Genomic DNA, 144,179 nt, shown 5'->3' with positions numbered 1-144,179 from the left:
GTATGTATCTGTGCTTATACAGACACAGCAGAATGTGAACAGGACACATTTTTAAAAACAAAAAATTACATTTTTGGCCTGTGAGATAACTGAGCTCTCAAATAACAACTACCAGTTGGGATATTTAACATCCTTCCTCCCTCATTTAAAATAAATAAATAAAGCAGATAAGCAAGCCTGCCATCCTGTCAAAACCTCCAGGAAGCAGGGACAGGCAAGAGGAATGGTGGAAATCAATCTGCATTACATTATCTCACCAGGAAGACTTGAAGGGACTACAGAACATTTCCATTAATCTTGTATGGCACTGCTCCGAGTCATCCCAAGCCGCATCCAGACAGGATGAATCCAGCGGCACACGGATCAGAGGGGACAGGGGAGATGGGCCAGAGCCCGCACCACAACCAGGTGGGGCCAACGGGAAGGAGACAATTCCCACCCCAGGTTCTTCCAAGCATTTTGCTGTGAGCGATGAAGAGGGACTGATGAGAAAAGTACCTTTGGTTCCCCACCTTCCTGGAGGGCCAAGAGCAAGCGCTGGGTTGGGCTGGTATTGCCTGTGCAAGCACAACATCTCCACCTTGCTGATTTATCTGAGGACCATTGTAAAGATGACCATAAACATGGGAATATTCCCATGTCCACATTAGGCTTTGTTTTACACCCACACTGAAGTCTAGATGCTGTCAGCCTCACACAACACACTCCTTACTGGGCATGAACCTGTGAATGCATTAACCCTCGACAGCACAAGCTGTCCCAATTAAAAAAAAAAATTCAATCTGTACACACAGCCCCCTAAAATGAACTAGCTTTGCCCCCGGGTTGCATCCTGACTAAAAGTGACACGCTTTCAAGTGTCCAGCTTTCAACACACAGCCTGCCTCTTTGTTTGCAGCTGCCACAGTGTGAACTGCTTCAGGTTTATGCCTCAAGTCTTGCTTCTATTCATGCGCCCTTGGCATTAGCACAGAGACATAGGAAAGGTAACTGTATTTGAGCTTTTTCAACCAGAAAATTTCTAGCTGTCCTGATTTGGGGCTGTGGGTAGTCAGCAGGAGGGGGTAAGAACAAAAAAAAAAAAAAAAAAGAAGAAAAAGCCCAAACAACCCAGTGCCAGAGTATTACCCCATAAAACAATTCCTGTGTGATGCTTTCAGTTCAAATCCAGTCTGACATTAATACTTGTCTTTACCTCCCTAGAGAAAAAAACATGCTGAGACTCATTGTATAATACAAATTTGGAGGTTTGTTCATCAAGCTGGGTTAGACTTATAATGGGCCAAAAAACTGGCACAAGTACTGAGCTCTAAATCTTTAACTCCAATAACTGTCAGGCCAAAGTGGCAAATGCACCAAGAAGTCACCTGGCACAGAGACACCCACGCTGCCTGTACAGACACTCTTTGAAGAAAATAAGAGGAGTCAGAAACAAGCACAGAAGAAAAGTAGGTTCCAATACCTGGCATCATTTCGCATCCCTTGCACAAGCAGCCTCAGAGCACTGCAGGCTGGGGCTCTCTCCAGAATTACTGTCATGTCCTAGCTGCTGGAAAACTGAGCAATATTTCATAAGCCACTTATTCAGTTAATGTTGTCCTCTTTTGTTCATGGAAAAGTTCTAGAAGGGGAGTCTCAGCATCCTCCTGCACACACGTACAAACCCTGGCATTCACTCTCCCCATCTGTCCCTCCAGCCTATGCACAGGCAATTTTTGTCCCATCTTGACTATGAAGAACATGATGGACACACCCTAAAATCAGCCAGGCCCCAGCCGATCAGAGCCGGGTCATGTAGGATCTCAGCACATTCCTTTCCATGTGAATACACCGAAGGCATAAATTCACAGTTGTTTGTTACAACTTCGATTTTTCCTTTCTGGGGATTTTTTATCAGTAAAATCACAATTTTTAACATAGACATGAAATCCAGACACAAACCACAGTGAAGGCAAAAAGTCACAAGAATATGGCTTTCCTCATTCACTTGAAAGTAATAGAAAAGCACCAGTGGTAAAGTTTTCCACATCATTCCACTGACACTATTAGCCAAAGTTTTAATGCTTCTCATTAACAGAAAACAACAAACAGCTCATATGGAAATTGTACTCTAAGAGCTACAAAATTAAGTTAAATCCAAATAACACTCTAACAAACAACTTCAAAAATCATGTTCAACCTTGTCACTGAAATAATTACTGCACCCACCAATGGGAAACTCCTTCCCCTCAGTAACCATGGAAATATTTAAAGGTTGCCAAAGCCCTGCAATTATGGATTTCCCAATAGTTCCCACTGTGATGTGGGAACTCAGTGTATCACACACAGAAAATCAGGGCTTCCTGCCACAGAGTGCGAAAATGCACTTTAATTATCACAACAGAAAGTGATAGTTGGTCAAAAGACAGAAACCAGAATTACTCAAAATCAATATAAGACTGCCACCAGCTTGTAGGATGTGTGTTATCTCCCTTGTTAGAATCACACAGAGGCACATACTGTATCTATTAAAGGTTGTGAAGCCAATCCAATTTTTTGTGAGTGCAAAGCTATCATCATTATGAATATGGATGAGGCTGTTGGCAGCGGGGCCTCTGTGCAGCCCATCAAACCTCGCTGGAGCAAGTTCAGTGGAAGAGACTCCATCAGAATTGCTTTGGCCCCTGCCCAGCTACTGGAGCTGCTCACCTGAGCAAGCAGAGCACAGCGAGAAGGGCCCTTCCCAGGGCGCTGGGAATGGGATGAGGCTGAAGCTGTGGAAAGCAGGTCCAGGTGACAAGAGGAGACACCTACGACCAGGACAGAACCACCCTGCTCCTGGGTGCACTGGGCTCCACAGTCCCACACAGGGGAGCACGTCTTATCCTGGGCCCACTCTTCCTCCTCATTTTTCCCACTCTCTGGTGCTCCACTTCCTCCTTTTGGTTGCAGATTGCCTCCAGGGATCTTCTATCACATTAACCTTTCTTCCCTCCTTCTTTCCTTCATGATCCCTGGTGCCAGCACATCTCCACACTGTCTGGGCCCTACAAGTGCCACAACACTGTCTCCTTTAGATTCAGTCATTCACCCCCACATCAGTTTCTGTCACCAACAAGCCTGGAAAAAGTCACACAGGATCACATGATTCCATCTAGCGAGAACCTTTAGAGGAAAGCCCTGCCCTCCCTTTCAAGCTGCTTCCCTTCCGAAGCACAGAGAGCTCAGCCTAACAAAGGGAACCGTCCCCTCCCCTCCCCTCCGGTTTGCTGCAGGAGCAGATTCCATTAATTCTTGCAAGGAGATGATTAAAACAGGACTAACACAGCAACCCGACAAAAGAGGGTGTTGAAGGAATCTGCTGTCATCAGAGGAGCAGCCCAGCCTCCTCCAGTGCTGTACAGAGGAGAGGAACTCCCCATCACCTCAGCTCTCCCTGGAACAACTGACCTGACTCCAAATCCTCCATGGGGCACACGTGGTTTCTCAGCATTAAAATCTCCATCAGGCTCAGCAGTCGGCTTTGGAAAGCAATGCCAATCTATGTATTATTTATCTTTGACACTTCAGATCACTGAAGTTAAAAGCGCTTCCCTCGATTTCCTTTTTTTTGCTTGTGCTCATATCATTATCCTTGGATCACTTTGAGTCTAATGGACTCTGCATGTGCCAAGTGAAAAAAAAAATCTCAAGCATGCTTGATATAAAAGTTGCCTCTCTGTCTTTATAGGAAACCATTGTTCCACAAATCCTTTAAGTGCTGGACTTTCCAGCTCTAGGAGTATTACTGGAGGTGATATTGCTGCATGTTAGCAAGTACACACAAGCATCATCGATCCTTTAGCTGTCAGTCCAATCTCTTTCTTAGCTTCCCTCCCCCCAAAAAGCTCCTCAAACATAACAGTGTTGAGCTACACAACAAAGGGAGAGAACACACCTCCCACAGAGGTATTTCTTCCCCTTTCCTGCACAGCTTCAAGAGCCTGAACCTTGCCTCTGATAGGTGTGAATCAGACTTAAGGGACCATTGCCCCTGCAGAGCCAGAGCACTTTGGTCACTGTTTTGGCCTTTTTTTCCCCACATCAGAACTACTGTTAGTGTACTTCAGACTTACACAGAAAAGCACACACCAAATCCTTTCTCTCCAAGAAGATAATTCACTGTCTGATGTTTTTCTGAAACTACAGAGGTGTATGATAAAATCACTCTTGAGGGAATCTGCTTGTGAAATGACCTTGCTGGTCTTTCTACTTTTTGTTGAGTCATTCAGGAGACCACCTTGGCCAACATCTGGATTCTGCCTATGCAGAACAGCAGCACAAAGCTCAGCAGTTCCCATTTGTTTCCCTGAGTCAGTGGCTGTAGAGACAAGAGACAAAAAAGGGTGAGCTGGTCAACAGCTCTTCTTGCCTCACGATGTCCCTGACTTCACAGTGAGGCTTCTCTTGGGGACAAATGACAAGGGAGCCATATGATTTGATATAGTAGCATATCCCCCAGAGCTTCCTAAGGACTAGAATTATTCCAGAAACTAAGTTCCTTTCAAATACACCTGGGCACCATCAAATACAGACCACCAGAGTTTAGAAACTTGGTGGATGCTGACTTACTTCACCTACTGTCTGGTCAAATCTCTCTGGACATCAGCAGACTGATAAGATGCTTGCTAGCAGTGTTATTCCATGAAATGTCTTGGAAACATGAAAATCCCAGGTGTCCTAATGAAATGAGGTGGTCTCTGAATATGCAGTGCCCTACCACAGAGCAACTCAGCCCTGGCGCCTGCCTGCAGCTCCTCACACAGTTGTTTGTATTCATACTCCAGGAAATGAAAAGACTTTTGTGGTTGACAGGAAACAGTGATTAGAGAGATGAAAGCATCAGGGCTTGTAAATGTGGAATTAAACCTTTATTGAATTTGAGATTATTTTTCAGTAGCAAATCGGGTAGGTCTTTCATTTAATGTGCTGATTACAGGTGACTCACCTTTCCAGACAAATCAGGGTTTAATCAAATTATGACAGCCTAAAGCAACAGCATTGCTGAGCTGAAAATGTGGAAGAGGCTGCAAGGGACAGACCTAATGCAGCATCTCCCATAACACACAGTGACTTAACAGTGACCTGCCCCATCCACCCTCACAGGGTTATGGTCCAAAATCCAGATTAATTTAGAAATAACATAAATATGGCAAGTATTCCAACAGAATAAATAAATATATAAACTGAAGATCATGTTAATACCACATCTACTGTCTGTCTCAAAGCTTCCTTTACACAAACAGAGGAAAAGGGACCTTGATGGTTTAAGCACGGGCACCTACTGCATTAACATCATGATGCACGCTGACTTAGGTGGGTAAAGATACCCTGAGCATGGATAATTACATAAACTAACACACCACAATGTGAATATAAATTAATTCTCAAACTGGATTGATATTGAAGCCTTCAAGACTACAGATATTTTTGTATAAGTACGCCAATACTTCCATTTGTTTCAGCGGGACAACTCGCAGGCTTTATATTAAGCCTGTTCTGAAGTGTTTGCTTGCTTTAGTCACACCAAGTATCATTTTACTGCTCAGATACCCTCAAGCAGCTCACGAATTCAGCAGCCCCTAGATTCCAGTGCTGCCGTATCTATCACTAGCCCAGCATGACATTCAGTAGTTATAGGCTGCTGTCAGACTGGTAACATCCTCACAAGTGGTGCTGAGTTCTTGAACATCAGTGTGCCAACCAGACAAATGTAGAGCTCCTCTAAACAGAGAGGCTGACTGAAAGAAAGCAGGCCCAATCCTGCTCTCATTTACCCCTCTTGGACAGGCTGCGTGGATCTGGCTACCAAGGTAATTTGGCAAGTTGCACCCCTCCAGCAGCAGAGTCCTGCACAGCTCGTGTGAGCAGAATGCAAAGGCAGGAGCTGAGCTGGAGGGGCTGTGCCTGCTGGCTGCTGCTCCACTTGTGCAGCTCTGGTTTACTCAGGATCCCGATTTACACACATTTCTAAGTCAGATTTCCAGTTCTGATTGGCTAAAAATACTACTCTCCCACCAAAGTCACACAGTACAACTCAAGATGGTAGTTTTTTTTCTTAGTAAAAGAGTGAAATAGTTTTTCATCTTATATAAAAGAGAAAGAAAAGGAATTTTCCTCAAAAGCATTGAAGAGACTAAGCCTGATAAAATTGAATCTGTAAGTAAGCAAGTAAATCAAGTCTTAGAAACCAGTTCCCTGAAGACAAGGTAATGGGACTGTGTAAATCTCATTCAAAGTGAATAAAAAATTGAGATAACATACTTTATTTAGTCTTGTACGGGAACACAGCCAAATTTCACCAGTTGCTGTGCCAATAAGTTCTTTGAGAGGGTACACTGGTTACAGTCTACTTATTTTTCCCCTTTTCTTTTAATCGACAGGGATTCCAAGATTTAGGGGACAACTCCCCAGCTGCAGAAGAGTAGATTTGAAGATAATGGCTCCAGTTTTGCTCTGACATCCAAGGCAGCTCTAGGCATTGAAGGGTGGTTGGGTCTTGTATGATCCTACTTTTGCAACCATACACTGGGACAGAGGAGCTCAGCTTTGGAAGTTCAAATGAAAGGAAGGAAACACCAGTGGAAACAACTTCAAGGGATTTTACTGCTCCACAAACAAGTTAGGAAAACACACAACTGGCTCTCTACATGAGCCTGGGTCCAGTAAGATCAGGCAGATTTCTCCACGGGATTGACCCCATTCAACCCACCAGAGCTAGAGCAGGAGTAGCCATGAGCCAGCAAAGGGATGACGAGGAAACATCTCCCTTGCAAAGAGAAACAAGGAGGAGAACAGAAGACCACTTTTTGCCTGATAAGAGCAGCCTGAAGGTGCATGCATAGCTCAGCTAGCTGTACTCAATACTTTGAGCAGCAACCCACCTCTCTTCTAAGTGAGGCTACTTCTACTCAGGCTGGATGCCAGCACAGGCAGGATTCCCAGGCCTGTCCCACCAGCAAGTCCCCAAGGGACCTGGTCCAGGTCTCCAGCCAGCTGCTGATGCTGGGAAAGGAGAGGTGTCCCTGCAGCAACTGCCCTGGTTGTTTATGAAAAATCAAAATTGTCATCAAAGCAACACAAAAAACACCAGGGAAATTTTGAGACACTTAAAACAACAAAGTAGCTGCAGACAAGAGAAAAAAAAGGGTTTGTCTTTTCAGTTACTCTCAGCACTAGAACACTGAGGAATCACTAAAAGAGGTTGAAAACATACATTTGGGGTCTACCAGCTCTATGGAATTAGCAGGAAGAAGAGCTAGCACGGGCCAGCACAAGAGACTTACTCATGTCCAGGGTGCTGCCAGGGCTCCTCTCCACCAGCACTGCTCAGTCCTGAACACCAAATGGAGAGACACGAGACCATTGCAGACCTTCTCCTTATCTTCTCCCACCAGGTGACTCACACAGGGGTAAGTTCTGTCACATGACCTGCAAGCCCCAATTAGGAAAAACCTGTTATTATCCTGGTTCACATCAGGAGTGATGCTCCAGCTGGCCAGAGGGTAGGACAGTGTCAGGGGTAGAAGAGCTTGTCCTGGTGCCTGCACTGTAGAGACTTTGGGGAATGCACATCTCACTCCAAGCTAATTTAGCTACCTGCCACTTGGCATTTAGCCTATTTCTTGAGAAAATTTTACCTCTTGAAGTATTTGCTACCCTTGCTAGTGTGAGAGTTGGTTCGGAGTCCACACAAGCTGCAGTGAGAGCACCCCACACCTACAGCCTCTGGGAGAGTATTCATCCCATCCCCCAAAAGGCCAGTTCCTTTGGTATCCCACAGCTGCTCGGGCCCACAGCCACAGTTTGAAACACTACTGACTTCTGTGCTTGATTTGGGTGAGGCAGACTTTTTTGTAGAGCCATACACCACAGAGTAGCTCTGCTTCTATTTATACAATTGTTTTATAGTGACAAGGGTAATAACAAAAAGATGAAGTGATAAAAATAAGTCTAGTCAGGACATACATAACAAGGATTGGAGCTTGTATGGGAGACAAGACAGAAGCTCTGTTGTTCTTAATTTTACACAAAGTTTTACTTCATGTGAATCAGGCACCAGACAACTCAAAGTAGAGCCTGAGAATTTATGAACTTAATCTTTTTCTATTAAGTACTTATAAGTCAGATTTTTAAATTGGTGGTGATATTTATACACTTATGTTTTATGTAAATCTGTTTCTTGACTTAAAATAACTTTTGAATCTTTTTGTGTTTTATAATGATTGCTGAAGTTGTGGGGTTTGGGTTTACTGGCAGTTTTATATGCCTGTAGCAATATACAGTTTAAAGACCAAGCTGTAAAAAAATTTATAAAAAAGCCCTCCTAGCATGTAAGGTAATTGGAAAGCAACGTTCTCCTTACCAGGAAATAATTTTACAAATGGAACCCATATTTCTGTAAATAAACATCTGCCTTCTCATTAGCTTCACATCAGCCTATACTGAAATATACATCAGAGAAGTCTGTCAAAGCAGTCACAAAGGAAAAGCAAGAGCAGAGTTTAAAAACAAAGCCTTCAAAAATCGTTATGCTTTTCAAGTCCAAGCAGTAAATAGGACAGGAGAATGACAGGAGAACTGGCAACAGAATCTCATCACTTAAAAAATGATTTTTTTTTTTTTTAGACATAAAACTTCTGTTTGGCCAACTGTCCACAAGTGGTTTGCAGGGAAAAGAGATAGACATGAGATTCTGACATACTGTAAAATCACATCCCTAAAAAATGCAGTCAAGAGTCCCAAACCAACTGTCAGCCAGCAAACGAGCCCAGCAGACATGGTTGGGGGACCACAGAGCAGCTCAGGCTCCAAATGTTTTCTTTTCTGCTTCTTAAGAAGCAAAGGATGAATCTGGCTTTTAAAAGAGCACAGGATCAATATCAAAGAGAACATAATTAGAAGATATTAAAAAAAAAAAAAAAAAAAAAAGTAGTGTACTTAGAGAACAATCTGTCCTTCCTGAGCAGCCTCTCGTGTTGCATTGCTGAGTCACTGCCGGGCTTGCACGGCAGCAGGTGACATTTCCGAGATCTGTGCCTTGCTTGATGAGGCTCTGGAAAACTAACAAGGCAGGGAAAGGGGCTCGTCTCTTTATCCAGGCTGGAACTGAAGGAACACTCTTTTCTTACAGAGCTGATGTCCATGCTCTGTAATATCCACATCTCTCCCAGGCAGCTCCCTGTCTCTGCTGGAGTTACCTCCTACCCAATATCCTATTTTCCCTCTCCCCCAGGAGCTGGATGTGGCTTGGGATTTCTGAAGCGGGATTGGATACACACTGGAATTTGCACTAGGGGGAACTACTCCCCCTTAAGAATCAAATGGGATCATATGGGGGATGCTCTGCTCTACTTTCCAGGAAAAAAAAGACATTTGGTGATCTGCCCCCACAGTGCCCCAAGCATTTCTCTCTGGGTGGAAAAGGAGCTTGCCAGAATAAACACAGAGTGCTCCAGCCTGATCCTAAAAAGTGACTGAGCACAAAATCTGTAGGACTGCTCTGATGCTCTGTGACATTCTTTGTGGCTTTGTTGGGAGAGACCAGAGAGCTCAGCACTGTGCAGAACTGAAAGGTCTGCCCTGGCTTAAAAACAAAACAAATTTTTAAAAGCACTGAAACCTTCCCTCTTTAGACACAGATATTCAGAAACTGTATTACTTTGAAAACACTTCCTATTACTTTTATAAAAACATGTTATCAGTTTGTTTAAAAGTTTGATTTACAGTCCACAAAGAAAACAGTCTGTATTCTATTTTGAAGAACTGATATTTTGTATAACCTCTTTCCATGGCTTCCAGTCTCAGAAGAAACTATTAGCAAAACGCTTAAAATACTTTGAAGTGCCTTTCACAGAATTCTTGGTCTCTCACAGAAAGACTGATCGGGGTGTCCCCGGCCTAGACAGCTGCTGCACTGCGGGTGCTCAAGCCCAAGGGCATCTCATAGCCCAGGGAGCGACTCCAGGTTGTTTATTACTGAGAACAGCATTTTCAAAAGCCCTTTGTAAAGGTTGAAACCTGCCGCTGTGGCAGACAATGGCAGCCCCTCCTGCAGGCAGGGAGAAGGAGCATCAGACGGTGCTGACCTGGGTGGTGCAGCACATTTCATCTCCATCGGGCTGAAGAGAGAAGCAGGTGAGGGATCCACCCCCACAGTGACTGAGTGCTGGACTTGGGCTATTTAAAATTACTCGCTTTCTTCTTCTGAAACCTGCCAAATGCCTGACCTAATGCCTCAACAAGTTTTGAAATAATGAGGCAAAGCAGAAGTTTGGAAGCTCCAGACTTTGCACCTCCTGAGCCAACCATCAGTTCAGGTATAGCTTTTCCCTATTATTTCAGGCATGCTATGCTTCTTAAAGTTTGATACTTGTTTGGCTGTGATATTTTTTTCATTCTTATCGAATTTCCCTCCTGTATTTTCCTGTTCATATTCCTATTGCTGTTAAAATGCATCATTTTCCAGCATGTTATTGCATTCTCCATTAAAAAATGTAACCAGAACAAACTGATCAGGTAGATCACTTTAAAATAATATGAATGATGTTTTTCAGGCCAGTCTAAATCCCTGCTTTGGGTGTCTCCCAGTAATTCCTAAGCAGTTTTCCTCATACAGTTCCACCCATGGTGCAAGGCGTTTGGGAAGGAGACCCCAGGGCAGGAGGAGCTGCTCCAAACTGAGGTGGAAGCCAAGAGATGAGAGCTCGGTCCAGCCCCGTGCATCCTCCCTCGGGGCTGGAGAACAGCTCAGTCCACACCCACAGTGTAGCAGCTCACAGGCTTCTGGTTGTCCCCATAGTGTCACCTCTGCAGGATCAGACCTGGAGCACTCAGCACTTTGCAGGGCTGATTTTCTTCCCAGCACTGGAGGAGCTGGACATGCACCAAGGCCAGCTGGCTGCGAGCTTCCCAAAGGTATAAAACATTAATGTCTTACGGTGGTTCATGAGATATTAGTCCAAGGACTGCACTGGAATTGGCAGTATCCCAATGCTTGGTAGAAACTTGTTCTGGAATCACATTTGCTTTGGAAGACTGGTAACTCCAGCACCTCACACTCTTTTGACAAATCAGTCTCCATTTAATAAAAAATTAAGATTGAATTTCATCCGAATTTCTGAACTTCATAAAAAAGTAAGAGTTAATCAGGGAATAAACCCAGTGAATTAGTCTGGAGAGGCAGTTGTCCTTGGCCCATATGTTGAGGCAGTGGCCGAGGCCAGGAGTTTGTTTCTTAGGAAAGGAGCAGCAATCTTGGAGACCATGTTCCCACTTCATTTATGAAGTGAACTTCATTTATGTCTGAAAGCAACCTGCATGCACTCCTCAGAAGAGAAGTTGGGTTTTTTCCTTGCAGCTTGCTGAGTTTGGGGCTTTCACCTTGCTTTGGCAGTAGTACTGGGTTCCACGAGCAAAGCACACACTGTGTGAAGAAGCATCTTCTGGAAATCTAAATTTCAGTTTCACCAAAGTCCTCTCAAACCCTTTGTCCAGGAATCCCTGAATTCAGCCTTTGTGAACCAGCAAGCATTTTGACTACCTGAAACTGGTACCTGTCAGGGAGCAAACCTGGCGAAGTTTCATTCAAAGCAAAGTTAATTCCTGCTCAGGCACTGCTGCTCAATTTCCCAAGCAGCCTGGAAGAGAAAAACATAGGGCAAAGTTTCAGTGCAAACATGACAAGACTTTATTGGGTGCTGGAAGTTATTTAGGAACTTATGGTTGGCCCTTTGCCCACCATTAGCTATTATTGTGCTGTATTTTTGCGTATAATTGAGCTAAACTCTTCAAAAAACATACCCAAGAGGTACAGTTAGCTGGTATTTTGCTCATTGATGCTGTTAATAAGCAATATGTTAAAATTATTCCCAAAGACAAGTGTTTGAGCAAGCAGGCTCTGTCACTAATCTGGGGCAGGATGGCTGCACAGCACATTCCCTCCCACGCTGCTCGTGAGAAAGCAGGGCAGTGACTTCACAAAGTTTAATACATCCCCACACTGATGGAAAGCTGTTCTAGGTAGTGGTCTGAAGAAACTCTGAGAACACATTAATCATTATATGTTGACTAAAGAATGCATTCTAATACTGCCTTAATAAAACCAAAAGCTGCCAGGTTATGAAGGATCGAAAATAATTGTAGAAATGGGAAACCGTGAAGAACATCCCCAGTAAATCCAGGGGAGAGACACTTCATGGTTTTGCAACTCACTTCTGCTGTTTCCTGTCTATAGCTTGTAAAACCAGCTTTTGTTTCAAAACAAATGTGCAATAAACACCATTTTTCCCCCTGTATTTTTCCCCCTATTTGGAAGAAGCAGAAAGGCTTTTGCAACAGAAAGAATTCCTTCCTATTTTAGCAGCCAAAATTTTTTTGAGAATGTTTCATGCCTTTTTACCATTTGGGTAATCCTCTAGCAACTACTCTGTGTGTCCCATGCTGTACACACAGATCCCCTTTCATGAGTCCTACTACTTAATTTTTAGCTAGTGAGCTGAAATAATTTTCCAATACCATACATTTTTGCCTTATTTTAATACCGTATTCACTTTCTTTGATTGCCACTACTCACATTCTTTAAATTATCATTTTTTCATGAGCTCTATGCTGGCTCACAAAGGCTGAAACTCTACTTGGGGATGCGCCATTTGAGAGGAAGAGCAAACTTCAGCCCCACAGAATGTCAGGAGGGGATAAATCATTGCACATACCAAAAATCAAAAACACAGCACACATAAGACTCACAAGTTATGCATAAAAGATAGAGTTCAAACCCCAAAGTGACTGAGTAATTTGTATTGATGCAGTGTAGTGAGAGCAATCTGTTGCAGAGAAATAAAGAAGCAAAGCTCACAGAGTACTGGGGTGGTCTGACCCAGGAGGGAAATGAGCTGGCCACCCAAAGATCATCATTAATGCCCATCTCCTAGACCACCACCAAGGGCTAAATTTCTTCCTGTCAGCAGAAGATAGCTTAGGAAATAACCAGCTGTTGGGAGACACTCGATGTGCAGCATGACCAATTACCTTGGGACTTCAGCACGACACAGGATCAAGGCCAGCTGTGCTGCTTAATCCTCTCTGCTGAATATTTTAAAAATTTAAGCTGACTGGAGAGTAAAAGCAGAAAGCAGCAAACCACTGAGCTTTCCTTCCTTAGGCCTAAACAAGGAATAAACAATATTTTTACCTCACCCAGAAGATTAAGAACAGGATGCGTGAGAGTCCTGGTGGCAACTGGAACCCATGAGGTTGTCTCAGGAAGACACTGGCCCCGGGGTCTGTGCTTTAGCCTTCAGAGGATGGCACAGATCCTCCAGATGAAGCTGATGTTTCCCCACCAGATGGTTTTATCAGTCCAGGCAGACTTAGGCACGGTTTCACAGAGCTACAACAACAGGGGAACTTGCAACTTTTCCAGGATAAAATGTCACAGCAATCACTGTAGATGCACATTATATTGAAAGCTGTTCCTGGCAACAAGGTGATGGAAAAAGTAAAAAGTGAAACCTCTGGTGCTGCTCATGGTCACCAACACATTTCTGTTGAGACAGTAAGCGTTTGCTCCACATTTGCTAATTGTTTTATAGATTACACATCAAAGCAGCTGAACTGGAGGGATATTGCAGCAGGTAACTGCAGCAAGATCTGGGTCAGAAAGAAGAATGCTTCTATGTAAAAAGTTTCAAATATTAGACTGGACTTGTGGAGGTCTAAAATCTCAACCACTTCCCTGGAGAAAGACCAGACCTTCCTGCAAAATAACTCTGATAACACAGAGCTAAATTAGAAGAAATGCCGCAGTTGGAAGAGCAATATAAAAGTGCAGGAAATATTAGCAGCCAGCTGCCTTGTAACTGGCATCACACACCCTCCCAGAGGGAAGGGAAGGAACTGATGTCCCAGGGAGGAGGGAGGCAGAAAGGCAGAGAGCTGCACTGTCAGGTGATCCACCCCCTTGTGAGCATGTCCGTAGCATGTCTGTATAAATTCCATATTATGCACTGATTAGATACAAGAGGATTTGGTTTGGAAATGAAAGGCATGGAAGGATTTTGATACATGGACATTGTAAAATATTAGTGATATTAGTGCTATTTGTTGTCAGTATAAAGTATACAGCTTCTTTACATAGCTACATAAATTACTCCATTACTCATATTTTTAAAGCTAGATAAATATTTTAATCCCTGTTTACTGCCAGCAGCTTTAACTAACTGCTTTCTGTAATCCTGTTATAAATCTCACTCATAATACATTATATCTGATGTAAATTCTGAGCTTTTCACTAGTACTTTCAGTAATTTAGATTCCAGCTGCCTGCCATGTTCTGCAGGCCAGATCAGTCCTGTTGCTGGTCTTCTGAAGCCCCACTTGAAGTGACGTTGTAGCCTGGGACTACACAAGGATTTCAGGCAGAAATATTGCCAAGAACAGGTAACAAGCAGCCTGCAGAGCTGACTGTGCATCAACAAAACACACACAGCTTTTTGAAAGGTGTTTTTGTCAACCAAAAGTGCATAAATGAGTCTAAGAGTTGGCAGTTACCTAAAGAACTTTCTGCAGAATTTTTCAGTGGAATTTGAATGACTTCAAAAGACACTAATATACAAATATGGTATATTTACATTCTTTGAGCAAACAAATTCATTTCTTCAAGCAGCTGTGGCTCCAGCACCAGCTCAGGATAACAGCAATAGGTGGCACCTGGGGTTATTATCACAGAGTTTCACGCTCCAGGACTGTCAGGACAAGCCTGTACATCCCTCCCATTACAGCACAGGAAATGAAGAGCTTCAGTGCTTTTCACAGTGTGCTCAAATCATACTGAATAATAAGGATCTGCAAGGAGATAAATGTTCCAGAATTGGTTTACTCACCCTGAATGGGAGCAACTGCTCTGCAACATGCAGGATAAGACTTACACAGCTGGGAAAACCAACAGGCTCTTCCACAGGCACAGACCAGTTGAAAGGAGCAAACTTCAGAGCTCCAAACAACATCACGTCCTCAGGTCCAAAGGCCTTTTTTCCTGGGAGCAGCAATTTTCCTTAAAAGCCTCCAGCAGATACCCAGAGGGGCTGCTGTGTTTGTAGGGGGCCATTTGTGCCCTTCCCACATGGAAGTTGAGCTGGTCCCCTCTCACTTCTGACACCTTTTCCGCTACCAAGCCCATGTTTCTGTAGGCATCTGAGACCATAAGGACCTTGGGAAAGAATGGAATTCCTTGGGCTCTTCACAGGTTGCCCAGAATGTCCCACACTGCTCACGCAACGTAGTCAGCAGCTGCCTTGGCATTTCCTTCAACACACCCCTCTGTGGCAAACTCCTGACAACAGATCTTGGTTGTGAAGCCACTCTATACTCAGGACAGCATTTGTCTCAGGATCAAACTTCAGTTTGTCTCATCTGGAAGGGACAGGACTGGCAAGTCACTGACGTGGGAAATCTGCTGCAGGCTCAGGTCATGAATTGGTGGTACCTCAGCTCTCCCGTGGAATGGCAAAGGACGGCACAAGCATCTGCTGCTTTGACTTACATAACAAGGAAAAAAGTGCATGAGCTTTCTTTGCAGGTTTTATTTGGGACTGGCTGCTGCTGTCAGTGAACAGAGAACTATTAAAGCCCTTGAAAAGTGGCTGAGCATATGTAATACATTCGTTATCTAATTTGTTACCCTGAGTATATTTAGACCTTCATCTTTTCGTTTGTCAAAATAAGATGGACCCAACTCTAGAACCGGTTCTTTTGAGCCAACAGGAGTTTTCCCTGTGATGCCAGTAAGGACATTTGCACCCTAATGCTCCAGTCAGGTGTCTCAAAGGCCACAGGTGCTGCTGGAAGGGTCCCCATGGCACAGATACCCCATGGATCAGAGACTGTGAAAATGTCAAAAACCTGTAAAACTAGCACTGAACCAACAAACCATTTGCAATACCTGTCAAGAGCAGAATATCAATCTATAACATAACTGCCTCTAAAGATGAAATATTTCAGTTACATATGAAACAGGAAATTATGAGAATTTTCTGTCACACTTTGATGCTTCACTTACCACAGTGATGAATCAAAATAATTGCCTGGTCCAGCACTTAGTATGACACTAAATGCAGTGCTGGTTCTATTGATCCTTTACATGAACAGCTCTTTGAACCTCAAGTGAGTGCCTTCTTGCATCCCCTCACTTCTTGCATTTTAAATCGAAGGAGGGAAACACATTAAAATGTCATGTTCTGCCAGGGGGGCTGCTTCTTCGTGCAATTTTTGTATTCATCTTTGCCATAGCATAGTGTAAACTCAGGCTGGGTTTCTCTCATCATTTCAGCTACTGGTGGTGGTCTGGAGAATTTTTTAGTACATGAGAAAATTTTCCATGAGTCTGGATGGAAAGACTACTGAATTATTTAATGCCTCCAGCTACAGGAAGCCTTTAGAGGGTTGATAACCTCTGGCTGCTGGCAACCCAGCTCTGAATCCTCTCAACTTAGGGTTTTTCCTGTGGAAAATGTGCTCCTATAGGACCTTTTCTGTCCAGTTTCAATCAAGCCCTGGCATGCTTCTGCTCTGCTCAGTCCCAGCAGTGGTGCCCACAGACAGGCAGTGCTCCAGCCAAGCATCCTGAGTTTTGACATGATTTGGGTCCTCATCCCAAGCTCCAGTGAGTGCTGGGGTGTGATGATTCTGGTTGCACTCTTTCTGTACCATGAGGGCCTCCTGGAATTTTAAATGTTTGAGCAGAGACGGATGTCTCTGAGTGTGGATTTTTGATGTGCTGGGACCTCATCAAAAACAACAGATGAAATTAAAATGACCTCTGAAAGCTTTGATTTTCCAAGTGCAATTTTCATAGCAATCACAGAGGGGAAAAACTGCTGTATTTGAAAATCTGATTTTGAGATAACTAAAATACTTGTCAAATAAACACAGTGAGAAATAGGCAAACTTTTGCAAACAATATTTCAGAATTCACTGGCCAGAACCAGAGAAATGTGCCTGTAACAACAAGAGGAGGGTATTGATTGCATTAACAGGGAATGATGTTGTGCAGCTGTACTGATTTCACTCTGAATATCTTATAAATGACTTACAATCCAATCAGATAATGTTCATGCTTTAATTTTTATCCAGCTATGACTTTAAAATAGCTTTCCCTCAGAAAGAAAAGATTTCAGAAACACGGTTTGATTCACAGAAATAATAAGACAAAACTCCTGCTGGAGTTAAAAAACCCCAATGTACTAAAACCACGGGGAAATTTCCTTTGAAGGATTTGATATCAAATCAAGTGTTGACCCTCCTGTGAACCTCCCAGATTGGAGACATCTCAGTCAGAGGTGTTGGCTTGCTCTGAACACTTGGGTGCAGCTGGGTCAGGAGGGAAGATCTGCAGATTACAGCAAAGGGAAGAGCCATCATCCAGGCTAAGTGAGAGCACATTTCTTGCAAATTGCTTCAGGAGTCAAAGGGACATCTTGCTGCTGTGTTTCCTGTTGGTCCTGACACTAAATCCTCCCAAAAATGCTATTTTTCTCTTCCTGTACATCCTCTGCCACCTCTGGTGCTGCTCTTCCTCCTCATTTCCTACCTTCAAATACACCTTCACTCACCTGGAATCAGCCACCTGAGCAGCACCACAAGAGGTGGGTGGGTCACCTGGAGCTCCCAGGAACTTCTGTGGGTGGTGGAACATCTCCCAGTGGCATCTGTGCGCTCCTGAGCCGTCGGTTCCAGACGGGAGGAGTCACCCGGCCCCTGCCAACACTGCTGCTTCAGAAAAACAGGGACAGCATTTAATGCCACAGAGCGTAAGAGAAAGAAACAAACCCAAACCTTTAGATATTTGAAGGCCAGGCACAAGGGAGAGGGTGAAAGATGATGCAGCTGGAAAGAAAATCATTAAGCATGAGGGATTCTCAGCAATATCCATTCTGCCCCTTGCAACACCCTGCTCCTTTCCCATTACAACAGCATAACATCAATTTCTGGGCATTACTCCATGGGATGAGAAAGCTGTGAAAGACTGTGCATCATGCAGGAAAAATATGGGGTTTTAAACACACTGTACTAATCACATCCATCCATCGTACTTCCATCTCCTCAGTGAGGTGGCAGGAGGATGTTTAGCTCTGGGCTCCTTGCTAGAACTTTCCAGCACAGACTCATCCTCAGCCCTTCAGGTGGTCGGTAGGAACCCACCCAGAATCCCCCCTGGCAGCAGATCTCAATCACCTTAACAAGCAAGTGACCCCAGCAGCCTTCCCTAACAGCACCTGGGAAGCTGTGACCAACCCTCCCATAACTTTGGTGTGTGGCTTGGGACCTCCCAGTGCTGCCATGGGCAAGGGGAAGGATCCTGGCAGTGATAAAATATTCTTACCGTAACAGCAACCAGGCTAACCAGTTTCCACAACACTCCAGTGCTCCAGAGGCAGCAGATTCAATAAATAACCCCTGCAAAAAATAATAATGAAAGTTCTTTCTTTTCAATGACACAACGGAAAGTGAGGAGACTTTTCAATAAAGTAACAGAGCCCTTAGGTTAACAGAGATTAACAGCAAAGAGGTTTATTAAGCGTGAATCATTTCCTCCTTATTGTCCCCAAACGCATTAGAGTGTGCTTTTCTTTTTTGTAAGCCAAATGTGTAACTGGCATTATTAGTTTCCTCCTCCTCTTTCCCTCTCATCTGGTTTTTAATTAGAGCATAGAGGGGGGAAATGCATATTTGATAGGAAGAAGAACTGGGGAGGGAGAATAATAATTCTGACTGTTTCAATTATTTCTATCCAAGATGAGCCAGATTTCTGTGAGAGCTCAGCCTCCACAGTGGGCACCAGTTCTGAGGCACAGCCAGGACTTGCCCGGCGGAGATCCGGCCACCCCCAGGCTCGGGGCTCTGCCTTGACTTTATTCTGGCCATGAAGCCTCTTCCAAACCAGCGGCCTCACCTGGGCACCGTGGCTCTTGGAAACTTGTCATCAGCAAAGTGCTGCTTCAGGGTGAACATCCCCTTCAAGGCACCTCCTTATTGTCAGGGAACCTTCATGTGCTGAGGGGAACCATCCTCCAGCCTCACACATCTGTGACTTGATGTGGATGGATCTGTTTGCTCATCTTTGTTGCTCTCTCCTGAACTTTTGTTTTCCTCCTTCCCAGTACCCTTTCAAGGCTGTATCTTCCCAGCCACTCTGTCATTCCCTTACTCAGCTTGGGTACAACCAGCCCTGCTGCTGGCAGGCCATGCACACACCCCAGCCTCTTGCCCCAGGCTAAGCTGCACTCACTGGACCATATCACAAAACTACAGGAACAGGCCCTGGGCCAGGGGCTTTCTCTGCCTCCTTTCCACCTTTACTTTGGGAAAAATTTAAGATTAGAACTGATAAAGCTGCAATGACCTTTGAAAACCTGTTTAGTTTCCACCACTCAACAAATACTTCAGGAGGGGTTTTGTGCAGAACACGCTTAAATGCAATTATTATTCCTGAATAATATATTTCAGGTGGTGTATAGTGTTTGCAAAATGCTGTCACATGTATCTGTGGAAACCACGAGATATAAATGCCATATCACCAGGGCTCCATCAGTTAATTCCATATTGTTTTGCCAATATATTTACTCCAGTAATTCAAATATTTAATTCCAGCTTGGTTTCATTCATAAACATGACTTTATTACAAAAGCATTTTTACAAAGTGGGTGTTACACCGACAATCACTTCCAACACAATCTCTTAACCAGCATGTTTTTCAGGAACTGCATCTGCAAAGGCAGTGAGGAGCAAGCAGGGGTTTGGAGTGCTCTGATCCTCACTGTAACGCAGGAGGTGAGGGGGCTGATGCTCCCAGAACTGCACAAGGAAGTTGTGGGTGCAAAGCACTAATCCAGCTCCATCCCTGGCACAGCAGGGCCAGCCCTGCTGCCACCCCAGAGAGCAGCCAGCAGAGCCTGCAGAGACAGCACAGAGCTCCCACTGCTCCCAGCCTGCTGCATTCCAGAGTGAGGGGGTCAGAATTACATGTGACAAATGAATTTGTCTCAGCTGTGGATTCAGCATGCACACAGCCCACTAAGTCATTCCAGGGCCTGTCTCTAATTAAATGTAAGCAAATACAGACATGGATTAGAGAAATCCAGACTGCCACAAAACATGAGAGCTTGTAGTTCCTTCCCATGTTTAAATCTCTCCCTATTTTGTAGAAGCCTGAACACTTTGTCAATCCTCTTAAATACAAGCTATACAAGTTCTGAGGCAACACACTTGCAGGAGGTAATTTATCTCAAGCACACAATTCATTTTAAATGGTATTAATATTTTTCCCCACAGAGTATGGTGCAGCTGTTCCCACGTAGCAATGCCTGTGTGCTCCACACCTCACCAGGGAAGAGAGGGATGTTACCTGGAGATGTGCTGCCAGCTGTGTCCCAGACCCCAGGGCTGCACTCCTTCCCTACCATTCCACATGGACAGCTAAAGCTTTGCTGGCAAAGCCCCAGGGCAACGGGCTTACACCAGGGTGATTTTAAACTGGGAGAACTTGCAAAATATCTCATTGAATTTCAGGAAAAAGGTAGCAAAGGGCTCAGGATTACAAAGAACAGGTTTGGTTACGTCAACCAGAAAACTGGAAAACTTTTCCCTTGGTTAGTCCTCTGTTACCTGCAACAGTGCCACCTCCAGCTGGGGAGCAGCAGGGACAGCTTTTCCCTCTTTAGGGAGAGTCAAGCACACAGAAACAGAGGAGGAACTTTGTTGGTATCCCTATTCCCTGTTTGCAGGTAGGGAGGGAAAATGTGGCAAAGACTATGCAAACTTGCTCACTTTCCTTTCTGTCAGAGTAATGGAGACTTCTGACTTAAAAAATAATAATAAAAAGGAAAAAAACAAAGAGTACAATATTGCCTGGAAACAGTAACTTGCATCCTCTATTATATGCAAGCCCCACATGACAGACAAGCTTAATGTCAGGGCTTTAGAAAAGACCTTTTCCCCAACGCAGATGCAAGAAGCAGAGAGGCAGGATTTCTGCTAACTCCAACCAGACTTGAAAGAGTCCCCAAGTTCCTGATGGCTCTCAGGAAGTCGGAAGGAAGAGCTGGGTTTAAGATTTTAGGAGCAGGACTGTGAAACCTGACTTGTGCTTTCATCACTCTCAAACACAGCTGGATCGTGTATAAGCAAAGGTGTCCTTGATGTTTTGGGAGGTGACACCAGCACAGATCTGTCAGGTACTTCAAACACAGCCAAAACATTTTGTGTGCAGAGGAGGAGCATGAAAAGAGAAAAAGCACAGACCTGATAACATCTCCTTACTCTGCTTGGTGCTGCAGGGAAGCAGGGAAAAGGGATTGGATTGTCCTGCCCTTCATCTCCATCTCCTCCATTCTCACCTTACATCCAAGATTTACTTTGGAAGAGTTTCCAGTTTTAAAAAATAAATAGCTGCCCAAATCAGAAATCTGTTACCTCCCCTAACACCAGCTAAGGACTGAACCTGGTGGGCCTGTGGGTTGCTCACATGCTTCACTGCAACAGCATTCAGGGATGTGGCACAGCAAACACTGGGAGCACTTTGGCAAACAGAGCTGATTTGTTGCATTGCATGGGTGCAGCTAAGCCAGATGAAGGCTACACTTCAAAAGATGGTATTTTCCACCATCCCGTGTATGTTTATTGTCCCAATCCAATTTAATTGATCCTTTTGATTTGTAAATAAACAAAGCCTGCAGAATCTGTAAATTAGAGTTTGCCCAGCAATAGTCCTAGTTTTCTATAATAAAAGGCTTACAAGCATGCAAACAAAATGTAATGCATTGGGGAGGACTAGAAAACCCAGATATTACTGATGTGCAAGTGCAAAGGGAGAAGTTTCTGCAGCATTTGATAGACAGAAAGTCACTCATATTATTAAAGTCTAATGAATATGAAGACAACTTCAGAAATTCCAGAGCATGTATGTGGTCTCGATGCATTGCTCTTTGAAGGTAGACTTGATGCTTTTCTAAACAGAATATTTTTTCCACATATTATTTGATAACCATTTGAGAACTATGACACTAAGAGCTGAGTCCCAGCATTGAGAATTCCTCCTACCTGTGACCTTCTGATACTCTGTAGGTGATGGAAGAATACCAAAAAAATCAGAAAACTCTCACCACCCCATCCTTTAGCCACAGACCCTCTCCCAAAAGTCAATCCCTAATCCCATATATTCAACTTCTAGTCCACCCCAGTGGAGCATACATTTAAATATTGATTACTTCACTGCTCTTGTTCTGAAGGCTCCACTCATTATAGCACCACTATAAAATGGAGAGACATGCATTCAAGGCCCTACCCTGCAGATCTCCTGTGAGTCTGAGTTTTCCTCTCAGACACATCCCCGAGCCTCAGTTATACAGGAAGAGCAGAGACTGGCCCGAGCTTCATAGAATGGTTGTTATTTGGTTTATAAGCATTTTTTTTTACCCAATGTGAGCTGGAGGGGGAAGGGGAGAAGGGGCTGCCAATGCATCTGCTGGCTGCATCCCATTGGGAAAAGCTGCATATGGCACATTCTGATTGGAATAACTTAATCACAAAACAGATTTCTTTTCTAGTTGCAGGATGGGCTGTTCAAGACAACTGGTTTTCTCTTAAGGCTCCCAAGTCTCCTTTGGAGAAACAGGGAATCACAGCCAGAAGCCTCAATTCCCAAAGCATGTAATTAGGCGCTGGGAAGGGGCTGCTCCAAGGCAGAATTGCATGTGGGCTCACAGTCGTTCTCCTGAGCATCCCAGCACAGTTTGGTTTGCAGACTGGTGCCAGCCCACTCATCCCATCTTTGAGTGCCTCCAGACCACCTGGATGGGAAAACACACTGCTCTGGGCTCATCTCATACACAGCTGCCTCTGCACTGACAGCCTCTTTCTCCTTCATTAGCTCCTTCTTGATCAGAGCTTTCTCTTTCATGCTTTTGATTGTGACTGTGCCACACCACTGTCCCCTCTGCAGCGCTTGCCTGCCCTCTCCCAGCCCACAGGACGGGCTCAGGCTGCACATCTGCAGCCCAGGTCTGAGCCCCAGGGCTCGGAGCGCAGCCTCCTCCCGCGGGACCGGGCCAGCATTCCCTGCCGAGCATCGCCACCTGCAGCCCAGGAAAGGGCCGGAAAGGCTCAGGAGCCGGGGCGTTTGATGGATGGCCCTGCTCGCTGCTTTGGCCCCTGCAGCCTCAGCCTGGAGACAGAGCGGCGATGTCCCAGCACAGACACGGTGACTCAACTGCTGCTGCTAAGCCGGCCCCGCGGTGCCAGCGCCGCAGTTAAACATCTGCGCTGTAATTCAGGGTGGAGATGCTGCATCTGTGTCCTGCAGCACCACAGGGGTAATGTGAGGCTCCAGCTCTGAGAAACTGCATTTGAGTAGTGCTTGCACAGCGGAGTTTAAAGCTAAGTCCTGACTGTCTGTGTTCGGGTGATATTTTTACAGACTTCTGCGAAACAAAACCAGAGCGCTATTCCAAGGAAACAGGAAAGTTACCTGGCATCACATGCTGACTACATCTTTTACTAAGGGATGGTAAGGAATAAAGCTCCTGTGGGCTGCTAAACCTAGTTTAGAGCTCCAGTTTTTATTTAATCACCCTGTCAAAAGGCAGAAGAACTAAGGACTGACCTCTTCTAGTGACTCTTTCCTCTGACCACCATCTCCTCCAGTCGTCCAGTGAGGTCAGCCCTCTCCTGGAGTGGGTGACAGAGGCAAACTCTGTGGCTTATTGGAGCAAAGCCTCCTTCATGCACAGTTTGAGCTGATCTGGTGCACTACAAACACAGCCACGTGGCTCCCCAGCTTCTGTGTCTGTGGGAGAGGTGGCTGTGGGAGTTAACACTGCAACTATCATAACAGAAATGTTCAAAACTAGCAGATAATTTTAGCACCAGCATTAAAAAAAGCCAACAGCCTATCTTTCCTCTCCAGAGGTCACATGATGAGAAAATATCATGGTGCATGTATTATTACTCAAGTCCAAATGCAATCTGGTCTAAACTTCTATTTGAATTACTTTTGCTCACCTTGAGCTGGTTCAAAAATGAATTGGTTTGGGGATTCTTAATTGGGAGGAAAGGATAAACTGATTTCATTAAAAGCTACAGATCTGCATTCTATTTAAACTTTCCATGCCTTCATTTTTAAAATAACATTCCCAAAAATTACTTTTCCCTAAATAAAGTGTTGGGGGTTTTGCTTGATATCAATCACTGTCTTGTTGTATCACTAGGACCAAAATCTAGTGTTTCATTTTTGGTTTGAGACAGTGGTCTGATATCTGGAGAAACGTTCTCTTTATGGAAAGAGCCCTCTGATAACAGGCCAGCAAAAGGCAGTTGGTACCCACCTGGCTGCACATGGAATAACACCACCACATCCCCAAGAGCACAGCAGATGACTTTCCTGGCCATCAGCAGCTCCTGGGAATTTTTCCTAAACCACAGTATTCTGGCAGAGAAAAATTTAGAGAGGAAAAGTTTAAGCACTACAATATGTGAATAAACACACTGTTGACAGAGGTACACAACACCTTGTTCTAAACCAGTGATCCCGTGGTGACAGTGCTCCACCTTGACTGCCAAACCCCTCTGCAGAGTGAGCAGCTTGTCTCAGTCACTTACACACATCATATTGACATCTCTATCATCTATGGACATCTAGCCCCTAGCAAAGACTATTTAAGATGCTAAAATTTGATCGGGGTGGGGGAGAAGACGCAGAGCACGCAGACATCAAGGAGCAGAATTCTAAACTAAGAATTTTTCCCAGAGAGAGGAGCCTCAAGGATCCCTGAAAGAAATCCCTGCTGTTGTATTTCCTGAGGGGTTGGAAGAAGGGAGCAAGGAGCTGCAAGGCAGCCACACTCACAGGGGACACCGGTGTTCAGATGAATCCAGATCCCTGCTTTGCTTGAGGCAGTTTGGTCTGCCAGACTAAAACTGGTTATCCAAAACTACAGCCACTTTCCTGCCACTGCCTGTGAAGCCCATTTCTGTGAGCCTCACACCATTCCTCGCAGGGGACAGGGAAAGCACAGCAGGGCTGAGGGTGTGGAGCATAAAACCAGGGACCAAAACTTCAACCCCACGGATTTTAGTACTCAATACTTACAAAATGGTAAGCTCTTTTCTTTAAGAAAAAGAACTCCTAGGAGAAGGATTCCTCTACCTCTCCCATATGTTATCTTATGAAACATTACAGACATTCACACAAATTTATTTCTCTACATTAAGCTCCTCAAGACATTGCTTAAGACGAAAAAATCCACACAAGTGAAATAGTTACATTCATACATTAAACATAATGAAACAAAATGCACGTATGAGATGCCTGTGAAATATTTATGCACATTTATTTTCTTGTAAATACCTTCTCCATTAAGATTCTGGCTTGATCCTTTGTATAAGATGCCATTTTCCTGTGAAGTGCAGCCACTGGAGAATGGCAAATGTAATTTTTCTCTCAGTTAAGAGGATGACGATGATGCCCAATACATCAATGAAATTCCAGTCTGTGTTAGCATCACTGATGGAAAAGGAAATTGGATTCTACTGGCTAATCCATTGTTAATGATTTCACTTCATAAATACACTTAGGCTTCATTATAACTTCTTGCTATTGGAAATGGTTTAAGCTTTGGGAAAAATATTCTTGGAAGAATCAATTATCAGCATGGCACCTTCTAATATTTTGACTTATTTATTTTTCACAGGTAAGAGACCTCAAACCCAGGCTTGGCTGGAGGAGATCAAACAAGTGCCATTGCCTCACCCTCCCTGCAGCAAACAGGGCAAATTTTCATAGGCTTAAATCCCATCTATGGGAAGGGCTCAGTGCACTGTAATTTCACAGAATGGAAACCCTTGGTTATCTTCATTAGTCCTAAACAGTGTGAGCTTGGGCTGCACTGCAGGCCCCTCATAACAACGCATTTTGAAGCACAACCCTCATGCCAGGGACCTGTGCCCACAGGACATAGGTGGCAATGTGATACCAAAGTAGAGATGTTTCTGGACATGGGTTACTAATCTTCTCTGGTATTCTTCCCTGGCTCTGACTTGAAAGCTTCCATTGCTGTTCTTCCTCTCAAACATTGTCCAGGCTGATTTGTTGCAGCAGCAAGTTCTGCACATGTGCTTAGAGCCACATTTTAGACATATGTTAAATAGGAGGAGATAAATACGAGGGTGGCTGAGCAGTGAGTCAGGACCTCACCACACCTCCCACCAAACATCACACCATGATAAAGGTCCTACTCCTCCCTACTGTACTTCTCTGCTCAACAGTCTGTCAGATGTGCACAGCAGTAAAGCATCAGCTCCTCTAAGTCATAGGGGGAAGGTCCTTAGAGGGCTGATATCTCCCTGGAAGAGTTATCCACTCAGAACACAAGCCTGGGAGGAGTGTAAGCTCCTGCAGTCAACTGGAAAATATTAAATAACCAGACGAGACATTAAGGTAAACTCAGTACTAGGTGGAAAATGGAATTGCCCAGGAATATGGTTTATAAACAAATATTGACCCCTAAGGCTTTGCTCTGGTCAGTGCCTCTTGAGATTCCTTGGGGTTTGCACCAGAGCCTGGCAAGGGTAAGGCTCCATGCTAGAACTGTTTGCAGGGAAAAGTAGGTAATATGTAGTGCAGAATTTCCCAGCACAAAATAAAGTTTCATGCTTTCTACCCAGCTCCACAGGAGATTTTTCAGTATTATGCATTAGTTGAATTTTAGAATGGTTCAAGTAAATAGCAAAGGAAATGTGTTTCAATAACACAGGTGTCTCCATGAATATATGCAGGAATCCTGGCACATATTTTTATTTTGCTAAGAATTGAAAAGTTGCCCTCTGGCATCTCTCATTGTTGTTTGCTGTAAATCTCAGATGAAAACGCAAACAGGAAAGGACACAAAACTCATTGGTAATCCTGAGAAAACACTGCCTCAGCCCAAAAGGCTGAGATTACCCAAGTCCACCTGAAGTATCCTTATGCCAATAATTATGCAGCAGCTGGACAGCTCAAAATTATGGAGAGACATCCCAGATAGAGACAACTCACAGAGTCCAAGTAAATGTACTTTACTTTTTGAGTTGAATCACATGTGCTCCCCCATCACCACCTGACTTAGCCTCTCTCTTCTTTCCTCATCACCTTGCTCATCTCCTGCCTTCTCAGCCTCTCAACCTAACAGAGAGAGCTGCAAGGTTTATAGGCCATGTCCATATGATATGTTCATTTTTGTCATGTTTTGCTCTAGATAATCTCCAACCTGCTTCTTTTGACATTCCCTGCATTGTGTCTGCATTTACTAAATAGAATCTGGCACCAGAGAAAGGGAAAATATGCTGTTTTAAAAAATAACTTAATGACTAAACTATTTCTTTGACAATTCAGAAAAAAACAGAGTTCTAAGTTTTCCCAAAGAATATAAAATGCTTTGATTATAAAACAACATTTGTATTCCCCATGAAAACATTGATCTGATGGGAATGTCAGATGCAAAGAGAGAGCCAAATACACACAACTCTACGGTCAGTCCAATTCAGCCCCTTGGAGATGGGGAATCCTGGATGCTAAATCACTCTGCCAGAACACTGATCCATCAGACAAATGGCTTTACTTGGTCACAATTTAGTCTTGTTTCGAAATTCACTGCTCAGCATAACTTGCAAAGCTGCCAGTGGCACAAGAAATCCTGTATTGGTTTTAGCAATGGTCAAGAATCTTACCTTCACTGGAACAGAATTCTGGGATACAGTCAGGGAATTGGCTTTAGCTCACAGGCATTTCCAGACACACTGATGTTTGTTCTACCTACACTCCATGCCTGCAGTGTGCACCTCAGGGGGAGCTTCCACTGATGCCACCAGAGGTCATGTGGTAGAAAAAGAGGGTAACTTACTCAGCATCACATTCTACACCCTTCCTGACCTGCAATGGAGATGCAGTGCAAGTAGTATGGATGATGAGACAAAAAGAAATTCGAAATGCTTTAAACACAATTTTAACTATGAACCACTTATTTTGGCCATAAACAGCACTGAAATACCTCGTTCCTTGAGGTATCAGACCACAGCTAAAATTCTCTGATGATGTATGTGCAAAATAGCCTCACTACCTGCATTTTGCTTTCTTGTCTGTTTTCCAACTATTAATTCCTCTGACAGTGATACTTGCTGAGATTAATTTTCAAGCAACAAAGAGCTAATGTGCTCTCTCCTCTCCTCAGCTGGGCAACCACAGCTCCCAGGTCACAATGCCTCTTTCCTCTTTTCAGGGAACTGTGCTATAATGAAGAAAAGTCCTTCTCTGCAAAACTACAGCAAAGGAAGCCCTCAGGGAGCTTTACCAAATCAAACCAACTTCAACTTCTGCTCTTAAAAAGCTTGTCTCCTACAAGGCTGCTGTTTATTAAATAACTTGCTCTGCTTGTTCCACAAGGTAGATGCACCTTTTTAAACACTGCATTTCTTGAAGATGGAAACACCCACACCTCTTATCCACCTTAACTTCCAGTAACTTCCAGAGTTACTCAGGAAGCAGAATTATCCCAGACAGGCTTCCCATAATTGTCAAGGTCCTGATACCTCTCCAAGCTGATTGCAAACTGGATTGAGCCACTGAGCTCCTACAGCTGATTATACAGGCAGACTGACCCCGCTCACTACAGCTCTGCTGAGGGTAATGCTCCTACTTCTGCCTACCTATATCCCTTATCCCATTTTAGCCTAAATGAGCTCATCAGCTTTATCAAATGCCTCTGCTAATCCAGCCCATTTTAACTGAAAAAGGACTGAAAGTTGATAACAAGTGCAGAGTGTGACAGCTGCTGTGGGGAGAACGCTGTGAGAGGCTGGAACAGGAGGAGTTAAGTAGATCTAAGTGAAAAGCTTGTGGACATGGGCAAAGTGGAGAGAACTACCCAGGACATGAACACCATGGGGCAGCACTGCTGCTGTGCAGTGCCCTTCGACCAACACCAACAAAACATCCTGCCAGATTACAATGGCAAGAACTCTTTGTTTTTCTTTTTCTTTTGGTAAGTGAACTTTCTCCCCTGCAGAGGAGTGGCTCTCTATGAAAATTCCGTGTGGCCACCTCTCCCAGCACACACAGCACCAGCAATCCAGTAATGACCAGCCCTTTAATCCCAGCATGGGCAAGGGGCGTGAGGGCGGCTGCAGAGGGTGTCTGTGGGAAGGAAGCCCAGAGACAATGTCAAACAGCTAAGATCTGCACAAGTAATTTAGCAGTAGTTCAAACATCTCATTAATTTAATTTATAGGGAAAAGCTGTCAGCCTTAATTTTAGTTAAACACTGAACCACAGGTGAACCTTGTGCCTGTGGAAACTCTGAAGAGAAAAGCTATGCGTTTTCTCATCCAGCACCCTGTGGCCTTATTAACCCACGCCAGGAAGGTGGGAAAAAGCCAGCACAATAACTTTCTGGGAAGCCCAGGGCTTTTCTAGGCGGTAGCACATCTGCAAGCTCTGTGTTTGCAGCAGAAACATAACAGCAGCTCTGTTTCCACAATGTCATTGCTGAAAAAGCAAAGCGGTCGTACCGAGGGGTGGAAGCTGCTCTCCCTGTGCTGTCTGGAGCAGCTCCTGCTGCAGATGGCACTTGCACTTTGCAGGTTTTCCAGTTCCTCCTTCATGCCTGAGATTTGTCAGTTTGTACCTGCAGCACAGGTGGGATTACAGGATTCCTGACCCTCCTGTACTGCCTTCTTGAACCCCTCTCATCTGTATGTAGTTTTGATGGGCTTGGAGTGAGGGCTGAACTTTTATTTCTCCCCTTGCTAAATGAGAGACAAGGCATTGCACAAGAAGGCTCCCAGGCTGTGTTTGGCTAGGACAAGGCTAACAAGCACATCCCAGAGACAGACACAGGTTCTCACTGGAGAGATACCTGCGGCCTTGACTGGGAGAAATGGGGACTCGAGTACTTCTCTCTCCAACCAGCTCTTGCTCAAACTCCCAGCAGTCTGGGTACATCCTCTGAAGGCAAATTTAGTTTCTTCAAGTCTCCCACTGAAAAAGAAAGTGAACCTGACCAGGAGGGATGAACAATAAATAGTAAAAAAACCACTTCTCCAGTGCCAAGCTCCTTTCCCAAGGCTGGGTCAGCAAGCAAACACCCTCCTAGGATAAAACCAGGAAGGATGACCCTGCCTGTGTGGGCTGTTAGCATTAAGGTGCTGCCAGTGCAGTGATTTCTGTGGCTGCCTGCACTCCCCAATCCTTTTTGGGCAAACCAGCTGGAACACAACACCATCTGCAGACAGCCATACAGGAGCCAGGTAGGTGTTTGTGCCCCTGCAATGTGACACAGATGTATTCCTCCAAGATTTTGAGAAGGCATGACCTTTTGTCTTGGTGTTTGTAAGCCTCTGCTTTGGAAGCAAGGAAAAATCAAATACGTTTCTCAAAAGCTCCTGTTATTCCCTGCCAGGTCAGGTCCAGCCAGCTGCTTCCATTACATGACCAGCCTCGTGCAGGGAAGAAATGAGCCCCCAGCACTGGCGGTGGGGCAAGCCCCCAGCATCCCCTCCCTGCCTATTCGTGCTTCTCCCCTGCCAGGGTCCTGCCAGCTTACACACCAAGCATTCAATGCAATATTCCCCCCACACTGGTACATGAAATCTCTTTCTGCATTTCAGCTATACCTGTTTTTCCCATCCTCCTTACTCGGTGCTTTGTTTTAAGAGCTCATCCTCCACAGTAATTTCATAGGTTTCTATTTCTAGCATCAGGAGAGGGAAAGGAGAATCTAATAATATTGATGAATAACCAAGCTCTGCTAAGAAGTCTGCCTTTTCTTTAATTTAAAAATACCTGCTAGAAAAAGTAAAGAGGGTGTGTCAGTGCAGACTGCAACAAACGCGGGAAGTGACAGATATGGGACCATGTTCCCAGGCACATTGTCGACATCAGGGGAAAAAACACAGTATTGTAGCTTCAAAGAGCAGGGGCAGTCTACAGAACAGATCACAGAAACTGACACTCTGAAAGGTGAACCCTGCTGAAAAGCACATTTGGCCTTTACTTTCCTTTGAACAAACACCCACCCATTTCCTGGGCTTGTCTTACGTGTTGAGATCCACTCACCAAAGCGTATGGGAATAAACAGCACTGGCAGGATGAGGCTTGCAATGACTTTTGGGCTGGTTGTCACATGCCTTTTCCATGTGATTCATGCTGGTAACTGAGTCTTCCCATTGGAAAACAGTTCAATCCCTGCCCAAACAGCACAGCAGTAAGCACAGGCAGACCCAGGGTAATCAGCACAATGGGTTTGCAAACAATTGCTCTGAAGCAAGAGGGGACCTGATAAAAGGGTGATGGAAGGAAACAGATGCTCAAAGGGATTTCGTCAGAGTTCATGTGGAAAGGGAAGAAAAAAAGCAATAAGGGAAAAAAAATATTAAACTGCAACTGATACCTTTTGGGGTGAATGTAGAGCTGGTTCTTTATTATTTCCAGGAGCAACATTCAATGCTTAGACTACAGCGGGGAGATAAAGGCAACAAAACAGGTCACTGCAGTTTTGACAAAATACACTGACCACTCTGTAAGTGCAGGGAACAGAGCAATTTGAAGAAGGGGTCCCTGGTGCTCCACTTGCTCAGCTGAGCCTCACAGCACTGCTGGGACTCCCCAGCACAAAGCAGTAGTGCTGTGGCTCTTCTGCACCAGCTCTTGCCCTAAAGAGCTCATCTTGTGTTTGGGATGAGCAGCACTAATAACTTCCATGAATTTAATCAGGCACAAGGCAGCTGATGCAGGAGCTGACAGACTGGTTTCTCCTACAACTGCATGCCAGGACACATAATTAACAAGGAGAATGAAGAACTAAGAGACAGATTTTTTTTTTTTTAATTATTTCTATATTTCTATTAAATATTCCTCCTCCATCCTAAGTGAAGGGAAATTGTTCGCCCACAAACCCCCCACAAACCCCCTCCTCAATATCTGGGACTGTTGCAGCATCATCACCAGGAGTTTGCTGCACATGTGTGTAGCAGATGGGTGTTTATTGCCCTGGGCTAATGGGAGCTCCTTTGGCCCTCACAGCTGATGCTGCTGGGCCAGAAGTGCTGGTTTCATGCTCTGTTGTCTAACCAGGGAAGAAGCCTGCTGCTGCCTTTCCCTGCTTCCACACTGACTTTGAGTCCTCCTCAGAAACGATGAGAAATTTTCTGGGTGAGGAGGAGGGCAACTTTCCTAAGGTGGAGGAAATGCTAAAGGGAAAAAAGAAGTTAACACAAGGTGAACATTATCAATAAAGCTTGAAAAATGACTGGGAAAAATCCAGGTGCTGTAATAAAGGCATGGCTTCCGAAGGAAGAGCTGACAGAGCCACCTACAGCTGACGGGGCAGGGCGGCACAGCAGCCACGGACCAGCCTGGCACAGCCCCCTTGGACCCGACTGCCTGCACAGCCCAGCCTGCAAACACCCTCCTCATGCAAATTACAGTAGGCCTATTATTTGCTAACATCAAGGGGAGAGATTGAAAAAAAAATAAATCTGTGGCGTAAAGGAAAGAATAAGAGACTGATAAATAATACATAAAACAAGAAGCAGATAGTTCTTGTAGCCTTTTAAAATAACTCTTACGTGGGTATAATGTACCATAAATATCAAAGCTGCAGTGCAGCCCTTATATGATAAGTCACAGACTAGTCAGAAAACACTTTCTGAAACCTGAATCATGGCCACTTATATATTCACTTTTATTAGGAAAAAAAAAGAGAGAAAAATTAATAGCATCTCTCAGCAGAAAGTTATTTCTAGTCTTCTACTTTGCAAAGGGAACTGTCATTTCATTATTTTGGTGGGTGTAATGGCACATGCTGTACCGACCATATGTAATCAGAGAATAAAATGCTGGCTCAGATATGAAGACATAATGAGATACACACATTTTTTTAATGAGAAAAATGATTGAAAATAAAACCCAGTACAGTGAAAAACACAGATGTCCCTGGCACGATAAAACTTTCTGGAAATGTAGATCCTAAGTTGCCATTGTTGCAATTACTTAAGACTCTTTTAACTCCAGGTTGCTACTTTTTTTCCCAAAGAAAGGTCTGTACGAGGCACACAGCACACGGTCAGCCAGCCAAGCCACGGCCAGCAGTGAACTGGTGAGGCTGGCCCGGGACAACCCACCTGTGACACTGGGGACTTGTGCACAGGTTGGTTCGGGGCACACCCCCCGGCAGAGGGGGATCTGAGACCCTGAAGAGATTAGAGCTCTTTCTTATCAAGGAAGGTCTTACTGATGCAGAGTGCTCCTGACTGGTTACATCAATCCAAATTCAATCACGGAGCCACATTAGACACAGCCCCAACTTCCCTGCAGGAAACCTCCTGGGATTGCTGGAGCTGTACCCTTGGATTTCACAGTGCCACCACCCTTCTCTGCCTCACCACCCCCACGCAAAAAACGGGCACAGCTCCAGCAATCCCACACTGCGGGTGCAAAGCTCTGCCAGAGTGGTGCGTGCTGGAAACAATCTCTGCAGCTGATTCAGTTCAGTGGACAGGCCACTCAGACCCTCTTCTGCGGTATTTAACTTCTTCTTCCTCTCCTCTGTCCCTTCAGTGCCCTCTGTCCGGTTCGGTCTTCCAGCTGCCTCTCATTATTCTCTGGGAAATTCCACGGGTCACCTCCGTGGCTCCCACCCTACACAGCCATCGGATCACCCCTGGAGCTCCGAATGCCGAGATGGGACGAGGTAAGTGAAGAGTTAGGGAGGAAGAGCAATGCCGAGCAGGCGCTGCTCCCCAGCCCTGGCAGCAGCACAGCTCATAAAGCCCGAGGAGAGAGCGCGCTGCGCTCTGCAGCACTCGCGGCAGTGATCCTGCGGAACCCGCACCCAGCAGCGGCTGCTCCAGCCCGGGCGTCACCGCCAGGAGCTGCTGCAAGGAGCTTCCTCCAGACCCACTGCTCCAAGATCAGCTCCCAAGGCTTCCTTTCTTCATGAACACTTCCCTTGCCATTTTTCTCCCCAAACCACGTTATCTTACCTTCATTTTGGAGAAGAGGGGTCCTAAAAATACATATTATGTCGATTTCAATAGGGCAGAGAGGAAATGCAACAGCACTTATTTTTGGCTGCAGAATTTTGATTTTTTAGATAATCATAAAATTTTACCACTTCAAAGTGATCCCTGGAGGGGTGTTTATTAGAGGAGCCTGAACTCACGGCTGAAGCTGCCTCTGTCTAGCTATCACAAACCACATGTGGCTGCAAAGTGCCTCTGATAGCAGTCTCCAGAACAATGTAATCCATAAGTTTACATTAAATATTTATATGACACTACTTTGTGCTCTTTTTGGTTTAATTTGTCTTTAAAACTTATCCCAATGTATTAGCAAAGTTCATTACTTAACAGTGCTGTACCATTTAGTATGAGCCCTGACTAAACAAACAAACCTGTCTGCACAGGCCACTTTATGGGAGCAAAATGGCAAAATCCTGCCTTGACCCTTGCCAGGAGTACTGGGAGCATAAGTGCACTTTGGAGCTGTGATCAGCTCAGTACACTGATTCCAGGCAGGGGTAGAGTTTTTCAGAAATTTGATATTGAGAAGGGCAAATGCAGTTTCCAAAAAGGAGAGAGTCTGTTTTTACAGACTGAAGTGTAATGTTGGGGTTTTTTTACCAGAACACTTATGATGTTTCAAATTGAATAACAGCTTCTTAAAGCTATAGCATTAAATTTCCCAATTAAAATGGGAGGAAATTGTTAGAAATTAAAACATCACCATCCAGTAAGGTCTGGCATTTGGGTTTGTTGGTCTGAGCTGAAATGAAAAGCAGCACAAGACATTTTGGCAATTGCAAACCATTTTGCAGATTTATAGTTTCAATAAAAACACAGTTGTATAAGGCAGAAACTTCTATTTCAGTTTAGAGTAATCTCATTGTCTCTCCCAGGCACAAGCACCACAGGGAACAGGAGGTGGACACCATCTCCCACACCCAACAGCGTCATTTATGACTGGGAAATTCATCAGGTGGGGAAAGACACAAGCAGACTCCAATGTTCCTGCTGGAGTGGGAAAAAGCCCTGCACCAGTACAGATAGAGCCATTTGGAAAAGTGAAGCCATCTACCAAGTTTAAGCACCATTTTTTTCCAAATAAGGTTCTCTTTTCCTGTAGCATCAGACTGAAAATTCCTGAAAATGAACTCTGAAGTGACAGAGGACTGCATAAAAAGCCAAACTAAATCCAGGAAAAAGAGATCTTTGTGCAAAAAAACAGTACAAATTTACCAATGAATGAACTCAGTGTGTAAATCTGGAACACTCAGTGCAAGGCAAGGACTGACTCAGCTACAGCTGCCTTTCAGGAAGCAGCAGCAGATGCCAAACAGTTGGACCAAACAGCACGGAAATGATGCTGGGACATTGCATGAAGGGCCAGGAGCCAGAGGTAGGGCTGTAACCTGCCTTGGAAGAGGCTAGGACTGCCAAGAAGAGAAACTGCTTGTCCCTGTGTAACTCCCTGTGAGTGTGAAGAAAACAAATTTTGAAGTTTCAGCTGCAAATGCCCACCTTCAGCCTCTGATCCCCCAAAAGGGAAAAACAAGTCATTTGGAAAAAAAATTCTGTGGATGAAAATCTGAAATTTAGAGGTAGTTTTATGTAGACTAGCCAGTTAAGATAAGTTCAATAGAGTCCCTTGTCTCTTCTACACCTTGTGTCATTTGCTCTAGCATAGATATTTTATCATCTGTATCTGAAGATGAACCTATGTTGTTGAATTAATTACTCCAACTTAGTTTATCATTTCTAGGGTTCCCAAAGAACAGTCCCCATCACCCCAGGCTGTTCTCTGTTCTGTCACAGAGTCAGCAGCAACTCTCTGCTGAGGTTTTCCTGATGGAGGTTGAGTTGGAATAATTCCCCATCACTCTGGATTTATATATGTGTCTGTAATCACACACATTTAATGATGTTGAATATTAAAACAGGAAGTTAACATGCTTGGAAGTTTTTTAAAATCCATTTAGATGTCATTAAAATATTTATACATTGCGTGCAAGTTTTCTTTCCCAAAGGGGTCTCTTTGACAAATAACACTAGGTGTGGGTCAGAGCAGAGTCTATTGCATTAATTGCTTTCAAGGCTTTTTAGCATTACCAATTTTCCAAATTAACAGCAAATTAAAATAGAAAATTATTAACTCAGAATGAAACAAGTAACACCCACGCATCCAGACTGTTACCGTTTACAGCAGCTAACCAGCTGGAGCAGGGGAAAAAGCAAATTCAGAGTAATACGAGCAGCAAGTGCCATCTCGTGGTTCCACAGGCACTGCACAGGCATGGCACTGCTATGACAGGATTTGGGAGTCTTCAGATCCATGGTGGATTTGTATGTTGTGGGCATCATGACTGGTATTTAAAGAAAGCACATCGCTGAAATCCCTCACATGCTCTCCCTTTGGAAGGCTACAGACACTGCCTCCAAGATTTATGGCTTCCCTGGAACTCTGGCTCCCACAAGAAGTCCATAAAATGTTTACCACCCAGTTCTTGCATCACAGCCATAAATTCTGACTGTTTTATCACAGACAGCACAATCTGGGCACTGACTGCTAAGCCAGGCAGAAGCTACTGGTGTGAGCAGGGCCCGTTCACACTGCCAGGGTTACTCAGAGCCAGTGCCACAGTCCAGGGCTGTCATCTCCACCAAGTCTCTCTGACAAGAAATCAGAGTTTCTCCCCCTGCACTGCTCCCCAAGCTAAGCTGTTATTGCACAGATGGCCCTTCTGCTCCATCTCACCATTTTAAAAACCTGGGGTGCAGTGCGAGCAGAGGGGTAACACCAGATCCCCACCCTGATTTTTTGTAGTAGTCAGAGGATGGCACAAAATTCCTCAGAGCTAGTTAAGAAAAAAATCACACAGCAGCTACTCCAGCTGAGGAGAGGAGAATTTAGGAGCAGGTAAAGTCCTATTCTCATGCTGCCCTAGGAGAAAAGGCCAGATCAGATATCCCTCATGGCTTGAAATCTTTATTACCAGCCTTGTGGCAATTGCCTGAGTGTAGAGAGACATGATTCAATCCATTTTTCTGATAGAGCTTCCAAGAAGAGGCTCTGTTAAGAGCAATGAAAACAAAGTCTGAGCTGCCTCCCCGGCTGCCTCCCCTCACACACCACAGGAGCCACACACTTAACAAAGCAGCCCTGTGGTTCCCCTCCCTGCAGGGCAGGACTGGCTCCTCTGCTGTGCCACACACTCACCACTCATGCATCCCTGCCCAAAACCTTGCCTTCGTGAAGTGGATTAAAGCTTAGTTCTTAAAGCCGTGGGTGTCTTAAAATTGAGACATCGCAAAGGAATAAATATTTTAAAACTTGGGGAAAGTGTCCATTTAGATTAATGGTGGCCTGAAAATAGCACTTCTCTGCAACTCACTAGATGGCTGTTACAACATTCAGTGCAGTGTAATGGAGTGATACTCCAGTTACACAAAGTTTCTCGGAAACATACTATCCATCACCTACTTCCTACTGTGTTTATCTGTAATGGAGGTGATTACTTTAAAAATATCTTTATTTGGTGGACTCACATGCAAGTCATCTCTCTTGGCTAAGACTTTTGAGAGATGTATTGGGATGATAAACATAAAGCCATCAGCTTTGAGAGCCAAGAAAGGTGATCTGTCTATTGATACAGACAAATCAGATTGGGAAAGAGTCCAAGAAGAAGCAGAAGGGCTTTTAACCCAGATCAGAAAGCTCTCCCATTTCTTCCTTCAGAGACGGAGGTCAGACCAGACAGTCCAGGCTTGAGAAGTGAGCCAGCAGAGGGAGGGATAAGCTCAAATGCCCCAAAGGTGTGAGGGCTCCTGCGGGGAGGCGTGGGCAGGGACAGGCACTGTTCCCCCCTCCCATGGGCAAGGGCAGCATCCCAGGGTTTATGTGGCATCCCTGCCAGACCACACATCTGCTCTTCCTGCCCACCCTTCTACTCAAAGCATTTCAGCACTGCCATTTAGGGAGCTCTGCTTCAGCCTGGTGCCCCAAGCGTACTTCTGTGTGTGTACACATCCTTGCCCCACAGACCCCCAGCACCACCAGCTCAGACACTTCAGAAGGTTTCACACCTCTCTGGATGGACATTTGAGACCCTGCTAAACAGCTCATCTTTCTTTCAGGACAGTAGCAGCAGAACTGTCTCCCTGGATGGCTGTTCTCCCTTCCCTACCACAAGACCTCTTTCAAGGGAAAGATGCTCTGGCACCACTGTGCTCAGTTTTCAGAGCAGCCCAAGGGCTAAGGCCACAGTTCCACTGTCACATAACCCAGAATCATCCTTCAAGGAAGGGAAATTATTTTATCCATTTTTTTTTACAGGCAAGAGGTGGACTCAGGGTCAGAACCAGTAAGGTGCTTATAGGAAGGGTTCAGATGGAGTAATTTCAGCTAAAAATCACCACTTACACCTTAACCCTGGTGATGTCATCTCTCTGTGTGACTTCCAATTTCACCAGGTCTCTCAAAAACCCATTAGGGATGCCCAGAGCTGTCCCGGTTTGAGCCACTCACCGCTCAGGAGTCTCAAAGCAGGGCAGTGTGTTCAGATATCCCCCTCCATGGAAGGAAGGAAGGAAAACTTCACTGTTTCAAAACTTGATCAAGACTGCCACCTACTAACATGCAGCTGAAATGACTAAAATTGTGTCATGTTTCCAGGCAGAAGCTAACAGAACAGAAGACAAAACCCCCCTAGAACTACACTTGTAAAGTTTTTTAACATGAAAAGCATCTTTCCTTGTCTCTCAGTTTTGGATATGATACCTTGCTGATACAGTACCCTGCTATATATATCCTAATAGTCCCCTTAAGGATGAAGAAATTCCTCTTTTTTCCCTCACAGCTAGGACCCAGCTATGCATTAACCACTTACATAGTCATTCTTTGAATCTAAAAACAAGCATTTTTGTAACTGGAAGATTTGGGATTACATGGAAAGAAGTTTTCCCACAGGATAAATCAGTGCAGACCTCTGGAGACAAAGTGGATGCCCTGAGCAGAAAACTGTCCTTATTTCATCTTGTGGCCAACTGGAAAGAATTAACTTCTTGTTAATACAAGATGCAGTGTTTGCATTTGGTGTTCAGCTGATGATCTTTTTTCTCAGACTGTTGGGCAGTTTCTCTGTAAATACAACACATTCATCCTATAGCAACACACACAGTTGTGCATTATATACACAGAGAGTTGGAGCCAGGTATCATTAGCCTTTGATATTTACATCTTCCTGACAGCTGCTAAGCTACTGGCAAACTGTCTTAAGTATTTTCCCCCTTTCTTTTGGCACCATGCCCCTGGCTTGGTTTCAGCTACACACTGCAGAGGCCATCCAGAATAACTCCAGGCTGGCTCATAAAGTGAACTGGGGAGAGAATTCCCCCCTCCAATCCCACCTGCAGCTCATTAACAATAATGTGCCTTGCCCACATTTACATGGATTGGGGAAATTAGCTCCTCTACGAATCAAGTGACTTTCCTGTCCTTGCTCAAGACTCTCCTCACACCAGCTGGACCAGTGAAAACTCAGATTTGCAGACTGGTATTTGGGTAATGTCTGGAATCACAAAGAGCTTACAGGAGAGAAAACTCAGGTCTTGTGTGCACTTCTGTACAGTCCAGATATGGAGCTGCTGGAGCGGGTCCAGAGAAGGCCACAGAGCTGCTCCCAGGGCTGGAGCCCCTCTGCTCTGGAGCCAGGCTGGGAGAGCTGGGGGTGTCCACCTGGAGAAGAGAAGGTTCCAGGGAGACCTCAGAGCCCTTTGCAGGGCCTAAAGGGGCTCCAGGAGAGCTGGAGAGGGACTGGGGACAAGGGTATAGAGTGACAGAACAAAAGGGAATGGCTTTAAGCTGAAGAAGGATAGATTTAGATTAGATATTAGGAAGAAATTCTTCCATGTGAGGGTGGGGAGGCCCTGGCACAGGGTGCCCAGAGCAGTTGTGGCTGCCCCTGGATCCCTGGAAGTGTCCAAAGCCAGGTTGGACAGGGCTTGGAGCACCCTGGGATAGTGGAAGGTGTCCCTGCCATGGCAGGGAGGTTGGGAGTGGACCTTCTTTAAGGTCCCTTCCAACCCAAACCAGTCAGTGATATTTCATTCTGCTAGTACTGTTTTACACTTGAACTGTGCCACTTTGATCTGTTTTGACAAAGTTTACACTGGGGTCACTGACAGCACAGGAGGACCAGCCCAAGCCAAACTCCATCAGCATTACTCACAAGCATGTCTCTGATATTTTTCCTCCTCCTCTGACATATGGCACTGCAAAAGAACACAGGGATTTTTAAAAGGGGCATGGGGGGCAGCAGAAACTGAATTTTGATCTGGTGATGTATAAAGAGCAATTCCCACTGCCCTGCACTGTATTCAGTCACTTAAGGAAAGGCAAAAGGGGTTGGATGCTGTGTCCCTTCACTTCAGCAGCTGACTGCACTGCCACAATGGACCCACCTTCACTGCAAGTGTTATCAGTACTGCAAACCAGGCAGCGGTCACACGGTGCCTGGCTTGGGCAGATAGAGCCCTTGCAACGTTTTGCACCTGTATCATCTGTCCATGAACACCACCAACAGGGACAGCATTTCCTCAGCCAGGAAACAATGATGTCTCATTATTGTGGCTGCACAAGTGAAGTCGTGGGGAGCCTGTGGGCACAAATGGTGTGCAGTGAGGTAACAGATTAACAAGCAGGTTGCTTACAGCCCATGAAAGAATTAACAAAAGGACTACATGAGAAACCTGTGGCATTGAACAGGAAAGATGTGCAGACCAGGAAATTCCTAAATGTAGTATCAAATTCAATATTTAAAAATGTATAGAGTGAACTGAACATGTGGTATTGCTAATAACTGGTGCTCCAGTGCATGCTTAGCATACAGAAAAAGCAATTAACCAATTAAAAAGTGCATGAAAGACAAGTGACAGAAGATGTTAGCCAACAGGAGAAACAATAACTGCAGTTCCAAGGAGTGATGCAGTGTACCTAAATGGGGGGTAAGACCTGGATTCTCCATGTCAGCCCTACAGCTGGAAGCCACTCTGCTGTTTGCTCCTGAAGACTTTGTGTTGTGCTTGAGACCTGCATGAATATAGAAGCTGAACCAATAACGAATGGAGCAGGGGAAAAACTGAGTGATTTGGAGAGAGAAGTAGACTTGGAGCAGTCTTTATTAGAACAGACCAGAGGGCAAGAGGCCAACTCAGGGACACCCGAGAGCACTCCTGGAAAAAGCTGTGAACAGAGTCTGTGCACCTTGCAAAAACCATTGGCATTCTTTTATGTCTCAGTGCACAAAATCCATCCAATAGCATCTGTTGCAATAATTTATGAACTGAATCCATGGCTTTTCCCTTACAGTTTTAGCAATTTCGGAAAAAATATTTGAGCCACTAGTGGTCGTTGTTGTCCTGTGCAGCTCTAATTCCTGGAGTTTGTGCCAAACCCTGCGAGCTGACTTTCACCAGGTACAAACCATAGCCAAGATTTTAAAGTCAAGCACAAAACGATGGCTCTGCTCATTCATCAGGAGATGAGCGGGTGTTAAATTTACCTCTTCCTGTAAAATATATTCAGTGTCAAGGAAAACACAACAGTTTGACAACAATTAGGGATCACAGTGCATAGGAAAGGCTCCAGAGAGCCAAACAGATGCTGCTTTGTTTATGGAGTTTGTGTAAACACGGATTTTGATGCAGCTCCTTTTATCCTGTGCACACGTGTGTCCCTCCACCTAATGAAAGGCAATTGCAAAATCACAGGCAAATATGACACCCTGTTTTGGGGGAGTTTGGTGTGTTTGCTGAGTGTTCAAACAAAGCAGATGCTGTTTCCCCAGCTTCTCCCAGACAGTCTCTGCAGTACATAGAGTTAAAAATTTCGGCCCAGACTGAGAAAGGAACAGAGGACAAAGCACTTAAAAGTGCTCAGCTTTGAGGTCTCCAGCTGGTGGAGCAGAATTCGCAGATCGGAGCAGGGCATTCACAGGGTGCCTGCAGCGCATATTTCCGTGATGCACAGAGTTACCCCGGCTACTCTGCATGAGCTCCTTCCAGCAGGGGAAGCAGTGCAGTCTCTACCGCTTCCACAAATGCCAAAGGTATACAAAAGGTGGCCACAGCCATAATTAAGAAGCTGAACTTTACATTTTTAACTGGATGCACCAGGGAAAACCTCAGTACCTATGGACTCTGAAGGGCTCTGGCCTGGCTAAAGGTAGAATATTCTCAGTGAGAGCTTCCTAGAGAAAGGGTTAGTGAGAAATGAAGATACAAATTCGGGGAAAGGATGAATACAGCAACTGCCTTCACTTGCTCCAGTTTCCTGCATTTGACATGATAAACTGAGTTACTGTAAAAACCTCAGTGTTTAGTAAAATCTCATGTTACTATTACCACCCAATTATAATCACTAATCAATGCTATAGTGATACCATACTCTGTGCCCTCTTTCTACTGGCCTCAAAATAACATTTCAGAAAGTAGAAAGCCAAAGCTTAGTTTTAAAGCTACTTAAAAAATATAAAGATTTTAATTGCACATTCATAACTATATGAGTGTATTAATAAATGCATGTTCACATATACACACAAATTCCTTTCACATGAGCCAGAGCTTTTCCACTGACTCCAGTGGGGACAGACAAACCACTAAAGGAAAAGCCATCCCTTCACTGGGGAAGGAAAGCAGGAACTTTCTCTGAGACAAGCATGAGACGTTACCGCCCATTTTAGACATTTAGCAGTGCTCCCATATTTTGCCCATCCCCCTGGGTAAAGAACACATGAAGCACATTACCCATGGATGCACACTGGGAGGGACTGACTGACCGAGACAATCTGAAAGAGGACTTAAAACAGACTAACATCACTTTGAACAATGTGGAAAAAGGTTGCTACACAGCTGACCTAAGATTCAATTCAAATTGCACTCTTGTCACTGGGAATTTCTCCAATGACTTTGCTGAGCTTTGGATTAAGTCTCAAGCCTATAAAACGAGAAACAGAAGAGAGAACTCTGGCTTTGCAGAAACCCTCATATCACCTCCACCAGAAGCCTCCCACAAGACTTTGCAAGCAGTTGTTGCTGCTACACAGACTACAAAAGAGGGACAGCATCCACACACCAAGTATCTTCCTCAGTCAGGCATGAGAAACAGTTCTGAAGCATCTTTCTGCTTCCTAAAAATTTCTTCTCTTATCTCTTTGAATTTTTCTGAAGAGTTGTGCTCAATACTCATCCATACTCCAGTAGTAGATATAGTCAAATATGTTCATATGACTTATGCAGTAAATGTTCTAGATGCTCTATTCACTCACTTGCAGACTGTCCCAAAGGCTATGTACTCATTAAAAAAAAATTAATTTATTCAAAATCCAGTTCTACATAATTCTATTTCAGTGCAATCTATATTCAAGTAAGCATTTAAATATTCTATTAAAATTGATCCATCATCAAATATCATGGAACCCAGCAAAATAATAGCTAACATCTTAGTGCTAAGCCTCCATCAGATACACGACGGTGCCTTGATACCCCCTTCATTTATTTCCAATTCTGGCACCTGTAACCATGGCAACATATACTGAAACATTTCAAGCAGAACAGAACTGACAATCACAATAACAGTGTGAAATACCTGAGGTGGAGAGAAAAGAGGAGAGGCACAAGCAGGTAGTTGTTGAAATTAAAAGCTAATGACAAGAAAACAGCTGGAAACAAATGCTGGCTCACATGGCCATATTCTCTAGGCAGATGTATTTCTGAAAACCTGGTCTGTTCCATCTTATTAGCTGTGCAGCTATGGAAGGGAGGTAAACATTTTTTTTTTCCGCAAAGAGTAGAAGTGTGAACTCTAAAAAGTAAGTTGCTGCAAATAGAAAACAAATGTTTATCTGTTGCAGCCACATCCAGGAGTACTCAGCATTAGCCCATGAAAAGCAAGTATTTTTTCCAAAGGCAAATACTCACAAATGTGCTTCAGAGAAACACTATCCATCAAGAAAGAGAAGTCACCTTTTAAAGAGATTCTAAAAGAATAATTCCATTAGCCTACATCAAAGAACAGGTTTGAAATGAACATGAGTTAATAAACCATATATGTGTAAACTGGGATAACTTCCTAGATGTTTAAGGGAACTAATTAGCATTTGAATGCTGTGAAGCAAGAAAGGGAAATTCTATCTTTAAACTGTAACAATCAAAACTAGAAATGAGATTGACCTGTGTGGGAGAGCCTAGCAGGATGCAGCTGCAAGGTTAGCTTCGAAGGTTTATGGGGCTGGAGCTGAAAAAACATAAAGATCAAGGCCATCATGAGACCTGCAGGGAAGGCTGGGGTTTTTTATCTGTTACCCCGTGAAGCTGAATTTAGAGAACAGAATTAAAAGAACAAGAGCTGGACTTACATCAGCCTCCCTGTTGCAGCACCTCACAAGCTAAAGGCTATGAATCAGGCATTAAAACCATCAGGAATTCAGTGAGCAAGGATCCCTGGAAAAAGGGAAGAAAAATAAGACAAGACAATAGTAAACATGATCTTAAACTGAAGAGTTGAGGGAAGGAGGCAGAGCAGCTGGGGATTTCTCTGCTAAGGAGCTGTAACCTCCAAGAAACCAACACGAGCTGTTTGACCGAGCCTCGCTCCGAGATCACGTAACTGCTGCCTAAGAGGCTTCACACACACTCAAAAATTGCATATTCCATTTAGCCTGCTACAATCCTTTTAGATCCCTTTTTCCTTCATCAGAAGGAAACATAAAAATTCTGCAGCAGGTATTAGGGAGGATTAATCCTATCCTTGCATGGGATGGAGTGACAGCAAGTGGAACAGGCAGCAGTGGTTGCAGACTGTAAAAAGGCCTGAACCCATAAAATACGTAAATGCACACCGAAGTCAGAATTTCCAGGATCAGACACTGCAGCCAGTTGTTCCCCCCTTTTCAGTTTCTTGTGCCTGACACAGGAGGATGGGGAGTCTGGCATTTCACTGCTTCATCTCTCTAGGTTATGATGCTGGAGTGTGTGTGTTGTTCTCCTGCTGAGAGCAGCTGCATCCACCTCACAGTGGGTGAAAGGACCAGGAGGAGACTCCTGGAGCAGGGTTACCACTGGAAAACCAGAGATAGTCACAGGGGCCTGAGTCATCACATTCCATGGGATGATTGGGACCTCACTCCTCACAAAGCACCTAAACTCTGCCTTAGGTTGTGTGTTCCCTTTTCCCTTGTCCAGGACCGCAGAGGCCCATAGTCCATAATCCCACAAAACAGCAAATGCACCAGACACCTCTTGGTTCCACCACAGCACGTGGTTGTGTTTCCATGCTGAATCTCCTGGTGTCACTGGGAATTGTGGTTCCCTCTGCTGATGATCCGTCACCCAGGTGCTGCAGCAGCAGCTGACACAGAGGGAGTTTTTTTTTAGGGCAGGAAGCAGAAAGATGGTCCATTCCCTTTTTCCATGGTCTTTTAGTCATTCAAATCTTGCTGTGCAACAAGGGCCAGTGCAGGATTCCGTGGAAGCAGGGGAAGATCTGGATTAGAAATGGAGAACATGGAAATGGATAAGAGCTGGGATGTGCATTAGCAACAATTCTGGGAAAAGAGTTAGCATCTCTTTTCTCACTTGCATCTCAGAAAATGTAACTGTCAAGCACAGTACACAAAAAAGCTGTCATTCTCTGTCATGTAGGAAGCACCTTACTCTCCTTCCTCAGGGGAATTTCCTCAGTCACTGGATTTTGTAAAAGAGAATATTTTTCCCCTACCTTTGTGTGTCTCATTGACTCCTATTTTCTTCTTTGTCATTTGTAAGACTCTTCTTCCTGACCCCCAAGAATGATTTGAGCTTTCCAACCAATTTCTCTAATGCCTTCAGGTTAATACGGGTTCAACAGCAGCAGCAGAGTTTAACAGCAGGTTTGGAGCAGCACTCGCTCACAGATGTGGGAGCAGCAGAAGGGATAAAGAAAACCAGACAAGTGCAAACCACTGGGCAAGGTCTGCCCCATCCTGTGCAAAGTCTGCCCCATCCTGCAACGTCTCTGGACATGTTTTACTCCAGAGGGAGCTCACGATGGACCCCTGTGCTTCACCTGCAGAAGGCAGCACACCTGCACCCCACTCATCAGCCAAACTCTCTCCTTCCCAGAGCAGACACCCCTCAGCCTGTGCACCTCACTCTGACCTGTGCCACGCAGGCTGAACCCACAGACACCAAGGCCAAAGGAGGACACCATGATCCCCTCCAATCTGAACAACCCAGCCTTCTCCCTGTGACCCCTAGACCCTTTTGAACAATTTGTACTGATACAGAATTTTCTTGAAAAAGATATCCCATCATGAGTTACAGACTTTAAGTGCTAGAAAAGGCACTGTGCCCCTTGGGATGCTCCTTCAATGGTTAATTAATCTCACTTTAAAACCAGCCTCCTTTCTTTCTAATTTTTGCTGACTTCTTCCATTTCTAGTTACACGATCTTGTTATACTTTTAACACAGATATAGCAGGTTTTCTATCTTTACTAGGGTGCTGACAGACCAAAATTTTCGGCTTTCCATTTTTTCAAAGAATCTAGTTAATGTTCCAATAAAGAAAACCTTTTCATTTCAAAATCCCATTAGATCACTTTTATAGAAAGATAACCATTTATTCTTAGACTCTAGGAACCACAGCAGTGAAACCATTTGCATCCAGTGTTCCTCTATTTTTATATTCACTTTCACCTAAAAGCAAAAGTGTGAAAGTCTTAACTCATTCTGGATTTTGATTTCACTTCACACCTTCAAAGCTAATTAATTATCATTTGGAGTAAAATGGCATGTTTAACAGCTATAATGAAAATGTTAATATACTGGATTTAAGGAGTTCTGACCAGAATGCAAGATGTCAATAACCTAATTATTTAATTTATTTATTTTTTAATTTTGCATTGTTTGCCATCCCAAACTGGGAGAAAATTTAATATAATGAGAATAATACTCACTAACCTCAAATGATGTGGAGCCATGAAAGCCATGAAAGAATTCTGTATCTCAAGTCTGACTTCTCAGAAAGTAAAAATGAGCTAATATTTCAAAACAAAAGGTCCTTCAGAGCTGAAAATTGAAACATGTTTATTGCCACTACTTCAGTTTTTATTTTTTTACTTTGTTTTCACATTGGTTGGGTCATTCGGAGTGTACTCACTTCAGTGTACACCCTTATCCCCAAATCAAGATATGGCAATGGAAGAGCACTGAATCACTGTCCCTTCTTTGTCACCCTGGAAATCTTCTGTATCAGGATAAAGCAGAACCAAGCAAGCACTGCTGTTCCTGGCCTGTTCCTGCTGTAGGACTGGTGTAAAGGGCAGGAGTATAGCCCAGGATTACGGCTTTACAGCTGTCCTACTGTTATCTTTCTACCTGTGGAAAATGTTTTATGGGTTTTTTTTATTTTAAACTCATGATTTATGACTTTGGAATTAGGGATGAATCCTATTAGGGAGACAAAAGGCTCCTTGTAGTTCATAGCCACCTAATAGTGTGAGAGATAGAGAGACTATTATATTTGGCACAATATTTATAGAAATTAATCCTCAAGCGCTAAAGATTTGAGGGATTAACAGTTTGAGTGACAGCTGAGCTCATCCAGCCTCTATCCCTGATTGTGCCATAAAACCATTTGCCTTCAAGTTGAACATGTTCCTCACTTCCACCCCAGTCAGCACAATTCCTGCTTTTATAGCACTCAGGTCCCCAGGGGAGATCAACAAACTCATAAATCCTTATTTCATGGCAGTTTGCAAAATTGTTGTGTTATTTTCGTTTCTAAGATTTGATATGTGCCTTCCTCCTTTTGTGAAGAAAAAGACATATTCCCTGTATAAAATGCACTACATTTTTAAACCTTCAAAATTTGATTAAAGAGCTTTGAAACTGTCCATTTTCAGTAAGAAATTCTATGTAGTGGCCATGCATGTAAACATGTCCACAAAGAATCATCCAGACTCTCCCAGGCATTGCTTGGAGAAGTCCTAACTAGTGGGAGACCTTAGCTACTGTGTCCTTCCTCCCTCATTTCCCACAGCAGGAATGTGACTATTCCCCCAGACTAACCTGGGTCGAAGAGGGCAGACGAGCTCCCATCTCCAGCTACTGGGAGGGGGATCCTGCAGTGAAGAGTTGGGAAATAGGAAGAAGTGGCCCCAGTACTGAAAAGAGGCACTGCCACGGCTGTGGCATCACTCACAGAGGCTCCCCAGCCGAGCAGACAAGATAGGGAAGGAGAGGAGATTTCGTGGTTGCCATGGCAGTGGCAGCATGGGGCCATGGCAGGAGAGCAAGAAATATTCATTGCATGCTTATTTGTGTAGCTTTGTAAAAAATCTGTGAAAACACCTGAAATAAATTTACAATTAATCTTCCCAATACCTCCATACTTTGAAGTCAAAGAAATACACAAGTACCAGCATGCTGGGCAAGGTGCAATTTGTTTGGAGCTGTGTAACTTTGTAGAGACCAATGAGGTTACAAGGTTTTGTCCAGAAGGATCTTAAATATCACAGTGTGAATGTGTTTGTTGCTTTTCAGGGCTTAAGAAACTACCAGAGGATGAGAGTTCCTCCAAGGAGCACTGATACCCAAGCAGCTGGCAGAAATCACCCAGTCTCATGCAAAATGGAGACATTTACTGCCCTCCACAGAAATTCTGGCAGGGAAAGAACTGTCTATGGCAGGATGTTTTTGCCATCTGTCTTCCCAGTTGTCAGGTTATTTTCACGGCCATTTTTGAAAGGTAACATCCACTTGCAGTTCCTGGGCTACAGGAAAGGGCTTGTGCAAAATACCCTACAGCACCATGTGCAGCTGGGGACTGGGGGATAAGGGCTGCAACAGCTGTGTGATGATGCTTTTTTAGGAATACACAATGAGGAGATGCTTTAAAAGCAATGGGAAGATGGTGAACTGCAAAGGGGGACTACTGCAGGTCACCATGAGATGCTACTGCAAAGGGATTCCTGTGCTTATGCAGAAGATCCAGTCTAAATAGAAAAGCCTCCAGAAGGATTGGGGGTTTTCTTGTGAGCAGAAAAAGTACCAGAGCCTGCAGATGACCCTCACTACTCATAAGCTACTTCCCTGTCCAGCATTTATAGGACGCATTGCTCTGAACTGTGGATCAGATTAGGATTTTTAAGAATAAACCATAAAATTCAATGTCTTCGGGGTAGGAATAGAGCCCAGAACTGTCCTCTCATGAGGCAACATGAGCAGCTACAGCACAGTGGTGAGATGGTGAGGAGAACAGCCAGCATTGGTGCCTTTTGCCCTGTGCTCTGCAAAGGGACATCTTTGGGGTGTCCCTGCATTACCTATCCCCTGCAGTGGGAAGTGTGGGATTAAAACGTGCCCTCAGTCCTTGGCAATAGATAAGGTTTTCTTTTCCTTCCTTAAAATTGTATTTCATCCTTAATTAGCTCACAAGCCTGTTGTTCAAAAGCTGAGATCTCTTCTCTGGGTTTTCCCCTGCTTCAGTTCAAATCACATCTAAAGACAGAGCCATCCTTTCATGAACAGAACCATTTCTTTTGCTTGCATTGCCAGCATGGTTAGGCCCTTATCAAATCTCTTCCCTACTGTAATATTTCTTTTCAAGGTAGCTCACTAACCCTTACCTGGTTTTCACTTTTACCTGCAAATAGCAAAATACCATCAACTGGAAAAGATAATTCCTCACTTGTGAAAGTGTTATTTTTTTATTCTATGATATGGGCAATACAAATGTCACTCCAAGTCAGGTTGTATTAAGTAGTTTCATGTCACATGACACAGTGTGAATTGACACATGCTGTGCTGTTGTATGAGATCTGGGGTTACTTGTTTGAAGAGACTTTTTCTTTTCTGTTTAGGAGAAGATATTACATACTATAGATATTACATGGTCCATCCATTAGCTAAAAAATAGAGACAGATAAAGGTATAATTCCTGATGTCCAGAGCAAAATAAAACCTGGAAATCATTGCTTACTTTTCATATAATACTGATAGTCAGCTTATTCCTTACAATTTATTAAAGACAGCAAAAATTATGTGACAAGACTACATCTGTTACTAAATACAATTGATATAGAAAGGTAAAACAAAAATCCCCATGCAGATTCCAAATGTCAAACCAAATCAGGGACCTGCTTTATGTTAGCAACTGGTAGTCACTTTGAAAAGCCTCTTATAAGTTTCAGCATTGATTTATTTTTCAAAAAGTTATGGAAAAGCCAAGGACTTACCAACAATAATTCTCACTCTGCCTATCCACACACAGACCAGTATCACCAGTTATCCAGTACTACCAACCCCTTCATCATTTAAGTTTTATTGGTAAAGGCTGGGATGGGACAAAAGAATGTATTCCTTATTTAAATCACACGCAAGAGCATTCAGTCAAGTCGCATCAACCAACAAAATTAAAATCCTAATCAAAGCTCATTAAACCCATGCATACAAACCATGACAGTATTTGCTTGTTTGTTTGCTGAAAATTTTCCAGAACTTGGTGCTTTGTTTTCCAGGAGCCTGGAAAGCCTCAGTATAATTTTCTGGCACAGCAACAGGAAAGCTGTGTATTCCCAACCAGAGGAACACAGGGATTCCCCTCAGTCTGATTATTTTGGTGTATAAGTTACCATCCTCTCCCTGTTTTCAGAACTGAATTACAAACTGGATTGTTCAACAAATATGAACAGGCTAGTTACCAGCAGCAGCATTTGCCTCAGTAAGCCTTGCAGGAGCCTCCTCGAGCCAGTCCTGTCCTTCACTTCATGCCAAAACCATATTTCAAACCAAAGCCATATTTCTCCGTGCTCAGCCACCTCCAGGCACACAGCCTCAGCTTTGCACTTATTCTCACCTTTAATTCCCAAGGTTCTTTCTTATGTTCCAACCCAGACCTTCCCTTTGCTCTCCCTAATATTTTGGGTATTTGGAGACACAGGGCAGAAACCACCATCTCTGAGACACAGAACAACCTCACTTCCTCTGGAATTAGAGCGACACATCCATGATTTCACTGGCACATCCCAGCCCAAGAGCTTTTACAGTACATCTTGATCTTACTGACTGCTAAAAAAGGTACACAAAAGTTTGGAGTATTACAAAGGCGGCTTGTAAACTAAAAATCATCACCACTGGAGCCTCTCCAGTGTGTCCCACCTGTTCGATTGTCACAAATTACAGAGCACGGAGTCACTAAGACGGGAAAAGTCCTCCAAGATCATCAAGTCCAACCTTTAAAAGAATCACGGGTCTCGGGTCAATGCTGCGTGACATGCTGCACCACTGACCTCATGCCAGCCCTGCGGCACCCACGGCACAGATCTGGAAAGTCTGCCCTCGCACACAACACTTTTGGAGCCACATTTTGCGTGGCTGATGGGCTGGAGCTGCACTGCAGAGCAATGCAACCCCCTGTGCTCCTCAGAGCACCGATCTGAAGCCTGACAATGACTGTGGTCGGGGCGTTGCATTTGCAAGCAAAACACACTCTTACTTTCTCAATATTGGCTCCTTTATTGCCAGCTCTTATGGCTGACAACACAGGAGAGAACTTCATAAAGAAAGTCTCATGATAGCTGTTATTTATTATGCAAATACTGCCTGCCATGGCAACATTGCATGCAGTAGTTCGCTTTATTTGCCCCGATACATGCATATTCAAATTGAGGCTGCATACATTGTGCCTACACATTACAAAGATTTTGTTTTCCTTGACACTTACAGGAGAACAAACTGCAATTAATACAGCCTGTTTAAGCAGACAGCATCCAATTAGTTATCATCCATTTTCAGATTGGGACTCTAGACTAAAAAACATGGAGCTGGCTTCTTATTCAAAAGGAAAATACATCCAAACTATGGGTTTTCAAAGACACATTTAACTCACAATGGCCAGGATACTCACTTGGCCTTTAATGTGAAATGGAGTGTTAATTTTTCTCTGTCACCTCTTAATTGCTTCCTTATTATACTGTTCAAGCAGTTAATTGCTAGGCTGAGTGAAAGAGTGTTTTCAAGGGAAAGGAAATGCCACAGCATGAAAGAAAAAAAAAAAAAATAGAAGCAGCACACTAGTGTAATTTGGCTGATATAATGTTAGTTGTGGTATTGCCTTTAATGGTAACTACAAAAATTAACAGGAAAAGCTAAACAGTTTTCTATTGCCAAACAAGGCAGTAGAGGTATCAGGAGGTTTGGCGATCAGCAGTTGGTGGGATCACACTCAGGGAATCAATCTATTCCACGGACATGACGTTTGTACACGGGAGATTTCCTTCTGCTCCACCCCTTGCGGTAAGGAACCTTTACTGATTTGTAGTGCAGGAGCTGCTTCTCAGGCTCACCTCTCTCGTTCCACTCACTGTTACCTGCGAGCTGACAAGAGCATCCCCGTGCCTCGGGGCTGGAAGCACCAGGACCGGACGCAGCCTCCGGCTCTCCAAGGCCGCTGTCAGTGGCTGCTCTGCTGAGTTCTCCAGAGCCTCCTGAGCAATCCTGTGCAGCAGACTTGAGGAAGCAACCATCAGACATTTTTTCTGCCAGTCCTGCAAATACAAGGAATTGAAATGACTCGCGTTTCCAAAGGCTGTAAGCACACCTGACAGCAGCTGGGTTCCCCTCCCCGCCTAACCCAGCATCACTGGCACTCCTCAGGCCCGTCCTTTTGCAAGAGACACCTGAGTCAGTCGGGAAAGACTTTACTGATGTCACACAGGGACAACAGATACTCCAGATGCAAAGGCAAGAATCAGAAGCCTTTATTTAAAGAATAAGTGATTGCAGGCTCTAGAAGCAATCTTTGCATGACAGTGCTAGAATTCATGATCAGTAGTATTTCCTCCCTCCTCTAATTTTTACTAGAGCATAGTAATTATTAATGGAGGAAGGAGACAGGAAAAATAAAAGCAGATACCAAAGGCACTGTTGCATGGTAGATTTAAATATGCACATTAATTCATAAGCAAAGTGAGTTAAATACGAATTTTGAATTAATTTCCTAAATGTAGCTTCCCAGTGGACAATAGAAAAGAGATGATCCAGTCATCAACTTGTGCTTATTAGCATTCAAACATGCTGATTAACTCATTAGTAAGACTACATTTAAAGTCGTCCCTTTTGTTTCCTTCTATAAACTGTTGGTCTTTCATTTATTGGAAGAAGAAAATACATTTATTTAGGATCGAGAAGAATGAGCCAACTTTGGCTGAAAAATAATAAATTTTATAGAACATTAAAAAAATCCTCTTTCATTTTACAGGAGTCTATGAAGTAGCACTGTTATCTGCTGAACTGGGTGGGTGAAAAGCAGATGCCTGACAGCGTTGCAATTTCACTGGGAGAAAGTCACGAGTAGGAGATATCAAAGCAAAATTTAGCTTTCAACCAGACAGATCTCAGAATTGCACAGAGAACTGCAGAATGACATCCCTAATGTCCAACTGAGAGACTGGCTTGTGAAGCTCTACCTGTGTCCTGCCAAGGAGCCACACTGCTTATGGCTCCTGTGGAACACTGCTGCTGTCTGTTTGCACACACTGCAGGCATTGGTCACCCGAATTCTCAGCACAAAAACACCCAACTGAATGTGTGGGATGTGTGATTTAGAGTCCCAGAGCTAAGACATAAGGTTTTGGCACAAAGTGAGTAGAAGGTGTGAGCTGCATACCTTCACCACCTGCGGCTACCACATCCAGTGAAGACAAACACGACGCCTGCACGGAGCTGCAGGACCGGCCCTTGATAACTCTGCTGTCATCTCACCAGGACGGCCGAGGTGCCACTTTCAGTCAACAGAAAAAATGAAACTAGGCACAGTCTTACTTTGCAGGACTTAATCACTCCTGATTAAGAGTGTGCCACCATGCTGGAAAAGGTGAGGAGACCCAGCAGAGCCCAGAGCAGAGGTCACTGACATGCAAGGGAACAGGTGCAGAGGGAGTTTGTCACTGCAGAAACTTCTGGGACATTTTATCACAGAGAGAAACCTCAGCAGAAACCTCAGTTCATCTTTCCCACATAACCAGCAGTGGAGAAGGGACCTCTCCTTGTGAGCCAGACATCCATCTGTGGTAGGATGTCCTGACCAGCTCTCACAAAGGTAAATTAGTCCATAACAATCACAGCACCAACTCCATTCACCATGCAGAGTCAAGATTTTCTCAACTCAGGCATCAGGAAAAAGTTTCAAAACTCTGGATATTCTTTTAATGATTATTTCAGTGCTTCTTTAGTATTTTATTTTACTATCCCCCTAAGAAATTGCACAATAATAGCTTTGCAGTGCCCTGAGATTTTCACCTCTTTTCAGATAAGTGCTGTGTCTTGGCCGCATCTCAGCATCTTCATTGTCTACCTGTTTATATGGCCTTTGCTTCCACCTGACCCATACACCTCACAAGCTTAAACTTATTTTAGTCTGTCCACTACTCTTGTGGAATATTTAATAATAAAATGCTGAGGCATAGAACAAATTAAATATTCTGCCACAGAAAGCACAGACCATCTTTCTCCTCTGGCCTTCTAATGTCTTCCTGTTTAAGCACAGGAAGAAATTGTTAAAAATCCCTTGAAACACATCAAGAAATATCTCTCTCCCACTGGTGTAATCAACAAGTCTAAAATTCAGTCTGAACACACCAAAACATCTCATTTTGCATAGCAGACTTCCTGAGACCTTTCTGTGAAGCCATTTGATGTCCATACAATATCTATGTACACATTACCCCTATGCAGTACCTTGCTGTCATTATGGGATAGTCTCCTTATATATTTCTGCCATTTTAGAGGGCATAAATAGGTTCTCTGAACAGGATATACTTAAATTGAACAACGTGATGTCTTATTTTCATACAAATCCATTTTATTAAACTGTCTGTTTCCATTCTTGTATATTAAGATTTTTACCTAAATCTCTCTCATTTTTCTCTTTAACTTCCAATTTGCCTTTGTCTAAGGATACTGACAATGTCCTATATAGCCTTGAAATCAATTTAGTGAGACAGTCTCTTTGTACAACAATTTTTCAATCTGCTACATTTGCATTTCTATACCTTTCTTTAATTCACAAAGAACAGCATGTCTTAGCCAAAGGAAATGGGAAAACTGAGCTCCAGGAATATTAAAATCTTCTACAAATTGGTCAAACGATTTAAAATGTTCATCCTTAAACAAATCTTTAATACAAATGGATCCTTTTTGTTGCTAGGTTCTAAAGGCTCCATTTTTAATACAAGTGGAAGGTCCTCATTATAACACAATAGAGTTAAGGGAGACAATTTCTCATACCAGCCCATGAATTTATGCACTTTCCCCACATTTTACAGACTGGGAAATAGTTGTTAACATAATCTTTTTCTGTCACACCATTTTTATGTATATTTTTATGTCTGTGTTATCTCTCAAGTGCAAGTTCTGTATATATAGATCCTTGTACAAAAGTGTGAAGGAAATTACCCTTGTCAGGTCCTTATCACTTAGAGTTGTGATGTGTTAATCCTACTCTCCTGCCACAATTCTCGCAGATCTGCTGCATTCCATTGGTGCAAGGTTTCCATTTAGCTTCCCTATACCTTCAACTGTACTACAGTCTTTATCAATAAAAGAAATAGTGTACATTTCTCTTTAAAAAGTTTACATTTCAACTAAATAAATGAAAGAGTAAAATAATAGTCATTCACATAAAAAGAAAACCAAATTAACTACCTACCAGTCAAAGAAAACAAAGATAAATGTAAAACAGTAAGATAATGACAAATATTAACCTAGTCACAGAATTTTAAAAAGCACAGAAAGGCTGAGGTTAGAGTAAAGTTTGTGGATTCTCCAACCCTCTCCTCAACACAAGGTCAGCTCGATGAGGCTGCCCAGGACCACGTCCAGTCAGGTTTTTAATAGATCCAAGGATAGAGTGTCCATTACTCTGGGCAACCTGTCCCAGTGTTTGATTACTTTTACACTAAGAAAGGTTTTTCTTACATTTGAAGACTCTGTTGAACAAAAATTCTGATACATAGTGGGAACACCAGTAGACCCTCCTCTCCATCTCTCCACCTCAGAAAAGCTTAATACCTTCTTTGAGTGCTGTTTGTCCTACCTATTCCCATAAATTTTTCCATCATAAAAACACCGCAACTTCCTGTCTCTATTTCTATTTGCTTTCCTTCCACTCATTCACCAGCCTTGCCTTCTGACTTCCATAAGTCAGTTTACTTCCCCACTCTAGCCCTGATGATTCTGTAATATGACCAAACTAAACAATTGAGACAAAATTCATTCCATTACTGTTCTGCTAAAGCCAGCGGATTTACTTCAGGATTGAATTTGCTCTTCTTATGTGAGAAATGGGGGATTCAGAAGGAGATAAAAGAAGAATGAAAAGAAAAACTGACCTTGATGGCCATATTTTCTTTAATCTATGAGGGCCACTAGATGAATGCACACAGCCAGCCTGACAATACTGCCTGCATTTAAACGCGGGTGGGTGTAAATATAGGTAAGGGCACTAATCAGCCAGGTGGCTACATGTTACCCTGAACACAAGCAATTAACTACAAGGGCAATTTTCTCCCAGAGGTTAGTTATTTCATAGCCAATTAACCAGGCAGCTTCACCCCACTTTGAACTGTGTGTAGAGTAAGAGCCATGTCTGCATCTGGACCTTCAATAGATTCCCTGTAGCTTTAGCCATCAGCCCTATTCATCTTTTTCTAAAGTAGTTACAGCATCCACCTGCCTTTCAGTATTTAACTCCTTCATTTGTAAAGAAGCAAGCAGAACATTTGAACAAAAAGATATTTTTATCTTTATAATAGGCAAGGCAATTTTAGCAGTATATGTCTATGAAACTCGGCATTCAGCCTTGTGTAGTGTCTTCACAAAATCAGTGAATGCACTTTATTTAACATACACACTGTCTGCAAAGCTGGCCTTTGGAGAGAGAAACGTGTTCTTTCGTGTTCAGAGTATGGCAGGTCCAAGGAAGATTGACTGAAAGCTCAGGAGGAGAATAAATCCAGTTAACACAAGCTAACGCTGCACTCTCTTTATGTAATGCGTTAATAATGTAATTACACCTTAAGTATTAATAGAATATGCTGAATAGCTCTGAACAGATGCATATCACAGGCTGTGTATGACAGTGTGCATGCAGGCAATAGCTGGACTGTATTCCCAGCAGACACACGACAGCGTTGCAGCCCGGGGTGGGCTCACCCGCAGCCCCGCACACGCGGTGCGGGCAGGGCAGGCTGGGGAGGGCTCCAGGGGCAGGAATCCCACTCCCTCAGAGCTGAGCTCTGATTGCATCCTCAGGTACTGCACTTCCTCCCTCGCAGCCCACAGGCCACAGCTCAGCACAGCACTAGAGCAGGGCTGTAACTTTGACTGGTTATTCCCATGAAAATGAGTGTCCAGCTGGATGAGGTCCTGCCTGTGGATCACCAACACCACAGCTCCTGTCACGGGAGCTCCCTCTGCCAGGGCCTGTGTCTTCCCCACCAGTGACACAGAGAGCCTGGAGAGCACAGCACAGCTCAGCTCCCACAGCCCACAGTGCCCCAGGAGCCCCCGAGGACCCCACACCCCTGGCGTAACTAACAAAAAAAGCATTTCCCAGCACTGTCCTGGTCCATCTAGAGGAGAGTCAGGGAACAGTTTCATGGCCCGGTGCTGTGATTTCAAAAGTACCCCTGAACCGCCGTATCTCACTCTGAAAATCTTCTAAATTACAAGGCGAACAGAGCCAAGAGTGCAGAGTTAGAATAACCAGAAAGTCCATAACTCTTATGAAATTCCCTGAGCTTTCCTTTGCATTCCTTCTGAGAGATTTTAGTGTAAGAGATATCTCAGGTATTTTAAGAAGAAAAAAATCTACTCTGTGAAACAACACATTAGACAAGACACACATTCTCCTTCCATAAAGGGATTAAGAGAGAGGATGGAAAAGGAAGTATCCCTTGAACTTTGCAGTTTCTAGGTTGCCAAGTTCTTGCTGAAATAAGAACATAAAAGCAGAACACAAATACGGTTTTGAATAAAATCAAATACAATAGTAAAAACACACAGAAGTTGAACAATGTTTCAGTAGTTGCTTTTCGCTCTTGCTAGGTTAATAAATTGAAATAGATATTTAAGTGAAATTTCACTGTTTATGGTCAGGATTATCAGAGATGGCTATAATTTGGCTGCATCAATTCCCATCCCCTTGGCCTTGCTATTCTCTGTGTATTTCTCAGTAACAAGACTGTCATTTTAAGTATTATTTATTTACTAGACAACCACGGTATTGTTCGACATGTAATAGAATATTTCCATGAATTTTATTTGCTAAAAAACAGCAACATGAAATGTAAGGTTTTTTTTAATCTGCTACAATAAGTAGCAAAAGATCAAAAGTAATCAAACCCATGCTGACAATTAGTTAGATAAAAGTCTGACAATTCTGTCCACTACAGCTATTATTATTTACATAAGAAATTTCTCAATTACACAATAAGTTATCATTATATACTTTAGGCAGAGAATTGGAAAATGTATGCAAGTTATAGAGTTTACATCTTAAAATTAGCTGTTCCTAGAATGTATGGAGAATGAAAGCTCAAATTCATGAGCCTCCCAACACTACAGATTGAAAAAATATGTTGTATCAAACATCCACATAAATTATAAAAGCCCCTTTAAAATGTCAAGTATAGATCCTACTGTGCTTAGGATGTCAGCATACCTCTAAAAATATGGAGTGATGAGGCATGGATACAATTCATAGCGGAAATCAAGCACACTTTTCAACTTGCATGCACAAAAAAATGTGATAAATCAAACAAATCTTCCCCTTTTCAAACTGAACTGCAACTGTATTAACTTCACACAAATTGTCCAGATCAGTGATATCTGATTACAGTATTTAGGCATCCACAATGTTATATTGCCTTTTTTTTTTTTTGACAGTAGGATTACAAAATTTAATGCTGCAGTTTTAGAAGACAAATGCATTAGTTGAAATCATCAGTTTAGCCATTTGCATTAAATAATGCTGAATAGAAAATGTTTATTAGTCTAGTTGTGATATCCCTGGTTTTTGTAAAAATCAGTAAACCAACACTTTTAGGCTGAGCCTGCAAAGAGATACATCTTGGCACTCTCTCAATGCAAACAGAAAAATCTCTTTTTCTAGATCTTATTGTGGGACTAAATTTGTAGTATTTCCTCTTGGCTAGTAACAATTTCCCAGAGAGCTACTTTAAAAAATGAGCAACAAATATTTATAAAATAATATCATTTATGCTGAAAACTTGCAGCTCTTGAGGAATGAAAAGAAAGAGGGGGCTGGGATAAAACAAAACATTGTGAATTAGCACAAAAGTAAGTGCAATGTGATTTTCATACACTGAGAGAAAATTCATGGACTTCCCTCAGCGAAGGCAAAATCTGCTCTGTGGCTGTCTTGCAAACTGCTTCAACTGCAACACCTTCAAATAATGAGGCTAGTTAAGGGAGAAATCATCAGTAATAATATGGTTCTTAGGCACCTAATCCTGGCTTTTTATTTACACAGCTCTGCCATGTGGTGTCAGAAATCTCTGTCTGGTTATTAGCAACCCTCTGAGGTCGTTCCCTTTCAGGCGGCTGCCCTCCAGAGAGGGACGGAGGACAAAACATTTGCTGTTGAAGGTTTTTCTCCTTTTAAATCGTTCTGCACTGTGGAGAGACCTGTGGGCCATTCCCGAGCGGTGCCAAGAGCTGGGAATGCTGCGGGGAGGGGCGCGTTCCTGTCCCGCGGGACCCGTGGGACTCTGCCCACGAGATGGCAGGCTGAGATGCTGTTTGCATTTTTCAGCCACTCTTCAACTGGAAATAGTTTCCCCTCTCAAATGACAGCAGCCCCAGGTAGCAGAGGTGACATTTGCTTTACATTATGATACACACTAATTAATCATTAGCGATCCCAAAAGTATGTCGACTAAAAATGCTTTGCTATGGCTCATCACAGTAGGGGCTTTCAATATTGATACTGTTACACACACATATGTTCCACGGCTGGTTGTTATATACCCATGGATTTAGTGGTTTAGGCTACAGAATATCTTTTAAGTGCTGCTAATTATTGTTTGCTAAAATTCCTTACAGTTGGTAATGAACTTAATGTCTTGTACTTTATGCAATAAACTCTGGAGGTCACAAAACGACTGCTTGACTGGGAGATAAAATGGGACTTTTACAAGCTAAAGCTGCTGAAAAACTGACTGGAACTTTTTGTGGCACAGCCCAGGCTTTTTGGAGGGGTTGACATTTTTCCACCCATGTTTCAGTCTCTATGCCAACCGTCTGGGGCCATCCCCCTTCAGTCCCAGCAGCCCCTGGCCGATCAGCCCCAGCTGATCAGTGCCGCAGCAAAGGTGACCGGGGACACCACGGTTCTGTAAGAGATGATGCCTGACTGCACTTCAAATGTGACCAAAGCTGCATGTCACTACGGTGAGGACACTGAGGGGGTTTGATTCACCTCTGCTACCAAGTACCCAGGCTGGAAAATAGGAGGTGATGAGGAGTTCACATTAATAAAGCTGAACAGGAAGGTCAAGAGGTTCAAAAGCACCAGCAGCTCTCAGTCCAGCCTCATGTGCCTTTAACCCTGGTTAAAAGCACCCAAGACAGGCAGAAGGAGGCAAAGAGATTTGGACCTTTGTTTCAGCCAAGTACAAGACAGGAATTTTTTGAAAAGCACAGTCCTTTTCCCTGGGAATCTTCTTCAGAGGCTGCCAAGCTGCTGACCTGTCTCATTTTTTCACCTCATCATTGCTGCACAGAAACAATCCAAACCCAAATGTCCCTGACAGGTCCTACCTCGGCAGTCCTGCTTTCTGTAGGTTCATCTTCAGTCCTCCTAAGCAGACACCCACTCTACAGAGGATACATGGTCTTACCTTAGCTTGGGAGTACTTCAACAGACCCTTCTAAATGGTAAAGGGTGTTCAGGTGCACACCAGTGAGGGGAATCACATATGGTTAAAATGTTCTGTAAACCAAGAAGTCCTGAGTTCTTAAACAGCAACAAAAGCCCTTGTTTTAAAGAGAACCAACCAAAAATCACATTCCAGGTAGGCTGACACCATTAAAAGCGTCTCTGGGGGTCACCTTATCACAGATTCTTATAACACAATATTCTTAGTTGGAAGGGACCCACAAGAAACCTCAAGTCCAGCTCTTAAGTGAATGACTCATATGGGAATCAAATCTGCCACGCTGGTGGTTTTTAGCACCATGCTCTTACCAGCTGAGCTAATCTCAGGGTCTGCACTGGATGGGAGCTAAGCTGTCTAGAAAATTCTATTCTAAACATAAAAAATCGAGCCTTTGAATCTGATAGTGTTGCAAGACAAATATTGAAAGGTGAGCACAGGCTCTTGCAAAGGTTATGAAGTGAATATCTATGATGCTTCTCCTCAGGGAAGTGAAGAGGAAGCAACGAATTAACATTTGTTACAGGACTTTTCTCTACCACTCTGCATCACCTGTGTGTCAGAGGGACTCATGCCAGCCTAGATGTCAACTGTTTCCACTCCCACCAAAGCTCTGCTGGGCACAGGAGATGTGCCCACACTCATCTCTACTCTCTCCTGTAAAAACTTTGGCTCACATCCCAAAATCCTGTTTCTAATGTGAACAATTTGCTGGCACAAGTCAAGCCTAGGTCAGCACTTAACAGCTAAAGAACTGGGAAAACCATTATTGGTCTAATGGGTCAGGAAATTAGTCCTGTTCAAGTAATGGAACTATATTAAAAACACAGAAAAGAAAATAAAAAGGATAAAGGGGGAGTGAGAGAGAGGCCAAAAAAGAAAAATGGGGATTTCCAGTTCTTTATTATTTCAGGACCTGAGATTTTAACAAGAATATGAAATACCACTAAAGTTTTGTTACATCTGTGACAGTTAAGATTTACAGTTTACTTGACTTCTTGCACTTTTAGTCCCACTAATGCAGAGTTTGGGGATGATATATAATAAACCAAGATTATAAAAAATGGGACTTACGGGCTGAGTCCCTGGATTCACAGCAAAGCCCTTCACACAGACAGGTGATTTCTGAAGGGGTGAGGCACCATCACCTTCAGGATCTTCAGAAATCTTGGTCTTGCATTCTGATGTTCCAAGGCACCGTAGCCACCCAATCCCACCCATGGTTTTTCCAAGCAGAATTTGCTACAAGCAGAGCACAGAGGAAAATTTCTTTGTTCCCCATATGGCCACAGTCAAGGCTCACAGTGTCCACAAAGCTCTGTACCCCTCAGACACATCTGTATTCAGCCATTTACATCTGCTTGTAATGTTTCTTCTTAACTAGCAACCCTCACAAGATTTTCTAATTCAACAATAAAGTACTCAATATTTTGACGTAGTTACTGTGCCATTCCAACACACTTTCCCCTCTTACTTGTTAATTCTTCAAAAGTGAAGAGAAAGCAGTCATCAGTGTAGAGCATTTTAACTGCTACACCAGTTGACTTTCAAGCCTATTTGGCTTTATTTTAGAACTTTAGAATTAAACCCTGTTCTATTCTCTCCCTCTCTCTTGCCAACCATAACACTTATTTAAAATTCCCTCTTTTTCTGACGTGTTACAAGTCTGAAAGCCCCCATGGCAGTTTAAACCTTGGCATCTTTTCAGCAGCCCCCTGATTTATGAGCTTACGGTTTCTACATTCTAGCTGCTTTACACTGAAGCTTGAAAATGTAGCAGGAAAATAAAAAAATAAATAAAAAAGAGGGCTGACTTCTAGCAGCAGGATAGTATTCCTCAAGACATGCCGATTTTGTTCCCTTCTTACTTGTGAAACAGATGGTGTTTTATGCTTAACACAATCAGTACCATTCTCTATCTGTTGCTTTCTAACCTTCCCCACCTGTGTGAAACCCAGCCAGAGCTTAATGAACATACTTGGAGCTGTCTGGACTGAATTAGTCCCAGTAGGAGCTACCCTTCAGGTACTCCACAGTCTCTCACGGCCATGTAACTGCAAAGGAATACAAGAAACCTTTACACTGTGGCTAATTAAATAAAGGTTTGCCTCTGCTAAGTGCATTTTTTCCCTTCCAAAAGCAGGTAATGTCTCGTGTCTTGAACTACTTTGGAAGCATTTGCCATTATCTTGAAAATTTGGGAAGACAATTTTGGCATGAAAATGGGGGCAGAACGTGATTTTAAGCAACACTTGTCTTCCAGTTTTAAACCTTTTTTCACTTCTACATACCAAATTAGTACAATAATTACCTTGCAAATGTAAGGTATTACCAAAATAATGTTTTTCAAAATTCACATACAAAATGTTTTGTTCCTACTATTCATGCCCTAAATTTGAATTTTTCCCATTTGAAATTCCAGAAAAATTATCTTTTTGGCAGCAGATTCTTTAAAATGAAGATGAAATGACAAGCTGGCTACTTTGACCATATTTCACATCCCAGACAGCAAATCTTAAAAATGTCATGAAGACATGCTAAAGTAATTTCCTTCATGCTAATTATCAGTTGTGGAACATTGTTGTGAAGCAATTCACCAGCCTGAGATTGCTTCCAAAGTACCTATGGTGGGATCTGCAAGTCAGTTTATACACTGAAATTTCTGCTGCTGGGTTTCAATCTTCTGTCTAATGTATGAAACAACTCCATCCAGTTGTCAACCTGAATAAGCACAAAAAATCCATTAAGTTTATTGGACCACTGATATGGAGCGGGCAAATTATTTTTTCTAATCTATCTTAGACCAAGAATGGGATTCACTGGATTGCAATCAAGTGGATGGCCAAACTTCCTCAGGAATGTTCACAAAAATAACAAATTATCCAAGTTCTCTATCTGCAATTCCCTCATGATGAAGTTCAGCTGCACACAGGTTAAGACAGACTCCTATCTTCTTAATACACCAAGGAGGATTCCAGCATACTGAAGAAGCCACTGTGATGAGCCAATATGGGGATCCAGAGAGTTAAAATTCCATGTTTATCATAAAGAAACAGAAAATGCCTTCTCCTACACTTCACAATGAAACACCATCAGGAATGTCTGCTAAACTTATCCAGAAAGGGCCATGCCATTTCCTTGTCTCGAAGATAAAGAAACCAAACTTATGCCCGTGACAGCAGCCAAGGTGTCTCTGCTCCTGGTGCAGAGAGGTGGTGAAATCTGTATTACCACAGTCCGAAAGACGCTACTTTCTTGTTTGGGAAAGTAGAGAATGACACAGGGGGTACCCCACAAAGGCAGGATAAACAGGTTTCCAGCAATGGGTACTCTGGGTTTGCCTCATGGGTGTCCCTGTCCACTTGCACACTTGGTTCCCAGCACGGTGAGCAATGGCTCTCGGAGCTGGGCTGGGAAGAGCAAACCGACAGAGGCAAGTACACCTACGAGTCCCTTTCTCCCTCAGACCATTGTCTGGATGTCCCACACTAATCCCTGTCTTAGTCAAGCTGGACCCTTTCTACTCTCCCTTGCAGGTGCTCTAGAGTGACCCTGATCTTCCAGAAGTGGTTGTTTGCTAAAATGATTGTACAAAGATATCTAAGAGTGGTTTGTGTAGTGAGAAGATGACACCTTAACAGACTTCTCAAAAACTCTCCTAAGACAGCTGGAGTAGAGGAATGTGAGAATCTTTCAGTGTGTGAGAAGTGATGAACTGTGCAGAAAGAGAGATTCCCTATGTTGGCTGTTGGGTGCCTTCTGGGGTAGGAGAATGCTGAATCGGATCAGAACATTGTTTAAAAAACCTAACAAGGCACAAGGGTGTTATTTAAAGTAGGAAACAGGGGGAAAGTAAGCATACAATGCAGAGAGAGACATGCTGTCAGTTATGTGTCAGTAACAAGATATCTGATTGTGAAGGAGAAGGCAAAAATTCCAGTTGAGCCCTGCACAGGCAGGCATCCCTCCCCGGGGGACATCCAGGGACACAACTCAGCATCACAAAAGGTGGTCAATAAAACAGAGAGCAGTGGTCAAACAAATGCCAGCAATCACTCTTCCTTACACTGCCATTTAGCTGAACTCCCGGGGATATTGGACATCCCAAATAAGAACAGAGGGGGCACTTTGCCGGGGGCACAGGGGGAAGGGCAGATAAAATATAAAAGCTTGATCAGCAGTTGAGAGGCTTCAGTACGACAGACTGGTGAAGTAGGATGGAAGAACAAAAGCAGATGTCATGTACCAGTCCTCCAGGTAATAAGGGATTTTTTCGATGCTTCTGAGATGTGCAGGCTAAGTATTTAGGGACCACTGCCCTGGGGACTCTACCCAGCTCTGATTCTGTCACAGGGACTCACAGAGGTGAAGGTAGCACTCTAAAGTGTCACACTCACACTGTGTGACAGGGCAGGCAATCCCATGATGTCATACATCATCCTTAGAGTCATGGGGATAGCTTTAAACCCCAGTACTACCACAGAACAAACGAAGATGTCCTATCTCCAAGGTATCAAGGCACCCATGGGAAGGATCTGTACCAACTCTATACTAAGATACAGAAGTGGGGAAGAGAGGCTTCTCCATGGTCACTCTAGCCAGTAATTCTAGTCCTTGGTCTTCTCTACCAAACCAAATCCCCAAACCCTCTACCTGCAGTATCAGCTCTCCTCATCAACCCCAGCCATGATGAGGAAATGTAATTTTAGAGAGTGCACTGGATGAGGGCAACATTCACTGGGCTGCAGAGCTCTTTGTGGAACTGTTCCATTTGAATTATAAATCAAGATAACTGTTGAAAGTTGCCTTTCTTGCTTAAAAAAAGTACCAACAAAGTGCCCCTTTAGAGGTGAAAATGACGTGAAAGTTGAAGAACTCACTATAGCTGAATCATGAAGTACAAAGGGGCATAGTGTAATTAAGTTCAGTGTCCTTGTGGGAGGGAATGCAACAAAACCTAGCACTGTGACATTAAGCTTTAGAAAGGGGATTTAAAAAAAAAAAAATGAGGAAGCTAGTCAAAAAGGCCCTGAAGTCAGAAGTGAGGAAATTAAAATCCTTCAACTCAGCATGGAGGCTACTTAAGCAACCATAATAGAGTCCCAGAAGGAATGCGCAGCTTTTCAAAGAAACACGGAAGGCAAGAAAAATAAAATTAGCATGGGAAAACAGCAAGGTTCAAGGGGTTATTTAAGCCAAACAGGTAGAATTCAAAAAGAAGTGAAAACCTATCTGAAGGGAAGGAACACAACCCATGGAAGGTTCTCCCCATCATGAAAACATATTTCAAAATTGTGGTGACTGAGAAATGGTCTCGACTGAGGGGAAGAGTGTGTGTGTGTGTGTGTGTGAGAAGGAGAAAATAATTAATGAAAACAAAAATTAGCAATCGGAAAGATGGATTTCCAGGCTATTTCAATGGATAATAACAGTGAATAAGGTGATTGCAGAGAAAAATCAGTTATTTTTCATCAGCCTGTAGGCCACTGTGATACAAATTGCCCGGGGTGGTAGAGTTTAGGACAAATAGAAGGGTTAAAAAAAATCAAGGCGTGGAAAAAATAAATGAATTAAAACCCAAGAGATCCCTGGAGCCAGCTGGAACAGGCAACTGCTCCTTAGGGTGGCATAGCTGGGCGCTAATCACAAAGCATGATTTTACAGTGAGCCCATATGGAAAATGGAGACATTCCTGCACTGAGACACTCTTTCTATCTCTTACATGCTGCATCAAAAGCCTCTTGATGTCTTATGTAAACCAGAGTGACCTCTGAAAATATGAGGAGACCTGAAATCTCTGGGAATGCCTCCTGACCCTTCCAGACCATGGCAGCATGATGCATCACTTCTAAATGAGCCAGGAGAAGTGGAGCCTTCCTCACTTTGATTGAGTTGGGCTCCAGCAAAGTGCCCTGTCCCCAGCTGCATCCAACCTGCAGCACAGAACACACTGTCTGAGCTTTAGTCATTTGTGTGGTCTTTTAAGTAATTATCCATTGCATTATTCAACAGGAGAGCACAGTATTTACTGGATTACTGGGTCTGTACTGCCTTAAAGACATAGCTCAGTGCTTTGGGAGCCAGCTGCACTGTTGCAAAGCAACAAGCAAATATTTCTCTTTTCTCCTCCCTTTTTGAGCTACACAAGAAGGTTCTTTAAAAGAAAATGGAAATGGTGGTGCTACAATAAAAATGTAATATATTGTATGCAATGTATTTGCTGACCTGGTCACAAAATTGGAGGTGGCCATGGCTCATTAGAGTACCTTATACAGACTCCAGCTGAAATAAGCAAATTATCTTTCCATAGGCAAAACAAGGGCCTTTTGGGAGGGTGAGGGGTGTTTGTGGTCAAATATTGATTTCTACACATACTAAAGCACTGACTCGTGGTGTGTCCAGCTGCATCACATGGCAAATTTCTGTGGTGATTTCTGCGATTCAAAGGCACATACCCTCAAAGAACAAGAAAAGGGAGTAGAACACACAGTGGCCACTAGCTGAGAGGGCCAGGGAAGGTGATGGCAGCTCACACTGCAGGATTTTGAGTCCTGATTTTGGGTGGGATAAACCAGAAGCACCCAGAGGCATCAAGTTAAGACAGAGAATGAAACAGGAATATACAGAAAGTGGAAAAGAGATGTAAAATAGCCCTCTCCAGTGTTTTGGAATTGGATGCTATGCAGCTGGAGAATCTTCCCTTTGAGCTAACTGCCAGTCAGGACAGAGTTAATCAGCTGGGATGGGGATAATTATACAAGGGGTTTCATGGTGTTAATATATTTAAGCAGTTGCTGTTTCATGGTCCAAATGGTGGCTTTTCATGAAAACCATTTCTACCCTGGTACATGCATGTGAACACAAGGACAAGGAACCACACTGGCATTCATGGATAGCGACAAAGTGCCTTGGTACAAAGACACAGAGACTAGCTGGTGTTGAGGACAACAAACCTGACTGCCTGGCAACCCTCTAGAGCAAGCTGCAGGTTACCTGTCCAGTTCCAGGCAAAAGAGATCAACCACCTGACTCTGAGTTCAATGGTAGATCCAGGTTATGACACTAAAGGAGGGCAAAAATGATAAGCAGCTTATTTGGGAGACAAGGCATGTCCTCCACCAGAGCATGCAATTTCATATCCCCTCATGTCATCTTCCACTGATAAATATTCAGACACTGGTACTGTCTGAATAAGGAGCTGTTTGGACTGACATTTTCATATCAATGCAAATGAGTTTAATAAGGACTTACACAAAGAAAATTTGGAGTTCTGTCCGTGTCACTAGAACAAGCTGTCTTTTAAAAATATTCCTGGCTATCACTGCAGCACATGTTGAGCACAAAAATGCACCAGCTCAGACAAAAGGTCCCTCCAGCTCAGTCACTGTCCCCAAGAGGGGTCAACAACAGATGTGCTGCACAAGAGTGCAGACACAGGGAGAGCACACAGAGGTATTTATACACAATACTTCTCCAAGACTCTTCCTCGGGAAGTCCAGTGGCAGAGGCCATGTATTTTATTCAAAAACCTGTGGGAGGGTTTTTCTCCCAGCTTTTCTAAGAAAATGGGTATTCCTCAACCCCCTTTACTGCCAATAGTTCCAGCATTCAACAGCACAGCTACTGACCCTAACCCTCAATGCATCACCAAACAGGAGCAGAACCAAACCTCAGACTGATCCAGTACGGTTCAGCTTACACCTCAGTATCCTGTGCTTTTGTCAGTGTAATTTCTGCTCTGCTGATTGTAGGCTAAACTTTGTTCACATTTACACCACGTAAATGAGGATTCCACCAGAACTGAGGGAAACTACACTGGAATTATATAACTGTCAGAGAGCAAAATTTAGTTCAGTGTTACATTAATCTTTTTATCAATCACATAACTTAGCCATCAACTAATAAACTCACCCTGGCTATGCCTATCCAGAGCCAGGAGCAGGAGGAGGTTATTGCAGAGTGTCACTGAAACTCTGTTTGTCCAGCTTTGGGTTGGCTGACTTCCACGAGGAATGCATTTAGTTAATTGAAAAGGTTTTGGTTAAAGTTTGCCAGCAAGAGATCATAGAGTTCTAGGCAACCCATACTGTGAGTATGAACTCCATTCAACCTTTGAAATACCTCTGTGAAGGCAGGAAATTGAAATATTGTGCTATATTGGCAACTAAACAGTCATTTATCATCCATGCTAAGTTTGGAGCACAGTGGAATGATTTTTAAACTCTGAGGGTCCTGATTAACAATTACGTGTTTATATAGATTATGTATTGAAATATAGTTTCAAGAAGAATATGAGATAATCAACAGCTGTATCCACCCTCCTATTTGCCTAAGATCAAATTTGGACTGTGCTCAGAGGTACAAACACTATATTAAAACACAACAGAGTTAAGACACCTACTGACAAAAGCAAGGAAATTCACAGTTAAGGGGGAAAATGCACCATATGTTCTGCAGTACCTAGGCACAACAGGGAGCATTCAGCTCATCATTAAAGAGGCACCCAGTTGTGCCTAGGTATTGGAGAACATATGGAACACTTCCCTGCTCATGTCTGAATTTCCTTACTATTGTCAGCTTATGGATCAAGCTTGACTTTTTACTTTTTTTTTTTTAAATACAGAGTTCAGGGGACTTTTTTTGTTTGTTTGTTTTAAATATAGAGTTATGGGAATTTTTTAAAGTAGTTGTTTAGTTTGTAAAATACCATTTTAAATTTATAATTATCAGCCCCACAGACATACATAAATTACTGCAAGTCTGCTTTCAAGAAGAGTTCGGGATCACTGGAAACCATAAATTGTAAAAATGAAGCAGCGAGTTGCTCAGGGAGTTTCCAGGCAAACACTTATCGAAGGTTACAACTGGCAGGACTAATTGGACGTACTGTATCTGAAAAGCAGTGATTTTATTTTATACTTCAGCCCTTCCCTCTGAACTATCTCAAGGTTTTAACTGCTGAAGACAATATAATCAATCTATTGCACTACAATGTTTATATTTTAATTACCAGACAGTTAGGAGTCCCCAGCTGGAATTGCCAGGCACTGTGCTTGGTAATGTACATCTATTTATGAGATCCAAAGGGCTTATAGGCAAAGCTGCTAAGGAGCTAAAAGAGAAAAGATAATGGTTATTGTTCCCATTTCAGAGCTAAGCAAGAATGATCTGGGACTGGGTAAGTTGAACCGTGTAACACCTCACAATGAGCATTCACTCAGTATCCGGCTCTGGCCACTTCTGCCTTTAAAATTAAAACAAACAACCAAACAAATCCAAACAAAAAAACCAAACAAAACCCCCTACAAACCCCAAACGAACAAAACCCCCCACAAACCCCAAACGAACAAAACCCCCCACAAACCCCAAACGCAGCACGAACAGGAGGCGCGGCGGGGGGAGCGGCGCCCGCCGGGAGCGCCAGGGGGCGCCATCGCCCGCGGCAGCGCCGCTCCTCGGGCGGCCCGCGGGCCCCCAGCGCCCCCCAGCGGCGGGGAGGAACAGCCCCGAGACCCCGCGGACAGAAACTCCGCCCCCGCGGCTTTGCTTTAATTCTTATTGCTAATTATTTCTTTTTTAAGTAATATGTATAATAATAAATATAAAATCGAATCGACTTATACGGTATGTCACTTTTTAAATGAAAACATAGAGAAATCTGGTATCTTGGAAACCACTCCAGTCTCATTAAAATACATATGAGTTTGGTTTTCTCATTTAAAATATACTGAGGAGGAGGACAGAGGAGGGAGGAGTGGGGTTTGTACAAAGATTAAGTCTTGTCAGATCTGAATTACAGTATGATCTCATAAATGTACTGGATAACCATAATTCTCATTTTCCTAGAAAACAATGTAAAAGAATAAGTTCATCTCTTTGTTTTGCTTCCTAAACAACCCTCTCTTCCTGTCTCAAAATCAGACTGTTCTTTCAGTAAAATAATAATAATAATTTTTAATTTTATATTTCTAAAACATAGAGTTTTCAATTTTTCCCCACTTTTCTCAGAAAGAAACAAATTCTGCAGACTCAGAGTAGGCCACCTATTTCCGGGCTTTATGGGGTGCTGAGCCATCACTGCTGCTTATGCTGTTTTTACGATGTAAAACAAAGCGGTGACATGAAAAAATCTTGCACAGCCAAAGACAAACTTCCCCAGGTCCTTGGATGCACTGTCTGCCAGCTTGGACACCTCTGCTTCTCCCCTAGAACCTGTTACACCCTTAGATGCTGAGGTGAGGAGGATGAGGAGGGGATCTGCCCTTCGGTTGCCTTTCCCCTCTCACCCCTGGGAAATCCCAGAGAATTCCCTTCCAGAAGAGGATACCTGGGGGGTTGTTACCCTTACCTGGCCCTTACACAGCCACACACTGAGCGATGGAGCTCAGCCGGCTTGGCCAGAAGGGAGCAAGTAACAACCGAGAAAAGTTTCTTTTGCCTGACGAGTCATTGCCTGGGGCACAAACGCAGTCTCCTGAAACTGTATCATCATCCAGAAGAATGCACTGGAGAAAGATTTCCATTGGAAACTGCCCGACCTCTTCTTCCTTAGCAAAAGGAGGGAAGGACTCTGCAAGATGTTGGTTTCAGCAAGCCTGGAAGACTAAATCTGAGTAAAACTCACCCAACCTCCCCAGGTCTGCTTAAACTTACAAGAGCTGTACTCTCAACTCAATCCATGCAGAAAATGAAGCTAAGAATGAGATTTAAATCAAAACAATGAAACAACTCAGTCACAGTATTGAAACTCATTTAGGTTCCCCCTTCAATCCTTAAATCACCTTCCTCCCCCTCTAATAGACTATTAAAATGCTCTTATGATCTGAAAACTGAGCTAATTCATATTTATAAAAGTAGTTTTAAGCAGTCTAACAGGTTAAACAAGAAAACTATATACTAAGCTCAGTGAGTTACCTGACTGTGCTGACATTGTCAGGGCTGTGAGCATCCCTGGCAAGCTGAACCATTTCATGCATTTGCATAAAAGTTAGGGTGGAAGATTTGTAAGGAGAGCACTTCCATAAGCAGAAAGAGACAAAGGAAAATGCAGACAGCAGTGCTGTTGCACTCAATTTTCTATGCTGGCCTGCTCAGCTCTCCCAGGAAGCAATGCCTTTCTCTTTATTAAAGTCCTTGAGAGAATGGATACTCTACAATTCAGATTTTACCAGTCCGTGTTGATGTTGACTACTCAGTTATTAAGTTGTCTTCCAGAAGTTCATACAAACCCTCCATCTGAGGAGGCTGTGGGGCAAACACACCCATGTTCCCCTTCAGATGTCCTCTGCTGCCCTGAGGACTGGCAACAGTGTCCCTAAGGCGGCTGCAGTCATTGCTCTGCTCCACGGGCACAGGAGAGAAAGGCTGAGGGGCAGCTGGGGAAGCACAAATCTCCACGCCCTCTCCTGCTGGAAGTCTGCCTGGATCTGAAGAAACAGCCCCACCAGCCTCTCCTCCTCAGCACCTTGCACTGACACGGCTTCGGGTCTCAGGTGACACAGCAGAGATCAGTAATGTTCCTCACCTTTTGCTTGCTGAGCTGAGCACTCATAGCTAGAATGAGATCTCTCCACCAGCCAAAGAAATAGTTTGGAGACTGCACTTCAAACTCAGAAACAACACAGCTGACAGGGAGTATTCTCACAGTGACTTAACATATTGCGGTCACCCTGCTCCAGAAAACTGTGCAAAGCTGGGGATGAAGCATACTGTCCTTAAAAGAGCACCAGACACCTCCTGCCAGCCTGCCCAGCACAGAGGATGGGATCCTGTACATGTTCTGCTCCATGAGGAAACAGGTCCTGCATACAGGGCATCACAGAGATGGCAAAACCTCCTGTGCCACCAGTGTTTCTGCTGTGGAAGGAGTGGGAGCAGCTTGCCCTGTCCTACACGTCAATTAGTCAGACAGGAGATATATCGAGTAACAGGGCACAGAGATGTAACCTTTTGTCTGATGAGATTTTCCAAATTGCCAGTCATCTGGAAAGGGTGTGTGCAGGCGAGGGTCAGAAGTTTAGCGAGCGCTACACTAGCAGCATGGCAAGGCAATAAACTATCACGCAAGCAAGTGCAAATATTAGCTGTGTGTACATTTGAAATCTTGAAACAAATTCGCTAAAGATTTAGGACTTCATTAAGGTCAAAAGGGTTATGCTGTAGTTGATAGGCACATTTGTTTTATTAATTGAGTCATAAGTTCTGGCAGTCTGCAAATAGATTGCAAAACATGCATCAGCTGCTTTCGATTGCCATGAGAGATCTGAAAACCTGCCAGGAAATCTGTTTGCAGCTCTTAAAAGTTTTGGCTTAAAACCTGTTTTAAACTGTAAACAATTACTTTTTTTTTATTTTTAAAGCATGAAAGAAGGGAGGGTAAGATAGAGGGAGAAAGAGAAGCACATGTTTTCTTTAGGCTCAGAGCACAAGAATTACTGATGTAAGTATCCTCCTCTCAAGGAGGCTGATTATTTTCTAGACAGCCCAAGCTCTCCCATTCCCTGGTATCCCTAGCCTTAGTGTTTGTCATCTCATGCAGCTCTCAGTGTGTTTTAGAATGAAGAACATTTGGTTAGCATACTTTTGGAAAAGAAATGTGCAAGCAAAAGGGGAAGATGTCCCATTTTGATGCCTTACTTTAAATCTGTCGAGCATACAGGACACGAATACCAAAAGGAAGCAGTGCAAAGCAAGCCAGATCCCGCACTTGCTAAGATCTGTCCCAAATACATGTCAAAGTACCACCAACAAAATACTGAGCAGCTGTTTTTCTTGCACAGTACCAAGCTCAAAGTGATCCTATCACAACTCTGAGAAGGTTTCAGCTATGCAGATAGTGTTTCATACATGAGTTACTTAAGCTTCAAACCCAGTGAGTCTCTCTTATTACCCCACCACTGTACTGGGATGATTTGTCAGCTGCTCTCCTAAAAGCTGTCATGGCCAAAAGTGGCAGGAAGCCAGACAGAGCTGCTCAGTTTGCCCTCCTATGAAAGAGCCTTGACTCATTATGGTTCATCCCAACGACATAAAAGGTTACAGATTTGGCACCTTCATTTCCCCCGACTGCAGAATCAGCCTTTGAAAGCTGCTCTCCCAACGCTGTGCAGCTGTTTGGTTCTCCTGTGCCCACGTCCCACTTCAGTTCTGCTGCCTTCTGCTCTTTTTGTCTTTAGGAGGCCAAGTAGCTCCTATAGGAAGACAAAAGCTGGTCTGAAAATTAATGCAAATTACTTTTTGGAAATAGACTTAAATTTTGATTCCCTGATCTCAACACAGCTTCAGGATGGTCTGGGTTCATACAGAGCTCGCATCTGGTGCTGACCTGAGCAAGAACCAGACAAGAGAATCACCCACATTAGCTATTGCCTCTGGCACCTCTTAAATGACTTCACACTGCATTTTGAATTACACTGTCTTCCAGCAAATTTTTCAGATCTCGCAATACAATAAAGCCAGCCATCTGGGTACCCCAGGTATGCCAACATAAGCTGAAACATCCCCGAATTTTTTAGCATTTTTATTTCTCTTCTTGCTGCCCTCGCAAGCAGCGATGCGCTGCTGCCCTCCCCACATCCCCTCATCACGCAGAGGTGTGGCACAGGAAGGCCAGAAGAGAACACAACTGCACTTAGCTCCTCATGAAACCAGGTACCAAAAAGCTCTCAGGGATTTGGACACAGTTCCTTTGAGGGGAAGATCCATGCTCAGGTCCATTGTGCCCCTTTCCAACAGGGCCAACTCACTGCTCTGAGCAACCTTGCAAACAAGAGCAGAAGATCTGATCATGGGAAATCCTGGTATGAAGCCACTGCAGAGCTTGAAGGCGTCTCTTGTTAACAACTGTAGCATACCCTACATGAACCCAAACGCTCAAGTGTTTATTTAGCCAAGAACAAGGTTACTACCTTGTAAATAGGATGCACCCTCAAGCTATCCCAGCTGTACTCATAGCACAGCCAGGAGTTGCTGAGCCAGGCTGGAATGATGGGATTGTCCTGGGGAACCTCCAGGATTTTGGTTTGGTCTGGGATGGTGCCTTCCCCTGAACACCTTCTCATTTCTGGCATATGTAACCACCTCTGCTGCCAAGGGCTGCCCAAACCAGCACCCCAATAAGACATGGACCAAATAAATACATCTGCTAAAAACACACATTTATCACTGTTTATCACTGAAGCTTTAAAGTCTTTTTCTGTTATGGAGTAGTCACTGGACTTCATTACTGTCAACCCACAAAATGGATTCGCTCCTTTGCTGGTAGAAAGGACCATGGGTTTTACTGAAGGACTTCTTCCATAGCTGGAGTCACAGGAGATACATCTCTGGACCATCAGCTACAGTGAAGTAAATACGTTTGGGATCTCATCAGTTTTAGCAGCTTTTTTTCACTTTACCATCTTTACTTCCTAATTCCATGCACTTCACTTTCAACAAATCACCACTAGAGCAATTTTTTCCAATAAGCTCTTTCATAGTATCAGCTATTTTTTCCGATAAAAATATTTTTGCTCTGTGGTTTCAGTCTTCAGCTTCTTTTTCATCTGGTCTAGACACAAGCTAGTCATTTGTGAAACATTTATTATTGTTTCAACCAATTGAAAAAGTTTTGCAGGTTTTGGCTTCAACAGTAACCAAGTTAATGACTCTTCCCCTAAGAAAGCCAGAAATGATAAATCTATTTATGACTTCTCACAGGGAACTCCGTGTTCATGGGGGCTGAAGGAACATCTGATCAGGGAGCAGCACTTTAACCATGATGAAAATTCAAGGATTTTTTTTAGCATGAGGAATCAGTTTGTGTGCACAGCAGCCAAATGTTATAAGCATTTAAAAGTCCATAAATACTCCTTCACAAGAGAGATCATAATAGTTACTGGGTCAAAGTCACCCTGCAAAAATTGTGTTACATTGGTGCCTGGTGAATAAAATACATGCTTTCTATTCCGTTGGCAGCTACATGATCCTCTTCACAATTCTATTTTAGATTGGCCTGAACATTCATAAACTTAAAATAAGATTACTTTTCCCAGATCTTATTCCTTAAAGCTAACAATAAAAATCTCAAAGGAAAATCCAGCAGGGAATGGTGGCATTCTCAGTGTCCTGTGGCCTTTGAAAAAGGTCATACCTACAAAGCAATACAACCCATTACAGATTTAAACTCTGGCCTAAGCCCACATCAGATTTAAGGATGCAATTCAATGCTCTACTCAGAATTTTCTTCCTAGGCATGACAGATGTTATGGTTCACCTCTTCATGGGGCTTTTTTAACACAGAGTTCACACTGAGTGAGATACCACTGTTCTAACCAAAACTATGCCTTTCTTTTAATTTTGGGGTTTCCAATCATCTACTCATGGTTCTGAAAGAACTCTCTTGTGACTATGGAAATTCAAGTCAGGTTATGGGAAAGTATAAAAACAATGAATACTGGGTTTGGCTTACAACAAGGAAGACCAGGAGAGGGCACGTGCAGCTATTTAAATTCATAAAAACCTTTGTGGGACTCCTGTGTTCTCACTTTTCCCTTGATTTTAAAGGGCCCAAAGCCATTTCCATCTCTTCACGCTGCTCTGCAGAGCAGTGTGCACAGTAACTGGGACCTTACATTAGGAGGGATTTATTTATATTACACAAAAGTGATGCTCTTTTATCAAAAACTTTGCTATTAAAGTGTGGAGGCAGGTAGCAGGCTGAAGGACAAGGACTGACATCAACAGATCTCTCTTGTAATGAAGAGCATTTGAGACTGTACCAGCAAGCTCTTCAAGGAGCAGGGTCTGCTTGGTCTGTCCTGGGTACAACAGGCCCCCTCTCTAAGTCATTTAAATATTTAGTAGCTTTGCATTTTTTAACTATTCCTGCCAAATTGCATGTATTTATTTCAAGCCTGCCCAATGTCTGCTATTTACAAATACTGCCATATATATTAAAGCAAGAGTCACTCCCAATTAGCTCAAGTGTTTAAGAAAATCATCATATATTCTGAATGATGAAAGATCACAGAAGGAGGTCTCCTAATGGATAGCAGGTGTGGGAATGAAAGCATCTAAAGACTGTGAGCCAAAATCTAAGAAGTCACAGAATATCATAACTCACTTTAAATTGCACCTAGGTCCCAAAGTTAAATAAGACCTTTGGCTCAGAAAATATTTAAAACTACCACCATTTTTATAACAGAAAAGCAAACAAACAAACAAAAACACCCCCCAAAATGCTTATTCTTTATAAGAAGATATGCAGAGTCGGCTACATATGGAGGATAAGAAAAAAAAAAAATTAATAAACATAAGATTGAAAAACACTGATATTTTTGCCTCTGTTTTCAGGCAGCTATAAAGAGCCTCAATAAGCTCTAGTTATCCACAAACAGCTCCTCCTTCTGTTTTGTTAGAAAACTGAAAACCAGGCAGGTTAACTCATACTTAAAAGTTTGAATCCACTACACACTGTAGTAACAAAACTACTTTTAGGATCTTCAAACACATTTGATAATACAAAATAATCTTTGTAACAAAAATAGTAGAGTAAGATCAACAGATTAGCTGGATGAAATTCCCCAACTTAGACTCTAATTTAAAGGACACAATGATCTATGTTTTGCTATAACCTGGACTTGTGGTACAGGAATATTGCACAGACCTCAGGTGATCCCATTCACAGTTAACGTGGTGGATGTTGGTACTGAGCCGTACCACAGCAAGATGCCTTTTCTTCCAAGAACTCCCAAGTTGAGTGACTAAGCAATAAGTTTTCTATTTGTCAGTGTTCTTACAGTTACTGTGAAAGGAGGGAAATTTAGAATTTGAAGATTCTTGAACAGTAAGGAACAATTACCAAATTAGGTATGAAGGCAGAGATAGGGATGGGGAAATACAACCCACCTTTAGTCACTGTAACATCACCACAATACCATAAACAGACTGTAAGCTTTGAGCAACTCCATAAACCTTTACATGGATAGAAGTAGAATTAACTGAAGATTTACGTATCTGACAGAAAAGAAAAAAAAGCTAATCATCAAAACACAAAAGCCTGTCCTTCAGTGCCAGTATCATCATTGCCAGTTGGATGCTTCATAGGTCTTCCAAAGTTTGAGCAGAGCACAAACCTAGTGTGCATATACAGCTCTCACTCACCTGGAAATTTCAGTCAGTGGGTGTTTTGCCATTTTCTGTGTGTTTTTCCTCAAGATACAAGAACACTCACCATTGTTATTGGCCAAAACTATGATCGGGCAAGTCAGCTCAGGGAGATATGATGGCATTTTAGGTCAGCCTGTAAGGAAAGTTAAAGCTGACCATGCTGAAAAAGCTTAGAGAAATAAAGGAACAGAAAGCCCTTCAAGGTTGCCACAGTCTTTATTTATATCTTTATTTATAATAAAGATAAAGCCATCACAGTCCAGTCAGACACACATGGCTGTACATGTTTACATGGGTAAACAAATAAAGTGCACAAGACCACTAGATCCAAAGGCAATCAGCAAATCCAACTGGCTCGCCTAGACAGCACCAAAACCTCTCCATGTGAAGAAAGCTGCCAAGTCACTTAGAGCATAGTCATGCACCATCCCCACCCATGAATTTGTGTCATCTGCCCCTACCACAGCAGAGAAGCAAAAGAAATCACCACGGTCCATCCAGAGACCAGAAAAGGGCAGAAAGAAGCAGATGATGTGCAGCACTTGGTCCTACCGGTGTGCTGAGAATGGCCAGCAATGCAGCCTCCCCTCCAGAGCAACGAGGAGAGCAGAGGGACCCTCCTTGCACTCCCTCACTGTGCAGTGGAAGCACATCCCTCAAGGCACACACTCAAGGCAGGTAATTAACCTTTAATCAAGTTCCATGGACATGTTTAAATCACGTGCCGATGTTACTTGCTCATCTGTCCATATCTAGGCACGTACTTTGCTCATGCAAAAGGAGCATTCATAAATATGCTTTTTATTTCCTAAGAGCTGCACTGCAAATTCCATAATGCATTCATTTTATACAATCTCAGGGTATTTGTCAAACAAGATAATACTATGCAGAGCCAGGAATGGTATGAAAAACCACTGGTAGAAAGCGATATGATTCACATTTCTAGTAGTGGATCGGTTGCAATGGAATATGTTTTTCATCAGAACTTGGTACCAAAGCTACTGTGGCTGCTGATCACACAGAGATAGTGCTGTATTTTAGTATCCTTTTGAGAAAAAAAACACCATTTCAAAGGGAGTTCTCTTTCTTTAGGAAAAAAAAAAAAATCAAAGCAGCCCCAGACCTTACACAAGTCACACATTGTCACTTTTCACTGCTCCAACATCTGAGCTCCTGGATAACACAGTTCTTACTTGCTGATTGCTCTGCTGGCCTCATTTTGGGTAAGGCAGGATTAGGACAAGGCAAAACCACCAGAGTTTTACCTAAAACCACCTAATCCATCAGTCAGCAGAGCCCTGAGCAGCTCCTGAGCTGCTGGGTTACCACAGGGAAAGTGAGGCCGCAGGACCCCGACATCCCTCACCTCAACGAGCAGCACGAGAGGCAGTGGGCGCATGATCCCAAAAGGAGCATGGGGGCTTCTCCACTTGGTGTTTTACACCACCTTTATTTAGCTCTCACTCCTCAAAAAGGAGCCTAGAGGTACATTAAGCCATATGCAATACATATTGTTTCCATAAACTTGCATTCCTCCAATCATTACCTGCAACTATCTAAGTAATTTTAAAAAGAGAAAGACAAAACCCGTGTTGTGTGTTAGATTCTGCCCTCTGATTCTGGAACCACTTCTCACCATAGTAGTTAAAAGCAATAATGTGAAAAATATTTCATTTCTATTTACACAACATGGATAGAAATCTCTGAAGTTTTAGATTTTTTTTTTTCCCAACCAAAATGTTTATGTACTGATCAGAGAAGGTCCAAGTTATACTGGGAGAAGTCATGGTATATGGCTCCAGGCTTTACTGAAGAAATGAGGGATGCAACCACAAGGAGAAGCTCCAGAGTTGTGTACCTCTAGGATTATCCTTAGCCTTATTTCTATGTTTCAAAAGAATTTAAAATTTGTGAGTACAATTTTCAATAGACAGATATAAAACAGAACCAAGTTTCATTTTTGTTTTATATTAGACTATCATATCTGTCTTTTGAATATTTGTTTCTCTCTTTAAAAACAGCATTTTGCAACTATGAAGGTTGCAAAGACTGTTTCTAAATAAGAATGGACTCGTGGCAGATCACAAGCACCTCTGCTGCCATTCATTGCTGTCCTCAAGCAGAGTCACCAGATCTTTCCATGCCACATCTACTGAAGAGATGCGCCCAGGGGGAGCACAGCAGTAGATTAGAGTCACACCAGCCTTGATTTGCAAATTCTAGTGTAAATCAGAGCCACATGAGAGCATGTTAAAAGCTCCCTTTTCTTTCAGGGGAAAAAAAATTAAAAGAGTAGAGTGGCTGGTCAGAACATTCACAGCAATATTTTCAAGTCAAATGAAAAAAACCACATTAGAAATAAAAGTGCTCAGAGTTCCTAATTTGCAATTTGTATGAAGCTGAGAGGAGCATTCAGCATTGGCCCTGAGAAATATTCTTCCTAACCTTCAGGACAAATCCTTCTAGCTCTGCTACATGAGGTACACAGAATCAGGGCTTCAGGGGTCACACATCTCCCAACAGTTCCCCCCAGATCTTTGAATCAACTGTGAATACACTAAAAAAATCACTACACTGACTTCAATACCTAAATAAGGCCCAGAAGCCCAGCTCTGAAAACCTTTGAAATAAATCGTGGCAGTGAACTTCAGCCCACATCCAGCTGACATCTGAACCACTGAAAAACTAGTCCAATTACACCCCAGCTCGGCAGCAAGACAAGGCAGCTGTAAGAATGCATTAGCCTTTTGCTATCACATCCAAACCATCTGAAGTGGAAGTCACTAGCCCTTAAATCAGAAGAAGGCAGGCAGCACTTCCAGTTCTCAGCAAGTCAGAGATGCAGCTAAAACTTCAGCCTTAAAACTAAAAAGTTTGGTCTTACCTGGGGGTCACCTTTGCTGAAGAGCACAAATTGCAAGAACAGTATTATGTCACCTACAGGTTGTGACTAGGTTTGATGCATTATCAGTCAGTTCAAAAGACGGATTAAGAGGTATTATCAGTGTAACACAGCTACAGCAGCAGCCTACTCCCAGCTCAGTGCCCATGCCACTGTAAGCTGCCTTCCCACTTCAGCTCGGGATGTAACAGGGTGATGTTAAGAGTTCATCCTTCAGCTGTCTGCCAGTTAAACAAAGATTCCCTTTGATTTTAAATTACTTAAAGTTTTTAAATAGACTGAAGCAACTGGCTAGCAACAGATTTTATAAGCAACATCATGCCTTTAATACACTGACAAAAACAATAAAATAAATTCAAGAAAGCATCTAGGTTGGGCTACTAAGAGAAAATCTTCCTGCAGCAACATTTGCAAAGTACTTTATTTCTTCTCCTCTGGAACTGATGTAACCTTTCAGGAGCTGTAATATTTAGAAAGCCACACCACATCACAGTTGTTTTCCTATTAGCGTACCCCATGCCGAGAACACCAGCGATTACCACCCTTGTGGAATGTGGTCTGCCTGTGTTAGATTCGGTTTGACCTCCAGCGTGGGTCAAAAGATGTCAGTTTCTGGAGAACTCTGTGGCTATTGTGTCACCCAAGCAGAAAATGCTGCCTTGTGCTTCAGAGAAGGCTCAGGAGCCTTTTAAAACACACTCGTGTAAAGCAGAGGAATTTCTGTGTCTTCTCTCTTGCTGTGTCACTCTACAGCTAGCTAAGCAAAAAGCCTTCCAGGATATTTCTTGGGCATTTTCCTAGCCCTGACAGGAGTATGACAGTTCCATTCAGTTCTTTACTAATCTCTCTTCAAACCCACCAGAAATGAGGTACACATACAGGCGCTGCAAAATCAGCCGTGTTGCATCCAGTGATGACTCCAATCCAGCTTTGCAGTGCCCAAATCCTAACGCTTAAAGACAAAATGCCACTTCAAAGAAACCAGGATTCACATCTAAAAACATGCACAAAAAGTACATGAAGTGAAAAGACCTGCACACCATTTTTCTTTGCTCAGCACCACGAATTACACCAGCCCCAGCAGTTTCTGGTCTGACTCTGCAACACTTACTATTTGCACAAATAAATCTCTGTCACAACACTCCTATCAGTCAAATAATTGCAGCGAATCTGTTAAAGCCCCAAAAGCCCAAGATTGCAGGGGTACAGAGAAAGCTCATCCTCATCTCAAGTCTGCAAGAAGACAGACAGTGGAGTGTCTGCGCTGGAAACGCCCCTATAGGAAGGCTGATTAACTTAACTCACTGATGATATAAATATCATTATCTGCAATTCAATCAAAAAGCAATCAAGGCGTGTTTATTAGTGTATTTTTAAAAGGCATTTAGAGCATAGGTTGGGCACTTATTGGATTTAACTAATAAATAAGATTACAAGAATCAAATCACTGCTCTTGGAAAACAGCACTTTCTGTGGTGAGGAGCGATTTAAAATCATTACCAATTTGAAAAGGAATGAAAAGATAAAAGGAAAACATCAGCAAAAAAAAAAAAGGGGCAGCAAGCCATTTATTTTTACTTTTTAAAGAGGATTTGCTGTCAGTCTATAAAAATCACACAGGATCCCAGGATGGTGTTATTTCTCACTGCAGATGTGTGCCACAGGACTGGTCTCCTCAGTCTCCAAAACTGCTTCTAATATTCTTCTTGTTTGGATTGCAATTTGATCCACACCTTCGATTCATGTTTGGTTGGTGTATACCTTTTATGCTGGATGACTTTACTTGTCTTCATCGCCTTGGCAAGTCAGAAGGGAAACATTTTTAAAAGCTGTGGCATTACTCAAGCTGTGAGGTGGGCGACTCAAGAGAAGCAACATCTTAAAACATTCTGCACGGGGGCAAGTAAAAAGTCAATAAGGAAATACCATAGTTAGGCTGGTTTTAACTTGCTGAAAGTGTGAGACAGCTGTTCATTTCCTGATCACTCATGTGGAAATGGTAAAAAATAATTAAGAACAATGACTAATCACCAAATCAAAGCAAATATTAAATAAGCAAACTTGCTTTCTAGCCTTAAATCCAGCGTGCAAATGAGAAGTGGTATTCAAAAGTTTAGTCTTTAGATAATTAAAAAGGGTACATTAGAAGAAGAAAGATCCAGTTTATGGCTGCATCATGTTAGAACATCATCAACAGGAGTTATGGGAGCACTTGGAGCCACATGGTCAAGGCTGGAATAAAACACAGAGAATTACTTTGAAGTCAGAAATAAATAGTGTATGAGAATAGAAAGTGTACATGGGAAAAGCAAATTCTCCCCTTTGCTCGTATCCGATCCTGAGTAAATGTCACTGCTGCTTCTGAGCTGGCCGTGCTGTGATGACAACAAGGGGATGTGTGGTCCTGAGTGGCCCGTGAAGGCTTGTGCTCTATTTCCTCCACACAGCGTTTGGTTAGTTTTAGGGCTATCCAGGAGGGCATTAAAACTGCAGATTAGGAAAATACGTTACCCCCTCTTTGGCAATGAGGTGTGCAGTCCATCTGGGAAGAGGCAGCCAAGCTGCTCAGAGGAAGCAGTTTGCCATAACACCAGGGAGGCACATTGCTGGGGCGAATGAAATGAGTGGGACAAACAATGCCAGGAAGCTCCATTTGATGCCCCCCTCCTTTTTTCCTCATGCCCATTGCAGTTCTTTATTATAAATTTTCAAGTCTGCCTTAGGCCATTGGTATTCACCAGGCCCTGAGCTCCCAACTCATCTCTGTCCAAAAGATGACTGATCCCACCCTCACTGTGCAGGCAGTTCCTGGCTCTAAAGGACTCCACTGAAATGCATCAGCAGCTCCCCCACAACCATCTGCTCTATCACAGTGTCTCCAACTTTCTCCTCTCTTCAGCCCCCCAAAACCAGATTTCTCAGTCACAGAGAAAATTGGTATTTCTCCTCTATATTGTCCCAGAGACTGCAAGGGAGCATCTGACAGAAAAAGCAGAGAGAACTGGGATTGTTCCACTTGGAGTGGATCCTACCCATTTTATAAATGGATGGGAGGAGGAAAGGACAGAGCCAGACTCTTCTCCATGGTGTCTAGTAAAAGAAAGACAGGCAATGTCTTTCAAATACAGCAAAATACAGCAAATATCATTGAAACATAAGAAACTTTTATGTAAGAGTGATTGATCACTGGAATAGGACACCTAAAAAAGTGAACTCTCCTCATCCTTGGAGATATTCCAAACCCAACTAGACATGATCCTGGGAAACCTGCTCCAATTTACTCTCCTTTGAGCAGGCAGGTTGGATGAGATGATCTCCAGAGACCTCTTCCAACCTCTTCCATCAAATATTATTCTACCTGAACGGAATTTCATTACAAGAAAATAAAAAATAATAATAATTTTATAAAAAAGCCCTCAAACTCTAGCTTAGTGATAGAAAAACAAAAATGCAATTCACCAGACATCACTTTATTCAGGATTTTTTTTTGGAACAACATGCATTTTACTCCATGCTTGGGAAGTTTTCTGGAACAGCCACAAAAGCTGTCTTTCCAAGCACATAATTAGAAAGCCAGATATTAACCCAAATGCTTCCTACTGGAAAACTTACGACCAACATGTTCTAGGCAGATGAGACTGGGGAAAAAAGGTTCTTCCAAACTTTGGGATGAAACTTTCCAAGTTTAGGTTTGCATCCACTTTTTGGCATTTGAACCTAGTTTCATTACTGATTCCAAAGGACAGTTTTCTAAATATTCATCATTCAGCTAAATCTCCACCAGGAGCCCACAGTGATAAGGAAGAAAATGAGACTCCCATCTTGAAGCAGCAACTAGTCTCATACCTACTGCTATTGTAAAAAATGCTGACAGTCTGATCTTTAAAATGAAACAAAAGTTGGTACTAACCCAAATTTATTTTTACCCCACCTCAGATAGCTCTTACACATCAAAACTTCTGTGAATAAGGCAATACTTGTATTGCAGAGAGATGTGGTTAAGGAAAGTAAGTCAAATTGTTTGCTTGACTTCAACCAAGTCCAAGGACCTCTTAATAAAATGAGAGCAATATTTAATTTCTCTCTGTCTCCTCTCACTTTGAGAAACAGAGTCTTTTCATTCACATCATCAGGGTGGCACAGAACACCAGGGAGAACTACATGGGAAACAATACAGCAAAGTTTTGTGTGATGCCACTACACAGAAAAATTTTTATCTAGAAAAGTGAATGAGGAATTCCAGCACCAGCCCAAGTTCACTTCAATGAATTCCAAAAATATTTGTATCATTTTTAACATATTAAAGAGCAGCTATTACAAAGAAGAAGATTGTGCAGATGTGTTTGCATAGAAAGGAGGTTATTTTGAAAGATTTTGAGCTCTTTAACAAGTAAGCCAAATATTTTTAAACGGTCCATATTCAGATGGTCCCAGCAAGCTCCCCAAACTTCTCCCAGGATATGGCAGCAGAAGACCTGAGACCCAGGTTCTCATTAACTCGCCGCGTGAGTTTTATTCTTTTGGTAAAGTCAGGGTGCAAGAATATGCTTAAATAACTGAGAGATCTGTAGGAAATATGGAAAGATATATTTCCATGTACTAAAATCAAGCATTGGTAAATGGTTTAATGAATCAATTATATTTCAAAATGGACTTCTGTTTTGTTTTCCATTTCCTTCCCTTGTAAACGGCATGCCAACTCCAATACTTCACTCAATAAATGACTACTAAATGAGTGCAAAGTTACAGGCATGTTGGTCTCTATGACAGGTCATACATAATCACCATAGAAATATATAATTACACCTGTCAACCTCATCTCATGCAATTGATTCAATAATTAACAATGTCAGCACCAGGCTAAGCTTAGAGGTCTCACTGTGTGAAAATACTCATACATGGCTAAACATCTTGGTATTTTAATTGCCTGTCATAGTGCCAAGGTTTCTATAGCATACCTATTTCCACAGCAACAGGCTGGAATGAGTAAAGCACATTTAATAACTGCAAAAAAGTGAATTTATAAGCTTGCACTCATTTTACAGCACTCACAGACAGTGCAGGGTATTCTTAAGACAGCTGGAGATAGAATTGCATTTGAGAGAACAAGTTCAATTTGTGAAAAAAAAACTTCTTCTCTGTGTGGACTGTATGTGCACCCTGTGAAATAAAACTCATCATATAAATCTGAGAATTGTTTCTAATTACAGCTACGGGAGAGGTCAGCTCCTGCCTGGAAGTGTACACACGCCCAGTCTGACAGGACGGTTAATCTCAACACACCAGGAATGGCTGTGTAAAAACAGCTTCTTACAGGCTTCTAAGGACTTAATCATGACATGTTTGTCCATCTAATATTCTAAATTACTTGCAAGCTACGCTGCACTGAAAGGCCCTGATGTGCCCAAACGCTAACCCCCCTGAACTCGATGGCCGGGCTCCCAGCGCCCTCAGCTGCAGTCGGAGCTGCAGCTCCTGTCTGGCACTCTGTGCTAATTGCACATGAACATGACAAGGGCAAAGTCTTTGTGGCCTGAACTTTTAACAGTGGCAGAGCAAGACCAAACAGACTGGGTCAGGGAGAGGTACTAAGCAGAGTCCCACGAGGAGGTGAAAGACAAACAGATACTGGGAGCTGATGGGAAAGAGAATGAACTCTTCAGGAAATAGATGTGAGGAAATAAAATATCTATCTGGGGAAAAAAAAAGTGTAAAATGAGAAGGTAAACAGGTGGAAGAACTGCTCCACACATTGGCAACAGGCAGTTCTGGAGCATCCCACACTCTAGGACTTTAAAATCAACATTGCAATGTGAATTCTGTTCACATTTTCCCTAGTACAGAAAAGCCTTCACCTGTATGAAATTTCTACGTGAAAAGTTAAATTGCTTTCAAACAATTTGCAAACTCAAATATGAATGAACAAAAAGTAAACAGCATCACTGAGGAAATCCTTCTATTCACCAGGACACCAGGAGAACACAAGTCGTTGAGAATGCACAGATGTTTAATTAAAATAAAGTGACGCATCTCTGCAACCTTACTTACTCTGAAGACTTGTCAGGCTATATTTTTCCCCTCTGATGACCGGGCCTCTTCAATTCTTCTGTGTTTTTGTTGAGTTCAGCTTTTTATCTTAAATATCACCGTGAACTGGAACCCTTAAACAAAAGAGAAAAGGTGCAATTCCAAAGTCACTAGAGAAACAAGAAAAAGCAGTGGTAGTTTTCACCTACAAACAAATACGTTTCAGTTGAATGATCAAGAAGAGCATAGCATGGCAGAAGGATGAGCCCTGACTTACTCCTGCATGGTTTGATGTTGAATGAACAGAAAAAGGGGATGGAAGGCAGATGTTAAAGCCTATGAATACAGAACATAGGAAAATAGAAAACACTTTACCTTCTTGCTTTAATTTACTGTAAATAAAACACCTCCAAATGGAAAAGAGCTAAGTGGCAAACACCATTTTTAAAAGAGGGTTATTATGGAACTCATCTCCAAAGACAGAATTTTATAAAACAAAAGAGAAATTAAACCCTGTAAAGACTAGCAGAACCTTCTGTTTTCCAACTTAGATCTGAAAAGGAGAATGAGCCTGGTAGTGCCAGGCAAAGAAGCCTTTCTGTTGAAAACTGGAGCAGCAGAGCATTTATTCATAGCAATGTTTAATGGCCAGATTGAAGTGGGGTTCTTCACATGAATCTTAAAACTCTGAGGCATTTTTAGACCTTTTGGAAGGAGATTCTTTCTACACAAGTCTGGACCAGAACTGCCAGCAGGACCCATAAAGGCACCTTAACCTCACAAAGAAGCAAACAGGTCTGTTAGGAACATGGAAAAAGCTGGTGAGATCCACGGGGGGTGGGATCCAGAGCACACCAGGACAGGTGTCCTGTGGGCAGATGGTCACCTGGCCAAGCACTGGCCCCAGATGACTCCCAGGCTGAGCAGAAGAGCCACGGTGCTGCCACCACCCAGTCTGCTGAGGGGTGACATGGGGACGTGTCCTGCTTCCCAACACAGCCAAGTACCTCCCTACATACAGGACAAATCTGTTGCTGAAAAAACAGCATCTAAGTTGCTTCCACTGCCTTTGCTGGAAATAACACTTAAGTGAAAAAAAAAACCTCAGCAAAAGCCAACCAGTGGTGCCTCTGCATGCATAAGGATGTGGAGACCCAGATTTTCAGCTGGCATAAATCATCCTCACCCTGTTGGAGGATACAGCAACTCTGCTGACTGTCACTGTTGAGGGGTGAGCCTATAAACACATACACAACCCAGAGGCAGGACCACATTTCCCTCCCCGAATTTCAGGGTAGGTGCAGTTGCCATCACACACTGGCCAAGCTTTCTTGGAGCTGCTCCAGAACATCAATCTAACATGTTTTCAAGCTTATCCTTGGAGAGCTCAGCTGGCCAGAAGACTTCCCAAAGGATGTATTTTCTATATCCTTTAAAATAGAGAGCCCAGAATAAGAATCAACTCAAAGAATTTCACAAAGTCTTTTATACTCCTTGTAGTACTTGAGAAACAGGACGGGTATCACAGCTCTAAGTGGTCCATAGTACAGATGTTCCACAAAGTTGCATTTAAAAGCCTTTCATCCACACAGAGTTACTGTCTTCTCTACCCATTCATCCACACAAAACTGCAAAGCAAGGACACTTCATAAAGCCTTTATAATTACTCATATCAGCATTTGCAAGGGAAGGTCTGCAAATTTTAAGTACTGCTTTTCTGATCAACTTAGTTTATTTTTGGTTTTGCTAATTAGGCTCATTTTTCCCTCGTAGGCAAAGGAAAGCAAAAGGAATAGATATTGTTCCTTTATAAACAATGAAAATATCAAAAAACTAAAGTTCAAAATAATGATTATTAGAATCCCTTTCAAGTAAAACATTTTTCCAACGGTAATTACACATTTCAAACACTGTTCAGAGAGCAGTTTAAGTTCATAAGTGAATAGCTGAATGAAGCAAAGCCCAAAGCTCCCCTGACACAGAAAGCTGGAGTGTGCGCAGGGTGACAGCAGTTCAGGGAAGGGTGCTGCCTGCCACATCCTCGGCAGGGCAAGGCAGATCAGCTGTCTGATTTCCAGGAGCACAAAGCCAGGTTACACCAGCCAAGGATCAGCCCCAATAGCTGCAGCTGAATTTTCAAGCCTCAGACAAGGCCTAATTCAACTCCCATTAAAGTCAATAAAAGCCTCCCATTGATTACAGCAGTGGTTGGATCAGGGCCATACTGATGTTTACTAGAAGCCAGATACAAGGTCTGATTACTTTTATACTGTTACACATCAGATCCTTATTCACTCCATTATTTACGGGCTTGCAAACCAGCAAGAAATTCTGATCACACAGTCATACAGACTTCATTTGCATCCTTGATTGGCATGATGAGAGCTCAGAGAAGGGTTTGAATATGTATTACACAGAGCAGCAGTGCACAAAACCTGCAGGATGCAGTAAAGCAATCAGGCAGCATAAAGAAATTGAAATGGAATTCCTTGGAGAAAGGGATCATTAAGTGCTTAACAAGCATCACTCCGTTATATCTGTTTTAGTAATGTTAGCATAATTTTAATTGTTACCATCCAATCTGTTTTGATAGCTTTGGAGTTATCAAGATGCTAAATATTTTACGGTGACATTTGAACAATCAGGAAGATTAGCTGCAATGCCCTCTACCCAGTAGCCCAGTGCCTGTGAATAGACAAAAAGGGGGATCTATTTTCTGTGTGGAACAAAGACAAGACAGAAAGATCAACACAATTAAATATTAAACAGAAGTAATTACATAGGCAGCTAAGTAATAACTCAAACACCCTGTATTTTATTATGCATTTCCAACTAGCCAATTAAATTATACAATATTGTGAATGTGCCTGGCATATCCTGCTGCCTGGTAGGTCATTTAGCCAAGTTTTACTTCTGGTATAGAGATTCTTAGTAAAATTTATACTGAGCCAAGGAAGCATGCAAGATAGAGGGCTCTACTTTGTCCTAAGCCGACAAAAAGCTGTTGTCCCTTCTAAAAAGTCTAAAAGTCCTAGAGTTCTATCTAATGCTAATGGGTTGCCAGGTGCAGTTTCAGAGCCATTTAAGGGGATACCTTACGATATGACATGTGTGGCAATCAATGGCCTCAGCGTCACGCCCACAAGGTCATGGAGCCAGAACAACATGCAACAGTCCCTACCTGCATGGAGACACTTTCTAGATCTAGGGTTCATGCAATCAGTGCATGCCAGGCACAAAATATAACAGAGGATGTGAGCTACATGGAACTTAAATGCTTTAGAATTACACACCTGCTAGAAGTGTTTGCTGAATCAGGGCCATATAGGCTATTTGCAAGTGATCCGTAATTAAATGCAAACTAGCGCTCCCAGCAGAACAGTAGCAAGTAATAATAGCTAAATATTATCCAGAAGAGAGGCAAAGGACATAATTATTGCCAAATGAAATATGGCAACACTAGAGCTTTAATATGCTTGTAAGAGAAGCTTGCAAAATCTGTGGTAGCATAAGACTGAGACTTCCATCTGGATAAATAAGGATCCAGGCTGAAATCTGACACATTTTCAACTTCAGGGAAAAAACTCAGAACCTAATACTGCCCTGAAATCAAATGATACTGCTATCTAACAATTTCCACCTTAATAGCTCATCTCTCTCTGATGAAACTGTAACTGTTTTTCAGTTATTCAACTCATGCTCATAAATGGGTATTTTAAAATAATTTCTCTCAGGAAAAATGGTATTCTTTACCTATGAGTAGACAGAATAAACTCGAGATTTGCGGTTAATCTGATTAGTCAGGACATTGTAAGAATCAGGATGGTAGGGCTTAAAAGTGCCCTGTTAAATCAGGGTCACACTAAGATACCAGAGGATCTGGGTTTGTTAAGCTCATCAAGGTCAGGCACGGGCCTTTGTAGCCAGAGCCACACAAAGCCTACAGACCCTTCTGTGGGGTTTGTCACAGGCGCTGCACAGGTAAAGAGGAGACACTCCAAGTCTGGTCAGTCAGCAGCAACTTTGCTTCTGATACCGAAAGCTCAGAAGCTGCCAGCTCAGTACTCATCAGGGAGGAGACTTCCCACCTAACCTGCAAGTTTCATGCTAACTTGAAAACAGGAATCACAAAAGGTCCACAATGCAAGGGCAAAGGTTCAAGGGAGAGCTGCTGGTCCTTGCATTCCTTGTGATTCTTAAAGGGAACTCTCTTCTATTGAGCAAACATAGCAGCTCCTGTCCTTCCTTCAGATGGAGTCCCCAGAAGGACATCAAGGGACTCTGCTGTGGTGACAGAACTTGCTCTGCAGACTGGCACTGCACCTCTCCACTGGTGATGGGGCCCCTGAGGAAAGAAACTATCAAATGCTATGAAGGTTGTCACTAAGATTTTCCTTTTTTTCAAGCTCAGGCAGTGATGTTTCTTTCTTTTACAGTCACAGCTCAAAGTTCTGATACCTGCTGCCAAAGGGAGGAGGGCAGCGTGGTGAGTTAGTCCCTGGTAAATCCATCAGTGAGACACCATTGTTTTCCAGCTCACTGTGGGCATATTCAGGAAACTTATTGTAAGAGTTTTCAGGCAATTTCACAGGCATTGAGACTGGGCACTGGACAACACCAAAACACCAGTGTCTGACTTACAGGGCTTGGTTCCCTCAAGAATATGTGCTAAACATGTTACTTATAAATAATCGGATTCAAAAGGGTAGCAAGAGCTTCATAAGCAAAGAGAGCTTTAGAATAATTAATTAAGAAAAATATTTTTTAAATTATGCTGATGTACAAGAGGACTCGTCTTTGAATATCTAAGGAGAAAATTAACTAGTAATTGGGCATCTTCCTTGATCCATCTAAAGCAGTTCTGAGCTGCACCCCTGGCAGCAAACTGGAAGAACCAATAGCCTTGACACTGAGTGGAACTTTCAACAGTATTTTTGTGCATGCTTGATGAAAAGAATAAAATCTTTCAAAGGCTGAAATACAATAATCCAGTGGAACATCAGGGTTAAAGATGAAGGATTTGGGATGCCACATATAATAGTAAAGTCCAGAGTTCTGAGAGAAAAGGCGTTTAGACTCAGCTCCTGCAAATCCCATCCAAAGGGCCTTAAGATAGCACGGCCTAAGAAGAACAGGTCTGGAGGGGAAGACTCTACGACAAGCATTGTCTCAGTGACTCTCACAGCAAACCCTGACTGTGCTGAACACATGTGGTACCTGCCTGACATTTTTCCTGACATATTCCTAGACATAGAAGGAGAACCCAAGGGCTGTGCAGAAGACCACACTGCCACTCCAGGACAAGCAGTGCAGTATTTGCTGTCTGCATCAGCAAGAGAAACTCAGGACCTAAAACTGCTTCCTGGATGTCTGGGTATTTTAGAAGCTTTTTATTGAGTCATATTTCTTATAACAATTTTACAGCTACTCCAAATCACAAACACTTGAGCCAAATCTCAAGAGTGCCATTCAAAAAATGAAACCTCTTTAATCTTTTCAGGGAGATAATCAACTTAAGTGGCTAATAACTTCACCATTTGAGATGAAACTGGTAAATACTTGTATCCTGAGAAAGCTTCAGAGCAAAGATACTAGCTAGAAAGAAAAAACCAAAAGAGTGAAATTATCCAGTCTTGGTGTTAAAAGCCTGAAACATTTTAAAGATTAAATAAGTATTTGATGTTACTATTTTTAGCTAAAGAAAACAGCATTGTCCCTATCAGACATTTCAATTTACTAAAAATAATTGTGCCTCAGTAGCTTACAAAGAAGTGATTACAGTGTGACAATTGTATTACTTACTACCCTTGACATCACTTCAGTGAGGGTCACTCTAGTTAAATATTTCATTTGCTGTTATGTCCATCTTCATCCAGCTATTTTTGAAGCAATCTGAAAAATCTTCAAATCCTTGTTTCTTCGTCTTTGTAAAAAGAGGGCCCTGTTCATTGTTCCCTTTAATACTTAGCAAATTGCTGGAGCATTTCACAAAACCTTTAAAAGAAAAGTGCATGCAAAAGAAATTCAAAGTAACTCATTGAAAACATCCTTTTCTCACTTTCTTAGTCCTTTCCACTGTCAAATTCCCTGCCTAAGTCCATTCTCTGGTCAGAGAGCCAAAGATGCTTTATTAACAGTATCCTCATAAATATTCTGCATTTGAATGAATGAGATGAAGGATACTTGACATTTAAATGTTTCTTACAACTTCATTTATAAAGCAATTCTCTTATACCAAAGCATGCCTCCATAGTTACACACAAAAACATTTTACAGCCTTCTTATACTCCTCCATATGTGTCTTAACATCACCATTTTCTTAAACCCATCATGACCTAAGTTCTATTTGCTGAATCAGAACCGCCAGGATAACACCATTGAGAAGTACACATCACTAAGCTTTAGTGTCTACAACTTACCTACAGATCTTCACCACGGAAGAAGGTTTATGTCCTGGTCAGACTGTGGAGAGCTGTAAATTATGACATTGCGTGGAGTACTGGGAGTGGAGGAAATATTACAGTGAAGTCACAGATAGGCCACTCCTCTCCACTCTCAGTTTGATCTGCATTGCGACTTACAGAAGCTGAGGAGAGAGAGGAAAATTCAGAGGGTTCCCCATCCTGCAGAGGTGTCTCCAGACCAGCAGAGCAACTACGTTTCCAGGTCAAAAGCAAGAACTCCAAAGCCAGCAGCTTTCCACCACATTGCAACCAGAGGTTTGTACATGTACCAGAGGCGGATACTGATCCCTGCAAAACCTGAACTGTCATTAGCACTCCCCTTGCTTTCCCTGTACATTGGAGGTCTTCTTAAGTACTCTGAGACTAAGAAAAAAAGAGTAATTTTTAAAATGCACTGCATTAGTATTAATTGGTTGTTATCATTATTATTAATAGTACTGTGTATCTTCATATGGTAAATATTACTTCCTGCTTCTCACATCAGCATGAAATAAGCCCCACTATGAAAATGTCATTCTGCAGATCTCAGCACAGGCAGGCTGACCTCAGTTCTCAGGAATTAATGCACAGCTTTAAAGAAAGTCACACCAGAAGCATATATTACTTCATGGGTTTCTCTGTAAAATAACCTATCCCTCTTTGAGGCATGATTTAAAGACAGCCCACAGGACATAAATCACAGCTGCTAAAAATACAAACCCCTTTAGGACATCACTCCTTAACGGCAGCAAAAATCTTCACAGGAAAAGGCACCTGCCCCAGTGACAGAGAATAATCACCTTCTCCAAAGCACGTGTTGGATGCCTGCTGGAGTTAGCAGGTTCACAGTGCCAAGTTTTCCTTTCGAAGAGAAGTTTCAAAATGCAAACCAAAATCCTGTATTTCCTCTGAAAAAAAAAAAAATCTACTTTTCAAAAGGGTGAAGTGTATTATTAAAAAAAAAAAGGTGCACAAGGGTCTCACACAACTCCCTGGGAAAGGCTGCCCCATTATTGCACCCCAATTACCAATGCAATCAAACCAGGACATTGGAACTGGCAACCTACAACCATCCTCACTTACTGGCTTTCCTTCCCCACACTCCTGGTAAGAGACAGATTCAGAGAGTCAATTGTAAGTAAGAGATCTTTCTCCAAGTTTCTTTTGCAGAGGCACGAGGTCATGAGGTCTTTGAAGCAATACTGATTGCAATATCAATAATTTTGATTTAATTTTCTTTCCCTTCCTACCAAAGTAACAATGCCATCATACTTAGGCCATTTTCTTTGGTCAACAAGATTTTCCAGCCACCATAGAAGATGTTAAAATGTTGATTCAGTTTCATCCCAAATTGGAATAAAATGTCTAGAATTTACCCTGTTTTTTAAAATGGAAACTTTATCAGGCTCCAAGCTTTTGATGAGCTTATAACACATTGCTTCAAAGTCTTCCTTTCCTTATCCCATCCACGCTCTACTTACCACTAGAATAATTTTACAGAGTATAGTCCATGTGCATCCACAGGGCACAGAAACACCGAGCAGAAAGAGCACAGTTTGAAAAAATCCCCACAGATTTTGTCAAACCAAGATCATTTTACCACAAAATGCCTGACACATTTTGCTGATAATACCAAACCAACAAAGTGGGTGTTATCACATACTAGTATAAGAACTGGACAACATGCAACTCAAACCAGAGGCAGATTTGGCACCAGCTTTCTCCTCCCCTCCAAACTGACCTGAGTTACACAGGGCTCTGCTCTGTACAGGCTAGGACAAATATTCACCTTTCAGTCACCTGGCCTTGAACATTTCCAGGGAGGGGTCATCCACAGCTTCTCAGGCCAGCATGTTCCAGTGCCTCATCACCCTCAAAGTTTTAAACTTTCCCTCCCCTTGCCCTTTATTGAAAGGCTTTAAATTAAAAAAAAAAAAAAAATGCTCCAATTCTTGAAGAGAAAAAAAAATTTACATCATCCAGGAAAAAAAAGAGTCTCAGTTTGATGTGAAGCCAGATTGTCCCTGACTAAGGCCAGCCCACTACTGCAGAAGCTTGTGCCTGGAGCCTGACAGCTCTGATGACAAAAGGTACAAATCTGAAAGGCAAGCTTGGACCATGAAATGACATTCCTTTCCCTACCAATTTTCCCACCCATTTGGCAAATGTTGCATTAGTGGATGTCATGTAATGGACACTGTAAAATGGGTGGCTTTTTCCATATATTTTTGGTGCTTTTATGTGGTGCTTTTCTGTTTCTCCATTTTTGCAATTAAACTGCTTGATTTCAGATGTCATTTGCACACAAACTGCAGTAGAGATGACAAAGTTAGCCCACAACAACCACGAGGCAAAACAAAAAACAAATACATAAATAAAAGCTTGTTGTATTTCAATTTCCCAGCTGGAAGTGAGAAGGATATTGGGAATGCTTAGGAAAACATAAATAAAGATAAGAACAGTTATCCAAAAATGTGTGTCTCAGAAAAAATACCCTAAAGATATTAAAATATTCTGGATAATAGGTAACCATCAGGTTTTACCCATGAGCAGCACTAATCCTGGCACATATCCTGCCCTCAACCATCTCAGAGGACATTCCTCCTGTGCACAGAGCCAGTACATCCACAAAACTTCCTCTGGAAATGCTAGCCAGGTCCCAGCAGCAGTGAAATTATCCTGTCTGCAGGGCTCCTTCACTTGGGTGCAATACCATGCTGACAAAGCTCTCATGCTCCACAATCCCACTCTTGTCTGACTGCCATCATTTCAGAAATCTCTGCAATATGCTCCCGGAAGGGGCTTGACATAAAGCAAATGGAGCCAAGCCTTGGATGGGGAATTGTCCCAGAAAGCACCCGTGCTAGACATTGTAGAATCCTGAACCAGATGCTTCCCAAAAATGTTATCCTAGTGGCACAATTCACCTAATCTCCATGTCTCATTTAAGATCTCACACTTCTTACAAAGTCAACAGAACAAAGCAGATGCCTTTCTGATATGTCAGGGACTTTATTTGCCTTGTGGAAGCTTCCCCACTGACTGCTGAATACTCACATGTATCCGAAAGTAGACCTTGTCCCCTTTTATATAGGCTAAGGAGGGAAAAGAGGCCTCACATGAGAAATAATTTCTTATGCATGCCTTCCTCTCCTGCCAACATCCCAGCTATACCAGCCCATTTTCCCTTGGACTAGGCAATAAAGGCAATTGAAGTTTTCAACTTAATTTTGATCTCAGCCTGCCAAAATGCCTAATATTGAAACTGGCCACAAATTATCTCCCCCCATATCTTTTCCACTCTTCCCAAGGAAGTATTAATTTCTCCCCTCCTCCTCATAAAAAACCACCAATATTTTTTAGCCTCTATGACTTCAGAACTTGTTTAAAGGCCTCTTTAATTTTTGGTTTTGTTTCATATGTCTTGAGGAAAGAGCCTTCAAATAGTCAAATTCCCCAAAGACCTGCTGTGCTGCATTTATTCACTCACCACGTTTTGAACATGCAAGAAAGGAATAAAAAGAAGGGACAAAAGATGGGAGGTGGTCATTGGAACAACATCTGCTCCATCTAGGAATGGAGAGCATGTGCACAGAAATTAGGATCAGATACACACATTCAACAACCAAATATGTAAGCATGGAAAAATCATCAGGATTTCACAAGTTAGGATTCTCCTGCACTTTTACACCTTATTATTGTTACCTAACTAGATGGGATCTCTCCAAAGAACAAGCCCAGAATGTACCAACATTGAGTTTAGGGACAAAAGCCCACTTTGCTTGCAGCAGTGCAGTCCAGTACCTGGCAGTACCACAAGCATAGCTCACAAAAAGTGTATGAGCACCCTACCTAGACTAAGGGCTGGAGACAGACTGAGTCATCTTTCTACAGCACTTCCCTTGCAAAATAAAATGTGACAACATCCTCATTGAAAACTGCAGTGCCTGATACCCCTACCCCAGATACCAGAGCACAGACAGCAGCCTGTCCCAGGCACCCTTGACCAACCACTGAAACAGATCCAGCACTTTAAAGCACTTGAGACTGCTCCTTGAGACATGACTGCCACTCTAAAGCCCAGCACTCCAGCTCAAGTTCACATCATTCCCTAGGACCTGTATCTAGCCTACAGCAGAGAGCTACCAAAGAGAAGTGTTTTTAGCCATTCCCTGCTCCCACGCTCCCTCCTCAAATTAAAAGGCTGTGGCAAACATGGAATACAAACAAATTCCCTGTGTTCAGTGGCACACACCACATTTCTGTCCATTATTAGATGTGACAAACACGAGAGGGGGCAGAGCAAAGGGCAGGACACTTAGTGATCTTGTCATACAAAACTTCTCAAACATGCTCAGAGCAGTGTGGGATTACTCAAGGCTTCCCATGCGGTGGGTCAGGAACACCAGACGTGCAGCAAAACAGCTTCCTGGGAAACCCAGACAGAGAAAGAGGAAAAAACAGCCCTGTACACATCCTTTCAGGCACCTGGCACCAGTGTGTCTTTCAGGAACTGTTCACCACTTAGGTCTCCTTACCTATCACCTCGTTACACTAAAACCAACCCACTGAGAGAGATTTTGTCAGGTGCAGAAAGAGGTCAGGCTAATGCCAAGAATCTGGGGACAGAAAAACCTCGAGTTCTCCCAGTCTTTTCCATCACGTGTTCAAGACAAGAAAACACTGCTGGCATTAACATCCTGCTCCCCAGGGCAAACTGCAAGATGGTTTGTGCTGGGGCATTTTAGCCTTCAGAAAACAGAAAGCACAGTCTGACAAAATGTAATCCCTGAGGCACTACACTGCATGCAGCATCTCCCTCTGCCAAACTGCCCTTCCTGTAAATGCTACCCCAGGTCTGATAAGTACATGGAAATGAAGACTTTGCCATTCACGAGGAAGGGAAGGCAGGCTCTTGCCTATCCCAAGCACACATGGTTTCTCCTTTCCTCCTTCTCTTTGAGACCCAGGTAACCACCTCACACTGTGCTGATGTGCCATTGTTTATTTTCCAAGCATCTTCAGAGAGCAGCTTTCCTATGTGACAGCTTGCCTCCACAGGCTCTGTTCTCATGCAGACAGAAGGCTGCACTGCTGCTGCCTTTTTGATCTCCAGGCAGAGGTGAGGGGGCTAGAGGAGGGGGATGCAGTGGGAATTCCTCCACCCTAATGCTATTGGTTTGCTTTTCAAGATGCTCAGCAGCACTGCATGAGACAATCCTGTGCAGGAGAGGTTCTCTTTAAGATGATATCCTCACTTTCTTCTGTGACCTTTATTCCCACTGTTTGCTTTCCTCCGAGGGTGACTGCAGCTGTAACCGATCCGGGCCATCCCCACCCCCACAGCTCCTTTGTACCGGCTCACAGATCAGCACCTCCATCCTCACAACTGTTTCTCCTGCTAGCAGATGTTAAATACAGAGGAAGGGGTGAAAACCCCTGGCCCAGTGGTGTTTGTGTGAGCAACTGCCCTCTCCCATATCGTTCTTGCAACTTGCTTAACCTCAGCCAAAGGAATGAATGAGGGTGCAGGATGACATGGCTTTCCTCATGAGCATTGTCCTTTTGCTCCCTTGCTGGCACCTTCGTCCTCCCAGTTATGCCTTTTCCACTAGTTCCATCCAGCTGGCAGAGCCAAAAATCAGTAACAGCGATATTGAAATGGCTTTCTACTAGAGAAACAGCAGCAGCAGTGGCTGTCAAAAGAAAATCTACTCAATTTTTCCAAAGGGATTAGGAGAAAGCGAAGATAATCCAGCCACCAGCTGTAAAAGCTAGGGACAGGAGAGGAGACTCACATGACCAGCATGCCTTACATGCTCCAGGAGAAGACAACACATTACATTTCAGATATATTTCCTCCACCACATAGAAAAGGGCTGATGACTGTTGAGAAGTATGCCTTAGACTCAGCCTGTCTGCATTAGGATTGTGCTTTCAGATCAGAGGAAGAAAAAATCTTTGGAGATGCTGTGAGACAGAGCTGGACCTGAGGTCTTCCAGTTGCCTCCTAGAGATGACACTAGGGTAGTCCATGAGGAAGAAGAGTCAAACGGAGGCTTGGACTTAGAGTGGACAGGATGGAATCACCTCAAGATTTGTACACCAAGAGTTTTTATATCACCACAAACTTTTTTATCATTATTAAACATGAATTTCTACAACACTGATCAAGATTAGTACTAGTTTACAAACTGTTTTTCCTCTCATGGCTTCAAGTCCTCAAAATGTATATTTTTTCCCAAGAATTTTCAAATGCTCAATATTTTCTTTGCAGATATTTCCAGAAAATTCACCACTAGCTCAGCATTTCCTATTAAATTATCATTGTGGTCATCCTCAGCAACTTTAACTTAAGGAAACTGGTCAAACCACAAAAACTCACACCTACAGTTGTGCTGTATATAGATATCCATGCAAACAGGAGCCCACACCAAGCAATGTGTGGGAGGAAGTGGCCAGAGATGTTCACAGACATTATTGCCTCTTTTAGAAACCAAGCAGGGATCTAAATAGATCCAACAAATGCAGCTGAAGAGCTATGTGGCTTTACATGGGAATTTTGTTGTCATCAAAGCTTCAGATCAGCATTTCAAGGGGAAAGCAAAGCAATTATTATAGTTTGTTACTAATTTGCAAAGAGCCCGTTTCCCACCATATGTATGAAGGGTATCCTGAAGACTTCTGCAGCCACAAGAGGAATAAAAACCTAGTAATAATATGGGCAGATTACACGTAGAACTCACAGAAAATCATGTTTTCAAACATCATATTAAAACTAATCAGAAATCAGCCTCCCACCCAGCCCAAACGTTGGGGGAAGAAAAGACTAATTCAGCTACATTTTATACTCAAGTGACCCAAAGGATGCTGTATGAAAAGGCCTCCTTGTACCAGCAGCACTGCACACTCCTGCAGTCCATCCCAAGTCTTGCAGCAGCTGGTGCTTCCAGGAAGCCCCAGAACCTGCAGGCACGTGACTCACCCAAATCTAGGCTCTGTACAAAAAAAGAACATGTACCATAAAAATAAGTTTCCAATTCTCAGTTGCAAATAAAACCTTGAAATAGGCAACACAGATGGACCTAAAAGCTCATAAACATGACAACACACCCAACAGGTTTTTTTAAAAAAGAAAAAATCCCCATCCTCATTAACTTTCTGAGGTATAACTCATGAATTTTGCATACTTAAGGCTGGCAAAGATATACAAACTCCTTGTAAAGATGCACAGCAAGTAGGTCTCAGATTTCCCAAGTCACAGATACCCCTTGAACTCAAATAACCAGAAAATGGCTGCTTTTCAGCATCCACCTTTCCACAACTCATTCCCACTTCCGTTAAGTGCTGGTTGTTGGCAGTGTAGGCCCTGGTACAGGTCTCTGGGTGAGGTATTCCCAGCAGGTATGGCAGCTCTCCATGTCATGCACCCCAGCCCTTTCCCTGGGGAAGGAAAAGAACCAGCCATTCACATAAGAAGACAGGGATTTACCAGGGAGCAAGATTGGGAAAGCCCAGCTGAAGTCAGTAATTACCATAGGTTCTGAATTTTTCAAAATGCAGCCACCTTCGGGGGAGACCCACAGACTCCTCCTCCTCACAGCAAGTTTGATGAGTAAGAGGAAGAGTTGATAAAGGTCTGTTTTACACAGAGTTTCTGCTCTCCAACATGTCCCTAGCCTATATTCTGTGCTTTCAAACAAAATCCCTTTTGTGCTTTCCCCCTGCTGCCTCTCCTGCAAGGAAGAGCTCCCAGCAGCCATCTACAAAGTGACTTCGTTGTTTGTCCTCAAGCCAGTCTTCAAAGCCTCCTGAACCATCATGCAAACAAACAGCTTGTCATCACTTAAATCACTGTTTTCCTGAGAGATCCATAGACCAACCTTCTTATCAGCCCCTTACACACCCCTATCTGTAATCTCTTGTCTTGGGCTCACTTTGGAAGTGGTCTGAGAACAAAACCTTTTTTTTTTGTTTCAGTGCATTCCCTGACATCCTGGACCACAACTAAGACTCTTTGGCCTCACAAAGCAAATAATACTCACAAAGTAATAATTCTAAGAAAATGAACCCATTAAGAGTCAACCTGAATGTGTGTAGATTCTCTGCATGTGTTATTAATAGGAACTGAGAAACTCTATTGATTTCTTTTATTTTCACAGACACATTGTAGTTCCCCAACTGATATATAACATGACTTCACAGAATCATAGAATGGTTTAGGTTGGAAGGAACTTTAAAGATCATCTTGTTCCAACCTCCTGCCATGGGCAGGGACACCTTCCACCGCCCCAGGTTGCTCAGAGCTGCATCCAACCTGGCCTTGTACACTCACAGGGATGGGGCAGCCACAGCTTCTGTGGGCACCCTGTGCCAGGGGCTCCCCACCCTCACCGGGAAGGATTTCTTCCCAATATCCCATCTTACCCAGCCCTCTGGCAGTGGGAAGCGATTTCCCCTTGCCCTGTCACTTGCCTTCCGAAAAGTCCCTCTCCAGCTCTTTTGCAGACACTTTAGGCACTAAGGGCTCCCTGGAGCATTCTCTCCTCCAGGCTCAACAATCCCAACTCTCTCAGGAGCTGGGCCACATTACCATGACCTCTCTAAAAGAAATGGAAGAAAATAAATCTGGAATCACAAAAATGAACCATTTGAGCCAAATACTATACACAAGTGAACCACCACTGATACAGCTGGTTATTCATATCGATTTGTCTGCAGGAGCAGGACATGGTTGCACAAAAATCCATGTTTTATTTTGTCACCTACCATGAAAACTTTTGCTCGCAGGGACTTAGTTCATTATTTTCCTAACCACTCATGAGATCCAGTCGCACCTCTCAGCAGATTCATCTCCAGTCGTACAGAACTCTGTTAACTCCTCAGCAGAGCAACTCACCCACCTGTGAAGCAGGGACCATACCTTGGTCATGGCTGTTAGGAAGGTAAGTTCGTCTCCATTTGGGATATATTATTTGGTGACAAAACAACTGGAGGGAAAAAAATGCCACTCTTTTCAAGTGGTGGCAGGAAGATCTCAAAGTTTGTAAGAGTCATTAGACACTATTACGGTATATAGAACTAATAATGATGAGCGGTGTAAAATAGATTCTATTCCATCAGCTCGGAAAAAAATACATTATCATGAAAAAAATTACAGCAAAGTGAAAAAATATCATCATCAAAATAAACTATGAAGATCCCGCATGGAGAGATGCACGCATTTCGAGATATCATTTATCCCCTAAAGTTATGGCTATTGTAGAATAAAGTTGACATGCAAATTCACATGGTTGCAGTTCTTTAAAAGACAGCCTGTTTCTTGGAGGTATCATAATAGTTTGGGATCCTGCAGTTGCTATGGCAACTACTGCTGCATCCAACAACAAAGTACTGTGTGTAGTTAGATAAATCTGCTTAAGTTATATCTGCCCCAAGTTCCCAATGCTACACCAAGTTATTATGCACCCTTAAAAAAAGGAATGTAAATTGAAGAAATGTTTCAGCACTGAACAATGGTGTGTAGAAAACACTTTCTCCATAAACCTTGCCTTTCAGGGCATGGTCATCACGTACCTTTGGTAGATTTCTTATGTCAAATTCTTATGACACCATTGCCAAATACATATAATTTATTTAAATAAACCAAAGTGACATTACGATGACATCTCAGTACAGTAACACAATTGCATGATCTCTGTGCATGTTTTAATGTCAGTCTGGTAACACAATAGGCTTTCCCTCTGACATTTGGTATGCACTTGCTGTGAAAAAAAAAAGCTTTCATATAAAATAAAATGCCCTGAGATGTACCACTTTCTCATTCTATGTCTTTCATCTCCTGCCTCCAAGAGCCACAACATTCCACAGAAAGCACCCCAACCCTACAGCAAATACACAGTGCCCTCCATGTAAATAATCTTGCCAGTGCCAAGGCCCTCCATTTCCTTTGCCATCCCATTGCTTTTCACAAAGGACTTCCAGCAAGAACACAGATTATTTGCAGTTCATTTGCATACAACAGGAAGAAGCTCTAACACACTTCATAAGTGCTTCATTTGCTCCAGTTGCTTGCTTTATCTCAGCGGGGATAACCAGCATATGAGCCAAAGGCCTTTCCCAGATGAGAGGTATCTGCCAGCAACCAGCTGACATTTTTTCAGTTTAAAAAATTACCTGGTTCTTTGTGGTAATACCTAAACACAGATCTATTCTGAGAAGATAGCAACAGAAAACCAAACCATTTCACAAAGGCAAAACAACAGACTCGGAGATTACTAAGGAGTGAGGCTTGGAGACTGAGACAAGAATCTCAATCTCTGCAAAACTACTGACATTTGAACACCTTGTTCATTAAAGCAGTGAAAGCCAAGCCATCAATTCTGATTTCTCCACCAAATTCCTTTTGTATTTTCTAGTTAAGAGAAGCTACATCATTCACCACAGGGGTTTCTGATAGCCTAAAATCATCTGCACTAACACATGGTAGACATGGTAGAGTCACAGGCAGTGATACTGCAGATATGAGGAAGGAGGACTCATGATCCCCAGGGGTGATGGCACCCTACTGCTCCTGGTCACAGGCCCAAGGGACAGAGCAGAGCTTCAGCTGCCACCTCCCAAAGGGATGCACAGCCACTTGGCACCAATGGAAGTGCTCACAAACACACATGTGCACAAAAGCAAACACTCTGTAGTGCTTAAATTAAATGGCTTCAAAATTTGTGGAAGAGCAAGAGAACCCTTCTGGGTTCCCTTCAAGGTATGGTATTATTTGAGTATATTTGACTGTTTGAGTATGTATTCTTTGGAGCAGGTGTCTTCTTTATGCACTAGGATTTTAGCTGTAGGAGCCAAAGGAGGATCCTGGAATTGTACTGAAGACATCTTTTCCCGCTTAATACAGTGTCCCCAGAGAACAGAGAGCAGCTGAAGCCTGTCGAGGCTGAAGCCAGCAGTGAGCCCTGCCCTCCTGGAGGCACAGGCTCCCTGGCACATCCCGAGGCGAGCACTGCAGTGCTCCCTCTGACACACATAACGGAGAGGAGCTTCACCTTTTACTGCTCTTCCACCGACAGCACAGAACAAGATGAAAGAGTTGGATTTATTTTTACATTTTTATGACTTTTCCCACCCCTTTGCTACCACGCTGGTGGCATTTCCCACCCCCAGCACCGTGCCCTGGCTGACCCCACTGGGATGCCTATGCCCAGGAGGGCAGAGATACAGTTGCTATGGCAACACTACCTCCAAATTTTCTGGCCTCCATGCATGTAACATATTAACCTTATCATTTAATTGCCAGATGAATTTCAGGGTGGCACACAGGAAATTATTTTTAAGTAGATTTGCAGAGGAATCATTCTGACAGGCAGCATTTCTGCACATCACAGCTGTTCTCCTCATTACCCCACCACCTGACCCACAGTGCAGAGAAAGGTCCTTTCTCCCTCCACCAGCCAAAATCCTCACAGGCAGTCTCTGCTAAAGCCTCCTGCTTTCCTCTGCCTTACAATCCCATCCAAAGCAGAGACTACCCTTTCTTTGTGGTCAGTTGGAGGCACCATGCAGGGACAGGGTGGGCTCACACTGTCGTCCAAGTCCAGCCAGGAGGAGCCTCTTACAGGATCACATCCCACATGAAATAAATCCCATGGCACACAGGGCCTGCCCTGCTTAGCCCAAGTGTGCTTCCTCAAAAATCTGTCATTGCAGAGAGTTCTCACAACAGGCTGCCAAAGTAATAAACCAAATTCTCCTTCCTACACAAGGATGCCAAGGAAGGAGAGCTGGGACCTGCCCCCTTCAGTTCCCCATAAAGCAGCATAAAACCAGCCTCAGGAGCATCTCACCCCCTCCCACCAAAGACACTGGTCAGAGCTACTGCCCAAAACCGCTGTGAGAGCAAGCAAACCACGGACCTCCTGTTGATCCCAAACCTCCTGAAGCACGTGACCCCACCAAAAACTTCTTGTTTTCAACATGCCTCCTCTGTATAGAGATTCAGAGATTAAACACCTACCCAGACCCCAAGGAGTACTGTGCAGAATTCCTTGGGCTTGTGAACTATTAAACCTGAACATTTATTTTGTCGGCTCTGTAATTTTCTTGACCATTTGCAGGAGGGAGAATCAACCACTTATCTTTTTTTTTTCACCTCAGCCACTTATTATGAGCACATGGGGGAAGGAGAGAAGTGGGAGGAATCTATTTTATTTGTTGACCACTTTAACTTGTTTATTCTAGAAAATAGCATCCAAATGCATTTTCCAAGAAAACAGCATGACACTACCTACAATCAGCAGCAGATATGGAGAGCTCTCTGCTCAAGAACTTTCCATGGGCTTGCAGAATGACCAGCTTCTGCCAGGAAAGGAACCTGAACCAATATGAAAACAAGAATATGTGAGTTTATTCACAGTTACTGTGACCAGTAACTCCTCACTGAACCATTAATGTCTGCAAGGTTAATGCAGTGTTACATAAAAAAGCATTTCCATTCATTGCTTCGCAACATTCCCAATCTTGGAATTCAATTTATTGCTGAATGCTATTGTTGTATACATAAAAATCCACTTGTTCAACAAAAACTACCATTCAAGAAACAGAATTCACTTCTACCTTCCCATTAACGTCAACAGAAAAGGCTGGGAATTCTCTATGAAAAATAAACATCTCAAGAGTGTTGAAGGTAGACAGGCCACACCAGCTTAGAATGTTCCAGATGCAAAGGTGACTCTCAACAGCTCTCCTTGGACACTGCCAGTTTTATTCTGAAGGAAACAGAGGACCGAATGGCAGAAGATAAAATGTGTAAGCTGGTTAAATTTGGCTGCCTCTGTTTCCATTGTGTGTCCATCACAGTAGATATTTCCTACTTCTAGATGTTCTGGACAATAAATATTTACAGAAAGGCCATTAGGGCATGGCAAATCCTGACAGAAGGGTTGTATATCACCCCTCAGCCAGCAGCACCCCACAGAGGGATGGATCTAGCAGTATACAGGATGTGTGAGATACCCTAAGCAGGCAAGGGTGAATTCCCAATACTCTGGTCTGTTAAGTCATACCTGCTGTACAAATTGTCTTGGACACCAGCACAATGGCAATGCAGCTGTGTGCACATCCCTCCTTCTCTGAAATCATGCTCAAAAGGGCATGAGACAGAAGCACCTGGAGTCAAGAGAAAAGCCCAAACTCACCAAGTAGGAACTAACTGTTCCAGCTACAAACCCCTCCTCAGATTCCTACATACAGCTCACAGACCAAACAGTATCACACAGCCTTCACTGGGCAGGGATATTTAACAGTGAGCTGAATGTATATGGTAGAAATGCTGCAGAGAAATAGAGTGAATTTAACAATTTCCCATAAAAACAAAATCTTCCATTGTTCACACCCCAGATAAGAAGCTGCTGCAGTTACTCAGCAGTAATAAAAGTGGAGTGGGAGAAATGCAGCAGCCACGTCTGGGCTCCAGTCACTGTGAGCTGTGAAGCAAGCAGCAAGAAATGCAGCATTATGCTTCCAGATTCCATTTACACTGGTCATGGGTTGGGTGAGTGAGAGGAACCTGGGTAGGCTGATAGCCTGGCACCACCCATTTTATAAAAAGCAGAGCCTGAATGTGCAAACGAAGCATAAGGAATACAGCTTCCTGCATTTGTTGTGCCCCAGCGTTCCTAGGGAGAATTAGCAGTAGAAAACAACCACTGTGCCTAACAACCCTGCCTGCTTTGTTTCTCCCTGTCTCTCATCTGTCACCACATCCTTCTACCTCACCACCCAACCACTCCTAACACCTCTGGCTGTCTCTCGAGCTCATTTATACACCCTGCTGCTGTGCCCTCGCTTGGCAGCCTCTCTGCTGACTGCACTCAGAGCAAACAGTTCTGCCATTCTTATGTTAGACACAGCTTGTGGTGGGCACTTGGCCTCCCCAGCCATGCACTTCCACCGACCCCAGCTCAGGAAGTCACTTGAGCATGACCAAGTGGAACCAGCTCATACCCAGAAGGGAACACAGGAGGGAGGGAAGGAAAGTGCCACGATTTCCATGGGGCACTTCCCTTCTGTGGGTCACTGCTGAGGCAGACACTATTCAGCAGAGCCTCCAACAGGACTGGGGTCCTCCCGCCCACAAATCTTCACAGTCAAAATGTTCCAAACCCTTTGTTTCAAGTCTCTCTCACCCTTGGCCCCGTGCAGAGACATGATCATAATCCTCTTTTTCCACCACCCTCCTTGTGCATCAGTGTTATGAGATCTCCCCTTCTACCACAAACCCACTCCAAGAAACGTCCTTCCTGAAACCCACATGGCCCACAAGGAGAACTTCCTGGAGCTGACCCCAGAAAAAAACTTAGGGCACTGAACACAGCTCTGCCTCCGTGCAGGGACTGCAGTTGTGATGTGTGCTCTTTCCTTGTGGTTATACCCACTAACCTGTTTGCCTGTTTTACAGCAGTCATATAAAAGCCTGATCACCACAAGGGTTTTTCTATAATATCCTCTAAATCCTCTTACACCTGCCTCCTGCTAAAATACTCCCTATCCATGCAGAGACACACACTCCCTCTGTCCAGTCTTATTGCTGTAGCCATTTGGACAAACAGACTTCAGCTACCTGCAAAATTAGAGAAATAGGCACTCAGTCCTGTTTTAAATAATGAAATATAGATTGCCCAAAAACCCCACGTTTGAATGACAGTTTGAACAGCACGCACTTCTTTCTCAGCCAGCCACTGCCTCCTCATCTGTAAAATGGGGCAATGGCACTCCTTGCATCTGATCGACAGTGTTTGCAAACATTAAGAAACGACTCTGCAGAAGCCAAAAGGGAGTACTCTATTTGCATGCAAATTCATGTAAAAAATTAATCCTCACGTGGTTCCAAAAACATGATGCATACAAATACATTACTGCAAGCCTAAGAAATTTAGCTTTAGAAATGCAGCCAACTGTTTTCTACACTGACTGGGGGGAGTAGCGGAGAATCTCACAATGCAACTTCCTTTATTTAACTGTTAACTCTTTATTCTAAATCTAATATTGATCCTTAATTTTCCATCAGCGTTTTGACTGCAAGAGAGCAGGGGACAAACAGGAGTGGCAAAGACAATCCATTTATTTCACCCTTTCTTCACTCCTGGGGTCAGCTACTCCCTCTCTGAATCAGTGCTAGACCTGCTTGAATAGCTGAGAATGAACCTTCCACAAAGTGTGGATTTACTTTTACTAAATCCTCTAAGTATTAAAGCTCTTCACACCATTTGGTCTTGAAGTGATGCAAGAGCGAGGTGTGGACACCAGTGACAATAAAGCACCATCTGGCAAAGTGAACTCCAGGCAAACAATGACAAGCACAAGTGAAAAGAATTGCAATGATTTCCACAAACATGTGAAATACTATAAACTGTGTGACTTAGCAGCTTCCTCCTCCTCACAAGTAAATAAACATGTCTGCAGAAGGCTGTTTGGTTCTGTCTTTTATATGAGCTGAGAATACACAGAGACTACCCTATTTGCATTTTGCCTTTAAAAAAATATATGCAGATTTGTGAGCAAGGGGGAAAAAAGGGCAAGAAAGAAAGAAAAAATAAGAACTAACCAGACTTCACTTTTTCTTGGTTCTTTACTGTCAGGGTGATGTACTGGAAGTCTTTATTTCTTTCAGCTTGGGCCCCTCAGTAGTTCATTCTCCTTCCAGCCTGTTCTCATGCCTTTCTTATCACCTGCTGAGGCCTTGATCATGGACAGAGCAGACAAGCAGCAGGGGACAATTAGAGAGGAGTTCAGACTTTGATCATTTGACCATATGTGAATACAACAGCTGACCACATGTTTTAAAAGACAACTAACTTAAAAGTATTAAAAAAAATCACAAAGCAGGCATAGATACTTAAATTTACATTTTAATTATCTTGCACAATGGTGCATTCAACTTTGCAGAATATTGAATTTTTCTTCCTAAATGTACACATGTACACATCTCCAAAAGGAAAATCAGCACTTTGCTGCTTCTCTGGAGTCTACATAAGCATACTCTCACTAAAATAAATATTTGGATGATTTAAAACATAAACAAACATATCTATCTAGTAACCTGCAGTTTTTTACTGACAGATAAATTCACAAATAATTTCTGTCCTGCAGACAGCCCAATTTAAATAGAATAACACTGTATTACTTTACCTCTAAAAATACCATGTATTTAATAGTACACAGACATACGACCCTGCAGTACTTACACAAGTGATTTCTCTCCAGAACCTCTGTTAGCCTTTAAAACTTAATACAGAAATACAACACGATTTAAAAGCTCAGCTCTTGTAGGGACTTGGTTCTTATTGCTCATCTGCCCACTTTTTCTTTAAAAAAAAATGGGAAAAAAAATCTTCATTTACTCAACTGTTCAATCTTTGCTAAATCTTTAAGTTATCAAAGCAAAGGGTCCAGTTGTGAGCAGTTTAACTGCAACCACCCGACCCCAAATACTTGAGAAAAATCATTGTTGGAAATTTTTGTATACAATAGAAGCATTATCATCATTTGTGAAGATACAACATCCACTTATCTTCTGCACCTACAAGATAATTAACATATTCATGAAATGGCTATTTACTCTCGAATAGGAGGATAATAGAAAAATAACACTAATTGTTTTGGTGGCAGTTTGTTTAGGAGTTATCTGAGGCAACAAATGTTGCTTTTGTAGTTGTGGAAAGGCAAAAATGCTCCTTTCTGTAAACACTTCTGTCTTCAGCTTTCCTTTCTCCCTGAAATTTGAATACTACCAAGGAAAAACTGTGGAATCAGTGAAAGGAGAAGGATTTAAAAACTAAATTGCAGTTAGTTTTCTTTGGATAGCAATTGTTTGCATATTTTTATTACAATGGAAACCACGGAGTATAACAACATTTTGGAAACTGATGTGTTTTGCAGAGTACAAGAAGGGCTGTACCACATGCTGACTGAACAAAACAATGGTACTAATGGGACATGAAGGGTGTGTACAAAATATTTTAAGAGGCTCAGGCTATTCCAACACACAGTCTTATTTTTTGCTTCTCTGACTGGACTATAAAATGTCTCCTTGTTGGCCCAAGCCGGCCCCTAATGAGGACAGAGGGCTGAGTGCTGGCAGCAGGTCAGCCTGTGCCTCGCTGCCGCAGCCGGGCAGCAGCAGTGACCCACCCAGCACAGGGCTGGGGGCTCAGCCACAGGGCCACGTGCTGGCTTTGCTGCCAAAGCCCTGCTCGGCTACGCTCAGGCTGACCCCAAAACATCCCCAGCTTCCTCCGTGTTCTGCAGCGTGTCCCACCCGGCTGCCCAGCAAGCAAGGACTCAAGGTGGCCCCAAAAGCTGCCAAGGCCACTGCAGCTACCAGCATCTTTCACCTGCTCTTGGCTCCACCCAGCCTAACCCTGCGAGCCCCACAGGCCACCTCAACCACAGCAAGGGGACAGCCATTTCAACAACACGTTGTGTCTCCTCCCTGGGATTCAGAGCCAGAAGAGAAGGAGCACAGCATGCAGCTGGAAGATGGGAGTAAGCTCAGAGAATGGAAAAGGAAACCTCTCCAAGCCTGGCAGCTTATCAAAAGGAAAAAATAATCAGTGTGGTGTTTGTCTGCAGCCCACTGAACCTTTCTTGCTTAAAATATTAGAGGATATTAAAGCTAATCAAATATGAGTCATCAGCAAGTTTGCCACTTGCTTTTCAGCCTGATGCTGAGAGGTGAGTGGCAAAGGGTTTCTGGGCTTTCCCAGGTTACCCTGGAAGGAATTTGGGATTGTTTTTAAAACCAAAGTTCACCTCCTCAGCACCATACAATAGCTTCAGCACTCCAAAGCAATTGTTCTCACTGAGAATCTTCCTGCACCTAAGGGCTCTCCGTAATAAAATATGGATGCAGTATTAATTAAATATAGATGCAATTTCCTCCTCCTTTCTCTCCTTAGCTGCTATCAAGAACATTAGTGCAGGCGCCTAAGGAAAGCCTCGCTAACCGAGAACAGCTGCCACACTAATTAGGCACCGTGGTCTATCAGCCAGGCACAGGCCCAGGAACAGCCACCTGACTTCTCCCGTCACAATTCCCACACACTGGCTCTGGGCATGTGGCTCCAGCTCAGCTTTGCACTCCCTTAGCTTTAGGCACGGGAGAAGACACCACTGACTGAAAAGAATGGGGTTACCACTGACCTCCAGCAGGTTTTGGTTGAGCTCCCTAAATGCAACAAGCATTGTCTCTGTGCTGAAGACACTGCTAATGGGTCATGTTTGCAAAGCATTTGGAGATATGCTTGGCAGCATTGCCATCTTTGGGAAAGTCTAAGGGAAAGCCACCGCCATGGAACAGTGTGGCCGTGTATCAGCTGCCAAAAATTCCTACCCCAGCAGACAGTCTGCCCAGAGTGCTCCAGCTAAACAAAGCAAATCCTGAGCTGATGGCTGCACTTTAGACTGCTGGGCCCATCCCCACCTTGAAGCCACTGAAAAGAGGGGACCAACCCCCCCTCCAAGAACAGTAAACCCAGTGAGCAAGAGCAAAGGACCCTGCCACTAAAAGAGCCTTTGCTTTCACTGTCAGACTAAGAGGACTCCAACCTCCCTCCCCCATCCTGGCTGGGCAACTTGACAGAAGTTTTGCATCTGAAGTTGTATCACTGGGACAAAAATATTTTAAAACAAGATTGAAGAATGAAGTGGCCAAAACAAGGATAGGGCATGACTATGACCTCATATTGCACTGACTGCAAGGCTCACATATGAGTGGGGAGACACATCTTCTCAGTGCTGCACTGTGGCTTATGAACCATTTCTTGTGATGCCATTTTCTGTACCATGTGAGAGCAGCCTTCCTCCATCCCTGCCACCACCTGCTCCCAGTTTAGCCAATTACCATTTAATGTCCTCCATCTGTACAATAGAAGCACTGGTACTTCCTGACCTCACAGGTATGCGTGTGTGTCTGCATGTGTGAAGATAAATATATTAAAGATTGGGAGGCATTCAGGCCCTGGGCCAATGGGAGCCATATAAGTGCCAAAGAGACTAAGACAGATGAGGGCCATATAAATAGATGGCTGGGGAGCTGCACCCCTGAGGCTACAGACAGGAAAGGGGCAGAGGCAGAAATAAACCGTGGGAAAGAGCCCTGTTTGAAGTCTCTGACAGAGCCACCGAGTGCCAAGGGAACAAACCCCTGCTCCTCACACGGTGAGCTGGCTGACACCCCTGCCATCAGGAGGCATCCCACGGAGGAAGAGGAAGGGCTGTCAAAATAAGCCCAGCTTTAGATCAACAGCTGATAAGGGAGCCTAGTCACATGCAGGAGGCACTGCCATGGCTTCTGGAGAGGTGCCAGTGGTGTAAAATGGACTTGGCTCCCACCACAGACAGGTCCTGGGCTCTCCTGGCACTACCCCCAGCTCTTGATGCAGACAGTTCAAGCAGGGAAGCAAGCAGAGGTGTCCCCACTCAGTCCATGACACAAGGACAGTCACCAGGAGCAGATCCATCCCCTACCTGCTTCTGCACCCCCAAAATTGGGTGGACTTCAGTCTCCAGCTCTGTCAATCCTGCTGTGAAATGCACTTTATAAAGTGTCATAAATCATAAAACGCATCTCCTCCTCAGATCCACTGCCTCTTCTGCAGCTACTGAGGAGGAAAAAAGGCAGCTGGGAGAAATCTGGCCCACAAAGGTTCACAAAAGACTGCACACAGCGCCTTACTGGCAAAGAAAGAAAAAAGAACAGAGGAAAGGTAGAGACTGTAAGAGGTTAGAAGGAAAAGCAGCAATATCCTTTGAGAGCTCCCTGAGCTTTTCTGCCTGGTAAGCTTTGGGGATCTCTCTCAGCTTTCAAGAAGATGGGAGCAGCATTTTTCAGGGGAAAAAATCCCGTAACATCGAAGGGACACAGATCCTAATCATCAATATAGTTATAAAGGAAATCTGATGGTGATTTTGCCACAGTGGGTCTGCAAAGCATCTCCCATGCCTCCAGCTGGTTAAGCAAGAGGAGAGATTGACAGGATCTGCTCTCCACTGGTACACCCATACACTGCTAAAGCAACACCTCCTCTCAGCTTTATTATTTAGCATTTATTAAGGCAGTACCCAGAGGCCCTCCCAAATCCTCAATAATGTACAAAACACACAGATAGTTCCACCCCCAAAGATATTTAAAGGCAAACCACAGAGCATAGCAAGGGAGAGGAAACAGGCAGAGGGGTAGGAACAGAAAATACCTCTTTAAATTTGGAGCAGCCAAGAGCAGAGTCACAGAGCTGATTAAAGGACATGGAGATGCATTTTAGTGAGAGAACTCTGTCTAATTAGCTTATCAAAGCCTAGGTTCATGCACACCTCTGTGGGAACCAAACTGTGATAACAGTTTCCCAGTCTAGCAAAGGCCTAACAGAAACTAAAGTTAAACACAGGCTGACTGGGCTACCAGTCGTTCACCACAGGTGACAGCGATGCAGATCCATCACTACAGTTTCTTAATGAAGACAAAGCAGATTGTTTGGAAAAGCACCCTTATTCAAACAAATTCACTCATTTCAGGAAAATCTTGTTGCCTGTTTGGGAAAGGTGATCACAATAGAATTAAACACAGCTTTCCCTGCAATACAAGGATTAATCAAATTGAAAACTATTTAACAGTGGAGTAAAGGATCACAAAAAAAAGTAGTAGAATGCAGCAAGAATACATATTTGCTCCTGTTTATTTCATAGGGAGAAGGAAGAGATTTGTATATCTCTCCAGAGTCTTAAACTGCTCTAAGATAAAAATGAAGTTCTTCAAATATTCCATACAAACAGACTGCAATATACTGATGTTTAGTTTTTGCCTGGGGCTTAGAAAAGTTCCCAGCTCTGCCATTCTCCATAAGTCTTCAGTTTAAACAATCCCTCCACTCTCAAAAAAAAAAAAAAAAAAAAAAAAAAAGGACAGGAAAGAGATCTGAAGTCACTGAAATTGATATGGATGCAAAGCAGAGAAAGCTTTTTCTAGGGGAATTAATCTTCCCTTTTACTCGTCTCAAAGAGACTGATGCAGCAAAGCCAAAATCCCCATACATCCACACAGGATGATGGAGTAGTTTAGGAACCAGATAAGCCAGAGTTTTTGCCTGCAGATGCTGCTTGCAGGGACTCAAGGGTATCAGCTCTCAGTTCTAACCAAAATCTATCAAAACTACCGTTAACATGCAAGTCCAGGGCAACTGAAGTTTTAAACCATTTGACAGTATGACCAAATCTCACATACTCAAAAATCACCAGGAGCTTCCTGAAAACTACATCCAGCTGTAATCTGGCTCCAAACTTTCATGCTGGGTTGTTTTTTTGGTTGTTTTTTTGGTTTTTTTTTTTTTTTTTTTTTGATTGTTGGTGTTTGTTCTTTGTTTTCTTTTTAACTTTTGGAAGAACACTAAAGCACATAAAAGTCTCTAAAAAACTGAAACTTGTGGGGAAGGGAAAAAAAAAAGTCAGTGCATTACAAAAATTATAACCCCAACACCCACCTGGAGATGCTGAACTGCCGGGGAAGATTTATGATTTCAGGTGGTGGCACAGGACTTTATCCAAGTACTTCCACCACACTGGAAGTACCAAATCATGACTGATCATTTTTAGGGCAGGTTTTAAACACACCGTGGGTCTTTCATGGTCTTTACCTCACTTCTATTCCCATATTAAATCTTTTCCTGGGCTGCAATGCTAAAGAAACAAAACCAGAGTGAGGGCCCTATTTTCATGCATCATACTTAACTGTTTCTCCCTCAGTCATAAATACAGCTAAAATCTGTTGCACTCCTGTTATTTCCAGCATTTCTGCAATGTAAAAATCACCTGAGGTAAAAGAAAAAACACAGTAGCAAAATCAGCAGCTAACATTACTTTTTAAAACATAACTAATATTTCACCCAGACTTACCCAAAAAAGATTTAGCCAAAAGAAAAAAAAACACCACACAGTTGCTTAAGCCTCAGGAGACATTTATGCTGTTAAAACAATGCCTTCACTGCCTAGAGAATCATAGAATGGTTTGGGTTGGAAAGGACCTTAAAGATCATCTAGTGCCAAGTCCCTGCCATGGCAGGGACACTTCCCACTGTCCCAGGCTGCTCCAAGCCCCGCCCAACCTGGCCTTGGACACTTCCAGGGATGGGGCAGCCACAGCTTCTCTGGGCACCCTGTGCCAGGGCCTCCCCACCCTCACGGGGAAGAATTTCTTCCTAACATCTAATCTAAATATACCCTTCCAGCTTAAAGCCACTAAGCACTGAGCTTTTGCAAAGAGAAAGGACTGCCAGCTAGAGAGGAGCCCTTTGACAAACAAACCACTCCAGGGCACCAACTGGAAAGGCTTTAGTAGTTCAAGAGAGAAGGACACTCGACCCTTTTGGAGCTGGTCTTTCATTACTTATGTTAAAAGTGAGAATCCAGTGTGCTGGGAGAGCCCCACCCCACCCCAGATCTAATGCTGACATTTCTGCTCTGCAGGACTTTGCTTAACTACATCTGCACCTCTTTGAATGTAGTGACACAGAAACCAGAGGCTACCATCACTGGACTAAACCTTTTTGCTTTCTGTCCCACAGAAGGGACCACTGAAGAAAACATCTCTTGCCCTCTTGTTGTAGTGGGATGTGATTCAGTAGCTCTTAATTGGTTCAGCTTTTCTCTCCCCTCAAGTCCAGGAAGGCCATGACCATTGGAAATCACCCCCAGCACTGTCTGCACTCTCCACACAACACCCAGACTGAAGGCAAGCAGTGCTAAAGGCACACAGGGCATCCTGGCACACTGCAGCTGCATCCTGAGGCAGCCACACTGAGTCAAGGGCTGGTCCAGCTAATTCAGCTGGTCCCCGATCAAGACGTGGGCTCACACAGAGCTCATTTCCCTTTGTTTGACCTCCCAGGCCCAACAGCAGCACACAATGAAAGGGCACATCCCCAACAGGGTCAAGTGAGCCAAGACAATAAGGAGAATGAGACAAACAGAGATTTCCCCTTTGTGGCATTACTCTTGATTTTTCAAGCATCCAGTGTTACAGGAAAATTACTATAAATTTGAGGAGAAATTGAAACTTGGCTCTTTTCCCTATGCTTGCATTTTAAAAAGAGAGGGGGAAGAAAGAGGAAAAAAAAAACCCCACCTTTTGCTATTTGTTTTTTGCTGGTTTCATACTTCAGAAACCTAAACTAAAAATAAGAGGACTAATAGGAGTTGTCAGACTTCCACCATCCTGTGTCTCTGGCTCCTCCGAGTGACACTCTGACAAGAAACTTCTGGTATTGTCCAAAGGAAAAATCAAGGCAGAAGTTGAAAACGCGGCTGAATCTGAGAACTGGAAACTTATCACAGCAGTAGATGTCTGACAGCAGAGATCCCACTCCAGGTGACCAGATCCCTGCGCCGGAGTGTCCCCACAGCCAGAGCTGGGAGAGGCTTTCTGTGGCCCAGCCACCGCTAGAGGAGGTCAGAGTGCCACAGAGAGAAAGGACGACGCTTCTCAAAGCTTTGGGAGACAAATTACAGCCTAAATTATCACAAATAGACTTTGCACTCCCTTCTTCCCATTTATATTTTTGTAACCGAGGAGTCTCCTCAATTTTAATGAGATTCAGTAGGAGCTGGGGGAAATGACAGGACACACACACACCCAAGGTGTCTCCAAATTTTATTTAAAACCCAAGGGATCCCAAACCCATAGACATCACTTCTAGCCATCACTAACGATGCTAAATTGTGATGATTCAGAGAATTTCAGCTGCAGAAATCAAGCGGCTGCAAGACAGAGTTACCTATTTCTGTTTTTAAACAGAAGCTGAAAGTTTCCATCCCTTCTATTCCTTTTTATAATCTCCACAGAAAGACTTCAAAACATGAGCTGAATACAAAATAAAAGTTGACAAACCAAGACAGCAGGACAGCCTTCAAAAGGACTCCAATTTAAATATAAAATATAATCTTCTCATTTTTAAGACCATCTCATCATTTTGGGTGGACCCAATTGCTAATTTTCAAGGGTATGGGACTGCTTATTTTGTGGGCAAGTTTCTGGCTTTGGCAGAACAGACAAAAAGCTATCATTTGAAAAGATAGCAAGACTGCAGACCTCAGCCAATTTCAGGCTGTGGCTGCAGTCTCAGAGCCATTACTTGTTTACCTATCGAGCATTCTTAGATCCTTAAAGGAGCAGAATGGTTTCTAAAGGTTTCAAGCCTACCTCTCTGAGCAGTACATTTGACTATCCCACTTCATATGGTGATATTCTGGAATTCCAGCTCCTAGCCTTGCTTTGAGCATGGCAGAATCCAAGCTCCCATCATCCTGAACGACTCAAAGGCACAAGGCTCACCGTTGCTGCAGTGCGGAGCTCTTCTGCGAGGACAACTGAGGGTCTCATTCTCTGCAGGAGATGCTTGGATGGAGTTCCTGAATAAGGACTACTGCAAGATGCACATCACAAAAACAGCTAGTCCTGGAGCTCTGCTTCAATCCCCAAAAAGGGAAAATTCCCATGGTAATGCCTTAAGAATTCAGCTGGAGAGAATGGGAGAACATGCATTATTAAGTAACTGTCAACAGCATGAGCAGGCACTATCCATTATGCCAACTCCAAGTCTCATTATTTATGTCTGCACACGAGACACACACACATCCAAACACACACAGAGGCATATATACATTTAGGGAGAACAGATTTTACTTTTTGGCATTGCAATTCCTTCTACAATATTTTTCCACTTAGGAAACTCATATATGATCTCTCTATTCCTCTTACAGAACAAGTTCTCTGTTTTAAACAAAGAACAAACAAACAAAGTCTCTCAGTTGTGAAAGCAAATGTATCAACTCCAGCCCACAGTATTAGACTGAAATTTCAGCAAAAAGCAAACAATATACACTTATTCTGATATATAGTCTACCACAGGCACTATGCTGGGGCACTAAACAAAAAAAAAAAAAGAAAAAAAGAAAAAAAAGCCCCAAATCATTGATAAGACAAAAAGAACTTTTTAAAGCATTGAATTTAAAACTCATTTTAGAGAATAAGTTCATCCCCAGCCTCCAGAGTGTTTGCGCACCTGCAATATCAATCACAGTAGCCAGCACTCAAGAATTAGGATGTAGCACAGCACTACTCTGGAACATGACATTTTAACACAATGGTGCTGTTTCTGAGCTTAAAATAAACAGTACTACTTAACTGTAAAATAAACTCTACAGGCTCTTCCAAATAGCTCCATCAACTTGGATTAAATACCATACATTTCATGTGGCAAGAGGTACACCATATTCAGTGCTGAACTTAGCTATTTTAAAAATTAATTAGGCAATTATACACATGGGGAAACTGTTCTAGTAATTTAGCTGCTTAATCAAATCCCAGGTACCAAATTATGGACCTGATCCTGCAGTTCTTATTCAAGTCAAACTCCTATTGATGTCAGTGGGAGTTTTGCCTAATTAAAGATCAGGACATACACATGTGCAAGCCTGCTTTTAAACGATGGCTTTGAATTTAGTCTTAGGAATATGAATATGGCTCTGAATCCCAAATCATTGCCTACAAGTTTCTCACGTGAGACTTTGGGTATATTAATATATATTTTTCCTAAGTCTGGCTCAAATTAACTTCTAGGTAAAGTCTGGAGATTTAGCTAAAGAGTCTTACAAGGCCCAATGGCAAACTGACCTAGTTTTGCAATTTTTTTTAGAACCAATTAAATACTGCTACAAAACAAGGAGCGGGTTGTAAAAATATCACCTACGAATCACACTTAGCTGCAGGAGCCGGGTTTGTGTTATTGCTCGGATCAGTGCAGTCCTCACAAGGTTTCTCCAAGGGGTCAGCTGAGTATGTTCCCAAAAGGGACTGCCCCAAAAAAAGGTTCTGGCTGGTATGCCCAAGTCTCTGCTGAACAAGCTGCAGCTCAAGTAAGCGAGGAGGAGTATTTGGGGTGGAGGAGGAAGAACAGTGTCCTGCCTCATGCTCTTCAGCCCCAACCACCAAAGAAGCCCTTGTGGGGTGCACTTCAGGCAGGAGTAGACTGGGCTCACGGGGGTGTGCAAGAGAACTGTCTTCACCCCTGGCTGCTCATCCTGACGTTGGTCCTGACTGTATCAAACCTGATGCCTTTGGAGCGGCTGCACTGACATACTCTGCTGATCTTGCCTCTTCAGATGCCTCGGTGATGTGTCAAGGGGCACACACTGAAGCATCACGGGCTAGGAAAAGGTAAACCAAAATCAGTCAACAAGCAAGAAATCTGGTGGAGCAGAAGATTACTAAACACTGACAGTTGCCTGGTTAGTATTAGATTCTTAAAAGGAAACGTGTGCCTGTCAAAAAAACATGGGAGTGGGCATATACCCCAGATCCCTTCTGCTCAATGGCAAGGAAGAGCAGCAAAACTCTTTTTCTTTTAAGCAAAATAGAAACAACACTTTTCAGCGAGCACTGGGTTGTCTGTGCACTTGCTAAGTTATGCCCTCAAAGCAGGAAGGACAAGACCTTGTGTGTGTCTGAAGATAGAAGGAAATCACAATTCTGTCTAATATACTGGAGCAATTGACCATGAAAAGGTTACATGTTAGGAAATAATTATCTCTAGACACAGCTACTGACAAGGTCAGTGTCCACAAGGATTATTTCCTGCTCACCCAGTGCCTGCTGCCTGGAAGGGAGGTGGGTCTCCAGACGCTCCCAGCCCCACATTCCACTGATGCTAATGGCACTTGTGCACCGAGTGGCCCAGCAGCTGAAGCAGATAACCAGGAGTGAAGGGGTTAAGTGCCTGTCACAATAGAAGCCTCTGGGGGCACTTGACCTTTTCACATTTTTTATTCAGGAATGAGCATTTTGTGCCTGTTGGAGGAAGTTCATCTACATTTGTCCTCATTCTTCACCCTGTTTGTGTATTGTCCCTTCCCTTCATTCAGTGCCCCAGTGTCCCATTAAGTACCAAGCAACCTCTGTTGATGAATATGAATTTAGAGCAAAAATAGAGAGGACACAAACACTGCACATTGATCAAGTGACTTACAAGGAACTTAAACATATTCAGGGCATATGTTTCTGCCGAATAGCTTCCTACACATATAATACTCACCTGTCAGTACTGTGGTGTGAAGAGGAAGAAAATCACAGACAGTGAACAGAAACATTATGCTAGCTGGAGCAACAGTCTGACAAGAGCATTAAAGATTTTTAAATACTAAAAAAGAAGACTAAATCACAGCATTGACTTTCACATGCTAAAGAATCTGCCACAAGAGAAGGCACAGTGATACCTGCCCTTGGTCTTTCATTCAGCAATTAGACTGTGAACTCCTCTGTTCCAAGAGGGAGGGTCTGCAAACCTCTCTGGCTGCAAATCAGTCAAGGAGGATAAATCCAGAATGAGTTTGTCATCGTCTGTTTCATTTAGAGGCAGACACTCTAAAAAGGTGCAAGCAATATCCAAGACCTTGATCCTGCTGGGATCAAGGAGAGTTTTGCATTGGCTTAAATAAGAGCGGGCTCTAGTCTTAGAGCACGTGTGTCCAATTTGTTAATGTTTTGGGCTCAAATAAAAAACAAATCTCAAGTCTTCCCTGCATGGGAGTTTCAACCACATTCTTCCACTGAGGGAGAGCATCAGGGCTTAGACAAGAAAGAGTTTCTGAATGATCTAAGTGAATGGTCCTGAGGAGACTGGCATTACTGTGAGCTTTGAACACAACTACAGAGGGTCTTTTATAGATGTACTCCAGAGGGGAGATCCTTAGATGGGTCCTTTAATGCCTACCCCCATATGCGATCCAGATGAAATTCTTTATCAGATGGGGCCCGGATCTTGCTCCCATTAAAAGTTCTGCCACTGAATTCAGTGGGAGCAGATCTACTTGTCTTAGATGCTTATGCAGCTTCCCTTACCTCAGTGCCTCAAAATAATTACCCTTCATTCTTTCGAGTCTGGGGAATACTATTTTCTCCTATTTGCATACAGAGCACAGCCAGACCAGGTGACATAGTCATGTGTCATATGCATATCCAGGTCAGGAAAGGGCCTTAACTCCAAGTATCCCAAACCTTAGACCAAAGTACTATTCCACACCTTGTCACCACCATGAAACATCTTTCTCAAGTAGAGACACAGAAGTCAGATTAGAGCAGCCAGCTTCCTTCTCCTGTTTGGAAAAGGAGGAACAAAGCCACATGAGAAAACGATATTCAAGTATCTCTCACTTCTTTCTTCAAATAAGTTTTTCCAACTTGTCTTCTGCCGCTGGTCTTCCTCAGCCACTACTGGATGAACAGGAGTCAGCCCTTGGCTGCTGAACTATGCTGCACTTCTAGAAAACGTCCTTCACAACTTGTACATCTCCACTGGCTGCTTTCCAGGACGTAGCAGCCCACCCCAAGATAAAAGCAGTGCTCCAATAAACCAGTAGATATAAAACCAGCACTCTAGCAAAATTTCTGTGACCTTCAGCCACTGTCCACTGTGTCCCAGAGGTAGCAGCTAACTGCATTGTCACCAAATTGTCCTTGAAGCACATCCACAAAAGAGCTCTTGGGAGGATTCAGTGCAGAGTAGAGGGCAGGTCTTGAACTAGAACAAGAAGTAACTGAAGACACCTCAAGCTCACCCAGGAATGTTCCCTGGCAGTGAATGCTGCAAAATCCCTGAAGCACCACACAACTTTCAGAAAGATCCCTTCCCCATTCCCAAGGGACAGGTGTGCTCCTCCAGCCACCACGCGCTGTCAGTCTCACCCCACATCTCCAGGGATGTGTTCCAGGGCAGCGCCAGCCAGCAGGGATGAGCAGTAGTACTGCAGGAAGTTGTTAGCTCCAGGGACTCTTGCACACCAGCAGAGCCAGCCCATGCCATGTAAACACACCTGCACGTGGGAGATGTCACAGTAGCCTCCTGAGAGGCAGCAGCATCTACTTCCCTGGCAGCTTCATGTCATATCTGTCTACAAACCACCCAGCCTTTCGCTGCACCTGACAGCCACTTACCATCATTTAGCCCATGGCTGCTTGAGCACTAAAAAAGAAAGCACTGTGAAAGAAAAATCACCTCCCTGAATGTTTGTTATTATTTACATTTCCGTTATCCCCAAAAGGGCTCCAACTGGGTTTTACACCAGCCAGTCGCCATGCCAGAGTGAAGGCTGTTAGTACCAAAGGGAACTTGGGAAACATAGGGAGAAGAGCTCTCTGGGAGCACTCAAAGGAGAACCCAGGTTCCCCATATCCAGACTAATACCCTGCCCAACAGCTCCCTCTCCATTTTCAAGAGTACTGACCCAAATACATAAATGAAAGAAAGCGTGTGTTGTTTATTTCCAAGTATGAATGGCATGGTTTCCCCTGGGCTCCATGTTTCTTGGAATTATTTGAACTGGAAACCAATCAGCCTGTATTCGCTATTGATTTATTTTCTAAAAATCTCTCATCCCTAAAGTAACAGTGCCTTTCCATGTCTCAGCCTGCTGTTTAGTGACACAGTAATCTAAAAGCTATTGATCACTTGGGTCTCTACAGCCATAATATATCTTTTTAAGTGCCTTCATGGAGGACTATTTGCAACACAAGTACTATAAATGGCAGGGCTGCTAATAAAATCAGCAAAGATATTAATAGAGATTTAACACTTGTGTTGTAACAGAGCATGGACAAAGGCCAGTGGAGGCCAGCATCTAGAGGGAACAAGTATGGTCATTATGAGAGAAGTTGCATTTCTCTTTGAACACCAGATGGGCCACAACCAAATTTTAGTCTAAACAGGAATCCAAGCCTGGACACGGACTGGTCCAACTACTCCCTACCCGAGCAGTGGAGTATCAGTGCTGGAGACACCAAGATGGTCTCATTCTGCTGCAGCAGCTCTACTTCAGTTTATCTGTAGTTCCAACATCCTGCATAACTTCTGATTTTCTACAATGGCAATCAGAGTTAGTGCACCCCAGGACACAGGATCAGAAGCAAGGAAGGTGTGGACACCTCATGGGAGAGTGCTGCTGCAGAAGTGCTGAGTACTCCAGCTCCTATTGCCTTGAAGGGATGTTGTCAACTGCATTTTTTTCCACCCACCACAACAGCCTGTATTACCAAAAACATGAGTCCCAACTGATCTGAAGCCAGACAGCACAGCAGCTTTACAGTGGACCTGCCTCCGTGTCATGCAGGAGGAGACCGTGTTGTTTAGATCAGGTTCTGTTTCAGTAGAAATATCAGTAAGTACATCAAGTTCAGTCAGGAAAAAGGTCTCCAGAGAGAACACTCTAGTGCATTACCCCAGCTGAGACATTCTATAAGTTACAAATTTAAACAAGAAACATGTTGCCCAACAAAGAGATAAGGTGTCTGCAAGTCAGTAGCTATCAGCATGTGCCACTTTACCCAGCCAAGCCACAGTGAACTGTGCCTTCCCAGTCCCCTCCAAAGAGAGCCAAGATGTGCTTATTTTGTATGGCATGACTCAGCTCTGCAGCCTGGGCTCTGTCCCATGTGGCAGTGCTGTCTTCGTGACTGGAACAGAACTCTTCCCCCCCATAAGATGAAATCAATCATGGGAACAGGACAGCTCTCCCCGACACTGCTAGGCAGTGAGCCTGGAGACAGCCGTGCTCAGGAACACGCTTCCAGAAGCAGCTTTCAGGAAACATTTGCAACCATTTAAATTTCCCACCCAAGAAGTTTTACACTTGTCAATTTACCTTATGCCACAGGTTTTTAATTTAGTTGTACGGGAAGAAACTTTATATGCCTCGAATTTTATATGTTAATGCCAAATGTGAACACAATAGCATGTGTTCCCTCTCTGCCTGCTGCACTTCTTGGGAAAGGATGCTGTAAAGCTGCAGCACCAAATACTCACACAATCAACAAAACTCTTGCCCCTCTTCTTCAGCATTTCCCCCAGTGCCCTGGGGAATTCCAGCTGGCACAAAAATCTGCTCACACATACTTCCCAGCCTTCTGAGCACAAAATATCCCTGGATGCAAGAGGATTAAAGACAAAAATTTGATTTGCTAATTACAAAAGATAAGGAAACTGCTGAAGACCATGCACGATTGCAACACGAGAATGCATTCCAGCTGCTTCCATGTATGGAGAAGGTGGGGATTATTGATTCAAAAAGCTTTTAAATTAATGAAGGTGCCAGCATTTTTTCTACTACATGGACCTGAGATGGATGAACATGAAAAGATGCAACTTCTTTTGATTATCATTGTTCTGCTTTAAAACTAGGAACTCTTTTGCACATTTTACTGTTTGGGTTGTTTTGGTTTTTTTTTCCTGAATTTAAATATTTTTGCAACTCTTACCAGTTAGTAAAGTGTAAGTCATTACATGATGCACATGTTTGTCCTCCTGGACTTCCAACACTCTTCCAAAGGCATCCCTGAGGACAAGGCATACAACTCCAAACTCCATGAATGCTATAACGTGTAAGAAATAGCATTACCTGTTAATGACATAAAAGAGTTTGCGTTTCTTAAACAATAAACAGTAAACAATATTTTCTTGTTAGAATCACTGACCAAACAGTGCCATCCCTGGCACGGCCATCTTCCCCCAAAGCCTGGGCCAGAGGAGATGGCCAGGCATGACCTCTGCCTCACCCAAGCCCACCTCTCATTTTCATCTTGATCCCTCAAGGAAGAATTGCCCCTGCACATTCAAGGGAAGGAAGATGTGTCCTGGGGACAGCCAGGGTGGGTGAACAGGGAGAGAAGACCTCTCTTCTGGCCTCACTCTGTGTCTGTCACTGGGCACTGCCTCGGTCTCCAACTTCACACTCTACAAACTAACTCATTTCTGAGTCCATCCTGATTGGGACACCTGCCCAGTTGGGAAACACATGTGTTTGCCCCAGCCAGCCTGCTTTGAGCACTTGCTCAGCATTATAACCCTTAGCAAAGCAGGGGGAGAAGGGGCCCAGGGCAGCTCAGCATGGCAGTGCAGAAGCCACGATGGGGCCCATTTCAGTTTGATTTGTTGCGGCACTCTAGATGCAAGATGAAATCTGAGAGATGAAATCTGAGCAATTTCTTGCTTCTCTTCTTTCTGGACAGTTATTAACACTATAAAGAAGGCTGAACAGTGGGGCTTCCCAACTCCATTATTGTCAAGGCCTATTTCAAAGGCAGTGGCTGAAATGCCCAGTGCTGCCTTTGTTGATCCTGGGCTCAGGTCTCCATGTTCACTTCTGTCAAACCGCAAGGCTGAGCAAATTAAACTTAAGCTTTCTATGGAGGGGTGGAGGAGGGGGAAGACAAGGACGAGCAATGCCTCAGCCTATGTGCCCATTATGTTCACTCTATTCTCAAGTTCCTCGTGTAAAACTAGGGGAAGCAGAAAAGCCACAACAGTGCCAGCTCTCCTGCCTGAAGCCCTGCACCTGCCTTTCGAGGCACCACTGTGAAGCCAAGCCACGGGCTGGGCTGTAAGTGGGTGCTGCAGTCTGACCAGTCTGCATACCTGCCACCAACCCTTCTGATCACAGAGAAATACAAAACACACAGGCTCTTTATTTTCCACCTGCAGGAGAGGGTTTATTTGTCCCCGAGACCGGTGACAAGCTTATTACAGACCATTTCAATTCGAATCAACTTGTAAAGAAAAGAAAGTGGGGAAAACGCATTAATTAAACAGCTTTACTCATGCAGAAAAGCTGCCAGCGTGAGCAATTTAAATTACCTGGGCACACCTAGTGGATTTGCATTCCCTTGGCACAGCTTTGCTGTGGCCCACAAAGCATCATCCACTCCATACTTCCATCTGAGCAAGGAACAAAAGAGACTGACAGCCCAGCACCACCTTCCCTGCTTGGGGGCTAGCGCCCTTCCTGACGGATTTTGTGTCAGTTTATGCAGAAACCTTGCTCCTGCTAGATGCAGGGACAGGAAGTTTGGATTCTTCTATATAACTAAAGACCAAGGCAAAAAGAGGCCTTCCAGAAACAAAGGAGGTGGAGCAGTGCCAGCAGGGGGGTAACTACATGCCATTGTTAAATATTAACATAAAATAAAGCAGTAGAAATGGATGTCCATCAACAGAATTAGAAGGAACTAAGAGAGTTTAAGAACAAAAGGTTTACTTATTTAAATTACAGGAGATGAAAAACAGCTGGGAACGCAATTTATAGCACAAAGTACAAAGCTACAAGACTGCTAAATGTAATTATATTTCAAAGTACATTTCCCCCTACATTTTAAACTAAACATGTACAATTATTTTCACTAAAATAAAACTAATGACAATGTAGCCTTTAGATGTTCCATCCCTTCCCTCAATCACTTTCATATTCAGCTCATCCCTTTATATTAACCAAAGAGTTTGATTTCCTCAACCAAATAGAGGTTGACCTTTCAGATAGAAGACTAAAGCTTGAAGAAAGAAAATCACCATCACTTTATTTTTAAAAATTACCTCTTACTCTTAAATTCATGGACCTCAGATTGTAGTTTCATTTTTATTTTTATCACTTCTCTGCACAAGAGTGGAAAAGTAGCTGACTAATTAACTTCACTATTTGTCACATTTGATTTGTACATTTAGTCATGACAGGGATGCTTAAGAGTAAAGATATTTAAAGGTGTTCAAAAGTTTAAGGTTTTGGAGGTTTTTACCCTGCTTGGGAAAAAGAGCAACAGTGCCAAAGGCCAACAGGGTCCAGCATTAAGGTGAAACCTGCATCAAGGCCTGGGTTTGCAAAACCACCCTTTATTGCACTTTTTTGGAACAAAATTCTCCAGGTGAAAAACTTCTTCACCTGAGACACTGGGTTGTTTTCCTCTGCTTATGCCGAGCTGCTGTTTGGTTCCACTGGGCTCAGCAGCAGCAGACTCCATCTCAATGGGCATCTCAATCACAGGCTGCACAGAGTCCTATCTATTAATGCCATTTTTAATTCCCAGGTGTTTATAGCACTGAACCACACAACTGGACCCTGACTTGCAGAGTTGCCTTTTGAAGCTGCCCCTTGTGTCCCATGTGATCAGACCCTTTTTTTAGCAGATCAAATTCAGCATAACAAAAGGCTTGTGGCCATCGAGCAAAAGTCCATCTGTAATAGTCGCTGCTTAAGGACAGGTAACATTCAAAATTTAGACCTGAGAGGTTTTCAGAAAAATCAAAATGTTGGCACAACCAACTTTATCCCACTATTAACTTTTCCAGCAGAAAAAAAGTTCAGGACCTTAGTCACACATCAATACATTACATATCTGAAAATTTCCTTCTAGTAAAATTTTCATAGTTAAAATATATTCGAGAGCCAAATGAAGCCTTTTTGTCCTAGTGAAAAAATAAACCTATTTCTTTCAAAACAAAATGGCTTGCAACTCCTTGCTGTGACAAATTTTTCTTGGTTTAGGTCATCTAAAAAAAAATATTACTGTTTCAGATGCCAAATAATTGCCAAATGAAAAAATAAAAACAATTACTTCGGCAGATCTTTACAGCTAAGAATATATTTCAAGTGTTCTGGGCTGCAACAAGCCATTGGTTTTGATTCACCTAAAATAAATTACTGATTCACCAAAAATTCACTGAAAAAAAGTACCAGTCCCTGCTAATAAGCTATAAAAAACACATGCACAGATAAATTAGTTTATGTTCTTTTGACAACAGCCTGTACCAGATGTTTCAGAGAAAGACACAAGAAGCCTTGAAGTAGACAGATGTGAGATAATCTGCCTCCCACCATGGGTGTTTTCCTAATCCCTTAAAACCTGAAGCAGAAGCTAAGTATCTTTCCAAAAACATTGCAGCAGTTTCTGTTTGCATTAGCTGTTATTAAAGACAAAGCTAGCAATGACAGCTTTTACAAGCTCTGTTTTCAGTTACTTGCAGCTTTGCAAAAGTTTGGACAATGTTTCACGCCAGGTACTTTTTGGATTCAATTTTTGCATTCTCTTTTGATAGTTTCTGCAAGAAATATTAATGTACTTTTAAGAAAACAACTTGAGGAATATACATCATTCCATAGACATTATAACAAACTCTTTCTGACTGCCTCAAGGCACAGATAGCTTCCCAACAGAACAGTCCCTTACGCTTCAGCAGAGGGATTTTGCTGGTGACAAGGATTTCGCTGTGCCTTTTACTAATTTAAAAGAAAGGGAGGGAAAAAAAGAAAAAAAAATCACATTTGGCCAGGTTGTAAACCTTTGGGGAACAGAGAGTCAGCACAGTTCTCTTAAAATATTGTGTTCACAGAGCAGACTCCAGCCTGGCTCAACAGGGGCTGAGCTGGATGTTCTCTCCCCCTGCCCCCTAAAGCAGCAGGCAGAAGAGTCAAGGCTTGGGATGTCACCACTCCCAAGATCCTGCTGCTTCTGGTACCAGCACAACGGGAACAGGCTGCAGAAAATATGGACAGGGAGAACTGTATCTGAAAGAGAACAAATCAGGGAGGAGCACTGAGCTGGAAAAGCTGGAAGCTGCTAACTGCAGATGAGGAGCTGCTGCCAGGGCTGGGACATCACCTGAAGAGGACTGAGGCATGGCCCTTGTGAGAGAAAAGCAGGCAGTGGTTGGAAGAGCCACCGTGATGTGGTGAAGTCCCCAAAGGTCACACAATGGGTTGAGCTGGAAGGGATCTTGAAGATGATCTCATTCCACCCCCCCTGCCATGGGCAGGGACATCTTCCACTAGTGGAAGCAGGTTGCTCAGAGCCCCATGCAGCCTGGCCTTGGGCACTTCTGGGGATGGTGTACTGAGGACAGCAATAGAAGCAGCAAGTGCAGGGCATGGTACTGATCACTGAGCACAGGAGAAAGCACATGACAGGATTGTTACAAAGAAAAACCTGAAGAAACCCAGGAAAAAGATGCCATGCTCAAAGAGCCAGCAAGTGAAATGAGACCACTCTAAGGCAGGGACTGAAATGGAAACAGAGGTTCCTCTGTCAACAAAATATATCATGTTCATATAAGGTCTCAGTCCTCCACAAGGCAGATCACACGTGAAGACATTTACCTTTCTTTCCATTTGTCCTATTTCAATTACAGGAAACACATATCAAATCAAAGGGAGCTGAAGTCTTGTCTACTACAAAGTTGCAATATTTGGATGCAAATACTCAGATCAAAAAGTAGAACTCTGAGAAAAAAAAAGCTTGATCACCTAAAAACTGATGCATTGCCCTGTGTAGAGATCTTGTTTATACACACAGTTTTACTGGCTTAACGCAATGTGCCATCTTAATTGGTTCAGCCTACAAAAAGCTAAATGCTAAACAAACAACACTTTTGTTTAAAGTAAATCTTATTCCAGCCTATTTTAAACAGATTAGGAACAGATTAAATATAAGTTTTGCTGAACCACTCCATACTGTCTTACAGTTTGAAAGTGGAAATATACATGCAGAAAATCCACAAGCAAGACAGATTTTGTCATCATCTTTTGGTACAGGCCAGATGTTCACATGCTAAAGTATTTGCACCCATAAAAACTGAAGTCAACTCCTGAAGTTTAACTGCAAGTAAGATGAGAACAACAAAGTGGTGCAAAGTGGTGTTAATAGTGTCCTGACAGAAAAAAAAAAATTAAAAAATGAAAGAAAAGAAAAAAGAACTCTAGCTCCCATGAGATTACTGCCAGAAAAGAGGCCTTATTAAGACATTTCTAATTTGTTCTTTTTGCAAAATGAGCTATGAAGTATTCGGTATAGTAATTCCAGATATAATGCGCTCAACAAAAAGGAGAGGTGCCCTTTTTTTAAAGGAATGCATTCTCTTTGCTTTTTATTTGTTTTGTTTGAATGTTCATTTGTTTTTAAATTCGTAGTTCTACAAAAGTTTTTTATGGTGGAAAGTCAGAATTCACATGAACATATGAAAAACTCTTTAAAGGACTGGAGTCTTGCTGTATTTCCTTGCTACAGCCTGCAGCCTATACACCAGAGAGACAGCAAAAATCTCACCAAAACCAGGAATGCTTTAATAATAAATAAAAGCTTTCCTGTCATTGAAAAATATTTTCACCACAAAAAGCAATGTATTTTTAGTTATAATGTTGAACATCTCTTCAACATGGGGACATTTTCCTCTGAGAGAATCCTTAGCACACATGCACACAGTGACACATCTGCTCAAGCACTGGGGAAACCACCAATGCCAGCTTCATCTTCAGGCACTGCAGCACATCTGTACCAGGAGCTCCCACGGCTGTGATGGGACCAGCCCAGGTAAAACAGGTAGCAGAGATCAAAGGTTGAATTTTATTCATTTGGACAGGGAAGCAACCGCTTTGCCCTGCCTTCCCCTTAACATGACATTTAATCACGTTCTGCCCAGGAGTGAGTGAGCCTGTCTGGTTTCTGTGTCCTTCTGAAGGACTTTTTAAGGACAGAGCCAAAGGAGCGGAATAAGCTGAAGTGGGATTGACAAGGTCCACAAGCACGGCCACGGAGGGAGCAGAGCAGCGATGGGGGACACGGCACGAGGGCAGAAGCTGCGCATCCCTGCACCGCGGGGCCACCAAGCCTCTCCCAAATCCTCCGGCACAACCGCGAGAAAGGGCGCGGTGGGAGGGATGAGCCCGTGCGGTGCCAGAGCCGCCCGCCCGCCCCGCAGAGCCGCCCTGCAGAGCCGCCCTGGAGAGCCGCCTGCCCGCCCCGCAGAGCCGCCTGTCAGCCCCGCAGAGCCGCCCTGGAGAGCCGCCCTGGAGAGCCGCCTGCCCGCCCCGCAGAGCCGCCTGTCAGCCCCGCAGAGCCGCCCTGGAGAGCCGCCTGCCCGCCCCGCAGAGCCGCCTGTCAGCCCCGCAGAGCCGCCCTGGAGAGCCGCCTGCCCGCCCCGCAGAGCCGCCTGTCAGCCCCGCAGAGCCGCCCTGGAGAGCCGCCCGCCCGCCCCGCAGAGCCGCCCTGGAGAGCCGCCTGTCAGCCCCGCAGAGCCGCCCTGGAGAGCCGCCTGTCAGCCCCGCAGAGCCGCCCTGGAGAGCCGCCCCGCAGAGCCGCCTGTCAGCCCCGCAGAGCCGCCCTGGAGAGCCGCCCGCCCGCCCCGCAGAGCCGCCCTGGAGAGCCGCCTGTCAGCCCTGCAGAGCCGCCCCGCAGAGCCGCCCTGGAGAGCCGCCTGTCAGCCCTGCAGAGCCGCCCGCCCGCCCCGCAGAGCCGCCCTGGAGAGCCGCCTGTCAGCCCCGCAGAGCCGCCCTGGAGAGCCGCCTGTCAGCCCTGCAGAGCCGCCCCGCAGAGCCGCCCCGCAGAGCCGCCTGTCAGCCCCGCAGAGCCGCCCGCCCGCCCCGCAGAGCCGCCCTGGAGAGCCGCCTGTCAGCCCTGCAGAGCCGCCCCGCAGAGCCGCCCTCCCGCCCCGCAGAGCCGCCAGCCGCAGCGCCGGAAAGGCGATGGTCCCGTTGGGAGCACCCGCAGGCGGGAGCGCGATCCCCGCATGGATAACCCGCCAAGGAAGATGTCTGACGGTGTGTCCATAAATGATGCAGACCCCACTATTACTGACTGAAGCCGAGATGGCTTCTCCGAATTACACACCAACTTTTCACATACCTTCTTTCAGTTGGGTACCTTTTTTTTTTTTTTTTTTAACTTTTTTTCCCCGGCTACCTTTTAGAGCTTATTGCTAATTTTCCACTTTGTTGCATCAAAAAAAACCCCACACACACTGTTACAAGACCATAGCTAAGCATCTGCAACTTATAAAACATTTAAAAGCTTTACATTTAACCTATCTATTGGCAATAAAACATACTCCAACACAAATTCACTATCTGAGACACATGTTTGAAATATGAATGAATGTTTGAATATTCAGTTTTAAATACTCATGATAAAAGAAGCTGCAGAGACATGCCATTGATCTAATACTTGTTTGCACATTCCTTAGGGCTATGCATGAAGCATAATGGGATTTCTATGTTACTAAACAACAAAAGGTGTAAAAATGCCTTTTCAGTTGCAAACTTTGTTCATTTATTCCTGTGGCAAAAGAATGCAAATCTTAAGTCATTTTTTTGTGCACTGACATCAAGTCTTTCTCACACAAAAAGTTCCTTAAAGAAACAAGAAGAAAGTTCAGAATAAAGTCATGCTTCCTCCCCCACATGTCCCTGAAAAAAAAAAAAAAAAGCAAAGAAAGAAAAAAGAGAAAAGAGAAGGAAATGTCACTTAACCCAATTGTACCTGCCAGCTAAAAGCAAAGGCTACTTAAGTGGGTGACTCTAAGCTATTAGGCATGTATGTCAGCAACAAACATGGGTTTGCAAGATCCAGGCTAAATATTTGTATGGTTATGCCTTCAGTATTTCGAGTGCACGAATTTCTGCTCCAGCCCTGGGGTGAAGTGAAAGAACCTCTTCACAGAAGAGGTGGCAAAACAACCCTACATGAAGGCAAATGATAGCTGGTAACTTATAAACATGAGCAAGAAGATACTCTTTAAAAAGCAGCATTCCCTGTTAATATCTCTAGTTTTGTGTAGAGCAGGAGAGGAGCTTCTCTTTTCACTATGAAATTGCAGATATTTAAAATTAATACTAAAGCAGGAACTGAAAGAATGGGGTGGTGGGATGCATTTTCAAGGAGTGTAGGGAAATAGTGTTAATGTCAGAATCAATCCTTGAGCTATGAATAACTTAACTTCAAAGCTGATGCTACTGTTTGACTGATCACCCTATGTCTTCAAGGAAGATAAAGCCACATACGTAGTCAAACCAATGTTTAATTCAGATTACGCAGAACAATACAGAAACTTGACTGGAGCCAATTAAACTAAGCTTTCCCTGACTGATAAAAATGCTATTTCATATCCTTTCTGTGTACAGCAAGGAGTAGTTTGAGAGTGTTACAGTTGTGAACCACATTTACTGACCTAACACATTTTTATGCTTAACACATCAACACCAAAATTTCAATTACAATAGTTGGTATTCTCCACCTTTCAAAATATAAAGAACCTTTACCAGAAACAAACCCTCATAAGCCTATACTGACTATGTAGAAGTACAGAGAATATTTTCCAATTAAAAATACTATTTCTGTAGATCAGTTGTTAATTGCGAGATACTTTGCCCAGGCACTGTGCATGTGTTCAAGTGCATGTCTGCTACCACTCTTACTACTGTCATTCAAGAAATAGAGTCAAATGCAGGCCCTGTTCTTGCCCAGGACCAGATTGTGGTTAATCTGTGATGCCTCATATGAGACAATCTACCCAGGGCTCCACCAAACAAAGAACAAGGACAGTTGTCTCCCAGCTCATGTCCCTATGAAACAACACACCACACCACGAGAAGCTGCACTTAATAGTTGAGCTGCTCAGACACAAAACGTTTATGTTGACTTAGAAAAGTGTAATGAAACATTTCAGACTTCAAAATTTAGTATTGTGACTCCATTGAGTCACATCTTTCCAGAATAACAGTTGCTGGCACTGTTGAGAGTGAACACAAAAGTATCCCAATCCAAGAATTTACAGTTAACCTCACTTAAACCTTTTGGGATCTGATTCTAAGACAGCCAAAAATTTTATCGGTAACTGATGGGTGACTATAAAAGGCTACAAGTTGGCACAGCTACACAGCAAGACAGATTGATCACCATGCAGTCAGGTGGAAATGACAGCATTTGAAACCTGGAAAAAAGCCACTTCATCCCTGCAAGGAAGAAGCCAGAAGATTACGCTGCTGATTATGTTCAGCTGCACGTCTTCCACAAAGCCCTATTTCTAAAGAGCTGGGCCCAATGCTCCTTCCCAGTTCCTTAAAGATCTATTTTCCCTGTGCCTAGAATACCCACTTGTAAAGCAAAAGCAGCTTCATCCCTGTCCTACACCTTGCCCACTTTTCTATGCAATAGCAAGTTCTTTGGGGTAAAAGAAGTGCAGGTAAGGCCTCACAATGGGGTGGTGGCCCTTTAGGAGTGACAAATACAAACAAAAACTGTATGCAGGAAGTAGTGAGTCGGTGAGCAACCCTTGGAAAGGAGCAAAGTTTGAAGCAGCTGTATCACCTTAAATCTAAACTGTGCCATTGGTATCAGACAAATGGCATGCAAGCAATGTTAGCTGCCAGCAGTAAACTTTGTCAACAGGCAGCCAGGAGTGGAGGGAGAGAACAACTGAGCTTCTTTCCAAGAAATTCTGTGATTTTTCCAGCTAACGGTGTAGCAGTAAAACTGAAGAGTCCAGGCTGGATTATGCAATAAGAGAAAGCCAATATTGTAGGCAGACAACATATTTCAAAACACATTGGTGAGCCTTCTGTGGAATTTCATCTTCTTCTTTTGCCCTCGTGCCCATCTTATTAAAAAGTTTCAAACCCACACCGTTGACGTCATTTTAAGGGACTAGTGCTGGCCAGCACTCGCTCCTCGGCCATGCAGATGCTCCAGTCCCCTCTCGTTGGCACGCACAAGCTAAGAGAGATTATCAAGGAGGAGAGGAAGGTTTCTTAAGAGCTGTTCATAAAGGACAGTGTCTGACTCTATACAGGGGGATAAAAGGAGAGCGATAAACTCTGTTGTTGTCAAGAAGGAGAAGAGCGCTTAAAAAGCCTTTGAAATAAGCAATTTCCCCTCTCATCAGTATCCTCTTGACTGCTAAGCTCCCTCCTTTGTCCCTCACCTGAATGGTGATCAGCAATGCATGATTGGCCAAGGGGCAGCAGCTGTAAGTGACAACACCAGACGAAACCACTGCGGGAAGGAAAGGCTGCTCTCTAAGGACCTCTCTGCCTCACGGAGGAGAAGGAAGGAATGGCAAAGCATAACAGCTTCATTTGTCTTGCCTGTTTTGGCACAGGGTATAGGATTTGCCATCCCTCATACTAGGTTTACTTAGCATCCCATCTCTGATTCCCAAACGAATCAGAATTGAATGTGCAGGTGCCAGGAACCCCACTGCCAAACAAGCTTCCACCCTACAATCCTTAATGATATTTTTGCTTCTGTCCTCAAGGATGAGGGTGAGTAGCCCTTCCACTCTGCTCTCTGCTGTCCTGTCCTCAAACAGCTGCACTGCAACCACAAAGTTTCTTCTTTGCAAAGTGTGTTGTATCTTCTGGTCCCATTGGTCTTGTGTTTCAACCAACTGGCACATGCCTAACAGCACCCTGAGCACAGCCAGAGCTCATATGGAGTTAAAGATCACCAAAAATCAGCTTCATTGCCATAGACAAAGAGGGAAAATTTTATTCTTTGAAAAATTTTGTTTCTCGTTAGGCATATTTCACCTGTGATACTTTAACATTGTTGTTTAACCTGATTGCATGAGGAAGAGTTTTCCAGGGTTGTTTGCCATGGAGAGATTCTTCACTAATCCAACTCCATCCAAGCACAGAGCATGATCACCAGTGTGTTACCATGTTATTTCTGAAAGGCCAGACTCCCTTCTTTTACAAGTTTTAGAAGCTAGAAATAAAGTCTTAACTGGAACCAAGGTTGCTGCCATCAATACCAGCTACTACCCAAACTTCAGCAAGATGCCCCACTCCAAGACCATATTTAAGAGGATGCACTTTGTAAAATAGTGTCCTTTGGTCCAAAGCAAACATGCAGAGCAACTTCAGTTCATGCCTTTGCTTCAGACATTTTTAAGATTTCATGTACTCAAAAACCAAACTGTCTTTTCCACTGAAAGTTCTCCATGTGTTTATTGGTACTTCCACACAATGCAACTTACAAAGGTTTTTGATCCCAGAATCAAATACAGATTATACAGACATTGACTGCAATTGCTTATCATGTGCCATAGAGTATGTGCAGAGCACCACCATGCTGAGCAAAGCTAGAGAAGTGACCTTTCCCTCTTCCTCTGGCTCCTTTTCCCAGTAACATGGTGAGTTAGAAAAAAATGTGGTCCTTCCATCAGACATTGGGTGGAAGAGGAAAGATCATGATCCTAGGCCTCCCCAACTTCCACTGACTTCACATAGTTGTTGCTGTGCTCAGGTCCAAAAAAGTATTAATCTTGTCCTTTAAAATCCATGCTCAGACATGCACCACAGCTCCTAGTCTTCTCAATCACCCCCTGAAGAGCAGCAGTTCAGGACACAGACACTTCACTCTTCTCTAACAAACACTAATTTGTAAAGATGCTTTGCTGGGGGAGGTGAACTACAGGAACACTATTTCTTGTTTAGAAAACAAGAAAGGAGTATAGAGAGTTTAAATAAAACCAAGTAGAAATTAAAAGTCTGTTACTTTTTGTGTGTGACCGTTTTTCTAGGGAAAAATTATATTGGGACAATTCTCTGAACAACAATGACCTAACAAAGACATCACATTACACCATTTGCTCAAATAATTGCACATCATTTAGATATTAGTCTTCTACCTCAAGGCATCACAAGGGAGTCTTAGCTTTTTGAGCACATGCAACTGCCATTAACAATAATGAGAGCTACTCACATATTCAGGATGGACAGTACCTCTCTTGGGAATCTCTGCATTTGTCATACCTTGTCTGGGGAAACAATAGGAATGTAACAAAGGCAGACCCTAAGTCAAGGAGGATTCAGACTGACCTGCCATGACTGATTCTCAGCATTCCTCATCAGTTATTGCTCCCCCAGCTCCTCAGGAAATATTACTGGGATGTTACTCATTGTGCTCCAGAACATCACACCTGTCTCAAACTCTCCCCAGAGCTGCTCTTGCTCCAGACTACACCACCAGGCAAACCCACATTAGGAATGAATGAGAATCACTTTCTGGGAATCCTGTTGCTCAAATTCAACTTAGTGGCTCAGATCCAGATTTTCAGATGGCCGTTTCTTACTTTGGACTTTTCCAAATGTTGTCCCCACTAACGAATACAGCACAGCAGCCAGCTGGTTTTGCTGTTAGGGCTGTGTCAGTCATCATCATCGTTCCTCTGCGGTGCTGGTGCCTTGAACTGACACATGCAAAGGACAGCAGGAGTGTGAATGCTTCCCCACATAAGTGTGGCAACCATGTCACACTGAGACTGCACCAGCAGGTACTTTAAGCCCTTCTTTTCCTCCATCTCCTCAGCCCTGTCACGTCAATAGAGTACTGATCAAACTGCTCTTCACAGCTATGCCCATGAGGAAAGTGCATTTCCATGCACTGTACAAGCTTCATTCCTACTTATAATTCATCAGAAGGCCCAAGAGAAGAAGATGGAGGTGTCACTGTTGAAGCAGAGGACTGGTCATCAAGGGCTTTTAGCTCTATATCCAGTTTTCCTGTTGGGAATGAAACCTTTTTCACGGATGTTTCAACCTCCAAAACTGACTGCACTACTTCTCAACCCTCTGGAGGAATGCTGAGAAGGCAGACAGTCTTTCTGAAGGGCATTTTGAAAGCAGAAATGCTTGTTAGTCCTGTGTGCCTACACTAGGCCTTTTGTCATATTCCTTACAATGTCTCTCCAGTCCCTTACTTTTGTTTCACACCCAAATGCTTGTGACTTCAGCTCACACCAGCAGGGCTGATGAAGAGCACTCCCCCCTCAGCAGTCAAGTCCAGGAGTAAAATTCGTCAAGCTTAACCAAATCAACAGAATTTCAATGGGACACTTTAAATAGTAGCATAAGTTACAGTCTGAACCTTACAAACTGTTATAAAATTATCACGCTTAATTTTTCATTTTTATCAGTAGCCTCAGTGCTCAGTAGATAGAAATGACACTGACTTCCAGGGCTGCATCTCCCTTCCCAAACCAAATCCCTCTCTACAAATGCCTGCTGTGATGTGCACTGCCTCATGTCCTAAGAAGTCCTTCACTTACATAAACTGCTCATCTAAATATATCACTTTCCATGGCCAACATGGTTGATAAATGGTGTTCCCTTTATTTGTACCATTCCATAGTCATTATGAAACCTGGTAAAGAACTTTCTCCAGAGCAAAATTAAGCCAGATTCATGCTGCTCCAAAGTGCTGATTCAGCTTTCTGGTTGTTTATCACTCAGAGGAAAACACCACAGTACAACTGAAGAGAATGGTACAGGAGGCCACTCCAAAGAATAGAAGAAGTATTAAAAAAACCAAAAAAACAAAACAAAAAAAACACACACACACACAAACCTACTTAGCTTCTATTTCACTAGTTATCACAAAAACAGAGTTAAAAAAAAAAAAGTGTTATTTCAGAGAAAAACAGCTTCCAAGATCACGATGCCATATTAAATTCTTTCCCAAGCTCAATAAACTATGACTTATAAAACTTGTAAAATCCTTACTAGACTCAAGACAGCTCCACATGTGTCTGTGGCGAGAAGAATGGAACCTTTTGCTAAACATCTGCTAAATCTTGCAACTTGGCTGGAACGACTCTACCCATCCCAATACAGTGCCTTAGCGCTTCCTCACTGTAGTCTGGAACTGATGGAATCTGTGTTCATGAACACACTGCTCTGCCATGGTGCTTTACCACTGCTGTGTCTGCTCACCCTTTGCCAGCAATACTGCATGAAGGCACAACTCTTAGGGCAGCTGCACCCCAACAGTGGCACATAATGGCTTATCACAGGCTGAAATCACACAGCTGCCAGCTACAAGAGTAGGCACAAAGAGCATCTCCATTTGTACACACTACTCTGAGCTCCTGGAGTCCAGCACCTTTGTTTGTGAGCAGCCAGGTTACTCAAAGAAATTTCTGAGAGCAGTGAGAGAAGTTACAGAAAGTAAATTTGCTTATTTGTGAACTGTATCACCAATTAAACATTTCCCACTTGATTCTCTGTGAAAAATTTTTAAGAAGAATCTCTCCTTAACCCAATAGGCATTTGCCTATTTTGAAACCATCCTACAACTCTTGATTCAGAAGAACAGAAGTGTCCTGTGTTAATACTATTTGGAATAATTTGCTATATGAGTTCAAAACATGGAACATACAAAAACTTCGCTTGTGTTTACTCAGACTAGCTTTTTAGCTTTAAGGAGAAGCCAGTGATTTTACATTGACCTGTAGAGATGCAGAATGAAGTCACTGATGTTTCCATAGTCTGCTGAGTTTAGTTTCAAAGCACAAGTCCTTATAGCACAAGGAATAGATCTGCTGAATGGGAGGTTTGCCCATCACCTTTAAGACATGCTGGTCCATGACTTGGATGTGGAAAGGAGTTGTACATCTACAGACCAGACGAATTTCCCACTCTTTAATCACACGATCCCTCCAACTCAATTCTACTTCCTACTTTGAGATACTTAGGATCCCAAATATTTTTTTTTTAAAGTCAGCTATGCCACAAGAAGCTTCCCACTTCTTGTGAGCATAACAGGCATTTTTTACCATTAAATACCTTTTCAAAAAAAGTCTTTTTCTTCAGACAGTCCACCTGATGCCATTTTCAATAAATAGCATTTCCCCCATTGCATCTATGCACAGCCTTATTACTCTGCAGATACTAGTCTCACCAATTTGACTGATTTTTGGCAATAATTTCTTTCCCCACATTGTAAAGCCTTCTATTTTCTGAGGCTTTCCCTACCAGTGCAAAATATTATCTGTAACCCAAGTAATTTACCTTGGAGTACAGCAATACTCAAGATGGTCTGACTTGCTCTTTGGCATGTGGTGCATCATAAGCCACGAATATAGAAGCATTTCACCCTGTATATCACAAGTACTTTCCCTGGCTGGGGTGGATTTTTTTTGAAACTGGGAAGTCATCTCGACAACCTACGCAAGGAGACCCTTCAGAAAATTGAGCGCTATACCACCATATTTATCCCACACACCTCCCTCCTCTCAGATGGGAAGAGGATAGAAAGACAAAAAGTAGTCTGCATTCTCACAGGACAAAAAAAAAGATCTCTCACATCTAAAAAAGAAAACATTATGGCAATCTGGGAGCTCCAGTGCATTAGAAGATGAAAGATAAATTGTGTTCTGTGAATGTCACACATGCTGTTGTTATTATCTCTGAGAGGAGGACCCCATTGTGCTAAATATTACACATGCTCAAACTAACAGGCCATTCCTGTCCCAGAGGCCTCATAACCCAAGATAAAAGCAGTATTGTTGCCTCCTTTTTATGAAGGGGAAGTGGGACACCAGAAGATTCAGACTTGAACAAGTTACTCAATGAAACAGCAGATGTGAGAACTGAACCCAGATCCAAGTCTCCATCCCATGATTTAATCCTCACACTGTTCAAAATCAATTTTAGTTAAGCAGCATCTAAGCAGCAAATTGGCACCCATGATTATTTCTACTTCTACAAAAAATTTGACCTATTGTTCATTCCCCCATTCATTTTAGATTCCTGTAAAACGCTCCTTTAAGTATATGTCCAAAAGATACAACACAGCCACGAGAGAAAACCCTTCTACAAGAAGATTACTTACATATTCAAATTCAGAGAATAATGACATCTATCTTTAAACAGGCACTTCAAAAAAAACCAAAACCACCTGATTACATGGAAGTACACACAGTAGCAGTATTTTGCTTCACAGGTGATCACAACTTTGAAAAAAATTATTACAACCCTTGGGAACTGAAGAAGAGCAATTATCATACTGCCCATGAGTGCAACATTAAGAACTGAGTTGCTCAAAACTTTCTAAAAAATCAAGGTAGTACAAACCAGGAGTTGTGTACCTAAAATACCCAACCTAGTGGCTTTCCCAGCCAGTGGCTTCAAATTACTGCTTAATTTCATAGTATGAAATAAGTGGTGAAATCACACACTGAGTAAGTTACCTAAACATCTGTCCATTTAACATCTGAACCTAAATCAATATTTCAAATATCCTGAAAATGTTTTCTTCTCTTGGGAAATAAGAGAAAAAAGTACTCTAGGTCTTAAAACAAAGTGAGGAGGGATGTAAGTTTTTTGGAGGTGCACAAAACTCTATTAGAAATTCCAAATTTAAAAATAATGTGAGAGCAAACTCACTAATGTAGAGAAGCTGCAGAGATGCACACTGTGGAACTGTGACCTTTAGAAGAGTTAACCCTGGGAATAGCTGAGGTAGAAGACAACATTTATAAGGCAACAAGGCTAGACAGGAAGCTGCACCCTGGGGAACCATGAAGTTTGTGCAGGGCGAAGAAAATGAAAACTCATCATGAAGTTCCAGCACTTTGGGATGGGGGAAGAGCGATAGTCTTGCCAAACTGGATGGGTCTACTAGGCTGGAAAATGTTCTGTCTCATACTCCAAGGGTTGCGTGAATTGCAGCAAGTTCTTCCAATTATTCTAAAGAAAATACTGGCAGAGTGAATTCTATTCTCATCCAGTGGGCTCTGCATACCTTCATGAGACAGCAATCCAATTGGATTTGTTCTCAGTATGCAAAGAGAGACCGGGGTTTGGCCATGTTTTTAAGAGAGTTTGTCAAAAAAGGTCAGAAGTACTGGAGGAGGGAGCAGAGTTCTCCCAGCAGAGCAGACTGCTACTGCATTAACGTGGAGGTCACCACAGTGACCAGAGCAAAACTCTAACCATGTTTGAGAAAACATTAAATTCAACTCTTTAGAGAACTGATTTTTATTCATCCCTCTGGAAGAGAGACTGGGAATTACTTCCCACTGCAACTCCTGGGACTTAATAGAATAAGAGTTAAATAAATCAGTACCAGAAACTGAGATGACACTGAACATTTTGAAAGTGCATGTAAGTGGACTGCTCTTCTCACTGGTGGCACCAAGCCATTCCCCTAACCCACGTTTTAAGTCACTGAACTCTGTTTCTATTCTTTTGTCTCGACAGTGCGTTTATTTCCTCATCTTTCCAAAGAAAAAAGTACATAGGCTACCTAATGCTGCCAGATGCTGTATTTAAACTGGGAATAGTAAAACTATGTTGGATTACTGAATCTGTACAGAAAAATTTCCCTGTTAATGTCCGATATTGCAATTTGGTCTGTTCTGACAGGTTTCTGGATTTTCAGCAAGAAACCTTAAACCAAATATATTCAAACATTACCTCAAGAAAAGGAAGGTTTCAGTTTTTCTTTGGAGAGGCCTTCTTTAAAAATAATTTAAAAACAAAAACAACAACAACAAAACAACAAAAACAAAGACAAACAAATTTAAAAACCAACAAAAAACCCCCAACAACAACATCAAAATCCTCAACAACCAAACCCACAAAGTTTGTTTTATCCTCCTCAAAAAATACAACATTTTCTTGTTAAATGGCTTCAAGGAGTAGCAAACTAGAGAAATTTCAATTAACTCTAGAGAGTAGTACTAGGAAAATCACCCTTCCCATGCAAATTTCTCTCCAGTATCAGCAACCCCTTAGCTTTATCCTCCACTGAATGAAAGTACACATGGAAATTAACAGAAATTTCTGCCAACATGTTCCCTTTCTCCAGGGAACGCTGCACCAGCTCAAAATCTGCCTTCATTGCTGCAATGTTTCAGTTATTACCTGGATGGAAACATGTAATTCTTTCATTACCATCTGAGAGAAAGATAGCTCATTTCTCTCAATCTTCTGCTTGGTAATATATCATCCGGTTTTTAGGAGGAAAAAAAATAAAATAGGAGAGAAACATTGTATTCTCCCAGGGAAAGTCAGATCTGGGACACTGTTAGGAAAAAATAATTGGTCCCGTTATTATCATTGTGTCTAGCTTTACACTTAAGGGAGAAATATGCCTGAATAGCTGGTTCCATCAGCAATGCAGATAGAGGAGAAATTCCCACAGTGTGAGCAAGTCTTCACACACTTAGAGAACGTGACCACACACAATACACACGACAGTGGAGAAGAACAAAGCAACCTCAGGAAGTGTCCCTGATTGTTTTCGGCTGATTAGGGACATATGCCAACAAGCCTCCAGTTGTTGAGGGAAGCTTTGCAACTTGGGGTGGTCAAATTTACATAACACAATTAAAGATATCGAGTTGCTTGGGTCCATATAAAACTCTCATTCAGAACAATGTTAGGTACAAGTTTAAGACAATTTCGTTTTTTCAGACCAGTTCAACCAAGGGACAGCTTTATCTTTCAAGTTAAATAAGCAGGGGAGGGATTAAAAGTCAGTAAACTAATGTAATAAGCTAATTTACATTAACATCATCCACTTGTTTTGGAATCAAACCACACAGACTTGAACTACTTACAGTGGTTTATGAAAACTGCATCAAACCAGCATGAACATCAGGCCTTGAAACAAAAATACTACCTATCTACTTTTTTCAAAAGTCACCACAAAGACCTAAATATTTTTGGATCAGATAAACCACCTGAAAAAATAACCACTGAAGTTAGCAGGAATTTGCCAGGTTGGTGCTCTTTCCAACAGAGAAGCCAGAACTGCCCATTCCAGGTGTGAAGGCACAGTCATCCTCAATCCCAAAAGCTTCCCTGAGCTCTGCAGTGAGGTGAAAGATGCACCCTCTGGATTGCTGATGGTATCACCTCAGAGCCACCAACAGGGGAAATTTTAACCTGGAGATAACCAGCTGCCAGCATCACCTCGGTGTTGGGCCAGGAGTGCCAAGGGATGCCTTGAGAACAGCTCACCTACACAAAGACTGCTCACTTCTCTCCTCCCCAGTCAGCCAGCCTAATAAAAAGGTATTACATTTCCCTACAAATCATTCAGACTTCTGTAGGAAAGCATTAAAAAGAGCCACAGAGGTTTTAAA

At 43.2% G+C, this 144,179-nt stretch overlaps 2 long non-coding RNA genes across 2 annotated transcripts; both read right to left on the bottom strand.

Moving 5' to 3' along the window:
• Positions 1-51,769: 51,769 nt before the first annotated feature.
• On the bottom strand, positions 51,770-62,940 carry LOC138110282 (uncharacterized). The gene is made up of 3 exons (XR_011150856.1): positions 62,825-62,940; positions 62,167-62,334; positions 51,770-52,680 (listed from the first exon to the last, which is right to left on the bottom strand). It is a non-coding gene; the product is annotated as an uncharacterized lncRNA (long non-coding RNA).
• Positions 62,941-81,521: 18,581 nt separating this feature from the next.
• LOC138110281 (uncharacterized) lies at positions 81,522-121,818 on the bottom strand. Its single transcript, XR_011150855.1, has 6 exons — positions 121,743-121,818; positions 119,415-119,871; positions 117,998-118,182; positions 109,223-109,356; positions 87,191-87,303; positions 81,522-83,374 (listed from the first exon to the last, which is right to left on the bottom strand). It is a non-coding gene; the product is annotated as an uncharacterized lncRNA (long non-coding RNA).
• Between the last annotated feature and the right edge of the window lie 22,361 nt (positions 121,819-144,179).

The sequence above is a fragment of the Aphelocoma coerulescens genome, chromosome 4A (genome assembly GCF_041296385.1).
Source record: "Aphelocoma coerulescens isolate FSJ_1873_10779 chromosome 4A, UR_Acoe_1.0, whole genome shotgun sequence".
Lineage (NCBI taxonomy): Eukaryota > Metazoa > Chordata > Aves > Passeriformes > Corvidae > Aphelocoma > Aphelocoma coerulescens.
The sequence above is the reverse complement of the archived record's forward strand: the minus strand, read 5'-3'. Positions and strand labels throughout refer to the sequence as shown.